At 41.2% G+C, this 109462-nt stretch overlaps 1 protein-coding gene, 1 non-coding gene and 1 pseudogene across 2 annotated transcripts; 1 reads left to right on the top strand and 2 right to left on the bottom strand.

The window, feature by feature from the left end:
- Positions 1-2342: 2342 nt before the first annotated feature.
- Positions 2343-18180, bottom strand: Spmip3 (sperm microtubule inner protein 3). Its single transcript, XM_076872902.1, has 4 exons — positions 18116-18180; positions 14760-14855; positions 9638-9810; positions 2343-2449 (listed from the first exon to the last, which is right to left on the bottom strand). The coding sequence occupies exons 1-4, from the start codon at positions 18178-18180 to the stop codon at positions 2343-2345; spliced, it is 441 nt and encodes a 146-aa protein (XP_076729017.1).
- Positions 12476-12581, top strand: LOC143379791 (U6 spliceosomal RNA). The gene has a single exon (XR_013088567.1). It is a non-coding gene; the product is annotated as a U6 spliceosomal RNA (small nuclear RNA).
- A 240-nt stretch (positions 18181-18420) lies between the features above and the next one.
- Positions 18421-108371, bottom strand: LOC143412069 (TBC1 domain family member 1 pseudogene; annotated as a pseudogene).
- Between the last annotated feature and the right edge of the window lie 1091 nt (positions 108372-109462).

Raw genomic sequence — 109462 nt, 5'->3', positions numbered from 1 at the left:
AGTAAACTTCATTCAAGGACTTTTTCTCCTCTTCCGTGTGGAAAACATTGGGAGTAGTGCTTTTGTTTTTGGTTGTACACAGGATATAGTAGTCCCACCTTATTCTCAGGAGATGTATTTCAAAACCCCTACTGGATGTCTGAAATCACTCATAGAACTAAACCCTATACATAGCATCACAATACTGTGATGGTCAAACTAATAAGCTAGCTGCTATGTGACTGTATACACACATACAGGAATACATAACTTGGATATATTGGACAAAGGAATGATACTCATCCAAGCAGGACCAAGCATGATGGCATGATTTCTCATCATGCTGCTCAGAATGACATGCAATTTGAAATTTATGAGTTATTTCTAGATTTTCCCATTAATATTTTCTGGCTGAGGTTTACCCTAGATAACTGAAACCCCAGAAAGCAAAGGTGTTTAAAGGCGGGATTACGTTAGTTGATTATGTTAAGCAGAATTATGAACTTGTTACTGGTCTTCATTTGGAGGTTATGGTTTAAGAAGATGTGTATGAGTGCCAAGTTGACAAGGGGTGGGTGGACATGTGATAGTTAATTTTAGTGTGTTGACTGGGCTAGGGAATTCTCAGTCCATTATTCTGTGTTTTATCTGTGAGGGTATTTCTGGAAGAGATTAGTATTTGAATTAGTAGACTGCGCAAGGAAGATTGCCCTCGCCAACATGGGAGGACGTCATTGGGTCTGTTGAAGCCTGAATAGAACAAAAAGGGGAATAGAAGGATGAATTTGCTCTCTGCTTGAAAGAGGTTCTTTCCTGTCCTTTGATAACAGTGCTTCTAGTTCTTAGCCTTCAAAGTTGGACCAGGACTTACATCATTGGGTTTGGATTGGAACCATTCCATCAAATCTTTTTTTTTTTTTAATTTTTGTAGTTGTAGATGGATAGCATGCCTTTATTTATTTTTATGTGGTGCTAAGGATCGAACCCAGTGCCTCACAGGTGCAAGGCAAGCGCTCTGCCACTGAGCTACAGCCCCAGCCCCTCCACCTTGCAGATGAGCTTTATGAGCCTCCAACTTGCAGATGATAGATCATGGGACTTATGTACTTCCATCATCTCGTGAGCCATAAATGAATAAATAAATAAAACATTCAGTTTCTCTGGAGAACCCTAACTTAAGCTGTTTTGTTATTTATTTTATGTTCTTTTGTGTCTCCTGAATTCTCTTTCATTGGATGTCATTTCTTCTTTTTAATTGGGTCTTTGTCTTTCTTTTTTTTTTTTAATTTTTTAGTTGTAGTTGGACACAATACTCTTATTTTATTCATTTATTTTTTATGTGGTGCTGAGGATCGAACTCAGGGTCTCGCACGTGCAAGGCGAGCCCTCTACCGCAGCGAGCACTCTACCACTGAGCCACAATCCAAGTACCCTGGGTCTTTATCTTTCATGTTGCATTATTTTTTCAGATCGCTTAGTGATGGCTTGGCTGACAGTGTCAAGGACTAAGGCAGTGGAAAGCTATATGGAACTGTTCTTGGAAGAAGTTTATTAACCCTAGGCTTTACTCCAGGATGATTGAGTAGGAAGCCAATTAGTATGCTGGAGAATTCCCTAGTGGTCAGAATGTAAGATTCTTTTCTCTGAGATCATTTCTTTTAAAGAAGACTCTCTGGCTTTTTGCCTGTGGAATTGATGCATACTTACACCAAGCTTTCTTCTTGCTGCCATAGGGATGTTAAAACTTGTATAGACAGACAGTCTTCTTTTCAAACCCTCCGTGCCTCTTACTGCAGACCTGTGCTTTTCCTGGATTTCTTCATCTAGAGCCCCTTCAGTTGTTTTCCTACTTGGCTATATACTCCAGGTTCTCCCCCCCACCCTCAACAATGATATTGAGCAGATGCAATTACTATACATTCTCACCTAGTCCCACATATTACCATTATAAAATGGTTTGTCTGCATCATCAATGACTGTATTAGTCATATGACAAGTTGTCATCTTTTTTTTTTCCTCTTTGTCTTTCTCTTCTCCCTCCCTGCTTTCTCCCTCTCTCTCCTCCTTCCCTTTTTTTCCTTTTTCTGTGTTGCTAGGGATCAAACCCAGAGCTTTACTCAAGCTAGCCAAGTGCTTTGAGCTATGTACCCTTAACCCATGACACATTTTCTTAAGGCTGGATCTTAATTCCCAGTTGTAGGCTGATCAACTTAATCTGAAAAGAATCTGTAACATGTAAATATTTTAGGATTTGAGCTGTTTTATACACTCTTAAACTAAAAATAGTTCTACCATCAGTTTATTTCAAGAGTCTTCTAAGAATGTTGGAAGTTATTTTCTTCCAAGGCCAGGGTTATTTTAGTTTAAAAGTATCTTTCGAAGCCACTGTTGTTTTCATAACAGTAGAACTCTGGCACTGAATTCAGTGGTCTAGGATTCAGTGAAATGGTGGCTAATTTCTGGTCCCAACCTGGAATTTAAAACAAATTAATGATTTATTATAAGATTACTCCTTAATTTAACACACTGTTATTTTAGCAATTGTGCATAATAACATAATAATTTATGGCATGTAAGGCAAAGGGCTATATTTAAAATATGGAAAAAGGGACTTAGTTAGCCAGAAGTTATTTCTTTGGTTCAGTCTCCAGTTAAGAAGCCTACTTTTATACCAAAATGTAAATAAAATGAATAAATCACACAAATTTGCATTTTGACAGCCTAATTCTAGACCCTCACAAGCCTTTTAGTACTACATTATCTGCGAACCACTTTGTATCAAACTGCTGCTGTTAGCACTAAATTCTAAATTCTTTATATACATATATCTCATTTCTAGTAGGTAGATATTATTTTTTATCCTTTTTGCAGGTGGGAAAATTGAGGGTCAAAGAACCTAAGGGTCATGCAGCTACTAAAAGCATTTATTTTAGTTTGGAAGAATGATTTTTAATTATTTGATACCAGGGTTAGTAATACAGGGACAACTTTCTTTTGAGGGGTGCCTCATCCTTCCAAGCTGTAAGTTCTGAGAACAGCCTGCTCTGTTATCCTCCACTGTGGCCTGCACATAGTCAGTGCTTAATAAGTGCTTCCTAAGTAAATAAATGATGTGTGTTGAGAAAGAATTTTAATGGAGGAAGATTTTTTAAAGCAATAAACATGACCTATCATGCATGGTCTATGTTTATTCTGTTCCTAAACAATTTGCCAAATTAGAAACCTCAGAGAAGGGAACATGAAATGCAAGTGATTGCTAATCTACACATAATTTCAGCCCTGAAAAATCTAATCACAGGGCTTGGGGCGTGGCTCAATGGTAGAATACTTGTCTAGCATGTGCAAGACATGCAGATTGAACCCCATGACTGCAAAAATAAGTAAATAAATATAAAAAAACTGGCCTAATGGTGAAGTTCAACAACCCGAGGATTAGATAAACAACTTAATCTTGCTTTCTCTTATTCTGTGAAAAGCCCTTCCCCTAAACTCCTGCAGGAGTCTGTGTCTTGATCTGAATATGTTTGATTCAGTCTCTGCTCTTTTCTCTACCAGTGCCCTGACTGTAAGGTTCTTCTCTTAGGCCTCTTATGTACCAACCTTTTGCCTGCCTGACTGTTGTTTATTAGTTTCCATCTAAGTATCTCTCAAATCTGTCTCAATCTTTGTACCAATACCACCCATCACCAGTTGCCTGAATCACTGGTTCCCAAACTTGGTTGCACAATGGAATTATCTGGAGACTTTTAAAAGCTATTAATGCCTAGGACACCCTAGCCACCCTCTACTGGGAGATTCTGATTTCAGTAATAGTGGGTATAGTCTGGGCATCTGGATACTTTGAAAACTCTTCAAGTGATATAGCCAAGATTAAGAACCTTCAACCAAATCACAACAATTGGCTCTCCATAAACAATCTTTGGCCCACTCCGATCCCTTCCCTGCCTCTCCTTTTCTTCTTCATGGTTAGGGTAATCTTTTCAAAATGAAAATTTAATCATTATCTCTATTCTTTTAAAACTTTTCAACTGTGTCCCATTCTGAGGCTAAAGGCCCCACACCTGAATATGGCCAGTAAAGTCTTTCTTATTCTGCTGAGGATTGAACCTATGGCCTTGGATGTGCTAAGCACACACTCATCACTGAGCTATGTCCCCAGCTCTCTTTATTTTTTTAATTCTTCAAACATGTCATGTTCCATCCCAACATAGGGCCTTTGCACAAACTACTCTCTGTGAATGTGTTTCCCTTCTTGCCTAGTTAGCTTATCCTTCAGCTCTTGGCTCATTTCCCCAGGGAAACCTCCTGTCTACTGTATGCCATTATAGCATCCCATAAACTGCTTTCCAGCATTTATGGAGAGTGGAACCTATGGATACTTCCATGCTAGTTCTACCAAATCTAGAAAACTTGTGTCTGTTTTCAGCTCATATGGTATTGTGAAAACCTAGCACACCAACTGGCATTCATATTGGCTCTCAAATTATTTACTGAAGGAATAAGTATGAAAAAATAAAATGTGTCTAACATCAAATCTGTCACCAAACTAATGTCACCTCCACATCTCTGTAGAGTCCATTTATTCCTTTTCATCTTCTCTGATGCTATGAGCCATCATCATATCTGGTCTAAACCACTAAATAGCTTCCTCAGTGGTCTACATACCCTCCCTCTTGTCTCTTTCCATTGTCTTAACAGCAGCCAGAGTGATCTCTCCAAAATAGAAGCGGTGAGGGAAGAATGCATGCCTAGCACACGCAGGGCTTCATCCCCAGGACCACCCTCCCCCAAATTTAAATAATGTATCACTCTTCAAAATCTTTTGATGACTTTCCATGGCTCTTGAAATAAAATTCAATCACCTTATTATTCTAACCCCTAACTCACTACCCATCAAACTACAGTGGCCTTCTTTCTGTTCCACAAATCTGCAAGACTTTTCCAGCTTTCAGAATTTTGCTTTTACTGCTCCCTTTGCCTGAAGTGTTCTTTATATGACTCATTCTTATTTTTCAGGGCTCAGCTAAAATTATGTCGCGTTTTCCCTGACAGCTCTATTTAAAGGAACTTCCTTCAACTGTGCTCATCACCCTGCTAATTTCCCTTATAGCTCTACCAAAAACTATAACTTTAAAAAAAAAAGTGTATCTGGCTATGTCCTGTGTCCTCGCCAGCTCTCTGGAAGCAGGTGTCTTGTCTATTGTGGTCACTGTATCCCCAGGATAGCACAGTGTCTCGTTTATAATTGGTGCACAATAGTCACACTGTGTTTGCCAGCTTCTGAGGATATCTGTGACTCTCCCACACGACCTTAGTGGTGGCTGTATATGACTAATAGGATAAATCGGAGGTGACAGGGTATGACTTTTGAGCCTAGGTTATAAAAGCCATTGCATTTTGCCACCTCACTCTTGAATCACTCATTCTAAAGGAAGCTGACTTCCACGCCATCAGCACACTCAAGCAACCCCATGGAGAGGGCCACATGGAAAAGTACTGAGGCCTCCAGCCAACAGCCAGCTTGACAATGCTGTCACTAAACCACCTTGGGTTGGATCCTCCAGCCATCAAGCCTTCAGCTGAGACTGCAGCCTCACTGACTTCTGACTGAAATCTTGAGAGCCTCAGCCACCATTGCCCACCTGAGCAGTTTTGGAATTCCCAACCCTTGGAAACCCCTAAGACATTTTTAAAAAAATCATCATTCATATTTTAACCCTCAAAGTCTTGGAATGATTTGTTCCTCAGCAATAGACAACTAATATGCATTCAATCACTGACTCAATGAACAGAGCAGTGAATATTTCAATATAAATGACACTGGAGTAAGTCAGGCTTCAAACCTCACTAAGTAGGGGGTATCCAAAGCTGTTCTTCATCTTCTGTTGCCTAGCCTGCACTTTCTAGCACCATATTTTCAATTGTCTACAGACCCCAACTTGATCATATCTGCCTCAAACCACTATTTCTATCAGAGGTACCAACAATCTTGCAGAAACAAGAGGCTGTGGAGTGATCTTTAGTTCCTCTCTTGCACATTCTTTATTGGCACCATCTTTCCTCACTTCCAGTGCTCTGCCATATAAATCCTCACTCCATTTCCACTCAAACCTTCCCAGCTCAATTTACGAGCACTGTCTTTGGAGTGTGACATATCTAGGTTTGACCTGAACTGACAACAGTTACTTGCTCTAGTAGGTTGTTTTTTTCTTTTTGGTCCTGGGGATAGAACTCAGGGGCACTCGACCACTGAGCCACATCCCCAGCCCTATTTTGTATTTTATTTGAAGACAGGGTCTCACTGAGTTGTTTTGCATCTTGCCAAGTTGCTGAGGCTGGCTTTGAACTCGCGATCCTCCTACCTCAGCCTCCTGAGTTGCTGGGATTACAGGCGTGCACCACCATGCCCAACTTTTAGTAGGTGATTAAGATCTCTAATATACCTACTTCATGGAGACATTTATAACTAGTGTTAATGTTGAGCATACATGAATGTCACTTAGCACAGTTCCAGGCATGAGATATTTTAAATCCTAACAACTATCTTAAAGGTAGACTTCGAGTCTCCATTTTACTGAGGAGCAAAAAGGTTCAGAGAAGTTGAGTATCTAGCCCAACACCACACAGCTAGAATGTGCCAGGCCTGCGGCACTATGATGCCTGAATCCTGTCCCCCACTTCACATCATCCCACGTGGCACCACTGCAACAGCTTCTTGGCTGCTCTTCTTGTCTGTAGCACCTGCCTTCTCTACCCTGTCCTGAGCAGAGCTGGGTCACTCAGCTGACTATGACTCTGATTGTCCAAATTTGATTTTCCCTGGGCTTCCAGGGAAAAGTCTTCTCCCTTGCCCTAGTCAGGCCAACATCCTCCCCCAGTCCCAACAAATCTCACCACAGCATCCACTGTCCCTGGTGGCCCATCCCAACAGACCCATCACATAGCCCAACTCGGGCTCCATTCATGCATGCTGCATTCCTAGCTGAAATTGGCTGTAGTGAGGCTCCAGTGACCTCATATTTGGACTCCTACTTCTTTAGTTGGTATTCGGTCATTCTCTAAAAGGTTGAGGTCCTCTTACCTATTGGACTGTAAGGTCCCTATGGCTGAGATCATCGCCTGGACTTTCTATTTATCTAGCAGAGGACAAGGTACCTAGTAGGTGGTAAATATTTAATTGCTCTGCTGAACATTGATTTGGTTTTGTAGATTTATAAAGAATTAGAAACTGTCTTCTGAAATAAGTGTGGGAGAATACCTTTTGTGTCTATCTAATGAGGTTTCCTCCTAGCAGAGGAATTATAACAAGGGTCCAGTTTTTGTTTTTTGGTTTTTGTTTTTGATACCAAGCATTGAACCCAGGGGCACTTGACCACTGAGCCACATCCCCAGCCCCCTTCTCTCTTTTTTTTCTTTTTCTTTTTTTTTTTTTTTTTTTTTGTATTTTTATTTAGAGACAGGTTCTCACTGAATTGCTTAGTGCCTCGCCTTTGTGAGGCTGGCTTTGAACTTGCGATCCTCCTGCCTCAGCCTCTGGAGCACCTGAGATTACAGGTGTGCCCACGGTGTCCGGCAAGGGTCCAGTTTTCTCTTGTTTTGGAAATCCACCTGGATTCCCTCATGCAACAGATTTTGCACTTACACAGTCAGTCTGCAGGGCAGGAGTCCTATTGGCACATCCTGACAACCTCTCCTCTCCACCCCTCCTCACCTTCCAGGCTTCACACTTTCTTCAGCTCTAAGCTATACCCCTAGCCCCCACTTTCCTTTACCACAATCTCCTCAAGGGGGCTCTGCCACCCCCACCCCAACCAATCTTCACTCCCTCCCTGCCCCTCCTTCTCTAAATGACCTTCATTTCAGCCTCCATCTTCCTTCTTGGTTCTCACTTCCCTCCCTTCTCAGACTCCAACCTTCTCCTGCTTCCAGAACCCAGAACCCTGCTTGTAACCTCTTGTCAATCGCTGGCCCTATCCCAGCTTCATCTATTGCCACCTAGTCCCTGCCTCAATTCTCCCAAGATTGGCCTGTCCCCCACCTGGTTCCCTGTTGAGAGCCACAGCCGAAGGGGCCCCAGCAAACTTTCAGACTGCCAGCTGATGATTGGCTCACAGCGGCCCCAGCAACATCTAGCTGATTGGCTCCTCTATGGTGATGCTCATTGGAGATGCTCATTGAGCTGTTTCCCCGCCCTTTCAGACTACCAGCTGATGATTGGCTCACAGCGGCCCCAGCAACATCTAGCTGATTGGCTCTGCGGTGATGCTCATTGGGCTGTTTCCCTGCCCTTTCAGGCCACGGAGCTGCTCATTGGGGGACTTTTTTGGCTCCGCCCACATGACCCAGCCAATCAGCCTCAAGAGCAGGAGGATTGTGGGAGGTGGAGAGGCTGGTGGTTGGGGGAGTGGCTTGTGGGAAGCTGGTGGTGGCAGTTGGGCTCTGAGGGTTTTTCCTGAGGAGCTGTTTTGTTTGGCGTGTGTGGTTCTAAAAATAAAGTTAGTTTCTTTTGACAAGTGGCTCCTGAATTGTGCCCAGCCAGACTGCGGCAGTTCCCACTCCTCCTGATGCTACTGTTGGCTGTTCCCTGGGGACCTGGGACCCAGCTGGGGCCATCTCTCTGCCCTTCCAGCTTATTCCAGCTCACTCTGGGAGGAGTGAGGGAAGAATAAATTCTTTTTCTCCCACCATTTCTCATGTGACTCACTTTATTTTTTAAAAATTTTTATTAGTAGTTGATGAACCTTTATTTTATTATTTTTATGTGGTGCTGAGAATTGAACCCAGTGCCTCACCCATGCTAGGCAAGTGCTCTACTACTGAGCCACAATCCAACCCCATCATGTGACTCACTTTAAAGAAAATTGTTAAATAGTAACTCATGCAGGTGACACTCAGCTATGACAGAAGCACTATAGCTTCACAGTTGGCCACATTTGGGAGTGAAATGCTCTGGGTCCTGAATCCTGCTGATCTCACCTCCTGGCTATGTGGTTTGGGGCTAGTTAATGAATGGTCCCTGCAACTTACTGTAAAATGGGGATGGTAACACCTCAGAGAGCTTGCCGTAGGACTAAGTATGTCCTTGTCACCATGTAAGAGCCCCCAAAATGTTGGGGTTTGTTCATTTACAAAGTCTTCCAAATGAGATAATTCATTTAACAAACAAAAACCCAAAGCACTAATGACTATGTAAATAATATTAAGCTGGCATCATTGTACACTCTCAGGATCCCTCTGCCCACCTGCTGAAGCAGAGAAATACAGTGAGGGGAGTTGGGAATTTTTGAACCATGCCTCCATATATGTCAAGTAATTGTCATAACATCATTTAAAATAGAGAAAGAAAAAGAAGTTCCCTCAACAATGTGTTTAGGCCCACTCACAATTTGTGGTGGGACAGGGACTCAGGGTTCAGACTGGAGTCGGCTTCCTAAGAAGGACACTTGCAGATTTTCATCCCTAAAGTCCCAGATGCAGGGAGCCAGGAAAGGAGGAAGGGAGGAACCCTTGGCAACCCTCTAACTTCTTTCTGCACACAGACCCTCACATATCCCTGCCCCAGCCGGGTCCTAAATGAGTCAGCAAGCCCAGAGAATGTGCTGATCTGTGGCCCTGGCAGGGTTAAAACCAGTGGTCAAGATCACCTGACCAGACTCACCAATGTCATAAAATGGCAGAGAATAGCTTCTCTGGTAAGTGGTTTCCTTATACCATGAGTCGACAGGCTTCAAACATCTTCTAAAACAAATATATCGAATGAGCGTTTGTTGGTCTAATTGAGGCTGATACGGAGTTTTTCTCTCGGGTGGAATTGCCAAGTCTATGAGTGGTCTAAATGTAAAGAGAAGTAGTTATGAGTACCCACTGGAAGAAAAGAGGTCCATTTTCTCATCAGCCACAGCCCACCCTCTGGAAGTGATATTGGGCTTGCCAAAATTGCAACAGATAGTCCAGGGCTTTCAGTTTCCCTTTAAGCATCCTTCCTCCTCCTCCTCCCCAAGGACAGGTCACAGAAAGCAACCTGCATCAAAACCTCCACTGACTCCGCCCACCCACAGCTGTGTCCTGTGGGCCAGATTGCCCCGCCCCCACTCTACCTTTGCCCATTGTAATTTTTCTATGTATGTTTGGGTCCTTCAAGAAACCAATGCATTCTTTTAGGTGGATCAGCACTTCGGTGCTACTTGGTGTTTAATAGGCCTCAAATTAATCACAACCTTCTTGTACCTCTATTATAAATACTCTCCAAAGTCAAAAGTAAACAATAATCAAAATGTAATGGCAAAATACCTTCGGGTGCCCTCATGGGAATCTTCATTATCACTACAGTATTTCAGATATGAATGTAAGTATACATTCACCTACAACTTTGGTGATATGTATTAAGACCTTGAAAATAAACGTATATTTTGTCTCAACAATTCTAGCAATTAGGAATGTTAACAAAGACTTAGTTCTAAGAATGCTTACAAAGTGTTTTTGTTTTTTTTTTTTTTATGATGATAGTGAGAGAAGAACTTTCAGGTGGAAAAAAAAAAAGGAATCAACTGAAGGGATAGAGGTGCCAATCACCCTGATCTGATCATTACACATTGTAGATTGTGTATTGAAATATCACACTGTTCCCATAAACATGTATGACTATTGTCAATTACAAATGAGGATATATTTTTAAAAAGAAAAATAGGGAATTATTTAGTCACTAAGATAGACATATATAGAGAATGCCATACCACCATGAAAACTAATGCAGTAGAATTATAATTTTGAGATGGAAAATGCCCACAATATATTATTAAATTTAAACAAAGGTTTTGATTTGAGTTATGCATTTTAAATGGATGAGTTGTATGGCATATAAATTACTCCAATAAAGCTATTATCAAAGAAAAAATGTTCCACAATACCATTACCAACCCTATCTCATCCTATTTTGGTGTGGATCTGCATGATTAGCTCTGGGTGATACCATTATTGGTAATTTTCAATTTTTTATTATCAATGTCTTCCTCTTCCTTCTCCTTCTTCTTTTTTTATTTTTGAGTATTGAATCCAGAGGTGCTTTACCACTGAGCTACATAGCCAATCTGTTTTATTTTTTATTTTGAGTCAGGATCTTGCTAAATTGCTGAGGCTGGCCTTGAACTTGGAATCCTCCTGCCTTAGCTTCCTGAGACACTGAAATTACAAGTGTGTACCACACAGACAGCTTACCATCAGTATCTTTTAAATATTCTATTAAATATTTTTTTTGTATGTGTATGTGTGTGTGTGTGTGTGTGTGTGTGTGTGTGTGTGTGTATGTGTGTGTTTGATTCTAGGGATTGAACCCTGGGGGCTCACTCATGTAGATAAGTGCCCTACCACTAAAGTACATGTCTAGCTCTTTTTAAATTTTACTTTGAGACAAGGTCTTGCTAAGTTGCCCAGGCTGGTCTTGAACTTGCAATGCTCCTGCCTCAGCCTCTTAAGTAATTGAAATTGTTAGGTGTGCATCATCAATGTGCCAGGCATACACACACACACACACACACACACACACACACACACACACACCATATATATAATTTATATGATATAGTATATATTTATATATGCTAAAAATAAGTGAGGTGTGCTGCTATAGATGTAAAAGTATTAAATGTTGATTGTTATTTTGGAACATGTAAATTCAATCAGGATTGAGTAGGATAGTCTTATATCATTTACTGTGACCACATCATACAAAGAGGTGATCAAAACTACTCAATAATAATAAAAATGTTGGGGTTCAGAAGGTGTAGGTCAGTGGTAAAACCTTGCCTAGTGTGCATGAGGCCCTGGCTTCCATCCTCAGCATAAAAACAAAAAATTCATAATCTTTTCCTGATTGTGTAAAAACTTGATTGCAAGGTGGAAATGGAGTGACGCTGTCTGAAGTTTAAAAAAGGCAAGAGTAAGAATCTCACCGTGCTGTGGGAGACATGTTGAATGGGTGAGAGTGATCTGTTGTGGATGGGCCTGGAGAAGCATCAGGAACACCCAACTACCTCTACTTATTCTTCTTTCATGTTTAATAGGTATTTAGCCTTGTAAAGTGGGTGCTTTAAGTGGTGGATGGTAGTACTCCTTTTCCTATGGAATGAGTCTCCTGCAGTCCTTGCTGTCAATGAGAACATTAGCTGTCTGGTGACTCTATTAGTTTCCTGTGAGCTTGGATTCTGTGTGACCATTGCTGTCAGTCTGGTCACTTCTGTGCCACTGGGGGTTCTGATCCTTGGGACCACCCCCTAGATCTACTCCTGATGAACTGCCAGCTTGCCTCCACCTTCGCCTGGAGTCTTTCTCAAGAACTAGAACATTCTACTTTTTCAAATAACACAACAGCACCCTTCTGACTTTCACTCAAAGGACTGTAATCTAAAACGCCACGTTGGTGGAGGAAGATATTTGGGGAAGGTAAGCCATTAGACAACTATCAGGTGACACCACAATTACAATAACTAGATTTAGATACTTGCTTCAGGCAGCACATATACAACAATTGGAAATGACACAAAGAAGTAAAGCATGGCTCCTGTGCATAGACTGACCTGCCAATTCATGAAACAGTCCATTCTATTTTCCATTCTATTTTTAGGAATTTTTCACCTTGGAACAAAATTGGACATGAATAATAACTTCTTGTTTTAAAAATCCCCCTCCCCCAAATGCTCCCTCCAAAATGCATCTAAGAATGGTCTTAAGAACCACAGTATTTCCTGTTTTGGTAGCATTTTGTTTAGATTTTTACTTTTTATTCTTATTCTTCACTAGATACTTAATAAACTTATAGACTGACATTTGCATCTTAATGCTGAACTTTGGCAGGCACAAGTCTTGTAAGAGCCAAGTAAAATCAGATTCCTTTAATAGAGCCATGCCCTGGTAGGACTGATGTTTGGGCATCAGTCAGATGGGTTTTGGTGGTGGTGGTGAGGTGGTGAGCAGAGTAAGGACATTGTCAGATTGCACAAAGAACAAACTCAGAGGGTGCCCCTGTGCCTTGCACAGCTCTGGCCCTGGGTCTTATTTCCCATCTTGTCAGTACCCTAGTAGAGGATGTTGCTGTAATGAGCGTACTAAGTCAGGCAGGATGGCATGCCTGTAACCCAAGCTACTTGGCAAGCAAAGGCAGAAGGATCCCTTGAGCCCAGCAGTTCAAGGCCATCCTCAGCAACATGGTGAGTCCCTGTCTCAAAAAACAATAACAGAAAACAAAAGTACAGTTGACTATAATTATATGAGTTAGAACTAAGAGCCTTGAACTGGGAATGGGAAAATAGGGGTAAATTTAAGTATAACTTTGTACTGTGTGACCTCAGGCAAGATGTCACTTCTCTTGCTATTTTTCATTCATCTGATTGGACCCAGATGACCTCAAAGTTACTTCCAGTTTGATCATATAAATATAGACTATGTGCTGCTCCAAAGTATGGGTGTCATGGCTCTTTTCTCTCTGCATGGAAAATAATTGGGGTTGGCTACACCAAAGTCAACTGGGAGAGGAGAAATCTGTAACATATACTAGATGATGAACTTGGGGTAATAGTAATCATATGTTGAATGATTAATGTGTTATGGAATTTTATATCCATTATTTTGTTTAGAAGATTAAGGCAGTTAATAATGAGAAGGAATGAAAATTGCCTAAGATCAAACATTTCATAAGTTACTCAAATTGCTGCTTTTTTAGTTTTTGTAGTTTCCTGCTTTCCTAAGCTAAAGAGAGAGAGAGAGAGAGAGAGAGAGAGAGAGAGAGAGAGAGATATCAAAGTACCTCTGGTTTTTAGTTTTTTCTTTTTATGAAAACCAGACCTAGAAGGGTAGAAAACATTTAGGCCAAATTTGTAACTTTACTGAGAAAGAAACTGAATCTCAGTATACTAATTTCAGTTATTTGACCAATTGGAAATCCTAAAGACATGGGATTTTAAATAATGATTTAATAAAATTCTTTGTTTATTGTTGATTGTAAAAACAACACGTGCTCATTAGAAAAAACATTGAAATTTGGATGTGATGGCATACGCCTGTTTTCCCAGAGATTTAGGAGGCTGAGGCAGGAGGATCATGAGTTCAAAACCAGTCTTCATAACTTAGTGAGGCCCTAAGCAACTTAGTGAGACTCTGTCTCAAAGTAAAAAATAAAAAAGCGCTGGGGTGCAGTGCAGTGGTAAAGTGCCACAAGTAACCTCCCCACTACACACACAAAAATCAAAAAAATAAAAATAAAAGAAATAAAAAATTGGAAAATAGAAAAAGATTAAAATACAAAATACTATTAATCTTACCACTCATTTAAAAAAAAAAAACATTGTTGGGTCTAGAGAGTGTAGCTCAGTGGTAGAGCTCATATTAACATGAGTGAGGCCTTGGGTTTGATGATCCCCAGTGTAAAAAGAAAAAAAAGAAAGAAAAGACCCCCCCCCCCGCAACTCCCAACAACAACAAAACCCAACTTTTAAAAAAATATTTATTTTAAAGTTGTAGGTGGACACAATATCTTTATTTTACATTTATGTGGTGCTGAGGATCGAACCCAGTGCCTCGTGCATGCTAGGCGAGCGCTGTACCACTGAGTCACAACCCAAGCCCCCAAACCCAATTTTTTTGATAGTTGGTGTATTTCCTTCTAAATCTTTTCTATCCGTGAAGTAATACTTGTTATTATTGTTACCATTATTAAGATTGGGTCACCCATAAAAATCATTTTAGCTTTGGCGACATTCTTGGAAATTAATACTTAGGATGTGTCTCACCTGGGTGTTTTCTTCACACTATCATCATAATGAACTCTTGCCAGTTGCCCATGGTAGTAGCCTCGGAGATCCTTTCCTCTGTGAACAATGAAGTTACTATGGAGAAGGAAAAGAGTTGACTTAAAAAAAGCAATTGTTACAATTACTTCTTTAAAGGAAGAACATTGGCAGTTATATGATAGAAATACATTTGGATTTGGGCCCCTGTTCCTGGCAACTAAAACCTGCAAAATTTCCTGACAGTGTCTGACATAACGAACTCCTTCCACCATAGCTGAGTTCACGGCACCTGCAGGCCTCCCTTCCCCTCACCACAACCTCCAGGATCAGTTAAAAAAAAAAAAAGTGCAATTTATTTTCAGGATTCATAAGGAAATACTTCAGATGTCAGGTATTAGGTTCAAAATATTAGGAAAAAAGAAAAGGATATATAAAATATGTAGAACAAGTGTAGATAATTATAGAAATAAGGAAACGAGTAAGTGGGACTCATACTATTTTTTCTACATTTGATAAATTTGTATATTTTCCTAAGTTAAAAAAAATTAATAAAGGAGCTATAAATAGAGCAGCACTGTGACATCAAAGCATGAGGTGCTCATAAGCTTGGACGAGGGACTCTACCCCACCTGGGGGCACTGGTTGTGGAGGAAGTTTTGAAGCATAAACATAAGCCAATGGGGTGAGGGCTGGTGGGGGTGGGTAGTGTGAACATGAGATGATTTTGCCAACCAGAATATAGTGATGCTGCAGTTTGGATGTTAAATGTTCCCCAAAGGTCCATGGATTAAAGGCTTGGTCTCCAGGAGGTGGGGTCCCTAGGTTATAGGAAGTGTGACCTCAAAAGGAATCGTGGAACCCCATTCTCTTTCCTTTCTCCTCTCTTTTACTTCCTAGCCATGAGGTGAGCAGTTCGCTGCACTACACACTCCTTTGCCATTACCATCTGGTATGCCTACCAGAGGCCCAAAGCAACAGGTCTGCCCCATATTAGACTGGGCCCTCCAAAACAATGAGCTAAAATAAATTTTTTCTTTATAAATTAGTTATCTCAATTGTTTTGTTATAGTAACAGAAAACTGACTAATACAAGTGGTGTCAGGGAAGACTAGGCTAGAAGGTCATGGTGCTCAGGTTTATAATCTGAAATACATCTTATTTTATAATAAATTACATTTCCTTTTATTTTATAGTTACAATACTATATTGATATTTTAAAATTATGTGTATGTGCATTATATTATTAATGGATTTTATTTCAAAAATATTCTAGAGATATTGCAAAAAAAAGACAGTGTTGTCCCAATTATTTTTCCAATTGAAATTTCTTCACCCAGTGTGAAGAAAACTTCTTCATCAACTCTTTATTATGCAGACTTGAGTTATAGAAGCAACATTCAAGACAGCATTTTCTTTTTTAATTAAATAATTAATTTATTTTACAATAGAATTCATTTTGACATATTGTACACAAGTGAAGCACAACTTCTCATTCCTCTGGTTGTACATGGTGCAAAATCACTCCAGTAGTGTAATCATACATGTATATCTGATAATAATGCCTGTCTCAATTCTATTGTCCTTCTCATCCCCATAATCCCACCCCTCCCCTTACTCCCCTCTACACAAATCAAAGTTCCTTCGTTCTTCTCTATCCCCACCCCCCACCCCTCTATGGATCAGCATCCACTTATCAGAAAAAACATTCAGCTTTTGGTTTGGGAGGATTGGCTTATTTCACTTAGCATGGTATTCTCTAGTTCCATTCATTTACCTGCACATGCCATAATTTCATTCTTCTTTGAGGCTGAGTAATATTCCATTGTGTGTATGTACCATATTTTCTTTATCCGTTAATCTCTTGAAGGGCATCTAGGTTGATTCCATAGTTTAACTATTGTAAATTAAGCTACTGTAAACATTGATGTGCCACTGTAGTATGCTGATTTTAAGTCCTGTGGATATAAACCAAGGAGTGGGATAGTTGGGTCAAATGGTGGATCCATTCCAAGTTTTCTGAGTGGTTGCACCAATTTGCAGTCCCATCAGCAATGTATGAATATGCCTTTTCCCCCACATCCTCGCCAACACTTATTGTTGCTTGTATTCCTTTTTTTTTTTAGGTTATTTATTGTTTTATTGCTTTCTTATTTCTTAATGCAGAGTCAATATTTTTGAATAAGGGTAGTAAGATGTCCAAAATTCAACATTATGAAACATTCAAATAGTAAAATATGATGTGGAAAGAAGCTCTCGTTCCTCCAAGCTATCCAGTGGAACCACTTGGGATAGCAGCTTCTAGAGTTTACTGTGTCATCTTGGTAAACCATGACTCAAAGGAACATGAGAACCACTATTCTCTGATCCAGGGGAACAGAAAGGAGTCTCAAATGCCAACCAACCATTCAGGCACAGGGGACAGCATTTTGGTCTCCCTTTGAAATGGCCAGGAGATTCAAACGACTCCAACTATAGCAATCTTTCCTTTCATCCGGAACTTAAAAGAGACTCCACCACCACGAGAGTCAAAAAGAAACTCCCAAGAAACGTAAGACAGACCAGAAATGATTCTGCTGTCAGGGAAGTGAGCTGTGCCCGCACAGTTCTTCTCTAATTCTTCCTAAGAAAACAACCCATTCTGAGAGCACGGGGGAGGGGCCGTACACAGTGACCAGCTGAAACCAGGGCAGCTAGGAGCAGCATTTTGCTTGAAGGCACGGATCCTCATCATCCTGAGGGAGGGAGTTGCTGCTGGGTTCTGAATTCTGTTCAAAACACATGTTCTACCTCTGGAAAACTGTCACCTGCCATACATCTGATTCCTAGTTCAGACCCATCGTTTTTTTGTTTGTTTGTTTGTTTTTGTTTTTTAAAGTCCCAGAATCTTGGACACCCCTAAAAATCTCAATGTGCCCTGTCTTTCTGCAAGGAACTAGATATCCAAGGGGTGGAAAGAACTCAAAAGAGTTCAAAAAGACATGACTCCAAGGAACACATGGCTGCGGTACATCATACAATAGGAAAGGATAAATACATGACTCCATAGTATGAAATGCAACCTCCACGAAAAGCAAACACCTCGGGCTGCACCACTGCGGGCCACATGCCAGCCACACAGCTGGAGTCTAAACCCTGGTGATCTCCCTGAAAATATTATCTACCATGACTTTGATCAACCACAAATTTGTATGGAAACACTCAATTTCTTTAAAAAGACAAACTTCCTTAAATACCAAGGATAGTAGCCAGGTTTACTTAAAAGTGATCAAGATGTCCAAATTAAATAAATCAATTTCAGTCCTTCCCCAGGGTCATCTTAGGTTTCCATAATAAGAATAGACAAGGGCCAACTGTACCTCACTGGTGTGGCCACGCAAACCCTCTCTTGAATGACAGACTCACACTTTGCCTGAGGAATCATCTTTGAGCCTCTCCTGCTTCTGGAACCCAGTATTACAAATGCTCTTTACAACATAGTGCTACTCAAAGAGGAAATAACCAGGAAAAGTAAAGGTGCATTTATTCATGTCCATGCCATCTAAAGCTACTGAGTACAGTAATCAAGCTGGAGAAGGGACAAATCACAACCTAAAACAATAAAAAAACAAAAAACAAAAAAACTGGGATGTGGGCCCTCTATATTGCAAGTTTGAGCTCAAAAGAATCTGCATGTTGGCAAGCCAGTTTCCTCCCTGAGAAGTTTGCTTCACGCTTTGTTTTCTCCCTCCAGCATCTTCTGTCTCTCCTAGTTAAGGCCTGGACAGTGTTGGGATAGTGTACAATTTCTTCAGAACCATTAATCCCCTGAGGCCTCGGGCTGGGTGCAGTCTGGCTCCCTAGTGCCTGGCTCTGCAGGCTTCCTCCGCAGCTCCTCCACCATCTGAAGCAGGGCGGACCTCTCCAGCTCCAGAGCCAACATGGCTGCTTCAGCTTGCTCTCACTGGTCAGGAGCTTCTCTACTGTGGTTTCAAGGCTCTGGATCCTACCATTTGCCATCTGCAATTGCTCAAGGAGGTCAAGGTTCTGTTTGTGTAAGCTGCTGTTGGTTTTCTCTAATTTATCCATTCTTTGGTTGTCACTGAGAGGAGAGGAATCAATAAGTTCTTCTTGAAGTACATGGTACTCAACTTCATAAGCCTGTAACTGTTTAGCGATGTCCATCTCAAACACCTGATTGATGGTCTTCTCCATTTGTAACAAGCCCAAGTTAGGTAGTGTGTTTTTGATAAAGTCCACTATGGTTTCTGCAGAATCAAGGGCTTATGGCTTCCCAAAAGACTTAGAGCCACTTTAAATATGACCTCTGACCCCTGAAGAAAGATCATATCAAAGACTCTGGCTACGAAGCCCAGTGGGAACTGCGAGGCGAGCACGGTGAGGAACCAGGGTGCAGCATAGAGACTGGGGCCGATCTCGTGCTCCTCCAGGTGATCATAGAGGTCTCTGTGGTAGTCGTGGAGAAGCCGCGACAGCTGGTACATCTGGATCTGTAAAATTATCATGTCTGGCTGATATTGCTTCCGCAGTCCCATGTCAAACATCAAAAACTTGAGCATTTTAAACGCCTCTTCCTCACTCATATGAAGAAGCAAAATGCCTGCCACAAAGTTGAGGCCTTGACAGTATCCTACTTCCTGGTCTAGAAGTGAGTAGGCCTTCAAAATGTTGTAAAGTGACAGCTGCCCTGTTCCAAGCTGGGCAGAGAAGTACGGATGTGTTGGAAAGGTTCGCCCGAGGTCAATAAGAATGGCGTGCTACTGGGGGGTTAGCTGCTTTAGGAGCTCTTTGTAGGGCACATCCTTTGGCTGCTGTTTACTGGGAAATGGATGTTTAAGGTGGAACTGCTCTGCTAGAAATGTCCAGATTTCACCCCGGTGATGATGAGGCACACCTTGTCCAACTGCCGAGTGCATTTTTTCCATATCAAACTTAATTTTTGATCTTCCTGGAGTGCTAAGCATCTTTTCCCATATTGTAGTTACTTCTTTAAGACAAGGAGTGATTTCTTCATAATCGAGCTTCAGGCGCTTGTTCAGCAAGTCATTCTCAGAGGCTTGTAGCTTCTGATTTTCCTTCTCCATTCTGAGAAGAAGTATCTGTTGCAGAATAGCCTTTTTCCACAGCTCACGAAGCTCCCATGATGTCCTCTTCTTTTCCTCTGGTACAGGGCCAAAGGGTCCATCTTCACATACTGGTTCTAAAGGAGACCGTGGGGGAAGCTCTCTCAGCTCTGAATAATCCTCCTATCTGCCAGGGGAGTCGCATGCCTTCTGTGGGGTGGCCACACGCAGGAATATCTGCTGTCTCCATGAGTGCCGCCGGGTCTTCACTGGGGTCCCACCAGAGTCACCAACGTGGTTTGCTTTGGATTCAAAGTCCTTTCGTTCGTGAGGCGTCTCTGTGCTCACTGAGTGATACCTCATAAGTTTTCTCTGAGAGACCCCTGGAGAGCCCTGAGTGGGCTCTGGAAGTTCTGGGCATCCCACCGGGAAATGACTCAGGGTGTTTGCTCGCTTCCTGAAGGTCTGCTGGGGGAAATCGAAGCAGGCTCTTCTGTGAAATGGCCCTCCGAGTCACTGGACAGGTCATCCGAAGAGCCAAGGAGCTTGAAGGAACTCTCAGAGATGGGCAAGGCCTCCTTGTCACCCACAGACGGCTCTTTGCTGATGTTACTTAATGTGCTAGACACAGAGCTGTCCAGATCCACGCTGGTAGAGTGTTCCTGCAGGCCTTTGGCTTTATTACCCCGGGACAAAATACTTTCTAAAGACTCTGTTAAAGATCTCTTTGCTTTATTTTTCAGCACATCTAGCCTAAATCGAGTGGCACTGGCTGGCAATTCACTTCCAATATTTTCACTTCCAATATTTTCTGTGATGCCTGCTTCATCTCCCCGACGTGGATGTGTTCTTTCTGCTTCTCTTCATACAAACATCTCCAAAAAGAAACCATCAATTCATTCTCTCGCTGCTCACTCCTTGGTCTCAATTTCTGAACCTCCTCAAAAATAGTTGCCTGTTCCTGGTTAGTTAATGTTGCCAGGTGTTTTTGGAGTTCTAGTTTGGTTTTGGAAGAATTCATTCCCTCTGTCCTCTCACAGAGCTTGTGCAGGGCCAGCTGGGCTGGCGCTTTTGCCCTCTGCTGCACTGCAGCCACCGTGAAAGCCTGTTTCAGGGTCATCATGATTTCATCAACCGGAGCTTCATTGTGCACTGGCACACAGAACAGACGAAACGGAAGCCACCACCTCCCGAAGACTCCCGGCAGATAAACCCAAAGTGGTCCACGTGTCTGACGCCCTGAGAGCAAAAGGTTATCTCCTTAAAATCTTTCTCCAGTGCTATTTTTTTGGTGTCAGGACTGATGAGGTAAACTTCAGACTGGCCAATCGTGAAGAGCACAGTTCGATTTTTCTCAATATCTGTTGGCTGCACCATCTTGTGTCCACTAATGGACACAAGGTGGTTCTCAATGTCATTTTCCTCAAAAGAACGGAAGAAACTGCCGCTTGGGAGGCCGGCATCCTGAAACTCCTTCCCGAAGGCCAGAGCGCAGGCGGGGCTGGGGGAAGGGCTTGCGCCTGGGCCGGGGGCTCTGGTGCGCGGTCGGTCCCAGTCTGCCCGCTGGTTGCAGCCGACGGGGCTGAACTTCTCGACGCACTCGTCAATCAGCACTGGGGGTGGGGGGGCTTCTTGTGAGCCCCTGTCACGCGCCGCGGAAGAGCACCTCGAACTTCTTGGCAAACGTGTCGTCACACTCCGAGCGGCCCCCTGGCGGGCGGTCTTCCCAGCCGGGCGGATGGAGCTGATGATCTCGGGCACCTCGGCCACCCCGCTGAACAATGGCGACACCGCGGGCCGGGCGGCGGCTCCTCGCCCGCCGGCTCCCGCTCACTCCCGTCGCCGGCCCGTGGGGTGGTAGCCGGGGGCGGGCTCGAGGCGCACCGGGGCTCGGGCTTCTTCCCCTCAGAGGCGGCGGCGAGGGCGACGGGCTCCTCCCCACTCGTCCCTGCCCGTGAGGTGGCGCCGCCGGGCAGCCCGGCTGAGAAAGGCGCTTGTGTTCTTGATAAATGCCTTTATGACTAGAGTTCGATGAAATCTTAGAGTAGTTTTGATCTGCGTTTCTCTAATTTCCAGAGATGATGAACATTTTTTCATGTGTGTGGATCGATTGCATTTCTTCTTCTGTGAAGTGTCTGTTCAGTTCCTTAGCCCATTTGTTGATTGGGTTATTTGTTATAAGTGAAGTGTTAAGTTTTTTGAGCTCTTCATATATCCTGGAGATTAGTGCTCAGGGCAGCATTTTCAATACTGAATGAACTTGTTTTCAAAGAAAGTAAGTATTGTGTCTGAAAGTTTGAGAATCACCTGATGTCAAGAGTCTTTGTAATATTTTTAAAAAGATGAATGACATGATACAGAAAGATTTTCTCTGATGGCAGTGAGAATGCTTGGAAGCGAAGGCAGTCTGGCTGTGACATCTGTCACCCCACTGATTGCCAGGGTTGATGCACCTGATCTGGCTAGCTAAGTGGGTGTCCCCTTCCTCCCTCACCTCTCCACGTGTGCCCCTCTTGAAGCAGTGTACTCAAAGAGGAGGACCTTCCCAGAGAGAGGATCGTTCTTCAGTCAAAGGCATTTGAGTAGCTGCATTCCCCTGCTAGAACTTCCAGACAAGCTCTCAAATTTGAGAACATTCTGAATAGAAGTAGAAAGACTATTAGGATATGATGAAATTCTGAACAAGGTGGTGGAAATGTATATGGAGATGATGGAATAATAAATGTCAAGAGAGTGACGTTACCTGCTACCACACAAAAATGGTAACCGAGGAAGCGCATTTTTAAAATTACCTAAATTTAGCTATTCCACAATGTATGTATACTTCACAACATAGTGTGGTACAAGATAAAAACACACAGTGTTTTCTGTCAATTAAAAAAACGGAATAAAAATTTTAAAAAAAGAAATGTGGAAGGAGCAGGAGAGAGAGGACAGGTTGGGGATATTTTAGGGGGTGGGATTAAAGACAAAAGAGAAGTATCGGAGACAAGGCATTGGGAAAAACATTGCCATTTCCCCTGGAGGAGGAATGTAGGAAAGTGTCCATCATTGGGAAAATGTCATTATAGAGTTTGTGATGCCTGGATATGTGGGGTCATTTTGAACCTTCCACAAATTCTGAGCACTCTGTAGATGCCATGAGAATTCATACAAAAGGAGAGTCAGTTGAAAGTAGAACATGGCTTGCATAAATTAAGCTCACTAACTATATATTGGATGATGCATGCAAGCTATGCCTTAGGTTCAATCAACATTTACTGAATGAAGATAAGGTACCCTGTGCTCTGCTAGGGTCTGCAAATACAAAGCTAGGAAGCAGTCTTGGTTCTCAAAAATCTTCTTTACATGCTGAAATAGTGACCCAAATGACAGGCCAATGGGGCATCAAGGAGGAAGAGGTGTCTAGGGTTTGGACAGACAAATAGGACTGGGAAGATACTCGAGGTGAGGGGAATTATAGAGGCCAAGAATCAGACAGAGTTGGGTATAGAGTAGAGAGTGTGTGTGTGTGGGGGTGTTACTCAGCTTTTCAATATTGTAACAAATACCTGAGATAAATTAACTTAAAAAGAAGAAAGGTTTATTTTGGCTCACAGTTTTGGAGGTTTCAGTCCATGATCGGGTGGTTCCATGGCTTTGGGATCTGAGGCAACATAGCACATCATGATGGAAATGTAGTGGGAGCAAAGCTGCTCACTTTGTGGTGGGTGGAAGGGAGGAGAAGAAAGAGGAAGGACCAGGGTCCAAATATCCCCTTCAAGGTCATTCTCTCAGTGACCTAACCTCCTCCCACTAGACCTCACCTCCTAAATGTTCCAACACCTCCCAGTATGTGCCACAGACTGAGGAACAAGTCATTAACTCTTGGGCCTTTGGGGAACACTGAAGATCCAAGCTATAGCAGGGGGCCAGAGGGGGCCTGTCAAGTTTGAAGGGCAAGTGCTGAGCAGGGCAGCTGTGTCTGTGTCTTTGTCTATGCAAACAGGACCTCAGGGAGTTCTGATTTTCAGAAAAACCACAAGCTGTCTGGGCCTGCCCCAGTGGCTGGGATAATATGACTGAACCCTGAATAGTAAATAACGGCAAGGGATTAAGTCATATGAGGAAAGAGAAGTTGGCACACAAATAGGGAACAAATGGCATTTCTGAATGCATGGGAGTGGAGATAAAGCTTTCTTAAGAGCTCATCCAAGCAACACCTTGGAGTTTGTGAAGAATCTGCTGAGGTTTCAAAGGGGCACTGTGGTCTCTCACAGTCCCTCTGCTTTTGCAGTAGGTTGTGTTTTGCCTGTGGGTTCTTTGCTGGCAAAACATTATGTGCTACCACACAAAAATGGTAACCAAATGCCAGCGAAATACAGGCTAATGAACTAAGTGCTGCTCCCTAGGAGCAGTGTATAAAGTTGTTGTGAGAATTGAGAAGCCTCCCCCAGCACCAAGTAACACTCCTGTGTTCCTTGGGGGTGTCTCTTGGTAGGTCTCAGTTGGAGTGGAGAGAGTGGGAAAATGCATTATGAGGTGGCTATTGGAGGGAGGGCAGGCTGGGTGGAGAGGTGGAGAGATTTGAGAAAGGATGGCACACTTTGCCTCCATCTCTTTGGGTCAGTTTTCCAAGCTGCTCCATGTGACTTTCATCTCAAACACAACAGCTACCAATTGATAAATGTAAATACCAGTATTTTGAAGGAAAACTTTTACCTCCTAATGGGAAATGCTTAGCCAGGGCAAAGGCTACTCAGTACCCAGCCTCTCCTCTAGAGGTTAGATCTGAGGCAAAAACCGATGGATCTAAGTGAGTGCATGAAATAACTTTCCAGACTTGGCTTGGAGCCTTGCCCAGGGCTCTGCCCAGACCAATTTCTATTGACTTGGCTTTCAAGATTTTTGAATTAGCTGTAGAAAGCACTTTCCTTTGCCTAGGGTGGGAGCAGGCAGTCCAGCCGAGTCCAATCCCATCGTGCATTATTTACAAGTCCCGACAGCTTGGCTCTTTGAGATGACGTGTTTAGTCCGCAGAAGAGCAAACCTATTCCCTGGGAGGGTGTCTGTAACAGGAGCAGGATCTGGATTTAGTCTCAGACAAAATTCAATATGCACAGGCAAGGACAGAGGTGTTCATCCCTCCAGAGGCTGGACCACAGCGTGAGGTTGCCTGAGTCACTGTGACTCTGTAAAGAGAAGTCTTTGCACCTGGGCTGTGCCTCATGCTTTATAAAGCACTTTTACAGAGATGATCTCATGTAATTCTCACAGTGACCTTGCAAGGTAAATATTATTAACTTTCTGTGTTTTAAGAGTAAAAAGAGGCTCAGGGAGGTTAAGTAAACTTTCTAAATATCACCCTAGTAAATGCCAAAGCCATGAATCAAACTCAGTTCCCTAAACCCCATGTCACACCCAGAGAGTCATCTGTGTGTGTGTGCACGATGAAAGGATGTTCATCCTTTCATCCAAAAGAGTTCGTCACTATTTCTGTATGAACTTGGTGATTCTCCTACTTACGGATAGACAGCAAGTACTATGATGTAGCAAAAAGAAAGGAAAACCAATAAAGACATAGCAATGTCAGATGGGCTGTTATTCCAATTTAATAAAAAGTCCTTATGCAAACTCTAATGTGTCTCCTGTAAGCTGGGTACTAGGGACACGTGATGGTAGACATGTTCTGTTCACCCAAAGTTCCCCATCTGGTAATGAAAACCGGATTCAGGCAGCTAACTAATCATAAACAGTGTGGTGAGTACTATAACAAGTTGGGAAACTAAGGCTTAGAGGGAATAAGTAATCCAACTAAGGCCAACCTAATACAGAAAACGGGATTAAAGGCAGGGATTGGGAGAGCAGTAGTCTATCCTATTGCCTCCCAGGCTCTACTGGTTCCATGCTATCTCTTCAAGGAATGAAGGAGCCTCAGATTTCTCATAACCCACTTGAATCAAAGTGTGAAATATGATATATCAAGAACTATGTAATGTTTTGAACAACCAACAATAAAAAAAAAAAAGAAAAAAAAAAGAAAAAAAATAAAATAGGCACAATAACTATCATTTCCATTAAAGGTTACATGAGAGTAAATGAGATATTTGTACTTGGCGAGTAAAATATTCCATGTTAGGTATTGCTATCTTCCCATGCAGGATGAGCTGATCTAACAGCTGCCTCTGGATATTTTAGAGACTGAGAGACTGCTCCAATTGAAAAAAAAAATTTTTTTTTTTGCTAGGTATTGAACCCAGGGCCTCAGCCCATGCTCTAATGACTGAGCTACCCCCACAACCCAATAAATATTTTAAAAATCCATTTAAATATAACACAATGTTGCTATCTTTTATCTTCTGCGCCACACTAAATGTAATGCATTTGAAATGATCTTTTTAGGAACATCCTGAACTCCAAAAACCAATGCCTCAAACAGCCCTGCCCCTGAATGACAGCTCTCCAGCCCATGGCTTGGATTTGGTCCCAGTTAACAGATGCATTTAATACTATTCTTTTAATGAGAATCATATGTGGTCCAAATTACTTGTGAGCCATTTAATATTTATTTTTATTAGGTGCCTCTACTGGTTTGCAATTTGGTTTCTCCTGGTATGGTATAGTCCCTGAGGTTAGGCATTTAAAGATGAGTTGGATGAATGCTATGCAGAAGAGCAGAAGGGCAGGTCCAGGTCCTGCCAGTCATAGGAGGCCAAACCACAAATAAAGGACAGAATAGTTTTCTCATTCATTCTTTTTAGTTTATTCAAGAACTGTACACAGAGGGCCTACCATATGTGGCTATCTGCTAAGTAGAGGTTATGATAGTGGATTTCAGACAAAGGTCAGCAAACCCCACACCAGCCGGGCTAATCTGGAGATGTAGTAAATTGCAGTGAAGACAAGAAACAATGGTGGAGCCAAACCAGTGGGTATTATAAGGCCCATCACTGCCAAATACTATGGGACCTTGGGACAATCACTTACTCACATGATGTTTCAATTTCCTCATCTGGAATTCACAGTTGTTGCAAAAAATTATATGAGATAATATGTACTCAGAATAATGTCTGGCACACAATAGGAGCTGTATGAGTATTGTCCTTCCAGTGGGTGAGAAAGGAAGGAAGTAAAGTAATCGGAAGTTGTGATAGCGGCAATAAAGAAAAAGGGTGTGAGGTAGGGAATAACAGAAGTGGAGAGGTAGGCAGAGGAAGAAGGTCTCTTCTAGCCAGAGGGGTCAAGCAATGGCTGTCTGACCAGTTGGCAACACCCCTGAGACATGCTGGATGAAAGGGTGGGGGAAGGGAACAGTCCAGGCAGAAGGAAGATGCTATCTGAAGCCCCCAGGTATGAAAGAAGCATGGCCTCCTGGAGAAGATTGAAGAAGAGATAGGCAGGGGTATTTTCTTGTAGGCCACAGCAATAAGTTTAGATTTTATGATAAATGCAGTGGGTTGAGCCATTTTATTCAAGGTAGGGCTGCGATCCAATTAACATTTTATGAAGCTCATTCTGGGGAACAGATTGTTGGAGGAGAAGAGTGGGAGTAGTCATAGATAAGCAGAGAGTCAGTGGTGTTCTGGCCCATTTCAAGGCAGTGAGCTGGAGTCAAACTGCTGAAATTTGGATCTGGAGTGTCTCCCAAAGGCCCATGTGTTCAAAGTTTTGGTATCCAGCTGTGTTTGTCAGCTTTGTTGCTGTGACAAATACCTGGAAAAAACCAACTTAGAGGAGAAAAGGGTTATTTTGGTTCATTGTTCCAGAGTTTCAGTCCATGGTCAACAGGCTGAAGGCAGAAACATCATGATGGAAGGGCATGGCAGAGCAAAGCTTTTCACCTCATGGCAGCCATGAAGCAGGGAAAGGGTAGGAAGAAGCCAGGGAAGAGAAGTGCCCTTCCACGGCATGTCCCAGTGACCTACTTTCTCCAACTAAAGTCCCACTCCTAAAGGTTCCACCACCTCTCACTGTCAATGAATCATGAATCCATCAATGGGTTAATCTTTGGATGAAGCCAAAGCCTCATAATCCACTCACTTCCTTAAAATCCCCACCTCTGAACATGGCTATGTTCAATACAGAAGCCTTCAGGAGACATTTCATATCCAAACCAAAAAAACCCAGCTCATAGTGCTATTGAAAGATGGTAGAACTTTTAGGAGGTGGGGCCTCAGTGGAGCAAGTTATTTCATAGGGATTGTGCCATTGAAGGGCCCTCTCTCTTCTTCCTGGCCACCATGAGGTGGGTAGCATTCTCTGCCTTATGCTCCAGCCATGGTGTATGGTGCTGCTGCAGGCCCAAAGCATACGGCCAACCAACCTGGATTGAAACCTCTAAGACTGTGAACTAAAATAAATCTTTCCTCTTTATAAGTTGTATATCTCAGGTTTTCTGTCACAGGGATACAAGGCATTCTGGTGAGAGATCTGATCCGGACATAGAATTGAGGTATCTCGCTGAGGGATTGGATCTATGGTTTTTGACAAGGCATAAGGTAGGTATAGAAGTGCCAGCTATACCGGGTGCAAGAAGAGATGGAGCTATTGGATCATGCCTCCCCTCTTATGGCTCTGATAATAAGCACAAATGAGCTGAACTCAGTCCAGGGGACCCCGGGGCTTGTTGCACTCTGTTCCCCCAAACCTCCAGGCTCCCCTGGGGGCTGGCTCAGGCCAGACCCAGTGACTGATTTGGCTCCATGAAACACCAAGCATTAGAAACCAACATAGATTTGTTTCCATTTTCTCCAGGAGACAAGACCACAGCTAAATGGGCCCCATAGGAGAGAAAACAGTCTTACATACCCACAAAAAGACCAAGGACTTGTGGGGAAGGAGGAATCAGGAAATACTAGAACCAGTCCCTGTTCCTCTCTACCCTGTTTCCTCCTCAGGTAGATTTCAGGGACCTTTGCTTTTTCTGAAAAGAGGATTCTTAAGAGAATTCCGCTCACCCCTCCTTTGGTAATTTATTATGAGTTCAAAGGACTTCTCTGTTGACCAAACATTGTTAAAATAATTAAACACTAAAGTAAACATAAAGGTTGCTCAAATCCATGAAGCCAATGAGGCTGACCCGAAAGTCTCACTGTGTTGCTCCCCCAGAGTCCTGAATTACAAATCTCTGTAGAAGGTGAAAGACAGTGGGGTTAGGATTTACAGACAGTTATCCAATACCTCTCAGCAAGATGAATTCGGCACAATAAAACATGTATAGGGCTTTTTATTCCTGGACGATCTTGGAGAAGGAGTGAAATTCCTCCTTGGTTTCCATCTGTGCAGTCAGCTCCCATTTTGCAGAAGCACAGGGGTGGTTCGATTTACCCCAAGCAGAGTAAAAGACCCCCATCCAAAATTTGGGTCGTTCCAACTTTTTAAAAGCCCTTCCCCAGAGAAAACCCAAAATCCTCCTGATCTCTTGGAAATTTGGAGCTACCTATTGGATTCTGCAGATTGTATGGGATTTCTTTTTTCTTTTTTCTTTTTTTACAACTTCCCCTAAATCCAAAGAAGATTCCTCTGGCAGCAGTTGTTTCTCAATAAGGGAGCAGCAGGATGACAGCTTCTAATAGCTTTTTATTTTTTGTGATACTGGGGATTGAACCCAGGACCTCACACATGTTAGGCAAAAGCACTAGGTACCTGCCTGCCTTGCCTCAGCTCTGGAAGGCTGTGCATCTGTAAGATCATTACCTGGGTGGAATCCCTGGGCGACGGTCAACAAATTCACGTAGTCGTATGGCAGTCATGATGGATGGGAATCTGAAAAAAAAATTACAGAATGAAATTTGATATTGTCAGTTTATACACATTTCCAGGTATAAGCTATTACTAGTGTTTGGATCTGGAATGTTCCCCAAAAACCAATATGTTGAAGGCTTGCTAGCCTTTGGTGCTTTTGGGAGGCAGTGGAACCTTTAGGACGTAGGTCCTAATGGAAGGAAGTTAGGTCATTGGATGCCTGCCCTTGTAGGGGTTATTGGAAACCTGCCCCTTCCTCTTTCTCTCCTTGTTTCCTGGCTGCAGTGAGGTAAACAGGACTTCACTATGCACTTCTGCCATGATGAACTATGCCATCACAGGCCCAAAGCAACAGAGTCAAGTGGCCATGGACTGAAGCCTCTCAAACTGTGGGCCAAAATAAACCTTATCCCTTATTAATTGATTATCTCAGGTATTTTGTTACAGTGATGGAAAGCTGACTAACACAGCTATCTAACATCATAAAGTCCATCTGGAAAGAAAAATTGTAATAACATTGACATAGTAGAAGGTCTCTCCATATCCTCTTTTAGGGAAGAAAACAAAAGAAGACTAGTAAAGAAGCAAAAAGAAGTGGAAAGTATAAGTGAATAAGTACAAGTATGCTTTTCTTTAAAAACAACAAACAAAAACACCTGTTCTCAAATGTTAGTTGGGCACGTATACTTTCTCACTTCTTAGTGGGCCTTCCTACTGCACAAGATTACAAGATAAGCACTACATTTCCCAGAGTCTCTACAACTAAAATTCTGAATGTGAAGTTTTGTCCTTCAATCAGATGTGTTTGCGTGGACTTGGAAAAAGAAAAGGAGGCAGAGAAAAATATCTTTTTGCTTTGACCCATTGGCAAGAAAGGCAATAGTAGTTGGCATTGTAGCTCAGTGGTAAAGTGCTTTCCTAAGCACATGTGAGGCACTGGTTTTGATCCTCAGCACCACATAAAAATAAATAAATAAAATAAAGGTGTTTTGTCCATCTACAACTAAAAAATAAGTTAAAAATAAAGGCTATAAAGATATGATGGTTTATATAATATATAAAAAAAATAGCAGAAATGTAGTGTAGCAGAAATCCAGTGTCTAATCTCTAGCTTTGGGGATGTCCAGATACAGTTGCTACAAAGACAGTGACTGAAATGCATTCCACTGTTCAAACACCAGCTTCATGGGTGTGCAGAGGGAGCTGTAGTGGTATGGTAGTGGCACTGGGAGTGGATTCTTGAACTTGATTGTTCTATAAGCAGCTTCCTGATTTTTGTGGAATTGTTCTAGGAGATTCTTGGAGGCCCTACCCAACCTATCCAATGATTTTGCAAACTCTTCATTCTCTATTTTAAGCTCTATTCTATTTCCCATACTGATCTCAGACTTAAACATGTATTGTTTCTTGTCTAAAATTTCATATTACATCTGATTTTTTACCAGAGAATAGCTTACCACGAGCACACAACTGTAATTAAATACACACACACACACACACACACACACCCCACAAAAATCCATAATAGAAAGGGAAACTGGGAAGGAGGACAAAGATATGAGAAAGCCATGCTCTTTATAGAGTATCTTCTGTGCCTTATTTTGTGCTCTATGTATATGTTACATTTTCTGTATATGAAGACAGCTGGGCTCTGATTTACATAAACATGGCAACCAGCACAGCAGAACAACACTGGACTGAGACTCTTGTGGCAAGTCATTTCCTGGCTATGCATATTGATTACAGAACCTCTCCAAGGATTAAAAGAGGCAATAATGTGTGTGAGTGTTCTGTAACCTTAAAAGCACCTTTAAGAAAGGAGAAATATGAGTTTCTATTTAGAGTGTACATTATGTGTTGAATAGCATGCATTAGCTCCCATTAGCCTCCCAGCAACCCTGCAAAGCAGTGAAACTATTTTACTCACGAGAAAACAGGTACTAAGAAGTAAAGTAGCCTGTACCAGTTTACAGGGAAACCAGGATTAGAATCTTTTGGCTCCAGAAACATTAATCTTAACAACTGTGTTATATTTAAACAATCCAGAGCACTGAGACCATCAGCCAAAATAAAAGTAGGACTGTTCAAAAGAAGCTAAGAGAAAAGAAACCAGGAGGAAGGACTAGGGGAAAAAAAAAAAAGTGTGTGATGTCTCCCTCTCCTGCTTTTTATAGTCAAAACTTAACTCACTGCCTACCAGCCAGCTAGCTGATTTATTTCACCTCTGAGGATCATTTTCAAGGCAACTTGGAAATTTACAATGACATTACATTCTAACAGAATAGTTGGCTATCCATAGAAGCCTATTCATTATATAATGTATTTTTAACCTTTAGCACTGCTGTGATTAGTTTTTTTAAAAAAAGGAGGAAGAGAGAACAAAAGAAAGTTTGGTTACGCACAATTGAGTTCTTGTGTAATTTGGTACAAACAGAAAGCTTTGTGAGGTTTTAAAACTTCATTAGAAATGATATGCTAGAGAAAATGTAAGATATCTAGGACATCTGTGCTCCAAAGACAGCACTGATATTGCCCTTGATGATACAGGGATTGCTCAGGGCCTAGAAATTCTGAATCAGCGTTGTAGGTTGCCATGCTTTGGCCATGCCATACAGTCAGTTTTGGAGGAACCCATTGACAATTGTTTCTGAGTCTCAGATGAAATTCTCAGAATAACCAGAGACCCTTGTCTGATTGTAGTTATAGATCTGACATTGTTGAGAGCCACAGCCGAAGAGGCCCCAGCAAACTTCCAGCTGATTGGCTCACAGCAGCCCTAGCAAACTTCCAGCTGATTGGCTCACCACGGCCCCAGCAACCAGCTGATTGGCTCCTCTGCGGTGATGCTCATCGCGCTGTTTCCTGGGCCTTTCAGATCACGGAGCTGCTCATTGGGGGACTCTTTTGGCTCCGCCTATGCGACCCAGCCAATCGGCCTCAAGAGCCAGAAGAGATTGGTGGAGGTGCTTGCAGGGAGTGCCTGAGGTGGCAGTTGGGCTCTGAGGGAATTCCTGAAGAACTCATGTGGTGGGTGTGTGTGTTTTAAAAATAAAGTTCCGGGCTGAGGATGTGGCTCAAGCGCTAGCGGGCGGCCTGGGTTCAATCCTCAGCACCACATACAAAACAAAGATGTTGTATCTGCCGATAACTAAAAAATAAATATTAAAATTCTCTCTCTCTCTCTCTCTCTCTCTCTCTCTCTCTCTCTCTCTCTCTCCTCTCTCACTCTCTCTTAAAAAAAAAAAAAAGAAAACTCATTAAAAAAAAAATAAATAAAGTTCGTTCCTGCTTGATAAGTGGCTTGTGAATTGTGCCCAGCCAGACTGTGGCATGACATTCTGCATCTCTTAAACACATAAGAAAATGTAGATGGTAATAAGAGGTGTTAATACATTTTGTTTTAGTCAATCTTAAAAAAATATAGGCACCAAATCTGAATGTGATTTCTCAAGCATGAACTTGTAGTTATTTATCAGTGCCATATCCACAGCCTGTTCCACAGCTGTACTCAGAACCAAGAAAAATGTAACTCTCCTGTCCTTTGTTACTGGCAGCAAAGCCAGAGACTCTGCCTGGATCCTGGTTGGCCAGATGCAGCTGCCAGCCCACAAATGAAATAAGTAATAATGTAAAAAGAAAATATGTTTTTAATGCAGTTTCAGCAAACTGGGGAGAAGTAGCTATTGTCTCTCTGCCAATCTTGTAGAAGCCATTGCAATTTTGAGTAACAAAAGCCAGGAGATGTGCATGTGTGGATTTACTCAGGCTGTACTTAGCCAGAGCACATGTCAGTTTTGACCTCCTTGGCGCCTTTTAGGGCCAGGATTTAGTTTTTAAACTTTCTAGCCTCATCATGAGGAAGTTTGGGAACTCTGTTTCACATGCAAATATTTACAGCTTTTACTTAGTCACCTTCAAAGATTTTGTGGGGCTGGGAATGTATTGTTGCCTAGCATGTGCCTAGTAGAGGTGTGTTTGATCGCCAGTGCTGCCAAGAAAACTGTTTTTTTTTTTTTTTTTTTTTTTTTTTTTTTGCTTAGATGTGCCTCATATAAAATTCTTCCAGAGCAGATGCAAGTTCAAGCTTAATCTTCCATCCCTTACCTTTTATTTGATTTCAAATTAACCCTAAGAAACTGCTGTGGTTTGGATCTAGAATGTTCCCTGTGTCCCATGTGTTAGAGACTTGGTCCACAGCTTGGTGGTCCTGGGAGAGGGTAGAGCCTTCAGAGGTGGGGCTTATGGGAGGACTTCCAGTTATTGGGAGCATGTCCCTGAAGGGGATATTTGGGCCCTGAACCCTTCTTCTTCTCTCTTGTTCTTTCTCAGCCAAAGAGTCAAACAATTTTGCTCTGCCACGTGTTCCCTCCACAGACCCAAAGCAGAGCCAGTCATGTACTGGAACCTCCACAAATGTGAGCCAAACTAGGTCTTCTCTGTTTATAAGTTGATTATCTCAGGTATTTTTTTTTATAGTAGTGGAAAGCTGACTAATAGAAACCTTAAAACATTTTTTCTTTTTTAAGATATAATAAATTACAAAACATAATATGTCCTGAGAACATAATGTTATAAAAGAACAGTAAAACAATCCATAATTCTACCCAATAATGGCTACTCTCATGCTTTTTATATTCTGTATGTGCATATATATACATATCTATATAGTTGAAACCACAGCAAATTTTCTACTTTATATTGTTTTTAATTTAACAATATATCATGAAAATTTTTCCCACATTGCTGCAGCATGTTCTTAATTCTAGTATTTAATGTTCTTTTGTGCTGTTTGGTGAGGTCATACATTACCTTATTACTTATTATTTATTTGGTGCTAGTTATGGAACCTAGGGCCTCATACATGCTAAGTACCTGCTCAACCACTGACCTATACCCCACCCTCATGACTTTATTTAAAATGAGACCCATCTCTACCCTTACCCCTGGGATTCCTTATTCCTGCAATATGCTTTATTTTTCTCCAAAGCACTTGGGATTTTCTGCCATACTGAATATTTACTTATGTATGTTGTTTTTATTGTCCTGCTACCTAGTTAGAAAGTGAAGTGCACGAGGGCAAGAAGATGACATTCCCAGGGCAGAAATTAAAATTTAATTTTAGAACCTTTTATTTATGCTAGTGTTCAGAAGATGAACTAGGGTCAATACATTAAAAAATGTACAATGCAACACACTTTCTCAAAGTTTAATGTTTAACATGGTCACTGTGGGAACCAACATATAAGATGTATTTTGTCAACTTTCTCAGCAACTTTTTGGTATTATATGACATATTATTGATTAAGTAAGATTTCCACAACATAAATAACAGTAAAAAATACTAAAAATCTGCTCTTTTACAGCAAAATATGTGAACAAACTATGAGGGAACTTTTTTTAACAAAGAACATGTACAGAAACCTACAGTTAACCTCATACTTAATGGTGAAAGACTGGAATAATTTCTTTTGAAAACTGGGAAAAAGTAAGAATGTTTACTCTCATCACTCCTATTTAACAAAATGCTGGAATTTCTAGCCAGTTAAATAAGGCAATAAAATAAAATAATATAGATGGAAAAGGAAGAAAACTATTTATATTTGCAAATAATGCTGTTGTCTACGCAGAAAATCTCAAGAAACCTAGAATAAACTCCTAAAACTTGTAACTATGCATAGCAAGACCACAAGATACAAGATCAACATGTAATAAAAATCATTTTTATACTGTACTATAAATAAAAAAAATTACACCCAAAATTTAAAACATAATAGTTTATAATCACTAAAGAGATTGGAATATTATGTAAAAATCTACAAGGCATGTACAGGATCTGTATGCTGAAAACTACAAAAAGTTAGTGAATTAAATCAAAGAAGACTTGGGGCTGGGGCTATGGCTCAGCGGTAGCACACTTGCCTGGTGTGCGAGAGGCATTGGGTTTGATTCTCAGCACCACATATAAATAAATAAATAAATGTCAATCAACAACTTATTTTAAAAAAAAATCAAAGAAGACCTGAGTGATATACTATGTTCATGAATTGGAAGACCAAACAGGGTAAAGAAAACAATTTTCTCAAATTATCAGGTTTATTTTATCAACATACCAGCAGGATTTATTTTTGCAGTCACAGTCAAGCTTATCCTAAAACTATTTGGAAATGCAGGAGAAATAAAATAACTAAAGCAATTTTGAAAAAGAACAACCACCTTCTAGTAGAAAGGGAGATTAGAAAGCACCACCTACCAGACATTTCCATATGTGATTTCACTCAGTCCTTGCAAAAGTCCTGCAAGTTATTCACTATTATTCTTAATTTGTGAGAAATGTTAAATTACATGCTTAAAGTCACAACCAGTTCTGTCTGACCGTAAAACCTAAGTTCCTTCCACTGCCATACAACTGACTCACTGATTCAACAAATGTTTATTAATAATCTACCTTTTCTGATAGTGCCACACATTGTGGCAGGGGGGAGGAATTTTTAGCAGGACAAACATGGTTCTGCTGTTATATTGCTTACATTCTAGTGGAGATGAAGTCACACATTCATCATAGAGTCACATTGGTGAACATAAAATTAAAGCATATCGTTCTGGCAACTACTCTCTTTGTTCTCCTTCTCCTTCTCCTATCTCATTGTCTTGCAAAGTGTTCTCCATCCAAGTAGTGCTTGACACATACTTTGGAATGAATGAATAAATGAAAGAACCAATTAATAAGTCAACTCAGTTACCTGGTCATCTGTTGGTTTTTAAAACTTTGCTCTTCTTGCCTCATAGAAAGCAAGATACTCCGTTTCTTAAAAAACAATTCAATATGTCGAGCTCAAACTATTAAAATGACTGTAAGTTGAGAGGGATAAATATTCATTTTCTAAAATAATTTCTAGGCTTTATGTAAAAGTTTGCCATAATTTTTTTTTTTTAAAGTTGTGAGTGCCTGTCTCTAGAACCTTCAAAACGCTATCAGCTATTTAGTAAGGCAACCACCATGTCAGAGGAGAGAGAGGCACAGACAGTAGCAACCATGTCATTGTTACCTGCTTGGGCTGCAGTGGGTAGGGACCTCCTTGTTTTTAATAGCAGTCTTCTGAGGGTAGCAGTTATTTCAGCTGCCTCCTCATATTGGAAAGACTGCAAAGGCATACTGCAGAGTTGTAGGACTTGATCCCTTTACATCATTCAAAGAGTATTGTGATGCACTGTAGGTTAGAAAGTTTTGCTAGGCAATGCCTTTCAGAGCTCACTCAGGCTTATAAAAAGTAGAGATTTTTGGTCTCTATGGGGAGCCTAGCTGCACATTGAAAGAAAGGGCAAACATTATGTAAAGGGGGAAGTCATAAAGGCAAATAACCCCAGACTCTTTAATCTCTAAAGCTTTCTATTCTATAAAGATTGTTCCAAGGACCTCACAAGGTCAAGGATCTGGGCAGTGCTGTACTGGTGGTTCTGCCTTCCACAAGCGAGAATTGAGGGAGTAGGGTTGGCACAAGGACAAAGGAGTCCAGCTCTGCCTGGTCTAAGACTAGATTAGGCTCCATACTGCTGCTATTGAAGGCGTAAAAGGAAGCTTTAATCGTTTAAAAATATAATTTAAACCAATCCATGAAGCATTACAATAGCATTACTATGTAGATCAGCAAATCACAACCTGAGAACAGAAGGGCAAAAATATGCATTTAGACCAACCTGTATCAAAAACAAGAGCCAAGCAAAAAAACTGGAATTCTCTACAATAGGCTGACCTGGAGATATGGGCACCCTTTCAATTGAATACAGCTGGCAAGTAAGAAGTAAAATATTTCCATCAGATCCAGATGGCACTTAGGACAGACCAGATCGAGGCTGGGCTCCCACTGGAAGCTTAACCTAGATGAACAGACCCAGAATAATTTAATACCAGAGTCCCAGTGACACGGCATTTTGTTGAGGCAGATAAGCTAGGGAACATTTAAATCTAAGAACAGACGCAACATTACTGGTCCACATAAACAGAAATGATAAATTGGTTCTCTTTTTTGAGTAAGCACCCTCAGTGTGCCAGGCACTGTTTCTGCTGTTTTGACTCCTACAGTCTCAGTCCCCATGATGACCTTGGGAGGTAAGTATCTCCATTTGGAATAAAGGTCAAGAGAAGCTAAGGAACTTGCATAACATCATACAACCAGACAGGAATGAACCTAGGCTTTTAATCCAGTTCTGTTTAACACTGAAGCCCAGGATGAATAACATCTTATTAAAATGTTAATTTTTCATTTTAAGAATAATAACACATTTTTTAAATAAAGGAAACAAACAAACAAATCCCCCTCTGTTTTGTGAGAATACACCTAGCAATACAAAAGAAAAATAGATAAAAGAAAAGTTTTAAAATGAACACAAATTTCACTGGTCAGAAATTATCATTGTCAAGAATTAGTGAACCTCAATTCAGGGTCCTGTCCTGCTAGAAATATAAAAAGACTGACATAAAAGTGTGAGATAGCAGCCGGTCGTGGTAGGGCATGTCTGCAATCCTAGTGACTTAGGAGGCCGTGGTAGGAGGATCACAAGTTCAAACCCAATCCCAGAAATTTAGTGAGGCCCTAAGCAACTCAGTGAGACCCTGTCTCTAATAAAATGTAAAAAAAGGGATAGGTATGTAGCTCAGTGGTAGAGCACGTGCCTCATGTGGGCCAGGTCCTGTTCAATTCTCAATACCTCAAAAAACAAAACAACAACAATTAAAAAAGAGATGATTTTTAAAGACAGAAATGATTTTAGAAAACTGAGATCACACTATACATGTTATATACACACATGTGTATATAATATAAGGAGAATTATTTAAAATGTTAAATAAAAATCATGACTTATCTATCTACAGAGTATAAGAGATTGTGTGAAATTCAGAAGTTCCTTGGAACAAGGGGGGTGCTGCTTTTGCATGAAGATACTAATTGACACAAATTTCTTCAAACTTGTGACAAGCTCAATGACAACGATCTCTAATACATAGTTCTCCATTCTCTTCAGCTTTAAAATATCCTCCAAACCTCTTCCCAGATGTTGTAAATGGCAAGCTAATGCTTCTTTAGAAGAATGTTAATGGAATAGTCCTGTAAAATGTGATCATGAGGCTATCAGACTATCTTTCTACCATGTCATTTGTCATTTGACACTCTCAAGAGGCAAAAGATGGCCAGGTCATCCTGACCATCATCCAGGGAAGTAGCCAGGGCTTTTTCCTATTCGGAATTTTCAAGTTTGGAAGCATGATCATTAAGTAACTCTTCCTCAGGATCCACTGACAACCTCTGTTTGGGGATCATCTTCTCTCCACTGAAATGTCATAGTTCTTCCCTGGTGACATCAGAGAGCTCAGAGACATTCCTTATCTGCACATTCCTTATCTAAATACTTTTTGAAAAATAATGCATGTTCTCATGATTCAGGTAATAAAGAAAACATAACTAGGAACATTAAAGTTAATATTAAATCTTTCAATCTGGAGACATTTATAAATATAGTCTGATAGCCTGATGATAACATTTCAAAACAGATGAGCCCTCAAGCCATAAAGTGCAGGGATCCCTGTAGTGGAGAAGGTGGTGCTCTGCCATGATCCTACTCTTTTTTTTTTAATTTTTTAATTTTTATGGTAGTGATAGTTTTATTGACTAGATGGAAAAGAGGATACAGCCAAAACAGAATACCAAAGAGTATATCATGGTTTAGCTGGATGAAAGAATATAGGGTACACAGCAAGCAGATGAAACCCATGGCCAGATGATATACTGAAATTTATGAGCCATTAAAGAGTAAAGCCCATAACTGAAATAGAGGAAATATTTTTTAAAATTATTTCTATAAATCATGTTATTTTATTTGATTTATCCCAAATGCACCTATTACCTATTAATTCTAAATAAGGACTAATGCGTCTATAGGGAATATTTTAAAAATGTGGGTTTTTGTTTTTTTAGTTGCAACCCATTTTTTTTTTTTAAATTGCAACCCTAGGGAAAGGAAAACCACCTGGTAGAAACTACTCTGAATTGTTGGAAAATTTTTCCCAAAATAATCGGTAGCTTCTAGATTCAATCTCATCTCAGTGACAGGAACAACAACAACAAGAAACTACAACCTCCTTTGAAGCGTTCTTTGATAGCAAATGAAACTTATTAACAACTGAAACTGTGCTTGGAAAGAAATATTTACTAAGCCAAAAGCATTTCAGTATTAATTTTTAAAAACCTAAATGTATATTTCTGGACCATGATCCTACTTTTCAGATCTGAGCTATTTCCACATCTGCTTAGTATATGTTGCTTTTAATAACTCACTGCTTCTCTTGGCCAAAGAACACTGGGGTCCACGGTTTATGCTCCCACCTGTAGGTAGTCCACATCCAATGACTTGTCAATATGAAGATACCCAGATCCAGTTCCTTTGCCTGGGTTCAGGTCAATTGTGAAAAGTAATCTTAGCTTCAAAGCTCCCTGTGTGATCACCTGACTGAGGAAGACCTTCACTGCATCTCAGTTCAATTTTTCCCTGTACTCAATTTTACTCATTTCCTTTCATTATGGAGATAGTTCCTAAAAACCACCTCTATTTCTCAGTGAATCTGATTTGAATGACTTTAAAATGAGTTTTAAAATTCCATTCCCCAACAGCAAGCTACCAGGAACGTCTTCAACACTAGTGAGAGGTAGAATAGGAGCAATTGTGGTTTTATTTTTGTTCATTTGTTTTGCGGTGCTAGGGATCAAACTCAGGACTACACATGCATGCTAGGCAAGTGCTCTATCAGTGGGCTACACCCCAGTCCCTGGAGCAACTGGGAAAGCCTTCTTCTATGTTACAAAAGGACAGAACAGCAGTAGAAGAAAGAGAACTGACAGGAATAGTTGTTCAGGCATTTGAGAGGTTGGAGAAGTAATGAGAGCAACGAACTTGGATGGCTCTCCATGAATCCAAACGAACCTTTGCAGTGAGATAGAGAACATAATCATTAATTCAGGTAAAGTGTGAAAGTAGAGGACCTCCTTTGCAGCATATAGAGAGACTCGTGTTGCCTGAACCTGGAGGGCAGAAAAAGATGAGGATCATACTTAAATTAATGGTAGTGGAGCCCTGGCAAAGGACTCCGCAAATCTGCCAAGTCAATGTCAAGGCCATGGTTGGAAAAAAAAAAGCAGTAACCTAAGATTTGGAATGAGGAAAGAGGAATCAATGCCTCTGAGAGTCTGAAAGCTCAGATCCCCCCCTATTCTCCAAGCCTGCAGATTTGGTCCACTTCCTCTGTGTTTAGGGTTGTTACTCCTTCCTTGTTCAATGGCTTGACAGGGATACCTAGTGCCCTTTGAAACCGAGTTTTCTGCTGTTAAATTGAAATGGTTGTGAGCAGGTTCCATTCATGTTAGAGAACTTTCAGCTCCACGGCAGGCCACACCTGCTACCGTTACTGATGAGCAGCAGCTCTGCCAGAGATTCCTTTCCAGGTCCTTGTCTCATGAACTAGAAGATGAAATCCATGGACAATGGAGAGTGAGTGGGAAAGAGAATGATTTATTCAGGCTAGAAGAAATGAAACAGGGCTCTCACCACGTGAGGGAGTCCTGATCCTGGGTTGCTGAGGAAGTGCATTGGTTTAGGGGGTCTTGTGGCTGCTGGGTAGGGGCATTGCTCAATAGTTATGCTAATCAGCTATTGGGAAAAATGCTAAGGCTGTTGGTCAGGCCTGTGACATTCTGATTGTGCCCTTTTGGTCCTTGAGTTTGCAATTTTCTGTAACCTTCACTCAGGTCCATATGGCTTTCCCTTTCCTCCCTTTCTAGGACAAAGGAGTAGATTGAGATGTTAGAATGTTTCTAAAGGGCAATCCATTTCTGTGGAGCAGACTGTGCTTTCCACATTACTTAGAGAAGCCTTTTTTGGTGGGGGACCCATTGCCTTAACTGACTGACTCACATCTACTATTTGTTCTACCGATTCGCCTTCATCTGAGCCCCGTCTCTTCTCTGGTGACCAAGCAATAATTAGATCGCAGAGCAACATAAGCTGCAGGAGAAGGGCTGTTAAGAGAGGAAAGAAATTTTGAGTCAAAGAATTACAACCTGAATTCCATACTAAGAAAAGATTAGTATGTATGAAAAAAATGTTCAACATCTCTAGCAATTAGAGAAATGCAAATTAAAACTACACTGAGATTCCATCTCACTCCAATCAGAATGGCAACAATCAAGAATACAAGTAAATATAAATGTTGGCAAGGATGTGTGGGAAAAGGTTCTCTTATACATTGCTGGTGGGACTGCAAATTGGTACAACTCTGGAAAGCAGTATGGAGATTCCTCAGAAAACGTGGAATGGAACCACTATTTGACCCAGTTATCCCACTCCTCAGTATATACCCACAGGACTTAAAACCAGCATATATAGGCTGGAGTTATGGTTCAGGAGTAGAGCACTTGCCTAGCGTGTGGGAGGCGCTGGATTTCATCTTCAGCACCACGTAAAAAAATAAATAAAAAATAAAGGTATATTAAAAAGCCAAGCATATACAGAGGCAGCCACATCGATATTTATAATACCTTAATTCACAATATCTTTCTATGGAACCAATTTAGGTGCTCTTCAACAGATGAATAGATAAAGAAAATGTGGTATATGTACACAATGGAATATTACTCATCCTTAAAGAAGAATGAAATTATGACATTTGCTGGAAAATCGATGGGTTTAGAGACTATTTTTTTTTTTTTTTTTGTAGTGGGGGTTGAACCCAGGGGTGTTTAACAAATGAGCCACACCCCAGCCCTTTTTGTTTAATTTTGAGACAGGGTCTCAATAAGTTGCTTAGGGCTTCACTTAGTTGCTAAGACTGGCTTTAAACTTGTGATCCTTCTGCCTCAGCTTCCCAAGTCGCTGGGATTACAGGAGTGTGCCACCACATCTGGCTGGAGACTATTATGCTAAGCAAAATAAGCCAATCTCAGAAAATCAAAGGTTGGATGTTCTCTCTGATATGTGGATGCTAACAAACAACAAGGATAGGAAGGAAGGGAAGAATGGAACTTCAGTAGATTAGACAAAGGGGAATGAAGGGAATGGAGGAGGGGCAGGAATAGGAAAGACAGTGGAATGATTCTGACATAATTTTCCTACATATATATGTAAATAAACCACAGTGAATCTCCACATCATGTACAATCACAAGACTGGGATCCTACTTAGAATAAGATGAACCCCATGGTTGCATAAATATGTGAAAGTATATTCTACTATTATGTATAACTAAAAAGAACATATAAACAAGAAAATATTAGAAAAATTCAAATATTTTAGAACATAACTGGCCTGAACTTTAAAAATAGTAAAATTAAGAAAGATAAGAAAAAGCAAAGAAGATAAGGGAATTCTGAGAAACTCTCCTAGATTAAAAGAGACTGAAGAATTATAAGAAAAGAGAGCAATAGGTGAACTTGGATGGGGTCTTCACCCAGACTGAAAATGCATTCTTCAGCAGCAGAATATAGGAGTGATGGATCTTCTCTCAGTTGAGTATATTACCTATTCTCAGATCATGGTTCAGTTGCTCCCCAAGAATTTGCATCATGTAAGATTATATACCATTGCTGGGCTGCCCACAACCAATAACAGATCAGTATGGGGATCCAAAAGTGCATCCTTGGGACCGGAGGGGTAGTTCAATGTTAGAGCACGTGCTTACCATGCACAAGACCCAGGGCTCCACCCCCAACACCATGAAAGAAACATTAAAAATTAAAAATAAAAAGTGCAGCCTTCTTTCCCAAATTTGGGATTTCTCTGGAGTTCCATTCTTGCTTTGGAGCTCTCATGGGATTGGCTGAACCATTCCTTGCAAACGACTCACAATTCTACTTATACCTTCACCAAATCCTGTTTCCTTCCCTTTCTCACATGTGTTGCTACATGGCCAAACCCCAGTAGACCACCTCCAATTTCCATTTCAGTGTGTTTCTCAGGGAGTATAATCCAAGAGACCAACCCTAAGGCCAAGAACTCTCTCTCCACAAGAACCACAATCCTTGCATTCGCTGTCTCCAGTCAAATGTTGTAATGTTGCTGTTGTTTAGACACACTTCCATCAAATAACCTTTACAATGGTGATTTGTAAATCCAGCTCTGAAAATGTTTATGATCTTTCCCCTTCCCTGCTTTGCTAAATATACAAGCTCAGCTCATTATAAAAATGGGGCAGAAATGTATAAATTAATCTATTCTAAGTCCTTGAAATACGACCGACTCTCCCTCATCCCATATTGAAAGTTAAAATGAAAAAGATGGCTGTTTGGAGCTGGGAGTGTAGCTCAGTGGTAAAGCACATGCTCAGCATGCAGGAAGCTGTGGGTTCCCTTCCCAGCAACACCTGCACATGCACACACGCGTATACACACACACACACACACACAACACACACAACACACACAGAAAGGCTATTTAAGTATAGAACTTATTCCTGGTTATGATCAAATTATTTCTCTAATTCCAACCCTTACATACCTTCCTGAGGAGGGCATTCCTATTCCTTCAACCTCATATTCAAATAAAGCCGCAGCCACCTCTTTCTGCATGACCCTACAATGCCTAGGACTTGGTTTACAGAATGGATCTCAGGGTGAAACTGTTACTACCTCTTCCTTCCTCATTTCCTCTTGCCACCTAAGCCAGGCAGCCCCAAATGCAGCTTGCCTCCCAAATGTTGCAATGTTTACACTTGAGCATGTCACATTGTGTGTCCAGAGTGAAGGAGGGGATGAGAGAGATGGTGACTAAGGAGAAGGCTTTTGGTGGGAGAGTGGAGAAAACAAATTTCTTCCCAGTGATTTAAACATTATTTTCAAGTTCCTGGTCTCCTGATATCTTCACTAAAAAAATCTAAATTTCTCAGGACTATCTAATGACATTTAAAATTTTTCTTTTTATCTGGCAAATAATACAGAGTGTTTAAGGAGGACCTACCAGGTTCTCATGACTATATTGGGCCAGAAGGGAGTAAGGTACCACAGAACAAGACTAGGAGGCAAACACAGGCGGAAGCTGGGGGTGTAGCTTAATAGCGGAGGGCTTTGAGCACAAGGCTGTGGGTTTATTCCCCAGAATAAAAAAACAAAAACAAAAACAAAAACAAACAAACAAAAAAACCCCATAGGCCGTTTTGTACCTTGGTTACAAAACAGGGCAATAAAACCTACCACAAAAGGCTCATCACATTAGAATTCTGGGGGATAATGCCTGTGACTGCACTTTGGTTGGTTTGCAAATGTTCATTATAATTATCGAGGTCAGAGATGAACCTCAAAACCTATTCAGACTAGAATGCCTCACTCTGACTCATGGACATGAATCTGACCTTCAGGACAGCTGTATCTTACATATTCTCCCCAAACATTTTATATAGAAGATTTCAAACTTACAGAAAGTTTGAAGGAACAGTACAGTGAACATCTGTGTACCTTTCATCTAGCTTCACCAGTCTTTTTCATGTCATGTAAGTTTGTGTGTGTGCCGGGGATCGAACCCAACGCCTCCTTCATGCACTGTAACACTGAGCTACATTCCTAGCCCCTCATATTATTTAATTTTTTTCCTGAACCTTTTGAAACTAGACATCATGGCAGTTAATCCTAAGCATTTTAGCATGTGTTTCCTAATGATTCAGTCATTTGCTATTAAGCCCAGTATGTAAACCTAGAGTACATCTCATATACAGTTCAAATTTGAATTTTCCCAATTGATCCAAATCTTTTCTTCTGTTCCCTTCCTTCCCTGCCCTTCCCTCCCTCCCTCACTTTCTTCCCCCACTTCCTTCCTCTCTTTCTCCCTTTCTGGTCTATTCAAGTCCTCTCATTCTTTTGTTTGCTTTTCATGATGATGACTTCCTTTGGGAGTCCACACGACTCATCTTGGAGAAAGTCTCACAGTGATGTTGTTTTTCTCATTTCCTGTACTAAGTAACCGTTTTTGGCATGGTTATTTGCCAAAATGGGATATTGTGGTATATGGTATACTTTTTTAAGACCTACCCAAGATCTTGGATAAAATTCTCTTGGCTTTAAGTTTTCAAAATAATTGTTATTAACTTGATGAAATATTAATTTCTCAGAGAACTACTTCTTAGAGTAAACAATAGCATTGAAGAAAGGATGGAAATCACTGAGCCTTAATCGGGCAGGTACTGGGCAGGTCTTGGGGCCCTGGAAAGCAGGGGTTCATGGTTCCCTGAATACACCATTAATGTTACTGGGCTTCTAGGACAGCCTGTGCAGCAAGGTCAGGTTCACACAGTCTGGACAAAGCCTCTGAGAAAATAATATCAGGCAGCCACCCCAGCTGCTTTTTATTTAAGTGATGAGGACAATTTACTATTTTAGGAGGCTTATACACAAAGGTGTTAGCTTGCTTTATTTGTTTGATATTGCCAACAGTCAAGAGGCAAGAAAGTCTCTGAAGAATCCCAAAACAATAGAACGCCTCCTAAGTCACAAAATCACTTTATGCATCTCATTAGTGTCTCTGCCTGCTGATTACTTAAATCACAGACATCCCAAGCCATGAATTTTGAGAATCCCCTGAGGATCTTCCTCCCTCAATCCTTGCCTCTAGTAGCTAAATAAGGAATTTTAATTTCACCTCTTAATAGTCTCACTGGGCTGTTCCCAATTCACTCTCTCCTTTATTGCCTCTTGCTTTCATGGGTGCAAAAGACTGTGGGCTGAGATTGTTGGTTACTCCACCCCCGTGTCCCCAACACATGCATTTCCCATTTCTTCTCTGCGAGCACAACCCCAATTTCGTTTAGGTTGCAATGGGCCCAGGCCTGCCGGATGACTGCAGCTGATCTCAGCCAAGCATGGCCATGCCCTTCCTCGTCCCTGTAGGCTCACTTCTCTGCCTTTCCTTGCACCTCACTCAAAGCCGCCTTGTGACTTGACGATGGGATATAAGGGAAATCTGCTAGGGAGTTGCTGAGGAATATTTTCCTTGCTGACATAGGAGACAGTTTTTCCACCCACTGCTTCTTTTCTTCCTGATTGACAACACAATGTCTGGAGCCTAGCAACCACTGGGCAAGGAAGGTCATGCCATTACTTGTGCTGTTTCCTTGGTCTGGAACTCTCCCCACCCTCATCCACCTGACTCATGTTTGTTCATTCTTTTGTCTATGGAGCCTCCCCTCCTGCTAGAGTTTGGATCTTGAAAGTCCTCCAAAGGCTCATGTGAGGGCTATGATGTTATGGGGAGGTAGTGCCCAACGGGAGGAAGTTTGGTCACTGGGGATGTGCCCTCAAAAGGGATATTGTAACCCCAGCTCCCTTCTCTCTCTCTCTCTCTCTCTCTCTCTCTCTCTCTCTCTCTCTCTCTCTCTCTCCCCTTCTTGACTGCCATTGTTACAGTCTTGGAGATCAGGATCAGGTCCCCGCCCCTCATCTTGAAGAATAAATGCCTGAGAAACACCAAGGCAAGCATAGAAAGCAAGTTTTGTTTAAGAGAGGGACAGAGATAAGAAGCAGCAGACTTCTCCAGAGAGAAGGGTGTCCAGAGCTGGGTGTCCATGGAAGTGGGTGTATCTTGCTCTTTTATAGACCCCAGAAGCCCCCTTTGAATCCCTGCTTTCTTCTCCATGTAGGGGATAATTCTTGTGTCCAAGAAGTGCAATCCCTTGGAGGTTAGCTGTTAGCAACCCATTTCCTTTCTTTGATAACCAGCCCTCTTTTCTCAACCCCTATCATTCATTACCTACACTGACTGCCAGGCCTTAGCTCCCTGCCTCAGTTTGTTGAGGAAGATGGTTTCCTGTTCCCTTAAGCCAGGCAGGGCTGCAAGCAGGTTGCTTTTTATCAAAGAAAGCATGTGGGGAGTCAGTATAATGGGCTCATTTTATAGAATTATTCTCTTAACTTCGTGTTCCCACCATCCTGTTAATGCTCCTGTTAATGCAGGAATATTCAAGGTAAAATGATTAGTTATGAGAGGTTTAACCTAATCAGGCCATCATAGTTTGAGTAACTGCAGGCAGGTGGGGGTGGCTGGAGGAGGTGGACCACAGTGGGCTTGCCCTGGAAGGGTTGTTCTTCCTGTGACTCCTTCCTTCCCCTTTCTCTCTGCTTCCTGACCCTGTCATGGGCTGAGCATCTTTTCTCTGCCATGCCCTTCCCCCATGGTGTGCTGCCTCACCTTGGGCCCAGAGCAATGGAGTTGGTGGCTGTCTGTGGACTGAGGCTTCTGAAATCAAAAGTATTTAGGTCATAGCAAAGCAAAAGCTGACTGAAACAGTCTCAAAGCCCTAACTTTGTCATTTGAAAAGTGATTGTTATCTATATCAGAGAATTATTATAGGAAATGCAGAATCAATGGCTTAGCAGAATGCCTGGTACAGGGTGACATCTCATTAGGCATGAATTACTATTATTATTTATCCCTGGCACCTGCACAAAATCAATCACTTACTGGTTACCTGAGTTCTGATTCCTAATTCAGCTCAGAACTCCTGACTCCAAGTCCAAGTGCTCTTTACTGGGCTGAAGTTTAGGAGTTAAAGAAGCATATGTTGTCCTGCCAGCCAAGGGCCACCTGTGCTGCTTTGCTAGCTGGATAGTGACATTTGCATATGGCCTAGGGCACTTGACCCATTTGTCACTTCCTTGTGTGGCCCCTTAGGATCTGAATAAAATTGTCTCAAACTCACAATGCCAATAAACAATAAATCCAAAGCCTTCCCAAAATTTAAGCAAATTTGGGGTTGGCGAGGCAGCAGGAGTGTGATTATATTTTTATGTCATTTTTTTACTTTATATTCCACTTTCAAAACCAATTATGGGTGTAATTGAGACTGCAGTTTGCCCTCAAATATTCATTCTGTCTTTATAGAGCTCCTGATTTTTAACTGAGCACAGGATTGACTCGGAATAAAGCTTTTTCATTTGTTCAAGAAAAAAGAATATAAAGAGAGTACAGATAATGCACTATGATTTACCTTCAGTCTCTTGGGAAGGTAAAATTGTGGGAAAGTTTTACTTTTGAGCAAGGAACCTGATCTAGCACAGATTCTAGGCTCTGGGGAATTAGGTTCACAGGAGGCAAAATGCAATAGGTTCATATTTGTCACATCTAAGTGTTCCTATTGAGAAACTGATGTGACTCCATTTTTGAGAAACCAGCTTCTACCTAAGGCCTGTCCTAAGGAAGGGGGCATGACCCTTGTCCTGGGAAAAACCCACAGAGAGCTCCTAGGCACATACCCATCCTTCTGAGTTGTTTGTCTGCAAATAACAGGAGAGATCTGTGGCGCCAGGTGTCCTTGACTCAGGGTAGGTGAGGACCCATAGCAACCCCCTAGCAATCAGCATGAGACAGGGAAAATACCTGGGATACCAGATGACCTTCCCCCCAGTAGTTTATGGTGGTTGATAACATGTTGGGAAACCATGTAGTTCAGCATGTACACCCCTCGTGGCTTAAACCAATAGTTCAAAGGAATCCCCCTCTTGTACTAACCAATCACCCCTACCCAACTTGTTCCCACCAGTGAATGTACTAATCAATGTTAAGAGTTGTTGTTTTACTTTCCCGTGGTATGGAATGATTTGCTGTATGATGTTGTGATGCATAGAGTATCCCCCCCAAACCTATAAAATCTCACTGGACAAAGGACTGGGACTCACTCCCTGGGACTGCTGTGTTGGGAACGGTTGTGAGTTCAGGCTCGAGCTTGCAATAAAGACTCTTGTGTGATTGCATTGGGTTTGGCTCCTGGAGGTCTATTGGGGTCCCACGAATCTGGCATTACACTATGTATTTAAGTATGACCAAGAACATGCAACTTGGTGCTTTATGCTGTCTCCAGGAGGTATGGTCTTCTTCTTTGTGTTGGGTGGACATAGTATCTCCATGTCCACCCAACACAAGGGATGGAAGCCATATGTGTAGGACGGTAAAATAGTAAGTTTGAAGAAGGTTGGATCCCTGATAATTGTGGAACCACCAAACCAAGCCTTGCCTGCTTTCCTCTGGACTTTGTTTAGATGAAAGAGCAGTGAGCCTCTCTTGTGTTTAAGCCTATTTTTGCAGAGCCAAACTCATGTATGTTTTGAGCAGGACAAGATCCATGGATCTTAAAGGCAGTCCTATTTTTAGGCAGAATTTTTCTACCTACCCACTCCCCCACCACCTCACACATTTGTTCATTGAAAGAAATGTTAATTATTTTATACAAGTAGTTCCTTCACTTTGTATTTATGAAAGAATAAGAGAAATAGTAAAGAGAGAGAGAGAGAGAGAGAGAGAGAGAGAGAGAGAGAGAGAGAGGGGCACTGAGGAAGGGGAGATGTCCTTGTCACTGACATCTTTTCTTTTAGTTCCCATGTGTCCTTTTGGAAGCGGGATGGACTGAGAGCATGATTCCACAACACATCAGTGTTTAGTCACGATTTAGTGCTGATCATAACCTTGATAGGATATGAGAATCTATACCCTCTTAGTGTGGAAATGTTTTATTTTTTTCTCCCGCACCCTACAGGATAGTGGGCACATGTTAATATTTCTCCTGACCTCCTGGAAGAATGGGAAACTAGATCCAGTTTTTCGTATGATGTTTTCTTGAATCCTGACTCCTTGATACGGTGTCATTGGAATGTATAAGGCCCTAGATATATGCCTGAAGCAGGGACCTGTAATGTGGACCGTAATCCACATAAATTTAAGCTTATAGGAATTAGAGCAATGTAAAAATATTATTTAAGTCCGTTCTAGAACAAAATTCATACTTGCTATATAACTTCCATCTATTTAGATTTGCCACAAGCCTGATGTGTTATTTAAATACATTGTAGGGTTATTTTTCTGAGTTATCACAATGTTAGGAGGAAGGTAATGCAGAATCCAGTTTGTAACAGAAGCCACTGAGGCCTGGAATTATTTGATATCTGACGGATAGTTACACAAGCAGTCAAGGTCAAGGTAAGCTCTTGGCATGATTTGGATAAGTGTCCCCCAAAGACCCATGTGGTAAAGGCTAGGTCCTCAGTTTGGCACTACTGGGAGGCAGAAGAAACTTTAAGAAGGGAGGCCTGGCGAGAGGTCTTAGGTCATTGGGGCATGCCCTTGAAGGGAACAGAGGGATTGTGTTCTCTTCCTCTGTGTTTTACATCCTGGTCAGAAGATGAGAGCTTTTTTCCTTCAATACATGCTCCTCTCATGACGCGCTGCCTCACCACAGGTCTAAAAGCAATGGTGCTAACTGACTGTGGACAGAAACCTCCAAAACAGCAAGCCAAAATAAACCTTTCGAGATGGGGATGTGGCTCAAGCGGTAACGCGCTCGCCTGGCATGCATGGGGTGCTGGGTTTGATTCTCAGCACCACATACAAATGAAATAAAGATGTTGTGTCCACCGAAAAAACTGAAAAATAAATATTAAAAAAATTCTCTCTCTCTCTTCTTTCTCTATTTAAAAAAAGTAAATAAAATAAATCTTTCCTCTTTGTTAGTTGCTTATCTCAGTTATTTTGTTACAATAAGAGGAAGGTGATTCACATAGCTCTGAATTCACTTCCGGGTGACTCCAGAGCCTCTGGAGTCTTTGAGACTAGTGGGTCAGGAGACCTGGATTGAAGTCCTGGCTTTTCAGGCAGTAGCTCCCTGACTTTGAATGTGTTCAATTTTTCGGTGCTTCTGTTTCCTCCCTTGACATTATCCTGTCCTCCTATGCCCATTAGCAGGAGGAAATCATCCCCCACAACTCAAGCATCCTGCTTCTGTGGTTTCCTGTCCCGTAGGTTCATTCGATGACGATGACTGATGACTGTGGGAGAAAACTCCTGGGAGGATTTTATCCGGCAGTGGAATAGTCAATGCTGGGGAGGTTCCTACAGAGAGAAGAGACTGCAGGTAAATCATCAACACCCCACCCCTGGCTGCCGGGGGTTCCCCTCCCATTCTGTCTCTGCTGGCCTGCAGCCCTTTGTCCCAGAAGTGGGTGACTCAGCACTAGCAGGGGAGAGTTTAACAGAGGCTGAAGTTGCCAGAGGAAACCAAACAATTCTTATTTACCAAACTGTCAAAATCCTATCATTGCAATTAAGGAGATAGGCAATTAACTGTGTCTTAATTACAGCAGCTGCCACTTCTTCTGAATGCTGTAATTTACAGAGAGAATGGGAGGAGACTTTAAATTAATGTGTGTCTTTAAACAACGGAAAACATTGATGGGGCCTGAAGAAAATCGGCAGCGGTGGTCGCAGGGGCCCCTCCTGAGAGGAGACATTGTTGTGAGATGTGCTTACAGAACAGCTATGATTTTCCATTGCTTTTGTTGCCTAATGACTGCATTTGTAATAAGTGTCAGAGTGACATTATTATATCCTATTTTGTAGACAATGCAATTTACTGATTTCAATAGCAACATCATCTGTGAAATCCTCTGCAAGTGTCATCTCAGTTTTGTTTTGTTGTTGTTCTTCTTCTTCTTTTTTTTTTTTTTTAACTCAGCTTTAAAACAAAGAGTTTTCAACAATGAGTCCAGGCTCATGGACCAAGAAACAAGCTTGTAATTTGAGGATTTTTAAAGGGGTGATTAGATTTGCTTCTGTACCACCACCCAGTGAGGTAGGTTTTATCATCTCACTTTACACTAGAGGAAACCAAGGCTCAGAAAAACTTTTTCAGAGTTGCAGAAGAAGCTACTTGGGCCAAGTTAATTTTTGGTGTGACCCAGAGTTTACTTTTTCTCTAAATGCTGGATAAAAATGTGGCTGGGGTTGTAGCTCAGTGGTGGAGCACTTCCCTTGCATGCGTGGGGCCTTGGGTTCCATCCTCAGCACCACATAAAAATAAATATATAAAAATAAAAGTATTGTGTCCATCTACAACTAAAAAAAAATATTTAAAAAATGTGGAATGTAACTGAAGGACCCTTAACAGGGGAGAGGACACAGTCATGGCAAATCCAGGATGTGCAGCATTCAGAAGTCACTGAGCAGGAGCTGGGGTGTGGAGCTTAGTGTGTACAAGGCCCTGAGTGTGATTCCCAACACTCCCTAAAACAGTCACTGAGTGGCAGAGAAGGTGATTGGCAGGTAAAGGCCCAGATTCAGTTGTGATTTGGAGCTGTGCTTCAGGCCTTGGGAGGCTCCAAGGTGATAACAAAGCTCTCAAGACTAAGACTAAGTAGGCTTCAAACCTTCCTCCTCCCCTTCTGCTTCTCAGCCAGGTGAACTTGAGAAATATCCTTGACGTTTCTGAGCTTCAGTAGCACCAATGTCCTCCATCTTCATCTGTATATTGGGAGACTGTGTCAACCTTGTACAACTACTATAAGGATATAAACGGATGACACACAGCCCATGGCCTGGAATAACAACTGGTGCATTAAAGGCACTTGGCAAACGTTAGAGCATACCCTTCTCTTCCCTGGAAGGTAACTGGGCAGAGCCTCAGATCTAGGAGGCATGGGAGGCACTGGGGCTGGGGTGGGGGGGGTTACTATAAAAAATGAAAGTCCAGGAGTTTTTGAAAAGAACTAAAGCACATGTTAAGAGAGGGCCACTTGGTCTTAAGAACAAGATGATGCCTCGTTATCATCACCAGGGACCACACTAATGCTGGACAGCCAGGACCAAAGACTTCATGGGGAGACCCTGAAAGTGGAGTTGGAGCTGTCAGGGGCCTCCTGGTCAGCAGAACTGTTCATGAGACTAAATGACTCATCTGTGGGGAGAGAAGGGAGGCTGAGCTGTAGGGCAGGGTGGCTCCAGGATCCAGGACACTGGCAGTGTGGTTCCAGGGTGGACTTTGTCTTGGCAAGCTCTTGGCAAGTCCTTGGACTCACTGTCTTGGCAGCCTGCAGAGATATTGCAATGGTTTTGATGAGAGCCCTAAATGAGAGGTGCAGCTCTGTGCTTGCAAGTCCCTACTTGGTCTACTTCATTTGAAACTTGGATTGAACTTTGATCTTTTTTTGAAAAGATATTAATCTTCAATATGATACATTAATGCAGAGATAAAATTACATGAAACTAAAGTTTATGCCTGTAAATATCTTCACATAAGAGTTTGATACAACTGAGAGTTACTTCGTGACCTGTGATATAAAGACAGACTTGGGCCCTGCTTTGAACCCTGTCTTAGTCTGTTTTATGCTAGTATATTAGAATACTTGAGACAGGGTAATTTATATTATAAAAAACAGAACCAGAAATGTTAGAGTCTATAAACAAGTCAGTATGGCGTCTGGCATTTTGCCAGAGAAATGTTAGAGTCTGTAAACAAGTCTGGATGGCGCCTGGAAAAATGCCAGAGGGAGTGGTTGGTGAAGTAACGCCAGCGAGCCATTAAGTGTGGAGATTCCTTATTGGTTGACTGCTGTATCTAGTTTATGTTAATTAGATAAGCTCTGTGGAATGTATAAATACCGCTCCTGTCCTACAATAAACGGCTCCTACTCCTGCTGTATCAATGTACACAAGTTGTTCATCACCCCCCCCCCCATTAGTTTGCTGCAGCCGGACTGCGGCAGATGGTGGCCCGTACGGGGAGCCCCGGGACACTCGGGGGTAAGTGACGAGAAAAAAAAAGCTGCCCATCCATAGATAGGACGGGAGCAATCTGCTCGTTCCTAGGCAGATAAGGCGAGAGGAAAAATGGCCATTTTGAGAAAATGGAGAAGATCGATACAGTATGTTTGTGTCTTGTTTTGTCTTGAAATGTTGTATTGTCTTTATGACGAAAATATGGAAGGGGTATTAAGTAAATTACTAAGGGAAGGAGGCACCCCAGTGGAATCAAGAATAGTTAGGGCATGTGTTGATGGAAGCCCAGGAACTCTAATCAAAAAGAAGAAAGTTAAGAGGAGGAAGGATTATCAGGAAAAAAGTTGCAACAAAAGGCTATTACTGAATACTTTTCGTTACTGGAGGGTGCGTGAATTGGTGGCTGCCACGTGTGAAAGCGGTCAAGGTGCAGCAAGGACTTTCCAAGCAGTGGCAACCAGCTCTTCCCTGCCCCCACCCCGCCCTGGGAGCAGGGATGCCACTGCAAGAGCCCAAATCCAGGCATAATCTCTCAAGCTCTTGCTCCCTGTGCCTGGAAGCAGTTTGAGACTGGGACTCTCCCCAGGGCCATCTGGGGCTGCCCGGGATGCTACAGCCAGCAGAAGAAGCTACCGGTGTCCCTGATGTTTGGTCATTTTCAATGCCAATAACTAAACTACAATGGTTCTCCCACACCTGGAGGCTAATGAGTAATGAGCACTATTAATGCTTATTTCAAATGTAAAAAACCTTGAGATAATGTACTAAATTGTTCAGAAGGTTGTTTTCTTAGTGAATGCTACAGGATTTTCTTTAGCCATCTGGAGTTCCTGCCTTCATCCCAGTGCCAATGAGGACGAGGATGGAAGAATTTCCAGTGTTGCTGAAAACCGGACGATACTTCGGCTGAGAAACAGAAGAGACTTCAGCTGTTGCTGTTTCTGCTACTACAGCTTAGGCTAGCTGCCTGCAGAACTTACCTGGACTGTGATTTACCTGGACTGTGAGTTAATCTATTGAGACACTGCTTTACCTGGATTGAGACAACAAACTGTAATCTACAACAAATTGTAACTCGGTATCTTTGCAAATGGTGTCATTGCTGGTATAATTTTTCCAAGGGCTTCTTGCATGGAGCCATCAATTGGCTTGGTATTGTGGCATTTTGTATCCTCCCCTTCTGCTTGTAGCAGACTATTTATGGTGTTTGTGTAAAAACCACTATGGTCATTATTTAAATTAAACAAAAGGGGGAAATATTAAAGTCTATAAACAAGTCAGTATGGTGTCTGGCATTTTGCCAGAGAAATGTTAGAGTCTGTAAACAAGTCTGGATGGCGCCTGGAAAAATGCCAGAGGGAGTGGTTGGTGAAGTAACGCCAGCGAGCCATTAAGTGTGGAGATTCCTTATTGGTTGACTGCTGTATCTAGTTTATGTTAATTAGATAAACTGTGTGGAATGTATAAATACCGCTCCTGTCCTACAATAAACGGCTCCTACTCTTGCTGTATCAATCTACACAAGTTGTTCATCACCCCCGGTTAGTTTGCTGCAGCCGGACTGCGGCACAGAAATTTATCTCACACAGTTCTAGAGGTTAGGAATTCCAAGATCAAGGTGATGGTGTCAAGGTGATGGGAGATTACTCTGTTCTCACATGGCAGAAGGTGGAAGAGCAAAAAAGGGACAGACTCCCTCTGTTTAGTCATTTTATATGGCCCATTCATAAAGGTGGAGCTGTCATGACTAGGCTGCCTTCCAAAGGCCACATCTCCCAACACTGTTGTATTGGGATTAAATTTACTCATGAATCTCAGCAGGAACAATAGCAGGCACTAATGTGTATGACTTCCATTGCCCTCTTGTTCACTCCATTGACTAACATCAGTGGGAAGGAAGGAAGAAACAGATAGATGTCAGGCACCTGGCTTTAATGTGATCTCAGCTTTGAGTGATCTTTGGGGGAGCAACATTTAGTGTCTTCATTTATGACCAACTTAATTGTGGGGGCTCCACTTGTCTAATGACTGGCAGCAGAGTGCCAGTCAGGAGATGTGATGCAGGGTACTCTCTCAGAGAGTTGCTAGTAGTCTCCCCAAAGAAGGAAACAGAAGACCAAACAGCACAAGGTGGTGATGGTGCAGAGGATGGAAGACAGAAACAGGAAAATAGAGTGATTATACAGGTGCTCCCCAGTATCTTAAAATAATTGTCTCTTATTCATCATTTGCAGAAGAAAACCATAATTTCAGGGAAGGCAGACTATACATCTTGTACACTCCTTATACTAAGATTAAGCACAGAAACAGCAAATGTTTACAGGCTGCAGTTACCTGAAGTTAACATTGAACAGTTTAGGGTATCTGTCCATTATTCTTCCATTGAGTTGTATTAAGAAAAGCCCCTTTGCCCATAGAATCACAGAAAGTAGAGCTGGATATAATAAGGACACCATGTGGTTAAAAGAGAAAATTGTGTTAGTTTTTCCATCACTGTAACAAAATACCTGATCCAATCATCTTGTAAAGAGAGGCTTATTTTGGCTCACAGTTTCAGACGTTTTAGTCACAGTTGATTGGTCCCATGGCTTTTGGGTCTGTGGTAAGGCAACCAATTGTAGCAGGGAATGTGTGGCAAAATCATTCACCTCATGATTGAGATGCCATGCATAGACCAAAAGACCTTTGGTCTTCTACTTTTTCATATCGTATGTAAAAGTCAGTGATAGCTGTCAAGGCTCTGTCTGAGATGTTTTATAAAATAAATTGATAAGTTTCTTGGGACAGGAAACCACTTTACCTACTATGAGCAAAAGAGCTAGAAAGAGACGGAGAGGAAAGAGAAGATTGTTGGAAAAAAAATTAAGGAATCATTTTTATTATAATAATTGACATATTACTTATACAAATCAATGGGGTTCACTGTGATATTTTTCATACATGCATATATTGTGAATTGATCGTGTCTACCCACCCTTCTACTTTTTCTTCCCTACCCCTCTACCCTGATTTAAGGAATCTTTGAAATGGGGTCAGAAAACTCACTTACTTGAGGAACCAGGCAGATGTGCATAACTGAGTGGAAGTTGTCAGTGACTAGAACAAGAATATGCTTCAGGGATTGGAGTTCATTTAACCTCACAAAAGGGGTCAGCTGCTCCACTCTAAACTATTGGTACTTTGTTAGTCAGCTTTTAATTGCTACAACCAAAATACTGACATAAACAACTTAGGGGAGTAAAGATTTCTTCTGACTTGGGGTTTCAGAGGATTCAGTCCATGGTTGGCTGGCTCCAAGGCAGAAACATCAGATGTGGCAGAGGAAATCTGCTACTCATGGCAGGTGAGAAGCAGAGAGAGGGAAAGAAAAGGAGAGGAAGGAACCAGGGATAGATAGGGTTCCCCAGGGCACACCTCCTGATACCCACTTCCTCCATCCACATCCCACCTGCCTAAAGTTACCACCCAGTAGTAAATTATTAATCCATCAAAATGATTAATCCACCAGCAAGATTCTAGACCTCACAGTCCAACCATTTCACCTCTTAAACTCTGCCACATGAGCTTTGATATGGGGTGGGAAGCTGGTGGATTATGGGGACACATTCCAGATCCAAACCCTAAAAAATGCTTTTGTGGAAAAATGAGGCCAGTGTTACCAGGACTTTCTATTTTTCAAGAAAAACCATATTTGTGAAGGAAACTTTTTTGACCTCTAGTACAATGAGTAAGCTGATCAGAACGTACAGTTAAATTTATACAATCAGCCATCAGTGTTCAACCCTGTAACTTAAAAAATTTAAAAACGACTCAAATGCATCAAAGAGAAACAAATTGCTCCCTCCTCCTCTTCTTTAATCACATTCTGTTTTTCTAATGTTTTCCTTGCTGTAAAATCAGTTTCCAGGTCAATTATTCAGTGATAAAATTAAAAATTTTGATTTAGAAGTAAAATTCTATAAGCAGAATTCCTTCTAGGTGGTATGTTAAGTAGGCCCCCAACATCTGAAGATATGAGGCCTCAAATATCAAAGAAAGCCCACCTGGCTGAGACTTGTGTACATGTAGGCAATCCTGTCCTTTCCTGCTATTTTCTTCCAGGGCTCCTACACTGTCTCTTTGGCAATGACAGAATACCTAGGAGAATCCTGCCCTTTCCACAGATGAGGACCCTCAACCGGTTCATAACCATCTCTCTACCTCTGCATGCAGTACTCCCAGCTGATTACCAGGACTTCCAGGACTGGGTTGTGGTGGAAATTGTCTTGGTACCCTGGGAGAGGTAACTGTAGAGAATAGGTGTAGTCCTCATCAGTGAAGCAGAGAAATAGCACTGTCCTGGGACTTCAAGCATTTAAATAGACACAGAGAGATAATTGACTCTTTATTTGTGAAGCTAAAAATGCCTTATTTTAAAAATACATTTTAGCTGCAGTTGTCGAAAATAGGAAAATGCAATGTGGAAATTACTTGCTCAAGGTCTCTCCCCTACTTGGAGACAGCTGATCCTGTTAACTGTCTTGCTACTTTCCTTTTAACCTCTTTTTGTGCATCTTTTGCTGTCTGTAAAAACAAACATGTATGGTCTTCAGTCAGCTGGCTACTGTATCATCTACTCCATCTTTCCATAGTCACTATATTATACACACACCAGACTATTTGTAGTTCTCTGAACACAGTGTACAGTTTAAGTGCCTTTATTTCATCAACTTAATGTGCCCTTTCTTTCACTTTTCAGTTGTTAAGTTTTCTTCATTCACTTATGCAAATAATTATTAAGTATTGGGAATAGAATTATGAATAAAACATGGACCTTGGCTTCAAGGAATTCAGAATCTAAAAAGGCAGGTAGGCAGCAATAAAAGAGAATAAAATCATGGCATTTGCAGGTAAATGGATGGCACTGGAGAAGATAATGCTAAGTGAAATTAGCCAATCTCCCAAAAAACAAGTGCCGAATGTTTTCTCTTATATAAGGAGGCTGACTCATAATGGGGTAGGGAGGGGGAGCATGGGAGGAATAGATGAATTCTAGATAGGGCAGAGGGGTGGGAGGGAAAGGGAGGGGGCAGGGGGTTAGCAAGGATGGTGGAATGTGATAGACATCATCATCCAAAGTACATGTATGAAGACAAAAATTGATGTCAACATACTTTGTATACAACCAAAGATATGAAAAATTGTGCTGTATACATGTAATAAGAATTGTAATGCATTCCACTGTCATTTTTTAAAAAAAATCAATAAAAAAATAAAAAATGAAAAGGGAGATAGGCACATGAATAAGTTCTCTGCCTGGCTCATTCATAGTATTTCTGTCCTCTAGAAAGCTTTCAATGACCAGTAAAGGTTGGACCACATGTCATAATTGTCATGGTAGTTGCCTGATTTTCTAGTCTTTCTTTCCCCGTTAGTCAGTATGTATTTTGAAAACGTAAACTTTCTTATTCACAATAGGAAAGCATAGGGAACTAGCATGGTAAATAGAAAGTTGAGTTACCTCAGGCCTGAAAGTCAGGAAGTGTGTCCCAGAGTGCCCGGTACTATAGTTAGGATCTAGAAAATCCACCATGTGTTAAAGGCTTGACCCCAGTTTATATTTTGATGTGGTAGAACATTTAAGAGATGGTAAATATTCAGGTCATTGGGGGTTAGATAACTTCCCAGCTATCATGAGGTGAACAACTTGTTCTACCATGTGCTCCCCACCATAATGTGCTGCTTTGCCACAGGCCCAAAAGCATTAGGCCAACCAGCCCTGGATTGAAACCTCTAAAACTATCAGCCAAAATGACCTTTTTCTCTTTATAAGTTGATTTTCTCAGGCAATACAGTAATGGAAAGTTAATATCCTTGGGATCCGAAAAATGACCATAAGTAAGAATAGTCAACTCTGCATTTAAATGCAATAACTAACACTCCACTAAGCAATTCTCCATGCAGAAAACAATGGCAAAACCTGGGCATAAAAACAACAAAACTAAACAAAAATTCTCCAACTACCAGAAAGTACTGGAGAGAGAGAGTAACAGAAGCAGTCAGACTGTGGTGAATAGGGTAGACAAGTTAATTGAGGGTAGGCTAGGAGCAGAGTTTAGGACCCTCATGGCTTTAGCCTGAGGCTGGGAAAATAAAACAGCAGCTGGTCTAGGAAATCAAAAGAATCGAAAGAGCAGCTACCAGAAAATATTATCTGCTAAACAGAGTGGGATAGGGGTAGAGAATCCTGGAAAGGCTCTCTGGAAAAGCCATAGAGAGGTTCTGCTAAATCAGTCTATTTATATCTCTGACTGACTGCTGAAGCAGGAATGAATGGAACAGACTCAAAATAGCTCAGTTAAAGCCAAAGATATAAACTGAGACCAGAGCTGCTACCCAAAGATTAAGTTTGCAATTGAAGGCAGCCAAGAATATTACCTGCTAAACAAAACAAAGGAAATAATACTCATTAGAGGAAAATAGGAAGTAAAATCCAAAATCTCTACAACTTAACATTCATAATGCCCAAGATACAATCCAAAATTACCTATGTACAAAGAACCAAGAAAATAGAATTGTTCTCACAAGAAAAGAAAAATCAATTAAGTCATGCCCTGATATAAAAAAATGTTGGCAGCTCAGGAGACTTAGACCCTGTCTCAAAACAACAACAATAATAACAACAAAAGGTGGTGGTGGGGGAGGAGGGTAGGCTAGGATATAGCTTAGTGGCTAAGTGCCCCTGGATTCAATCCCTAGTACAAAAAAAAAAAAAAAAAAGTCAAATGAGTAGATAATATAACTATCACATAATGAAACAAACAACATTTTTAATGAAAAAAAAATTTTAGTAGAGAAAACAGAAATCTCAGCAAAAAAATATAGAAACAATGAAGAACAAGATGGAAAATCTAAACTGAAAAATAAAATTTCTGATCTAAAAATTCACTGAATAAATTTATCATCAATATGAACAAGACAAAGGAAAGGGTAAATGAACATGAAGATAGAAAATAGAAATAATCCAAAATATAAAGCAGGAAGATTTAGAAATAAATAAGCAAAAGATTCTTGGGGATCCATTAAATGATTCAACATAGATGTAATGGGAATATCAGAAGGAAAGGAAAAAGGGGAAAAAATTAAAGAAATAACAGCTGAGATTCCCCAAATTTCATGAAAGATACAAATTTGCAATTACAAGATTCAAAACAAATATAACTTCCCCCCACCCCCACAAAACTAATAGACACAAAGAAACCCAAACCTAGCCACATCCTAAACTGTTGAAAGCCAAACATAAGAGCAAATTTTCAAAGACACAAAAGAAAAATGATATTTGATTCAGACAAATGATTTAATTAATATCAGATTTCTCATAGAAAACTCTGAGGGCTAAAATAAAGTGGACCTATATCATTAAAATGCTGAAATAAAAACTTTGGACCCAGAATATGTCCAGCAAAAATATTCTTCAAAAACCAAAGTGAAATAGAGGTTTAAAATAATAATAACAGAGATTTCATCATCAATAGACATTTTCTACAAGAAATTCTTTAACTTAATGGGAAATAATACCATAGAAAAATGTGGACCCTTAGGAATGAAAGAGGAACCTTGGAAAGGTAAGTACTTGGAAAATGCAAAAAAGCAAACAAATGAAAATCCTATTTTTCTTTTTGCCTTTTCCTCTAAATTTGCTTATAAATTATATGCCTGATAACAGCAAGAAACATATTGTCTTGTGGGATTTAAAATCTATATACAGCTCTTTCATCTCAGTTGCAACATGCTATGCAGACTGAGGAAGGCCTGGAAACTTTGTGAGCCAGGGCCAGGACTCTGTCAGCAAGCATGGGAAGCCTACCAGAGGCTGGGGTAATGCTGATGGTGTGCATCACCACAGAATCAGTTTTGACAAATACCACCTAAGTTTCTTTGGAGAAGTTGGTATGAGACATTAACATTTAAGGAGGAACCGGAGTTTGCTTTACTGTCAATCTTGGGAAATAACAGACATTGGTCAATGAATATGAAACAGAGAGCTCCTGAGTTGTTTCATGCTGAGAAGGAAAGAAAACACCCCATGACCTGAGCTGTTCTCTGGCTAGTGCATCCTAGCTAAATCTACATTCATCTATCACCTGGCTTTTGTTTCTTTAAATTATGACGACTTCTGTGGGACCCACAAAGAAACAATCTAGCTGCTTCTCCCCAGTTTGATCAAACTGCATAAAATTCATTTTTCCTTTTCACATGGTTTGCTTATTTCTTACATGGGTGGGTGGCCAATCCAGCTAGATGGGATTCAGGCTTGGCTTCCAGTAACGAGGAAGACATGGATAAAGGCTTGGGTGCTCCTATCACTGATGAGGTACAGTTGGGCTACTGCATAGTTCTGAGGGAGGGAAAGTTCCCAAGGCAGGCTGTCATGGTGAAGGTCAAATTCTTTTGCAGAAAAGCTGAGACAATTAAGGGTGTTAGGAGTGGGGAGGAGAGGTGCCTAGGCCTGGTGGCTTGAAGCCACACAATTTCATTAAATGGTAACAAATGTTTTTCCTTGTGGTTTGAATGTAGGTTCTTGGTAGCTTCTCTACCACCAATCTGTACATTGAGAACTCACCTAAAAGGTCCTAGGAATTGTAAGGTCCTATATAATTGTAAGAGATCTGTATTTTACAGAAAACAGTACATATTAACTGTAAAAGAACACACACACACACACACACACACACACACACACACACTGTGGTAACCCCTCCCCCCCAAAAAAGCAAAATACATCTAAAATTCCATTCAGAAAATTAAAATATAATCAGAATTTCATGAGATTTAGTACCCCCCCTTGTCTGAAGTTTTACTTTCCACAGTTTTAGTTACCCATGGTAAACCAGGGTTTAAAAACATTAAATGAAATGTTCAGAAATAAACAATTCACAAGTTTCAAATTGTATGCCATTCTGAGTAGTGTGAAGAACACTTACTCCATCCTCCTCAGTTACGCTTGGGATATGAATCACGCCTTTGTCCAGCATATCCATTCTGTATACTCTGCCCATCCATTAATCACTGTGTAGCCTTCTCAGCTTTCAGATCAACTGCCTTAGTTATTGCAGTATTTGTTTTTAAGTAATCCCTATTTTAACATAAAATATTAAAGTTTCTATCTGGTATTATATCCAGAATTTAAATGCAGCAAAAATATTCAATATGAAATAAAGATTAAGGAAAAAACCCCCAAACAAAGCTTTCATCAACAGCATTATATCCATCAGAATAATGGCCTCAAACCACAAAAATAACGAGGCTGGAAATTTAGTAGTCCCCTCTGGTCATCAAAATGTGTGTGTGTATTTATTCCCACTGGCAACCAATTCTCTGGTAAATCCTTCAGTGGACACTAGCTGAGTATCCTGTCATTCAAATATGAGGCTATCTACTTGTAGATCCCATGAGATCCTGAAAGTTGAGGACTCAGTCCCATCAGATTGCCCCCCACATCAGATACCATTCATGAGTAATAAGTTGTCACTGTGAAAATGACAGGAAAATTACACTGAAAACAATCTTGAAAGAGCTTTTCAAAACAGAGTGTGGAGGTTATTAAAGGGGCAGGATTTATGCATGATTCCAGTTGCTGCCTAGGAATGTGAACTTGGGTCACCTGTGCCCTTTGATTACAGGCAACTGGAATCCACAAGATTGATGTTTCCAGAGGCTCCAAATGAATATCATGATGTCGTCAGACTTTTGTTTTATGGACATATCCATTGTGTTTACACATTCTCTTCTTTATCTTCTATTTGTCATGTACCCCCTGTCTTCAACATTCAATTGTCCATATGACTTTCCATTTTTCCTGCTTTCTTAAGAATACTGATTAAGAGTTATGTGAACCTGTGTGTCTTGAATTGCAATTCCTAAGGACTCAATTTAAGTCCTTTTAAGTTTTACCGTTTGAGTTTGGATTGAGCAACATCTGATCAATCAACTATAAATTAAAATTTCTACACTCCCAACTCCTGTCTGATTAATTTTCTAGGACAGCTCACCAACTTAGCTAAACCACTTACATACATTTACTGTTTTAATATAAAGGGTATTACAAAGGATAAATATAATATCCAGATGGAAGATATGCATAAGGCCAGATAAATAGGAATGGGCACAGAGCTCCATGGCCTATCCATGTACTCCACCCTCCAGGAACTTCTATAAGTTTAGCTAAAAGACAGGTCTCCAAATCCAGTACTCATGAATTTTTATAGAAATTTTATTGGGCATGATTGATTACATCATTGACCATGGGAGTTCAGCTCATCCTTTAGCCCTTCTCTCCTCCTGAGAGACTGGAGTGGTAGATGTGGATATGGAGTGAGGGTTCTAATCACATGGTTGAGTCCCCTGGCAACTAGCCTCCATCCTGAGGTTCTATAGGATCCTCTAGCCATTGGTCAATTCACTAGCATAAAAAAGACACATCTCTTTGGAGATACCAAGAATTGTAGGAATTGTGTGCAAAGAAATAGAGACAAAGACCAAGTGTCTATTTCCCAATATCTCAGGGAGAAAATAGGATTCAACTATATGCTACTTAGAGAGAACTTCCTTTAACTATAAACAGACAAATAGAAAATCAGAAGCAAATAAAAAGATATACCATGCCAACAGTTAGTATGAGAAGACTGAAATAGCTATATTAATATTAGTTAAGATAGATAATAAAACCATAATGTATTACCAGGGACATAGAGGGACCTTTTATATTGATAAAAGAGTTAATTAATTGATGCAAGTTTGTAGGCTCTAAGTAAGTTGAGTTTTACATGTAGAAATCAAAAATCAACAGAATTAAAAAAGATAAGTAAAATTTTTTGAAGTCATTGTTAAGAGATTTTAATGCCTTTTGCTTTGCAGTTAATAGAATCAGACCAAAAAAAAAAAAAAAATCAATGAGATAGGTGAGCCAAACAATACTCTAAACTACCTTAATTGATATTGATAGAACACTAAACCGAATAATGACAGAATATAAATTCAAGTGCAAATGTTATGTTAGTAAGTGTTATGGTTTGAATCTTAAAAGTCCCCCTCACAACTCCTGTTTTGAAGGTATGATCTCCAACCCAGTAGTGTTCAGAGGTGGCGCTTTTGGTAGGTAATTACATTATGAGGGATCTGATTTCATATGTGGATCCATCCATTTGTGGATTCATAGCTTAACGGACTATTGGGAGGTGGAGTCTATTTGGAGAAAGTAGGTTATAGGTGGTATCCCCTTGAAAGGTATATTTTGTTCCTGGCTGCTTCCTCTCTCTGCGTGTGTCTGCAAAAGGTGAGAAGTTTTGTTCTATTACATTCTCCCTGCTAGGATATTTTGCTATGTACAAGTTCAGACGCAGTGGAGTCAGCCAATCGTGGACTGAAATCTTTGAAATTGTGAACCAAAACAAATCTTTCCTCATTTTATTTCTCTCAGGTATTTTGTCACAGCAATGTAAAGCTGACTGCCACAGCAAGATAGTTCATATTCTAGAGGACAAATAACCTGAATAATATTCAAAATATTGAAATTAAACTAAATATGCTATCTGCTCACCAGTAAAATTATTTATAAATCAATGAAATGGAATGCTTGAAAATTCAACAATATACTCATAAATAATCATTAGATCAAGGAAGAAATTATAGGATAAATTGTAAAATATTCTGAAATGAAAGAAAATGAATATATTACACATCAAAATATGCAAGAGGAAGCTAAGATAGTAGTTCATGGGAAATATAGTGCTTGAGATGTCTATAAGAGAAAAGGAGAAAGGCTTCAAATCAATGCTCTGAATTATGAGCCCAGAAATTAGAAAAACAAATTTAACCCAAAGTAAGCAGAAAGAAGGAAATTTTAAAAACCAAAGCTTAAATTAGTAGAGGGGAAAATAGAGAAATTTGACAAAGTCAAATTTTATCCTTTAAAAAGATCCATAAAAGTGATAACCCCCTGGCCAGACAGGTGAAGAAAAAAATAAATAAATCCCCAATGTCAGAAAAGAAACATGAGAAATCATTTCGGGTCCTACTGAGATCAAAAAGATAAATAAGAGAATATTATAAAAAATTTTATACTGAAAATTTTGATAACCTAGATGAAATGAATAAGGTCTTTAAAAAACACAAATTACCAAAACTGACCAAAGAAAAAATAGAAAACTTGAACAGCAAATTTTCAATTGAAAAATTGAATTTGTAATTTAAAATCTTTCTACAATGAAAATTCTAGGTCTTGATTGCTTCACTGGTGAATTCTCTCTTTTTTCTTTTTATTAAAATACTTAAGATAGTAATGCTATCAATCTTGCATAAACTCAGAAAGTAGATGAAGAAATACTTTCCAAGTTATTTTATGAAGCAAGGGTTATCCCAATTTCAAAACCAGACCAAGAGATAACAAGATAACATCAGAACAATCCTTCTTATGAACCCAGTCATAAAAATCCTCAAAATATATTACCAGATTGAATGCAGCAATATATAAAAATGCATAAGACATCATGACCAAGTGGTATTTATCCTGGATAATATAGAATTGATTGAATATCTAAAAATAAATGTATGTACGTCACTATCAATTGAATAAAGGAGAAAAATCATATAATCATTTGGGTCATCTTCAAAGGCAGAGAAAACATGTGACTTTTCAAAATGAAAACTCTTAGGAAACAGAAGGGAATTTCTAACCAGGCATGGTGTTGAATACCTGTAGTACACAGCTACCAGAGGAGGAGGCAGGAGGGTTGCTTGCGTCCAGGAATTTAAGGCCAGACTTAAATTTAACATAGCGAGATCCTGTCTTAAAAAAATAAATGAATAAATAAATAAATAAAGTTTAAAGTTTAAAAAAAGAAAGGAAAAAAGGGATCTTCTTCATCTTACGAGTATGTTATTTTAAAAACAATCTACAGCTACCAATGTGTGTGTGTGTGTGTGTGTGTGTGTGTGTGTGTGTAATACCTATAGGGGCAAAAGAAAAGTCTTCTCTTCACCCTCCAAAGCTTCTCTAAAATAAATTCACAAAAGGCAGATTAATCAGAGAACAAGACACCTACATTTATTAACACACATAAAGAAAAATCCCAGTAGGAGACTCATACAGGAAGTATGATCTCTCCAAGAGCCAGATGGAAGAGGCTGAAATAACTTCCAGATTGACAGAAAGGAAGAAGGGTGTGGATAGGGAGAGGACAGGGTATCTTGGGACAAGTTCTGAGAAGGTTGAGGGGAGGAACACATGGGTGAACAAAGATTGTTCCATTATGTAGATAAGGCCTCTTAGTTAATTTCCCTGCACAGTCCTTAGTAAGAAAGATGAAAAGCCCGCCTTGTGGGGGTGGGGGTGCTGGGGTTGGAGACTTTCAGTCTCTTTCTCATGTGGCAATCTTTCCTGGTTATTCAATAAAAATTTCTAGGGAGGAGGTTAGGCCAGTGGCGTTTCTTTTAGAAGAAGCTATCTTTCTAAGTCAGATAAGGGAATTTCAGAGATAGAGACAGAGAGAGGGAGGGAGGGAGGGAGGGAGAGGGGAGAGAGAGAAAGAGAGAGAGAGAGAGAGGCAGAGAGAGGCAGAGAGAGGCAGAGACAGAGAGAGACCCTCCCTGAGTTTAGTGGGGAGAAAGCAGATAAGGATAGAGTGAGCTTGACTCTGACATAGATTGTAAGGCTACTGAGTATGTCAAAATGCTGGTCTTTGGGGCATCATTTTCTGGGCCCCAACCTATCTTAAAATTTTTAAAAATATACATATTTAAGTAATTGGGCAAAAACTTAATCACACAAACCTGCTTTGACTTATCGCTTAAGTCAGTGAGAAATTTATTTTACCTTTGATGTTATAATGATGAATAAATGGGATAATTAATATACCTGCCACCAAATAATAGCTCAATGCACATAAGCTATGTTGATAAAAGGAGGCTGGCAGGAGAGGTAGAATGCACATTGCAGAGAGAGCAAGCAGCCTGTGCAGAGGCAAACGGGTATTCAGTCTGGAGGAAACATGGAAGAGGGAAAAGAAGAGCTAGATCATGGAAGGAGCTAGATCGTGGAAGACCTCTATCTGTCACATTAATGAGTTTAGATTTTATTTTGAAGTCCCTGGGAATATTAAAGGGGTAACACAATGTAGTACTTCATTAGGTTTTGGAGCCAAGATGGATTTGAATCCTGGCTTTGTAACCAAATGCAATGGGTTTGCTCCCTTGGCAAATGAAAGCCAATGAGTACAACCAAGAGATAAAAGTGCAGAGAAGTTTGTTACTTATGACAAGTAAGGTGCACAGTGGAGAGGATTCTCAAAGTAGGGCCTCCCCAAAAAAGGAAAGCAAGGGACTATAATTGGGGAAACTTATATATTCATGTAGGAAACACTCATGATCACATGCAGAAGCAGACACATTCTGAGCATGCTCTGTTCAAGGTTATACATCCTATGTTTTTAAAAAAAATGGCAGATAGGAACATTTCTGGGTGGAGAATTTACTATTATAACAAACAAATTATAATAGGTCACTTAAACAATTTTCCTTGTAAGGTTCTCTGGAGGGTCTTATTTGAAACAAACAAAAGACCCCAACTAAGAAGGACCATTAACAGACATTTAAAGGGTAGCAGCTCCCTTTCAAGCCTACCAGTATGGGAGATTGCCCCTTATAGTACCTGTGTAACTGCTAACAGTTTTATCACTTAACTGTGAAACTTGGGAAAGTTCCAGAAGTACTCAGTAGTTCATTCATTTATCAAAAGGAAATAGTTTCACTTGACTGTTATGAGGATTAAGAAAGTGATGTGTTTTCCACGTTCTCTAGCACATAATAGTGTGATTAAACTTGTCCTTTGGGATGTGATGTAACAGTGGTCTGCTTTATGCTCTGAATATAACCCTGGCTGCTCTGCCACTGCAGTTTATTCTTAAAATGGACATGTTTCTTTCTTTTCCTCTCTCCCTGCTCCTCTGTAATCTCTCCCCCTCCCTAATCTCAGGGGAAACAGGGTTGCCTTTCTCTCCCTTCCAAGGAAGAGTAATCTGTCCCTGAGTACACACCCACCATAGGAACAAACTGATCCAGATTTTGGGGATGGCACCAGGAGATCTCAGAAATGACTATCTCCCAAACTAACAAGTGAATTACAACTCCAGACAGAGAACACGTGGAATGTAGACTTGGAATCACCTCTATAAAAGTCCCTGTTCCTGTTGATGGGCAGAAAACAGCCTTTGGGACAGGAGTGTTTCTCCTTTGCTAGCAAAGAAATAAAACGTTTTCTCAAAACCATGTCTTTGTTATTGTATTGGACAAGGACCAACCTTTTGATACCATGGAGAGTGGTTTGTAGGCAACTGGCAGCAGGGAGCCCCGTAGAGAACAATAGGAAGTAGGTCCATCCTTTCTATGTTTAAGTCTATTTATTTGTTTTTGGTGCTGGGAATTGAACCTAGGGCCTTGCTGATGCTAAGCATATGCCACACCCTCAGCCCCCAATGAGTTAATTCTCATCTAAGATATCTGAGCAGGCAAATTTGCATTTTAAATTTGGATTGATTTTTCACTGGCAGCTATGGAAGAGATTTTTTCCAGTTAAAATTTCTAGCACTGGTAGAAATATAGCAGTGGGAAAATTTAAGCCAAGTACCATGTATTTGTTGGCTAGGTCTACAGTAACAAAATTCCACAGGTAGAGTAATTTAAACAATGAATATTTATTGTTTCACTGTTCTGGAAACTGGAGTTTGATATCAAGGTATCAGCAAGGTTGGACCCTCCTGAGCGCTGTGAGGGACAAGCTGTCCCATGATTCTCTCTTAGCTTCTGGTGGCTGCTGGCCATCTTCAGCATTCCTTAGTTTGTATAAGTGTCACCCTGATCTCTGCCTTCCTCTTCCTTTATCTCTTCACATGGTTTTCTCTTTGTGGGTATCGTTGGGTCCAAATTTCCCATTTTTAATAAATATACCAGTCATATTGGATTAGAGGTCCACCCTACTGATCTCATTTTAATTGATTCCTTCTGCAACAACCCCATTTCCAAATCAGTTCACATTTTAAAGTATTGGAGGTTATAATTTCAATGTATGAGTGACAGAGGGCACCATTTAGCTCTTAGCACTGTATGTAGGGCGTATAATGTGGCTGATATGTTGAGGTCAAAGTGAGACCAGAAAGAGAGACTTTGGCAAGCTTTTTAATAAAATACTAATACTACTGATAATAATAATAATTATGATTATGTCAAAGATTGTTGGAGCAATTGTGTCATTCCAGATACTATCCTCTTGCCTCATGTATATTAAAATAGTTAATTCTCATCTTTTCTTTCTTTTTTGGTGCTGGGAATTGAACCCAAAGCCCTGCACATTTAAGCTTGCCCTCTACCACTGAGCTACATTCATATGCCCCTATTTTCAATTCTTCTCATTTTTTATACTTGTGGAAACTGAGGCACAAGGAGCCTAATTTGCTCAGCTTTGAGACTTTCTTAAAATGTCTCCAAAAGAAATTTTCTTTTTCTTAGAGGAAAACGTTAAAGTCACATTTTCCATGGTGCAGGGAAGCTGGCTCAATAGGACTCCTCATTAACCAGCCTGAATTGTTTTCTTTTTTCCTGTCCTGAAAGAAGACTGGTTAGGGAGCTTTGAGTCAAGATTGAGTCATAGCTGCGGTATGTTCTGCAGCCAGAACACAAACTTTGTTTTTTAAGCCACCAAGGAAATGTCTCAATAAAATAAATGACCTCTAGTCATCTCTGATGCATGAGTTTTTTTGAAGTGTTCACTTTCAAATATTATTCTGTTTGCCAGAGTTTGAACAACTGAATATTCTCTACACTTGGAGGTAGCTTTGTACTGTTTCCTGTCTGTTCTGTGGCACCACTCTTTGAATGCATTCTCAAAAGTTAATAAAGATTTACTAAAATTCCCAAAACTGGGCAAACCAGATCAGCGGGCCTCAGTGTGAGAGGAAGAAGCGGGAGAGACTCACATGGGAGATTATTCATCTCTGATTATTGATATGAAAGCTATGGTTTTGTAAACATTGCCTCGGGTCTTTCTGAGTTGCTCCTAAAATCCAAAAGGTCCAAACAGGCCTGAGGACAGAAAAAAAATCCAGAGAAAGAAGAGGAAGTTCAAAATCCTCTCTGTTAATATTTTTTTTAGTTTTTCCAGACCCAGGAACATTAATTACATAGAGATGCTAATGATAAATGACACTATTTTTATTAATATGTTTTTGTTTTGTTTCTTTGCAATTCTGTGATCCATCTCAGGGCCTCATGGATGCTAGGGAAGTGCTTTACTACCGAGCTATAACCCTATCCTTGACACTTTTAAAATAAAGAGATTGATATTCCTTCCTGGAATGTAGACTAAGCCATCAAACAGGGCAATCTCAGTGATCATGGAATTGTAGATGGTCCATCAACCCCTCCCTGTGTGTTAAGCAAACAGCAGTGATCTATGAAGGTCACAGAGTTTCTTCCTGTGAATCAGACCTTATAATTTTCTTCGTATTGAATGTCTATGATTACATCTCACAGGAAGGTAAAGAGGTGCAAACAATAAAAGGTGAGGAGTAAGAAACTCTTTTTTAAAAAATAGTTCTATATAGTTTTTTTTTTTTCCATTAGAATATTGTCAGAGCACATCTAGAGCTGGGGCACAAAATGTAAGGGTCTGGCAAAACGTCGGAGGAAGAGACCACCAAGAGACTGACTCATGCAATTGCAGAAGGGGGTTTACTGGGGATCCATTCCAACGCGTTGGGGCTCCCGGCCCACTCAAGAAGGGCGAGCAGCCAAGAGCCCAGAGCAGAGGTCAAGCAGTGCTTAAGTACACTTTTTGAGGAGGGCGGGGGCTATGCATACATCAGAACAAATCATCATGAGGTTCGGGAAAATTGAACAACAACTCTGAGACATGATTGGTACATTCATTGGCGGGAACAGATGGGGCAGGGGTGATTGGCTACTCCTAAGCGGGGTACACATTCAAACTGATTGGTTTGGGCCCTGTATGCCCTAGGCTATGAATCAGCAAAATAGCCAGTAGGGCTTTGTCTTAACTGCCTCAGGGTGTAGCAGAGGAATTTAAAGAAACTTTACCCTTTCAAAATGAACCTTTCCAGGAATTTAGAAATCAGGTAAACCCTTGATACATTTGAATTTACTTGGCTTATATACTGGCCTAGAAAGGCAAGTATAAATTTTCTGAGGACATGTAGGCTGAACTTCACTACATCTACTTATTTATTTTAAAAATGTATTTATTTATTTAAATTAGGTATATATGACAGCAGAATGCATTTTGATTCATTGTACACAATTGCAGCATAACTTTTCATTTCTCTGGTTGTACATGATATAGTGTCACACCATATGTGCAGTCATACATGTACCAAGGGTAATGATGTCCATCTGATTTCACTATCTTTCCTGCCCTCATTCCTCCTCCTTTCCTTTGCCCAGTTGAAGTTCCTCCCATGCCCCTCCCCACAATTATGAGTTAGCATCCACTTACCAGAGAGAATATTTGATATAAAATATTGGCTTACTTTGCTTAACATGATATTCTCCAACTGCATCCATTTACCTGAAAATGCCATGATTTTTTTCTTTTTTAATGCTGAGTAATATTCCATTGTGTATATATGCCACAGTTTCTTTATCCATTCATCTATTGAAGGTCATCTAGATTGGTCCCACAGTTTAGCTCCCACAGTTCATTCCCCCCACCACCTGGGAACCTAAGCCTAACCCTCTTCCATCTTGAGTCACTCAGTCATCACCATAACCTTCCCCACACAGTAACCCCTAACTTTTTGACAACAGACAGGTCCTTAGAAGCAGCTGCATCTCAGAGCAGGCATCCCAAAGAGAGTGTGAGGCCCAACCTTTTAGCCCCATCTCTATAAGACATTACTTCCATCTTGGAGCACCTTAACTATTAGGTCGAGTTACCTGGGCTATTGCCCCCCCACCCCAACTTTAGATGCAGTAGTGTACATTGAGGGACACCAGCAGGGTTTAAAGCCCAACATTTAGAAGGTGACGTACAGATTAGTCTGCACGGGTACTACAAGAATATAGGGTAGAAACTGTAATATCTAAGATCCACACTGCAAGAAAGGAAGACACATAGACAACATGAAAAAAAAGGGGGCAGGGAGGAAAGTGCCCCAAACAAACCAGGACACTATAATAACAGAACTCATGGACAGTGAAGTTGATGAAATGTCGGAGAAGGAGTTCAGAAGGTTCATAATTAAAATAATCTGTGAATGACCTAAATGAGCAAATACAGAGAAAAATTGATCACTCCAACAATGAGATAAGAGAGGAAATACAGGTAGCAAAAGATTACTTCAAGAGAGAGAGAGAGACTCTGTAAAAAACAAAAAAACAAAAAAATCAGTCAGAAATCCTTAAAATAAAGGATATAATAAACCAATTTTTAAAAAATCAGTAGAAAGCATAACCAACAGACCAGATCACTTGGAAGAAAGAACGTCAGATAAAGAAGACAAAGTATACAATCTGGAAAACAAAGTTGATCACACAGTAAAGATAGTAAGAAACCATGAACAAAACATCCAAGAATTATGGGACAGCCTCAAAAGACCAAATCTAAGAGTTACTGGGACAGAAGAAGGCACAGAGTTTCAAACCAAAGGAATGCACAATCTCTTCAATGAGCTAATATCAGAAAATTTCCCAAGCATGAAGAACGAATTGGAAAACCAAATACAGGACACCAAATGTACAAAATTACCACAGATCTACACCAAGGCACATTAGAATGAAAATACCTAGCACACAGAATAAGGATAGAAATCTTAAGAATCACAAGAGGGAGTAATAAGATCACATATAGGGGGAGTCCAATTGGTATCTCAGCATATTTTTTAACACAGACCCTCAAAGCCAGGAAATCGTGGAACAACATATATCAAGCTCTGAAAGAAAATGGATGCCAACCAAGAATCTTATACCCAGCAAAACTAATATATTTGATGATGAAATAAAAACCTTTCATGATAAACAAAAGTTAAAAGAATTTACAACTTGAAAGCCTGCACTACAGAACATCCTCAGCAAAATATTCCATGAAGAGGAAATAAAAAACAATGATGAAAATCAGCAGAGGGAGGTATTACACTAAAGGAAAATCTAATCAGAGGATCTTCTATTATAGAATCATATCGTCAGCAAGTAGTGCTAATTTAAGTTCTTCTTTTCCTAAACATATCTCTTTAATTTCCTTCATCTGTCTAATTGCTCTGGACAGTGTTTCAAGAATTATGTTGAATAGAAGTGGTAAGAGAGGGCATCCCTGTCTTGTTCCAGTTTTTAGAGGGAATGCCTTCAATTTTTCTCCATTTAGAATGATGTTGGCCTGAGACTTAGTGTAGATAGCCTTTACGATGTTGAGATATGTTCCTGTTATCCCTAGTTTTTCTAGTGTTTTCAACATGAAGGGGTGCTGTATTTTTGTCAAATCTTTTTCTGCATCTATTGAGATGATCATATGATTCTTATCTTTGAGTCTATTGATGTGGTGAATTACATTTATTGATTTCCGTATGTTGAACCAACCTTGCATCCCTGGGATGAATCCCACTTAATCATGGTGCACAATCTTTTTGATATGTGTTTGTATTCTATTTGCCAGAATTTTATTGAGAATTTTTGCATCTATGTTCATTAGAGATATTGGTCTGAAGGTTTCTTTTTTGATGTGTCTTTGCCTGGTTTGGGGATCAGGGTGATATTGGCTTCATAGAATGAATTTGGAAGTGCTGCCTCTTTTTCTATTTCCTGAAATAAATTAAAGAGTATTGGTATTAGTTCTTCTTTAAAGGTCTTGTAGAACTTGGCTGTGTATCCATTTGATCCTGGGCTTTTCTTGGTTGGTAGACTTCTGATGGTATCTTCTCTTTCATCACTTGATATTGGTTTGTTTAAATTGTGTATATCTTCCTGATTCAATCTGAGCAGATTGTATGACTTAAGAAATTTGTTGGTGCCTTCAATGTCTTCTATTTTATTGGAATATAAGTTTTCAAAATAATTTCTAATTATCCTCTATATTTTTATATTGTCTGTTGTGATATTACTTACCTTTTTCATCATGTATGCTGGTAATTTGAGTTTTCTCTCTCCTCTTTGTTAGTATGGCTAAGGATCTGTCAATTTTATTTATTTTTTAAAAGAACCAACTTTTGTTTTTTTCAATTGTTTCTTTTTTTCGATTTCATTGATTTCAACTCTAATTTTAATTATTTCTTGCCTTCTACTGCTTAAGTAGCAGGATATAAAATCAACTGTATATCAGTGACAAATGCTTTGAAAAGAAAATGAGGAAAACTACCCCATTTACAATAACCTCAAAAAAAAAAAAAAAGATACTTGAGAATCAACTTAATGAAAGAGGTGAAAGAGCTATATAATGAAAACTACAGAACCCTAAAAAAAGAAATAAAAGAAGACCTTAGAAGATGGAAAGATCTACCTTGCTCTTGGATAGGCAGAATTAATATTATCAATATGACCACACTACCAAAAGCACTATACAGATTTAATGCAATTTTGATCAAAATCCCAATGGCATTCCTCATAGAAATAGAAAAAGCAATCATGAAATTAATCTGGAAAAATAAGAGACCCAGAATAGCTAAAGAAATCCTTAGCAGGAAGAGTGAAGCAGGTGGCATCACTTTTTGAATTCTTTCTATACCCTAGAGATTAGTGCTCTATCTGATGTGTGAGGGGTAAAAATTTGCTTCTAGGGTATAGGCTCTCTGTTCACCTCACAGACTGTTTCTTTTGGCTGAGAAGAAATGTTTTAGTTTGATTCCTTCACATTTATTGATTCTTGGTTTTAATTTTTGTACTAAGGAAGTTGGGGCCTAATCCCACATGATGGAGATTAGGGCCTACTTTTTCTTCTATTAGGCACAGGGTCTCTGGTCTAATTCCTAGGTCCTTCATCCACTTTGAGTTGATTTTGGACATAGTGAGAGATAGGGGTTTAGTTTTATTTTGCTGCATATGGATTTCCAGTTTTCCCAGCACTATTTGTTAAAGAGGCTATCTTTTCCCCAATGTATGTTTTTGGAGCCTTTGTCTAGTATGAGATAACTGTATTTATGTGGGTTTATCTCTGTGTCTTCTATTTTGTACCTTTGGTCTACAGGTCTATTTTGGTGCCAATACCATGCTGCTCTTGTTACTATAGCTTTGTAGTATAGTTTAAGGTCTGGTATTGTAATGTCTTCTACTGCAATCTTCTTGCTAAGGTTTGCTTTGGCTATTCTGGGTCTCTTATTTTTCCAGATGAATTTCATGATTACTTTTTCTATTTCTATGAGAAATAACATTGGGATATTGATTGGATTTGCATTGAATCTGTATAGTGCTTTGGATAGTATAGCCATTTTGACAATATTAATTTTGCCTATCCAAGAGCATGGGAGATCTTTCCATCTTCTAAGGTCTTCTTCAATTTCTTTTTTAGTGTTCTGTAGCTTTCATTATAGAAAATTACAGAGTCTTGCCTCTTTTGTTAAGTTGATTCCCAATAATTTTATTTTTTAGAGACTATTGTGAATGGGGTAGTTTTCCTAATTTCTCTTACAGAGGATTCATGACTGATATATAAAAATGCATTTGATTTATGGGTATTGATTTTAAATCCTGCTACTTTCCTGAATTCATTTAATAATTCTACAAGTTTTCTGGGAGTTTTTTTTTTTTTTTTTTGGACCTTCATAGAATCATGTCGTCAACAAAAAATGATAGTTATTTATATATTTAGAGATGGAGTCTCTGTGTTGCCCAGGTTGGCCTCCAACTCCTGGGCTCAATGGAGCCTCCTACCTCGGGTGCCTGGAACTACAGGCCTATACCATCCTGCCCAGCTCTTAATGTTTCTTTTGTAGTGCTTTTATCTACCCACCTCACTGAATCAGGACCCTGCTGGAGAAGCATCAGTCCTAAAGCCAGAAAGTACTGAGCCAGAAAGAAAGACTGGAGGACTACAGAGCTCCTGGGAGTTAGTATCAGGATCCACATGTCACTTTGAAGTTCACTTTTGTGAGAAGGATAGCTGCTTGGTTTAGATGACCAAGTGAAAAGACAGCTATGTTAATTCTCAAAAAGAAGGTGGGTTAACTAATTATTTTCTTCAGTGAGCCAAATGTCCCACTATTGTTTATAACAGGATATGCTTTAATTTTATTATATGATTATATCACAGAAAATGAGAGAGACTTTTAATACTATTAAATCTGTTAATCCTAAAAACTTTTTTTTTTTTAATTCGTTTTGTTTTATTTTGCAGATTAGGGATGGAGTCCAGGGCTTCACTCTTGTTAGGTAAGTGCTCTACTCCTGAGCTGTGTCCCCAGTCTCCCATCCTGAAATTGTTGTACACTGTTTTATTATTGTACTTTTGATACCGGTCTTGGAGATCAGCATCAGGTCCTGATCAGGTTGCCTTGGTGTTGAAGATTAAACTCCCAAGAAACACTGAGACCAAAGTAGAAAGCAAGTTTTATTTAAGAAAGAGACAGAGGTAGCAGACTTATCTGTAGAGAAGGGGGCCCAATCATACCCCACTTGAATCAAATGTATGATATGTCAATATCATTGTAATGTTTTGAGCAACTGATAAAAAAATTTTTTTAAAAAAGAGAAGGGGGCCCAAAGCTAGGTGCCTGTGGGTATGGGTGTGTCTTACTCTTTTAGAGTCCTCTGAATCGACCCCCCTTCTGTTTCTTGTCCTCCTACATGCCTAAGGGCAGGAAGGAGCAGCACAGGGGGTAATTCTTATGTTGAGAAGTGTGATCCCTGGAAAGGTTAGCTGTTACCAGCCTGCTGTTTTTTCTTTGATAACCAGCCCTCATCCTCTGGATCCCCTTCATTCATTACCTACACTACTGCCAGGCCTTCGCCCCCTGCCTCAGTTTGCTGAGAAATGTGATGTATCCTGTCCCCTTGGGCCAGACAGGACTGCAGGCAGATTGCTTTTTTGGCAAAGAAAGCACGTGAGGAGTCAGTACAGTGGGCTCATTTTATAGAATTATTCTCTTAACCTTGTGTTCCCACCATCCTCATCTATTTATCCCTTTACACTTTTATAGGACAAGTTCTCCTTGTTACCATGTTGAGACATTATTTGTTGCCCTGAGAGACCATGAGCACTCGTACCTTGGGATGGTCTAGTGGTACATCAGGACCTACAAAGCATCGTTGGAGTGTGTCTTATTTTTGCTTTTTTTTGACCATGGCCAATGGATCCTTCTGCCAGATATCACCAAAGAGAGTAAATTAGTCACAGTGGAGGCTTATTCAACCTTTTAAAATTCTAAAACCACAGGTTGATATTAACATTATCCATTTCTCATTAGAAATCAACATGGTGACTCTATCATGGCTCACTCCTACTCCTGTGGGATGCAAATGAGGACTTGCTCATTGTAAGCAGTCATTTGCACTTTGTCTTAGTTGACTGCCAAGGCAATTCTATTGGTCTATTTTGGCATATAAACTCCATTTGAAATTTATTTTTATTTAATCGGGCAGTCCAATTTTGTGTGGCTCACTCAGTTTTAGCTTCCTCTTTGTTACTTCTCCTTCTATAGTCTTTGGGCTCAATGATCCCCCCTCCCCCCTTTTTTTGGTACCAGGGATTGAACTCAGGGGCATTCAACCGCTGAGCCATATCCCCAGCCCTATTTTGTATTTTATTTAGAGAAATGGTCTCACTGATTTGCTTAGTGCCTCGCTTTTGCTGAGGCTGGCTTTGAACTCCTGCCTCAGCCTCCTGAGCCCAGCTGCTGGGATTACAGGCATGTACCACTGGCCCTACTCTCTGAGCCTTTCTGATATGGTTATTGACAGCCACATTGCTGGTCCTCCTCACCTTGCAAGTCACTTTGCGTAACCAGTGTTCACTTGAAAATACAATTCAGTTGCCAGATAAATACAGAATGGCATAATATTTGGGATATACCTACGCTAAAAATTATTAGTTGCTTATCTGACATTCATATTTAACCTTCAGCACCTGTATTTTTATTTACTACACCAAACCACCCAAAAATAAAATGGCAGGGGCCTGTGTACAACTCACCACCTGATCTTCCTTTCTACCTTTAAGAACATTGGTAGAGAACTAAGGTTGTAGTTCAGTGGTAGAGCACTTGCCTAACATGTGTGAAGCCCTGGGTTTAATTCGCAGCATCACAGAAAAGAAAAAAAAAAAATGGGGAAGGGAGAAATAGCAAGATAAACCTGAAGAGATTATGACACTGGGAGTATTTACAATAAAATTTAATTTTGTCTATCAATAATCAATATCAAGTCTATAAAATACATAAGAGCGTTATTCTTTTTTTGGGTGGGGGGAGTCTTAGGAATTGTAGTTTAAGAGATGGAGACTTGGGTAAAACCCAAAGAGTGTTCTGAAGAGGGAATAAGAGGCTAAGTTTTAAGACAGCAACACCCTACATTGACTGGAGCAGGCAATGTTAAAATGCATGAGTCCATATCTAATCTGTCAACCTGTAGTTACAAGTGCAAAGTGAAAAATTAGCATTCCATCTGGCCTGGCTCCAAACTAGTCTAAGTGCAACCTGTCAGATGATTTCTAGGCTCCATTTTACTGTGAACAAAGTAATTTTATCCATGATTTCACAATTGAAAAATTGATTTATTTTTCTTCTGACTTAAAAGCAATATTACAAACGTAACAAAACAAACAGAACCCTCAAACCTTTTCTTTGGGATTTTCTACCCCCAGGCTAATGTTAATTGCTACGGAATACACTTGAGTCAGCCTAACTATGTGCCTGGATTCCTGTGGGCCATAAATGAACCATACACACATCACTTAGTCTTGATGAAAATCTGACTAATGCATTTGGTATTTAAGGTCCTAAAGTTAAATAATTATGTCATGAATGAAGTGATATAATTGAAAATTAAATAATTACATATCTCATGGGTTTAGCTTGAACCTGGGACAGGTCCTTTTTATTCACAAAGAAGTGGCCGGCCCAGCTTTAGAAACCAAGCAACATCGACACTCATGTGAAACCATAGGCCAGATTCCTTTGTGGCAAAGACTTCCTGTGAAGAATATCTTCAAAGCCTAGTAAATGATCCTTCTGTATTGCATAATGCTTTCTAATAAATACCCTGTGTGGGAAGGAATGATCCCTGCACACAAAACTATGTGTGTGTGTGTGTGTGTGTGTGTGTGTGTGTGTGCGTGCGTGTGTGTGTGTGTTGCTGGGGATTGAATTCTTATGCATGTTAAGCATATACTCTACAACTGAGCTACACTCCCAGCCCCCAACAAAACTCTTAAAAGAGTTTTAAGAAATGAATCAGAATGACTGAAGTGTGAGGTTCATTCACTTTTCACCTACTTTCAGAACCATGTGTGGCAACTAACTTATCAAGAGATAAGCCTATGTGTGTACAAAGGTGAAATGCTAAAGTTAAGGTAGTGTCCTATGATTCTTCCGGAATCCTGATGGGTAGAGTTGTCTGACAATCTCTCTTAAGTATTTCTAATCAAAATTATTAATCTTCTGTATCTGGAAATTCCAGATCCTGTTCTTAAATAAGTCTGAGAAATTTATCACTTAGATTAGTGCATCTGTCTCTAGAAAAATGATCCAGAAGGAAAGGATACTCCCATTTTCTTTCTTTGTCTTCTGGACCCAAAACAAATCTCTGTTATAGTTGGGATCTAAACTGTCTTCCCAAAAGGTCATGCATGGAAGACTTGGTCCCTAGTGCAGCAATGTTTAGAGGTGGGACTTTTGGAAATGACTGGATCATGAAGGCTCTAACCTCATTAGTGGTTTAATCCATTTTGATGGATTAATAACTTGAATGGTCTACTGGAAGGTGGTGTAGGCAGGTAGGATATGGTTGGAGAAAGTAGGTCACTGGGGGTTGTGCCCTTGGGAACTATATCTTGTTCCTGGGCCCTTTCTTTCTCTTTCTGCTTCTCAGCTGCCAGGAGCTGAATAGCTTTCTCCATCATGCCCTTCTGCCATGATGTCCTGCCTTACTTAGATCCAGAGCAATGGACTCAGCCAACTATAGACCAAACCCTCTGAAATAATGAGCCAAAATAATTTTTCTTCCTCTAAGTTGTTTTTCTCAAGTATTTGTCACAATGATGAAAATCTGACTAATGCAGTTGGTATTTAATCTTCTTCTTGGGGTAGCCTGAATCCAATGAGTGCTCATTGCAGGGGCAGGAAGGCATTATGACAATTCTGTAAAACTATCTAATAAACAGAGTGTCCCATGGAATCAGCTGAAGCCTTTGGTGGAACTGTAACACCATTCAACTTCTGATCATTTCCTGCCCTTTCTTCAGGCATATTAATAATAAACTTCCTGCATGCTAATCTCCAACTCAGAATCATTCCCCAGGGAATCAACCTGTAACTTTGACATGAGGAATAGTTCAAGAAGGCAGATGCTAAGATGGGATTCTGCAATTGAGTCTCTTGCTACTGGTAAATGGGGTACAGCTTAGCCTTGGTCAAGGTAGCAGAGCAATTGTCAAAACTTGTGCCAGTAATGAATTTGTATTGTATTTAAATAGAAGAAATACATTCCCTATGTATATGACTCTGGAAAAATATTGGCATAATAGGAATTAGAAGGACAATGGAATTGGATTGGATGACTGTTGCAATGAGCAATAGATACTTTGAAAAATGAAAACTTGACAAGTGATTGCACAAACTACAAGCTAGGTATGGAAGTCAGAGGTATTTTGGAAGCATAAAAAAAAGAATGCCTATCTCTAGTAGCCAAAAGGCAGAAAAAGTTGAGGGATTAGGATCAATATTTAATAGCAAAAGTAGCAGAATTTTAGAAAGGGTTTAACTCTAAACCAAGAAATCTTGGCTGTGCCCCAGTCATGGCTCCAATTAGTAAAGGCTGTGTGTTAGTCAGCTTTGTGTTACTTTTACCAAAATACCTGACAAGAACAATTTAGAGGAAGAAAAATTTATTTTCACTCATGGTTTCAGAAGTCGAGTCCACGGTTGGTCTACTATTCTCTGAGCCTGAGGTGAGGCAGAACATCATGGCAGAAGGTATCAAGCTCAGACCCAGCACTACAGCTGTGAAGTAGGGGGAGGGAAAGGGACAAGATAAAGTTCCCAAGGACATGCCCCTGCAGTGACATACTTCCTGTAGCCATATCCCACCTGCCTACAATTACCACCAATAGTCCATTCAAATTATCAATCCATCAAATGGATTAATCCTCTGATTAGGTTACAGCTCTCATAATCTAATCAATTTACCTTTGAACATTCTGCATTGCCTCACACATGAATGTTTAGAGGATATCTCATTTGCAGACCACAACAGGATGGAATCTGGGGATATGAAATTGGAACATTTGGGTTGACACATTTCAAAATGCTGATTCCCCAGAACCCCCCGAGCCTCAAGAATTGGCTTCTTCCTCCACATTAGAAACTAGCACTCACCCACTGTTTTTTAAGATAGTGCAGTAGCCCTATCCCTGTAAGACAGCAGGACCCTCATCAGGGTCTGCCTTTGCCCACCCTCTTGACCATTAGACCAATAACTATATTCTCTAACTCATGGAGGATGTGCCCTTCCTGCCATACCCTGAAGGAGCTATGGGATCAAGCCAACACCAACTGGCAGGAGCTAGCAGAGTACATGCAGAGTTCTAAAGTGCTCAATCATAAAGTGGAGAGTAGTGTGCAAGGTTGGAATTCTACTGATTTTTCTTTCTTTTTTCCTTTCTTTCTTTCCTTCCTTCCCCCCCCCCTTTTTTTTTTCTATGCTGGGAATGGAACCCAGGGCCTTAGGTATGCTAGGCAATGGCTCTACCACTTAGCTATACCTCTAGCCCATTTTCTGTATTCTTGATGCTCTGTCATTTGGAGCTTTGATTCTGGAAAGATTCCACAATGAGCTAACTCCTAGAGACAGCAAACTCCTGGGAGAACTCTTTGATGTACACATCAAGCAATCCAGAACCCATGCCTTGAATCATCTGCTTTATCAAATTCTAACACACCAAGCAAGACAATATGCACTTTGTCCTGAATCACTAGGTCCAGGATAACTAGGAATCACAATTTTAGCCCAGAGCCTGCTGAAATTATTCAAACTATCCAATCAAAAGCTTACTTTGTGTACCTTCTCTTGCCTATTCCTTCCTGAGGAAAACCCATCTTTGGGTAATGCTTTCCTTCTCCATCTGCCTCCTGACCATCCCTGGTGCTTCCCTACTGACCCTTCATTGTGTGTCATGCCTCCTGTTTCTTGAGATCTGTGAGTCTGAACTTCTTTCTTCCTGGTAATCATTTCCATGTCTATCCTCTTATCATGCCTGATTAAAAGACATCCTGTGTACATTTTTAACACAGGGATGGAATGTAATTTGGGCAAAGGAAATTTTACAGATATGGGAACACTCTCCTAGGATATAAGATTTAACACTCTGGCAAGGATCCCAGGAGAAGGAGCAGATATATTGCTAGTATAGCTCCTGGGAAGTTGGTGAAAGCAATGACTGATGCTAAATCAAGTACATATGCCAGAACTATTGTGACAGAAAGTGGAAGAAAAGATCAAAAGGGTCAGAGGATTGGGCATAAGGCTATACAATCCACCCGATATTCTTTAAGAGAGACTGAAAGACATTTGACTTACTAAGGTGATGAGGAATGAACTGGGGAGAGGGACACCAGCTTCCTTGAACAGTTCAGTGGTGGCCATATGCGATAGACAAGCACTGATGATAGGAGATGCTGTGATGGTTAATCTTGGTTGTCAACCTTACTGGATAGAGAGATGTCTAGAAAACAAGTAAAGCATACTTCTGGGTATGTATGTGAGGGTGTTTCCAGAGAAGACTGAGGTGTGGGTAAGTGAGCTGAATGAGGAAGACCCACCCTGCACATGGGTGACATCATCCAATAGACTGGGGTCCACAAGAAACAAAAAGGCAGAGAAAGGAAGAAGCTCTCCAGCTTTAATGGAAAAAGTGTAGTTTTTTGCTGCTGCCATTGTCCATGGATATCAACTCCAGATTCTTCAGCCTTTGAACACAGACCTGCACCAGAGACTCTCCAGGGAGATTCCAGGCCTCAGTCTTGAACTGGTTCTGCATCACTGGTCTTTCTTATGCAGAGGCTTCCAGCTTCTTGGACTGAGAAGGTACTGGTTTACCCAGCACTACAGCCTGCAGATCCAGCACTGTAGCCTGTGACAACCATTGTGGTACTACCCAGCTTCTGATCCTATAAGCCAGTCTAATAAATCCACTCTTAAAATTGTATATGCTCTATTGGTTCTGTTCTAGAGAACCCTGATTAATACAGATGCCATTATAGATTGGGAATTCTTGATGACAATATGGATCATAGAATTCTAAAATAACAGAGTCCAGGTGGCTACACCTACATTCCAATAGTAGGGTGGCACAATGATTATGATGTGAGTGAGCCTATGCAGTGTTGTGCCTATGCAGAAACTATGGAGGTGTTGAAAAGAACCTGGTGTTCCTAGGATCCTGTAGATGGGCATCAAACATAGGCATAGATAATTTTTTCCATGTTTTTTAATTGGTGCATTATAATTGTACAGAATGGTGGGATTTGTTGTTACATGCACACAATATAATTTGGCTAATATCATTCCCCATGACTTCCTCTTTCCTCCCCCTCCTCTCTGCCCCTGGAGGGATAGCTTAATTTTTATAACCTGAAATTAAAGGATGCAGGAAGGAAGCTGCCATAATAAAAGGTTGCTATCCTTTCTCCAAGTTTTGGACCAAAGATTTTTTTTTTTAGACACAGAATCCATTGATTAAAGAAGAGGTTTAGCAAGGTGTGATGGTGCACACCTGTAATCCCAGTGGCTCAGGAGACTGAGATAGGAGGATTGTGAGTTCAAAGCCAGCCTTAGCAATGTTGAGGTGCTAAGCAGCTCAGTGAGACCTGTCTCTAAATAAAATACAAAATAGGGCTGGGGATGTGGCTCAGTGGTTGAGTGCCCCTGAGTTCAAGGCTCAGTACCAAAAATAAAGTAAAATAAAATAAAATAAAATAAAAGGAGGCTGGGTCCTCATGAGGAAAAATTATACACTTGTATATTGTAATGATTGTTCCAATCTTTCTCTAACTATCTTTGTGGTTATTTTCTTGAATAATAATGTTGATTATCCTCAGATTCATGAAGCATCCCTGTTAGAATGGGGGCATTTGAAATCCAGGTAGTGAATGGAGTTCTGGCCCTAGCCTGCCTCACATTGATTCCACTGAGCCTAGTGACATATCTGATGGTTGTTTCCCCTCTACTTGAATATACAATTGCAAGGGACATACTTGATATTAGCTTCATCCTTACATTGGTTCTTGGCCTTTGAGGGAAGAGCTAGGTCATTAAGAAGAAAGAAAGGAAGTCTTTGACATTTCTCCTTTAGCCTTCTCATCAGCTAAGGTAGTAAAGCAAAATCAATGTCCAGAGTAAAATGGCAGGGGTTAGTGATATTCTGTGGCTTTGGGGACAGAGGAGGGTTGGCAGAGGGAAATCAGAGAGTGGAAGAAGGGGTTTAATGTGCCTCACATTCTTCTCTAGATAAGATCATCCAAGTATTTCTGGGATGTATAGAATGAATCCTAACAATGGAGATTCACCCTACAGAGAGACAGTTGTTCTTTCAAAAATCTATGAATAATCTCTGTATTGTCAAGTTTTTCTAGGATTATCATCAGCAGGGAAGGGAGCCTGGGAGAGACACATTCCAAAATGACCTGCCCTGAAGGGAGGTGGTATTCTAAACAAAGATTAGAAGCCTCGCTTCCTGCACAGGTGATGGAAATGGGGTTCCCCTCAGTGGAATGGGCTGGCTGCAGAAAAAAACTAAGAAAAATAGAGTGATGAAAAAAATCACAGGACATAGAAAATATTTTCAGAAATCAGGGACAGGAGGGGCTAACCAGTCATAGGGATCGAGCTTATACTACAAAGGCAAAATGGAGCCTGCGATTGCTTTATTTATTTTGGGGAACATCAAAGGCCTTTCATAGACTGTTCTTCACTAAAAAACGTAGAAGGTGAGCTGTGCAGTTCCCCACAGGTTATGCCCATCTCTGGAGCTACTGTGAGGGATCTTCCTAGTAGAGTGGAGATAAAGGTCATGCGCCTTGGGCAATATATTGCATGGGGGAGCCATGGATAGTTCCCAAGGTCAACGCTAAAATTTCCCTGGCTGCCTTACTGAGAGAAGACCCTCCCGTAGTTCATGTGTGGCTTCCCACAGAAATCAAGTCTTTGGCCTGGTGAGGATTACTATGTAGGCTTCTCACCCATGGCTCAGGGCCCAACAGCCCACCAAACCCAGGCCCAGCTACTGTGACCTCCTTAACCAGGTGCTCCGGCTCGTGACTTACGTGTCACTGGCATGGTTTGCTCAACAAAATTTGGTTAGATATTGAAGACCATCTATCTCAAAACACAAAGGATTGGGTGATGTAAGAAATAAACAATATTTCAGAGAGAATTATGGACCTGGAGCACATAAAGTCTCCACAGGCAGGGTGAGGATTGTGAGGGCAGCATAAAATATCCTGGGGAGACACTGTGGGAGCCCGACTGGCAGCTTCAGAGAGAGCCAAGGAAGAAAAGCCCTTCTGTGTCATCAGCTCTGAACTCCTAACACCCTTGGGACTACTCTTTACAGTCGCTGTCAAAACCAAGCATTGTATGAGAGGAAGAAGACAAAGGAAAGAGAAGAAATGAGGGCAAGCTAATAAAGGGACCATGGGAGCTGGAGAGATGAAAGGTAAAAGTCAAACATGAACAATCAAGCACAAAGTGAACTTTATAAAATAAAATAAATAATCAACTAAGCCTGAAAGGTAATAAAAAACATGAAATAAAACTGGAGGTGTATCTCAGTGGTAGAGCACTTACACAGCATGCATGAGGACCCAGGTTCAATTCTGAATGTGCATGTGTACGCGCACACACACACACACACACACACACACACGTGTGATGCGCACACTCACACACACCAAATAAATAAATAAATAAATAAATATGACCTTCGAAAGAAAAAAAATTGAAGGAATGACACCATATGGTGATGGATGTTCCTAAGAATGATGCTGGATGCTGATTTCCCCCAGAGCCAATAGCCCTGGCCCCGTGAGTGCAGCTCTTGGGTTCTGGGTACCACACAAATCCCTGTAGTCTAACATCTGTGTCTCAAACAGAATCTCTCACGGTTATGACTGAATTCTCAATACATTTAAAGGTTCTGAAGAACATTGAACAAAGAGCAAAGACAAGGCATTAAGATAAGAGGAGTGGCAGTTCTCACCCTCCTTTTGACTCTGTAGGGGAAGGCTACCCCAAATCTGCTGTGACCCCTGGAGAAGATAAGGAACAGTGGCAAGATCCACAGAAGTCCCCAAACGTCTGAAGTCTTGTCTTATTCTCTCCTACTTCTTCCATTAAAATCTTCAAATAATTTTGAAAGCAGTTTGAAAATAATTAAATGCTTTCTTTTGAAATAATTTCAAATGTATACAGAAGTTGCAAGAACCATATACAAAGAGCTCTTGAATCCTCCATTATGATTTTCGGAACCATTTGAGAACAGGCTGCAATCATAATACCCATCACCTCTAAACATGTCAGTATATGTTTTTGGGATATACCCCTGTAGGGGTTGATTAGTGCCCCCCCTAAAATTCATGTTTACCTGGAACCTCAGTATGTGACCTTATTTCAAAGTAGTTTCTTTGTAGGTGTAATTAAGGACCTTTGGTTAAGATCAACCTGGGTTAAGATCAACTACTGTCTTTAAAAAAAGAGGAGAGGACTAAGAGTGACAGAGACAGAGATTGGAGTTCTGTGCCGCAAATCAAGCCTGCCAGGGATTTCTAACCATCAGAAGCGAGGAGAGAGACATGGGATATTCCTCCATCAGGGTTTCCGGGACTCAGCCCTACTGACTGACATCTTGATTTTGGACTTCCAGCCTCCAGAACTGTGAAGAATACATTGCTGTTGTTTTTCAGCCATGCAGTTTGTGGTAATGTGTTGTGGCTATGCTAAAACTAACACGAGTTCTCCAAGGAGGAAATCAACATCAACAAAGCACAACCCCCTGATTCACAGACCCCCATTTCAAATTTTGTTAGCTCAGTAACTATGTGTCTTTTTCCTTTCTGGTCCAGGATCCAATCCTGAGGCACATTTTCAAACTCCTGCACTGTAGGTTAATTTCTCAGTCTTGCCCTGTCTTTCACATTCTTCAATTTTAAAGACTGAAAGCCTTTTCTTCTGTAGGATGTCCCTAGACCTGGTTCCGTTTGATAACTCCTTTCAATCAGATCTTGCCATGCATTCTTGACAAGAACAAGGTGCTGGCTTTGCACGCTATGGTACACCATGTCTTCCTCCCACCTCTGGTGATGTTAACTTTGATTGCTTGGTCATGTTGGCATCTTCCAGATTTTTCCCCAATGAGTCACCATTTTTCTCTTTGTAATAAATACACATTTGGTGGGAAGATTTTCTGAAACAATGCCCAAATCTTGTTCCTTATCATCTTCTGCCCATTAGTTGTAACATTCACCGATGATCCCTATCTGAAAAAAATCATCACCACAGTGGTGTTATGTGATTGTTTTTTTTTTCCATTATTCTTTCCACATTTATAACTGCTATTTGACTGTAAGAAAGACCTTTCACTCCCTCCCCAATTTATTTACTTATTCATTCATGGATATAGCAATACAGGTTTTGATTTTACTTAGCAGGTTGAAATCTGATGCTACCATGTTTATTTTAACATTTAGACTGTTCCAGATTCAGCCAGTGGGACAACTGAAATCCTTCAAGGTGACCTCTATGTTCTTTGGACATATCGCCATTATTTAAGCATCTTCTTGTTTTCTAGTGCAAGAAGATTTTCCAGTCTCACCTTGCTCTTGTTCCACTCCTGGAGTAGCCATTTTCTGGTTTCTTTCATCAGGGAACGGCATCTAAAAACCAAGATTAGATGTTCTCTGTGCTCGTGGCTGCTGGCAGGTGACTGCTTCCAGTCTTACTCATTTGATGGAGCTGGAATTTATTTGCATGTCTTGTTAAAGAACAAAATTACCACAACTTAGTTTAAGATCTTAACTGGCTTCCTTTTGTGGTTCTACAGCCAGGTAACACCTCATTCCATAAAACAGAAAAAGTTCTCTGAAAGGCTGAACAGAAGAATTTGGTTTTATAGACAGAGAAGGGCTGAAAAAGTAAAAACAAAGAACGAAAACTGGGTTGGTCATTTCAAAGTTACTTTCCTTATAAGGCAGGGCAGGGGGACAGAAAAATAGGAAAAATTGGTTAACATTAGGTTAATCTTTTAAAAGAATCATCACGCCCTATTTAGGCAACTTGGCAGTTATCTCCCTCCCTTGGTTTCTCACAGCAGATAACAACTTACTTTCGGTTTGGTGGCACTGAACTTTAGCATGAGTAACTCTATTATGAATTTTAGTGGTTCTGTTAAAGCTCAGTGCAGCAACCTAGTCCAAAACAGTGGCCTCCTATGTATCTATAGGAGTATATATTTCATATACCTCCACATCTACGTATCTCTCTCTGTCCATGTACATATTTTAAAATAAGTTCATAGTATATTTCCAAATATGATTCAGTACCTCAAGATTCTTTCCATTTTCCCTTTTAGTCACTTCTCCAACCTGACTCCTATTGTCCTCTTCCCCCGCCCCCCGGCCCTTTTTTTGGGGTGGGTGAGTAGGTATCAGGGATTGAACTCAGGGGCACTGAACCGCTGAGTCACATCCCCAGCCCCCCCACACCCCTTTTTGGGTCCCACTGAGTTGCTTAGAGCCTCACCATTGTTGAGGCTGGCTTTGAACTCACCATCCTCCTGCCTCAGCTGGGATTACAGGCATGCGCCACCGTGCCAGGTTCCTATTATCCTCTTTATGTTTACTTACTTGCTTGATTTACCTATTAGACCCTCATAACCAATCTCCAAGCTCATCACTGTCTCCATGGGGACACCTCTACTACCAATTCCACATAGCTCTGCCCCTAGATGCGCTGACACCCCTGAGATGGCAATAGAAGAGAAAGCTCAAAAGCAGCTTAAAAGAAAAAAACATGGAAAAGAGAGTGTGAAGTGACCCAAGTCTGTAGGAAGCTGATTGCAGGATGTGACTTGGATTTTATAGCATATACTTTGCCCTTAGTGGAAAGATAAAATAAAAGGCACTATAAGGTATTCAGTCAGAAGAAAAAGGCACGAATACTCCCCTTTCCCTAGTTCCACTAGGATATCCACAATCAAATAAAAACAAATAGAAGTCGGCTGCTATGGGAAGAAAACAATTAGAAAGAAAGACGGATGTTGTGGAGGTCAAAGGTCACAGTAGCAGAGATAAGGCCTTGAGACTGGCTTTTCCACAAGTGCTGGAGGCACAGTTCTTTCCCAGTGTCTCCTCCTAATCATTTAATCTTAGGATGACCTTTTCTCCCACCTTAAATAGACTTTGGGGCTGGTGATGCGGCTCAGTGGTAGAGCATGTGCTTAACATGTGTGAGGTCCTGGGTTAACCCCCCTCCCCCAACACCACCAAAGAATCTGACTTCTTTTTTGGCTTATTTTCTCACAATTTTGGAGGTTAAAAGTCGGAGTTCTTCAGTGGCCTCTTTCCCTGGCTTGTAGAGGGCTATCTGCTTCTGGTATCTCCACATGGTCTTTTCTGTATTCAATCTGACTTTTAAGTGGCCAAGTCTCTTTCAGGGCCCAGATATTCATTTTCCTAGCTTCAATCTCCTGCCTCATCCACAGCCTCGTACTTCCCTGCAGGCCCAGGACCCAACTCAGTTTTCTTTTATCCTCTGAGGCTTTCCCTGTCTTCTCTGACCCTTGGAATTTCTTCTCCCTGGACTTTAATGGAGCAAATCTACTAGATGTTGTAGGGAGCAAGGTGAATCTGGAATCAGGCAACAGTAGGATTTTAAATTCTAGTTTTTCTGCTTTCCAGTTTGTGTTCTTAGCAAACTATTCTTCAAACATCTATTTTATTACCTTTAAATGTACCTAATAATGTAAACCTCTTGGCAAAAATCCAGTACAGATTTGCCAGACTTAGAAATGACCTTACTTGTCTACACTTAAAAACTTCCTTAAGAAAAGGTTGGTTTTTGGAAAAGAGGTAGAGTTAATGGCAAGAGAAAATTTAGCTACAATAGGGACCTAGAGAAAGGTGAAAAGGAAAACTGTTTACTTCATGTTAGGAAGAAGAGAGAAACAAATGACACCATATTATAAGAATGATGTACTTAAAGTATGTCACTAAGTGGATGCTGGCAGAAAGAATCTGGAATTCAGAGAGTTAGTTATAATCCTAAATTTCAAGTCTGCTTCATTTCAGATTCTCGTTGTGCTTTCCACTTGTTAATTCCTTGGTAGTGCTGTAAACCATGGGTCATTAGGCGGGGAAACTGCTGTCACAACCTGCACAGGTGAACAGGGCAGGCTTTGACTATCATCTTCACCTGTGACAACCTCGCTATGGTCTACAAGCAGGGCGTATTTCCTTTCTGGAGTAACTTGTTACCAGAAGCAAGAACAAGTCCTCTTCCTTCCTATGAGAAATGACAAGCATGAAATTTTGCAAAGGTGCTGATTTGCAAATCCATTGTAGGACAAATCCATTGTAGGGTTGGAGGAGAGGATGTTTTTCTAGCCCAACATGGAAGGTTTTATTACTGAAGCGATTCAAGCACTTCCTTATAAATCAGCATCTCCAGAGGAGGGTTTGGAGACACAGGCCACTCCGAGTTGAAAAGGAAAAGCATAGCCACCACCTTTCTGAGGGTTGTCCCCTTTTTTGGCTTGCTCCAAAAAAACCAGGCCACTTTTTCGGCAGCATTAAGTCATCACTCAATGCCTTTCTGTTCTGCAGAATTGGTTTCAGAGGAGTCATCAGATCTCCAGAAACTGCTTCTGTAATTGAGACTGACTGCCTGTAGGTGGCACCAATGTACCATTTTCCCAAGCAGAAACTGCTCTGGGATAGAATCAACAAATTTTCCTCCCAACCCAACCTATTTGAGAAACTATTGCCTACCTTTGAAGGTTTCGTGATGTCTGCTGGATAAAGCCAAACTATTCAAGGTCTCTGCTTGAAGTCAAACTGAGATCCAGTCTTTCTGAGTTAACAGAATGGTGGGAAGAGAAGCCTGGGGTCTTTTGATTGGCAGAGGGAGAGGAGGTTATTTGAGATCTGGGGAAAAGAACTGAACAAAAGCAATGAGGATGAGGAGAAACTGCTGGTGTCCATTGCTGGCATGTCTGTGCACTAGCGCCATGGACTTGTGTTTTTATAGAGGCACTGCACCTGAGAACAGCAGGCCTGCTTTTTATATAAAACCTGGGACTTGTAATTTGGTACTCAGTTCACAGGGAATAAAATGCAGCAAGAAGGAGGCAGGGAGAGGTACTTTCTTCTCTACCTCTACATGAAACACAGCTTGACTCCAGACTGCCACACAGCTGTGATAGTGGCACATAGCAACCTCAAATGGCTTCCTAGACAAGATAATAAAGGGGATCGGGGACAAAGACTATGAGAAGGCTCTTTATGAATATATGAAAGTCCCACTGACCCCACAAACATTTGGAGAGGATTTTGTAAAGTCAGTCTCCCATTAAAGGCTTCAAGGGAAGAGCCAAAGAAATGGGATGGGATGGTGGCTGGGATCCCACCTACGTTCTAGGTGGGAGAGACAGTAGCCTTATATGTTTTTTGTAAACTGCTTTTGTAATTGGGATCTTTTTGTTACTTAAATAACTCGAGAACCTCCATATTATAAATCAGCTTTCCCTGGCTACTTGCAATCTTATCATTAGAAAGTAACTTTAATATTATTATTTGAACCAGTTATTATTTTTTAAAGAGATAGGGTTCTACGATGCCTAGGCTAGTCTCAAACTCAAGCTGAATTCAAGCAATCCTTCAGCCTCAGCATCCTGAGTAGCTGGGACTACAGGTGTGGGTCATCCTGCTTAGTTCTATTCTTTTTTTTTTTTTTTTTAACCAATGCCTTCAAATATATTTTGTCAGATATTCTTTCTTTACTCCAGGACAATCTCTTGGGCAGGGTCTGCACCTTCTCCAATCATCAAAAGCCCAAGTCTTCAGGTTTTGGAATTGACTTACTTTGGAATCCAAAGATAGAACTTCAGTTCTTCAGCTGATTCAAAGCAGCTCTTATAGTCTTATTGGCTATCAGTTTCTGCAAGTGATGTTCCAATATTTTGGCTAAGGTGGACTGTTTGCCCCCTCCCCCAGCCCCAAAGCTTCCTTGTTTCCTATGGGAAACTGAATGGTAAAATGTGAAGACAAAGTACATTAGCAATCAGGGGCATTCACTCCTAGCTCCATGTCTTACCAGCTGTGTGACTGTGGGTAAGCCATGTGTCTTCATGATCTTGGCTTCTTTACCTATAGAGGAGTGTTATGGTTTAAGATGCTTGTCCTCCCTCAAAGCTCATATTGAGATTTGGTCTCCAGTGTAACAGTGTTGAGGTGGTGGGACCTTTATAAAGTGATTAGGTCAATAAGAGGTGCAGTTCTCATGGGACTGGGCTAGTTATTGTGAGGAGCTTTTTATAAAGCAAGCCTGCCTCTTGTGTATCCTTTCCTCTGCATGTACCCACTTGCCCCTCTGATTTTCTGCCACCATGTTATGACACAACATGAGACCAGAACCTCTTATTTTCTGGGGCTGGAAATGTTGCTCCATCATGGTATAGCACTTATCTAGCATGCACGAAGCCCTGGGTTTTATCCCTAGTACCTCAAACCAAACCAAACCAAATAAAACCAAACCAAATTATTTTCTTTATAAATTACTCAGTCTCAATTATTTCCCTATAGAATCAGAAAATGGACTCAAGGGGGAATAACGCCCTTTGTTCTTCAGGGTTGTAAGATTAAATGACACAAAATGCATGACCGTGGAACAAACTTTATGTGGCTGTTCTGATGGTGAGTTGTTTTTTTTTCCTGTCAATTTGTCTCTCTCTCATTAATAAGTAGAAGAAATGAAACCATGAAAGGAACCATGGGGGCTGTAAGAAAGATGGGACAAGTTTCTGTATGTTTTTCTCTGACTTCCCCAGGATTCACAGATTCCTCACGTCCTCACGGACAGACAGCATGGGGAGGTGTACTTTCTCTGTGTTGGAAGCATCTCAGAAAACTCTGGCCAAATGTATTCAGTGACTCACCTTAATACCTGCGACAGTGCCCAGCACAGAGGAGGAGCTCAGTACATATTTGCTGAGTGATGTCGCTTGTTATATATTACTAAATATATCGATGATGCTATTTGCAGCCTCATCTCCTACCCACTTGTCTCCATCTGAGGTCCGTGGCTGTGTGCTTCATTCAAATTGTATATTTGTTGAACCCTGATTCTGTACTGGACTCCAACAGGGAAAGCACGGAGAAGGCAGATACAAAGATTAATAAGAAAAACCCTTGACCTTTAAAAGTTTAAAAGGAGAGAAAGGATGTAAATGGAAATAAATAAAACCCATCTCTGTACTTTCTCTAGGCAAAAAATATTACAAGTGTCTTTGTGCCTAGGAAACACAAACCCTTATGCATTTACTGACCAAATTATGGACAAAAATATCCATTAAAAATATTTAAGCCCTCTTCTTGAAAGCATTCAACTTTGCCTTTTAATTTCTCCTCCTAAACTATCTGATAAAACCTGGCCTGCCATGTGTTTCTGGTTTTCTGACAGAAGTTATTCCTAACAATGACATCAGATGCAAGCTTTTTATATTCTTAGCCTGGATGTTAAGTAGTAGTCAAGATTGCTCACGGGGCTGTGGGGTCATTCAGTGGTAGAGCCCTGACCTTGTATGTGCAAGGACCTAGGTTTCATCCCCAGTGCTGGAAAAAGAAAAGAAAAAAATCCCTCCCAGTTTAAACAGCCATCTAACTCAAAAAGGGAATTATGAACAGCCAATTACACTGACTTCCCTAAGGGGTTCCGCCTCCTGTGATGAATAGCTTCTTCTCTCTGACTGTAAAGATGGAATGGATGGAACCTTTGAGCTGAAGACAGAACTGATTCTGTGTGTTAAATGGAAATGCGGGCATTTGTACATGCAAATCCGTAATGAATAAGAAATTGACTGGAAGGAAACAGGACAACTGAGAGCAACAAGCCGGCTTGTGGAATAGGTGGGGGATGTGAAGCGTGAACAGCAGCCAGAGAAACGGCTCAAAGTCAGTGGATGTGCTGAGGAGGTGACAGTGGGTTCAGAAAGGAAATATCGATGAGTGAAGCAACTGGGGTAGTTTGGAGGAAGAATGATTCCAGAGACTCATGGGGGTCAGGGAAGTTTGAGAGCACTAGTTTGGGGTGTCAGGTGAATGACTGTCTAAGGAGTTGGATTCAAGCAGGAGATTGAGCACTGGGAAAGACTGAAGTTCCCAACTCTGCTAAGTGACATTGAGAATCTTTGCAACTTGCCAGACCCTGGTGGCCTCAGCTGGCTCACGGAGGGTTAGACCAGACCAGTGGTTCTCAGCCATTGCTACTGATTAAAGTCACCCAGGTAGCTTTTAAAACCTGGAAGGGAGCCTGCTGTCACTACGGCCTCTACTGACGTCTGAGATCCATGTCCCAGACATTCTGATTTAATTGGAATGGAGTGGGGGCAGAGGCAGGGATAAATTTTAACAACTTTACTGAGCTATACTTTACATGCCATCAAAAACATCCTTTGAAAACACACAATTCAATAGGTTTTAGGCTCTTCATAGAGTGTTGCCACCATCACCTATATAATTTTAGAACATTTCATTACCAATGTACCCATTGGCAGTCACTCCCTCCACCCATCCCTAGGCAAGCACCATTCTATTTTCAATCTCTCCAGATTTGCCTACTTTCAACATTTTATATAAATGAAATCAGACAACACTCAGTTCTCTGAGACTGGCTTCTTTTAACTTAGCACAATGGTGTCAGTGTTCATCCACTGTGTAGCATGTGTTAGTACTTTGTACCTCTTTACAGCCAAATAATATTCCCTTCTGTGGATATACCATATTTAAAGCCTGGATAATTTAAAAGAATTCTAGGGCCAGGGGGCATAGTTCAGTGGAGTGGTGCAGTATTGGCTAAACATGCGTGAGGCCGTGGGTTTGATCCTTAGCACTGCCCATAATAAATAAATAAATAAGAGAATTCCAGGAAATTCTAACATGTCACCATGGCTAAGAACCATTAGATAATCATTAAGGATGGATTCACAAGGGTGGACATTATGAAGCCAACAAGAGCCTCTGTCTAGCAAAGTCATTCCTTGACAATATTATATACATGTCCTGATTTATGGCATGTCTAGTTTGCAGCTCTGGATTGTGGAGACATTGGTTGTTGCACTCAGAGGAGCTGGTGGGGTGCAAGACCGTGATGATGCATGACAGAAGGAGGTCAGAGAGAGCAGAGGCCCCAGCTGGCCACAGCCCTAGGCTGAAGAGATACCTGATTGGTCTCCTTGGTGAAAGGTCTCTTAGGTCAGTAAGTCTTGGGAACTTTTTTGGTTTTTGTTTTTGATTTTGGCCAGAGCACAGAAAAGGTGAAGAAGCTGTCTTCGAGCCCTGAATGTGATTCCATGGAGCTCAAAGCAGCCTTTGTTATACAGAAGACAGATTTGGTTGTGAGGCATTGGCAAGGGTTGGCAGGCTGAGTGCACTTGCTGCTGGGCCGAGGTCCCCTCCTACTGCCTCTGCTTGGCCCTTTGGCCTGTTGTCCATTCAGCAGAAGACCCCAACCAGGTCCTTGCCAATTAGACAGGCTGGTGCCAACTCACTGAAATTGCTATCTGCTAGGTAAGAAAAGATGGTCACACCTGTTCCCATCCTGTTCAGAATCTTTATTGCACCCCAGGGTGGTTCAGCAGCTGTTCAGACCATTACCGGGGAGCAGGCTAATACTCTGTCCCTGTTTTGTTTTGTTTTTCCAAACTTGTGAAAAAACGGAGTGATTTTAAACATTATCACAAAGCAAAATAAAGACAGAAGAAGACACAGAACTTAGAAATGCCGTCACATAGAGATCTCTCATCATAGTGGGGTGAGAAGAAGGGAGCCTGCTGTCACTACGGACGCTACCCATACCTGTCCCTTCAGCAGCCTCCTGCCAATCTCGGTAAAACATAAATAAGATATGCTTCTCTCTCCATCAGCCTAACATTCTTTAATGGCTTTCCTACACTTGGCACGGGATCCAGAAACCTGCAGGATCTGGCCTGGCCTTCCATGGCCTCCCATCTCTTTCTCCCTCTGTTCTTACCCAGGCTGCTCAGAGCACACTGATTGCCCCTCACTTAATAAAGCCCATCTGGTTTTTTCTTACTTCAGAGTCTTTGCCATTGGTTTTCTGTTTCCCCAAACGATGTGTTCATAACCTTCTGCCTCGGGTTAACATCTTTTCCCCAGAAACACGTTCTCTTTCCCCTTTGCCCACTGTCTCAAGGGGGCCCCATCTTACCTTTTCTCATGGCACCCCGTGATGGCCTCATTTGGCATACCACTATTTATAGCCCTGCTTACTATGTTGGTTTAACATCCATCCCTCCCCTAGACTGGAATTCTCTATGTTGGATTTATTGCTGCTTTACTCCTCTGTACAGAGCCTGGCTGTGATCATGGACTTGAAAACGCTCTTTGGAGGCTGGTGATGTGGCTCAGGGGGTAGAGGACTTGCCTCATACGTGTGAGGCCCTGGGTTCAATCTCCAGCATCACACAAACCCACACAAATGCTTGATGGAGAATGTGCTTGAGTGTATGGCCCTGTCAGGGGCAATGACCACCTGGATGAGTGATGGGAAGATTATAAGGAAAGGGGAAGAGCGAGGCCCAGAGATGTGTTAGTCATATAGGAACATATGGAAGTGCAGGCAAAATCAAGTGGGTGTTTAGGCCCAGGAAGACAGGGTTCAACACTAAACAAGTCATATGAGAAAAGACTCAAGATACAGGCGAGGGCCTTATATCCATGGTACCTCTGCTAGACAGGGATAGGAGAAGGTGATGGTTGGAGGAGTTGAAGGCAGCTTCTTCAGAGCTGTGGAACACAGTTTTCTAATATAGGAAGCTCAACCAGAGGTTAGAGGGAGCCTTGTGAGTGGATTGCCATTTGAGTTATGGGAGACACTGTTAGTCAGCTTTTCATCACTGTGACCAAAATACCTGGCAAGAATGACTTGGAGGAGGAAAAGTTTATTTGAGCTCATGGTTTCAGAAGTTTCAGTCCATGGTTGACCAGATGGTCAATCATTGTTCTGGGCCCACAGTGAGGCAGTGTAGTACCATGGCTGAAGAGCATGGCAGAGGGAAGCAGCTCAGGACAAAGCAGCCAGGAAGCAGAGAGACAGAGAAGGGGGGAAGAAGCACCCTTCCAGGGCACACCCCCAGGGACCCACCTTCTCTAGTCATGCCCCGCCAGCCTATAGTTACCACCTAGTCCATTTAAACTAGGATGTACTGATGAGATTATGAAAAACTGATGTGACTCCATTTTTGAAAATAAATAAATAACAGCAGCTTCTACCTCAAGGCCTGTCCTAAGGAAGGGGGCATGACCCTTGTCCTTGGAAAAACCCACAGAGCACTCCTAGGCACATACCCACCCTGCTGAGTTGTTTGTCTGTAAATAACAGGAGAGATCTGTGGCACCAGGTGTCCCTGACTCAATTAGGCTAGATGAGGACCCATAGCAACCCCCTAGCAACCTCCAATCAGCATGAGACAGGGAAAATACCTGGGATGCCAGATGACCCCCCCAGTAATTTATGGTGGTTGATAACATGTTGGGAAACCTTGTAGTTTAGCACATACACCCCTCTTGGCTTAAACCAATCAGTTCAAAGGAATCCCCCTCTTGTACTAACCAATCACCCCTACCCAACTTGTTCCCACCAGTGAATGTGCTAATCAATGTTAAGAGTTGCTGTTTGACTTTCCCGCGGTATGGAATGATTTGCTATATGATGTTGTGACGCATAGAGTATCCCCCCAAAACCTATAAAATCTCACTGAACAAACGACGGGGACTCACTCCTCAGACCGCTGCATCGGAACGGTTGTGAGTCCAGGTTTGAGCTTGTAATAAAGACTCTTGTGTGATTGCATTGGATTCGGCTCCTGGAGGTCTACTGGGGTCCCATGAATCTGGCATTACACTAATAGCTCTCATAATACAATCATTTCATCTCTGAATATCCCTAAAGTAACACAGGAGCTTTTAGAGGGCACCTCATATCCAAACTGTAACAGAGAACTCCCCGCTTATATTGAATGTTAAAATGTGAACTTGGTGTTCCAGGGAGCTCTCTTCTAGATAGATAGAGATTTTGGTGTACCCAGGATGGTCAGAGGCTGTGGGAGTCCAGGAGCCACAGACAACAGGGAGGGACTGGAGAGCTAAGGGGAGATCTGATATTGTCATTACAACTTTATTTTCATGGGAGTTGAATATTTTCATTATATTACTCTTTTGGTGGGGGAGGTGGGGTTTCTGCTCTTAAAGTCTTCTCAGAGGCCATCAGTATGAGCAGACCCATGGTCTGACTTCTCCATATCTGAACACTGGAGGTTGCATGATATGTTGGAAGACATGGTAGGACAGAAAAATGGTCTTCCCTGGCGGTGGATAGAGACTTGTTGGAAGCAGGGGCAGACGGATGCAATGCTGTAGGCTTTGAAGATGGAAAAAACGGAACCAGGAGCCAACAAATATGGGTGGCCTCTAAAAGCTGAAAAAGGCAAAGAAATGGATCCTTCCTTATCCCAAAGTATGAAGTCTATATGGGGTATGTATAATCGGTCCATAGCTCCTCCCAGTCAAAATGTCATTTACCAGTGAAGGACAATTTTGCCATAAGCAATATTGCCTGAGTTAAAATTTACCACACTTAGTCTGGTTTCCAGGATGTGGTGAGCAGAATAATGAATGGCCTCCTAAAGATGCCTGTGTCCTAATCCCCAGAACCTATGAACATGTTACCTCACATCACAAAGAAGAATTAAGGTGGCAGATGTGATTAAGGTGTTAACCTTGAAATAGGGAGTTTATCCCGGATGATCTGGGTAGATTCAATATAGTCACAAGGTCCTTGACAGAGGAAGAGGGGATGTCAATGTCAGAGTGATGCCACCGGAGAAAAAAGTGGTCCTAGCTGGCTTTGAAGAAGAAGAAGGTCCCCAAGCCAAGGAAACACAGATGGCCTATAGGTAGCTGGGATAGGCCAGAAAACAGACTCTTTCTGAGCCTTCAGAAATTAACATCTCTGCTTGAATTTAGCCCAGTGAGACCTGTGAAGAACTTCCAATCTATGGAACAGTAAGAAAACTTTATGTTGTTTCAAGTTGCAAAACTTGTGATAATTTGTTCCAGGAGTATTAGAAATGAATACAAAGGCTCACTGGATTTAACTCAGACAGGGAAATACAGATAAACAAAAACACCTGAGGAGGGATTCTTTTCCTTTCTTCTGACTTTTTTTTTTTTTTTTTTCTTTTGAGAAAAGGCAGAGTGGGTCTCTGACTGTCCCACAGAGAGGCTTGAGAGGCTGAGTGTTCAAGGCCCACAAGCAAGGGCTGTTGGTTCCTGTCCTTCTGCCTTTTGGTAGGATGAGCCAGTAAAGCAGCCCCATCAGTGGAAGATGGCTTGGATCAACTGGGACCTTCTGCATATTCATGTGTCCAACGTTTATCAAGTGCCTGCTGAATACTAGCAGTGTGCTGGGGTACTAAGATGAACAGCAGTCCTTGGGACTTGTCATTTAACTACACTTAAGGTTTCTGCAGGGTGCATGGGAGAGGAGTCTCCAAGGTACCTGGGAGAGTCAGGCAGAGACCCCTGAGGAGCTGGGCTGGGTGGATTCCTGAAGATTAAGAGAATTTAGCCTGAGGACTGAGATTGCAGAGCAGAGCTGTTGAAGGGGGCTGGAAGTTTGTGTCACAAGGACAGAGTCAGCTGGGGACTCACCCCACCCCTTCTCCCATCAGGGGATGCTGTGCCCCAGCTCAACTTTCCAGGGGAGTGAGGCTTCCTCAGTCTCCTCATTCCCCACCTCCTGCAGGGGGTCTGTAGTTTTCCCCAGACAACCTTTGTAAACAGCATGCACCCAGCTGATCTGGGCAGTCCTCCACTGATGGGCTGCTTTCTCAGACTTCCCCTAGAAAAGGCAGAAGAGTAGGGGCTGACTGCCCTCCCCTGTGGGCTCTCTAGTACCCAGGCCTCCTTTCAGGCTCCTCCTCTTTTCCTCCTCCCCCTTCTTCTTCTTCTCCCTCTTTCTTTTCAGTATTGGGAATCAAACCTAGGGCCTTGCAAATTCTAGGCAAGTGCTCTATTGCTGAGCTACACCCCTAGCCCTAGGCCTACTTCTTCCCGTATCCTGGGACAACTGGGGTATTTCCCCTGAGTCCTGAAGACCCAGAAGAGACCACCCTTGCACACCAGGACCAAGGAGAGGAAAAGTACAAATGAGAGGGTGATCCAAGCTTGGGAGATATGGGAGTTGAGCTTGGTAGATGAGCCCACTGGGAGGCAGCAGTTAATTCCAGATGATTTTTGTCCACTGTGCTATGGGCTTTCCATATTTATCCTGTAGGCCTTTACTTATCCAGTCTGCAAATATTTATTGAGGACTGTATTAGTTTCCCGGGGCTGCCTTAACAAATCATCACACACTTGTGGTTTACAACAGGAATTTATTCTCTAACTTTCTGGAGGCAAGAGTTTGAAATTGAGGTGTCGGCAGGGTGGTGTTGTTCCTTCTGAAGACTGGGAGAAGAATCCCTCCCTGTGTCTCAGCTTCTGGTGGCGTCAGACATTCCTTGGCAAGTGGCAGCATAGCTCCAACCTCTGCCTTCACATAACCTTCTCTGTTTGTCTTTGCGTGTCCTTTTTCTGTCTCTTATAAAGGCCCACACTAATCTGGTATGATTTCATCTGGATTCTTACCATAATTACATCTGCAACAATTTATATCCTATTTCCAAGTAAGGTCACAATCTAAGTTCTGGGTGAAAATGAATTTTGGAGGGTAAAAGGGAGACTGTTCAACCCACTCTGGGGATTTCAGTGTTTCTGACGCACTGCTGGTACTAGAGGGAGAAGGTTCCTTCAACAAGGAACTCAATGAGCCAGGAGGCTACCTGTGGTTGTCCTAAGTGCTAAAAAGGCCACAAGCTGGGGCATCTGTCACAATCAGTGTTCTAGAGAGGAGGCTGTAGAGAGCGTGGTGGGAAAAGACTACTCTGCAGAATGGACAGCTGAGCTGAGACCCAAAGCTTAAGGAGGACCAGCCATGGAAAGATTGGAGGGAGAGCCCGCCATGATGGGAGGAGCAGGAGCTAAAGGAGTTGGCAATTTCCATGAAGAGGAACTTGGACAGAGCCAGAGGAAGGGAGTGACGTGAAAGAGCTTGCTTAGAGTGGTCAGTAAGTACTTTCCAGTAGTGAACTGGAGGGCAGGCTGGAGAGGGTTACTGCCCAGCAAGCAGGAAGGAAAGGTCAAACAGAACATGACTGCAGCCTTCCTGGAGAAACCATGCTGAGGCGTGATGGCTGGCAGGCATCCCAGGGATGGGGCCAGGTGAGGCTGTGAGAGACTCACAGGTGGTAGAAGCAACAGGATCTGGCTGGCGATTAGACTCAGGGGTGAGGGAGGTTGCTGTGGTTTGGATATGTTTGAATGAATCCTTCAAAAGTTCATGTGTTGGAGGCTTGGTCTCCACAATGGAGTATTGAGAACCCTTTAGAGGAGGGGTCTAGTGGAACATCCTTAGGTCATTGGGGCTTCATAAGCAATGAGACCCACACGGTTCTTGGGCTTTATGTTTCAAGATGTGATCTCTTCTTCCCACAAACATCCCTGACATTAAGTCCATTTCAGAGACCAAACCAATAGGGCTGCTTGATCTTGAACTTGAACCTCTAGAAGAGTGAACTAACCAAACATTTTTTCTTGATAAAGGTAGCCTGCCTCAGTAACAGCAACAACAATAAAGACCAGAGGTGAAAGAACCTAAGGGGCCTTAGGAATCGGGTTTTGATGGGTGAGTGAAAAGCCAGTGCCATTTACTGCAAGGGAAACACAGGGAAGAAGACTCCCAGTCATTTGGGGCACCTTAGAAACTGCTGGACTTCTACATGGAACTAAATGGGCCACCTTCTTTGCAACTTCTGCAGGAGCTACCTGCCTACACCATTGGCTCCTGCTTACAGGGTGCAGACATGTTAAGCCATGCACGGTGATTGCTTCCCTGTGTGGATGGGCCATTTTCCCACCCACTGCCCTGGCCTGATGTATGGAGCTAAGGGAGAGCTGCTCAGGTGCTATGGGTAGTCCTCACTTGCCAACAGTCCCTGAGACATGTGATCATTTATTTGGGGGATGTTTAGAATTATGAACAAAGAAGTTCTCTTCAGGGAAGGAGGATGGAGGACCTGTGTGGCCATGTTTTTTGTTTTTTTTGTTTTTTTTTTTTTTTCAGGCCAAATCTCATTAATTCCTCCAAACTGCCTGTTAGTCAACTTTCCATTACTATAACAAAATACCTGAGGTAAATAACTTACCAAGAGAAGAGTTTTGTTTTGGTTCATAGTTTTAGAGGTTCTAGTCCTCTAATGATGGGGCAGAAATATGGCTTTTAGGTCTCTGGGTGTCATATGGCAATGGTAGGGAGTGTGTGGTATAGCAAACTGCTCATTTCATGGTCAAGAAACAAAAAAGAAAGAAAAAGGGATTGGAGCCCCACAATAAACACCCTTTGAGGACACATCTCCAATGACCTCAACACTTCTCACTAGGACCCACTTCTTAAAGGTTCCACAACCTCTCAAAGTGCCACCCTGGGAATCAAGCCTTTAACATGGGCCTCCGGGGTACTTTTAACATCCACACGATAGCACTGCCCTTTCAAAATGTTCACTAGTGTGAGCCACATTTTGAGAGCCAAGGAAACACATAAAGAGGTTAAGTATTTTGCTCATAGTTACACAAACAGCAAGTAGCAGATTCAGGACCCAAGCTCATGTATTCTGATCTGAGTAACTATTCTTTTTCCACAACCCTGTTACCAAAGAAGGGCATTGGGGAAAATAGGTGCAAAAAAAAATCCAGGGTGGGGGCACATGGGTGGTTCAGACAGGAGTCAGAGTAAACATCAACATGGACCTGTTTTCATTAGGTAAATTGGATGCAAAAATCTGTCTCAGAGTCCTCACTCCTCCATGGTGATTGGTCTGAAGAGGATTGAATATAAACATGCTCATTCTAGAGTGTTCATATAAACTTTTTCTGAAGATCTTCATGTACATCTCCTCCACATTAGTGGAGCAAACATTAGTTTGCTTCCAGACATAGAACCAAATTAACCATAATGATTAACTCATAGCATACTATTATCCTTATACCTACATCGTGTGTGTGCACGCATGCATGTGCATGTGTGCATGCATGCTGGGGACTGAACCCAGGGCCTTGTGCATGCTAGGCAAGCACTCTATTGCTAAGCACATTCCCACCCCTATTGAAAAATAATGATCATTTTCTCTCTTGGTCCTCCAGTTCCAACACCATTGTCCTCCTCCCCTTCCTTGCCCTCATCTTACCCAGATTTACATATTTAATACAACTTTCTCCAATCTACCTTACACCACACAGATATATATGTATATTTCTTTCATAATATGCAGTATTTTTTTATAATTGTTTAAAAATTCTTGTAAATGTTACTCTGCTATTCTGTTTCTTACCTTTTGGTCTTAACATTATGATTTTGAGATTTATGTGTGTTTTATGTAATCTAGATAATCTCTTCTGTTTATTTACAAAGCATTTTGCTGACTACATATAACTTATTTTGCTTGTCCATGTTCTTCGTAAGGGCCTCTAAATTGCTCTCAGATCAGATCTATGATGCATGCATCTCTGCATAAGCCTCTTTGAATGTCTCCTTGTGAACTTGTATGATAAGTTCTTCAGGATATATGCCTGTATTTCTATGAGTCTTAAGTCTTTCTTTCCTTAAGAGCAATTTATAAGTACATAATAAAAGTGCATGTCTCATAGAGTTGATGTGAGGGTGAGCTAAGGGTATGACTCATAGTGAGTGCTCAATAAAAATAAGTTGTGTTAATAATAGCTATTATTATCATCATCACTGTGAATATAAAGTGATTAGCACAGTGTTGGACATATGTCATTCAATTAGACTCTATGAGAAAAGGAATTTTTGTGTCTTTCTTGCTCATACTGTATCCCTAGCATCTAGAAAACTGTTTGTCCCATAGTAGGTATTCAAGAAGAATTTATTGAATTAGTACATGAGAGCTATAAGCTGTTTCAAAGGTAGTGATGATGCCTATACAGCAAGTAGCTCAGTGGAGACTATATAATAAGAGTTCAATAATGTTAGCTAATAAATGCTAACTTTTTATCATTAACTCATGTCACAGAGATCCCTCCATCTCTGTCTCTTGCTGATGCTTAACTTGCAGAAAGAAGTTAGGGTACTGGTACTCAAAGTTGTTGGTACTTTGGAACTGTTGATTGGTCAATCTTCCAGTTTACCCTACCTCTTGCCTCTCAACACAAAATACTAGTTAATTTGAAAGGGAAAAGAAGCAATTACACAATGGAGAAGCCAGGAAGACACCATCTTAAAAAGTAATCAAGATGAATATTATTAATAATGTTGTAACTCAAAATTGTGAGCCATCCAGCTAGAGGCAATGAAAATACAGTGTCACTTCTGTGATAGTCTTACCAATGACAAGTGATCTGAATCTGCTTATAAGGACAAGTTGGACAACCCCAAATTGAAGGACATTCTTCAAAATAACTTTCAAATGTGTCAAGGTCATGGAAGTCCGGGGAAGACTGAGGAACTGCTCCAGTCTGAAAGAGACCAAAAACACCTGACCAATAATTGCAACTTTTGATTCTGAACTGGACCTTTTTGCTATAAAGGATGTTATTAGGACAGTTGGTAAAAGTTGGATCGTCTGAGGGTTAGTTAGTAGAGATGTAACAACATTACTTTCCTAATTTTGATGTTTGCATTGAGGTTACATAAGACAATATACTCATTTACAGAAAATAGACACTAGAATGGGTGAGGAAGATGATGTGATAGCTTGAGAAATTACTCTCAATTGGCTTATGAAAAAAGCTTTTTGAATTGCATTTCCAAATTTTCTGCAAACTTATGACTGTTTGAAAATGTAAAATATTTTTTCCAAAACTTCTTATGTTTGGGTCTCAATTATATGTTAGTCAGATTGACCTGCTATAACAAAAATGCTTTAGACTGGGTGACTTAACCAACAGAAATTTGTTCTCAAGGTTCTAGAGACTGGAAACACAACATCAGGTGCCAATATGGCTGACTTCTGGTGAAGGCTTTCTGGTTTACAGACATTTGCCTTCTTAGGAAAGAATACATGGTAGAAAGCAAAGAGAGCAAACAAGCTCTCAGGTTTTTCTTTTTATAAGGACAGTAATGTCATCATGTGGACTCCACCCTCATGACCTAATTACCTCGCAGAGGCCCCACCTCTAGGATAATACTATCCTACTAAAGGTTATGGTTTCCAAATCTATAAATTTGGTGGTGGTGGGGTGGTAAAAAATGCTGCCCCTAAGGGCCTGGTCTTTTGATTTAAGAAATCTTCCCAGTTGTCTATTATGCAGCTAAGTTTGAAAAACACTGAGTTAGATCATTTTTGCAAGATAATCAATTAATGTTTTATAACCACTTGTTTCCCATCACCTGGAAACTCTGTACTGGGCAGTGTCTTCAGAGGGTAGCTGGCCATCACAGTCCCTCTCTTTACCTCGGAGAAAGACCAGTCTCATAAGATGAGTGCGTTTGAGCTTCCCTGTGTGGGGCATCTTTGTGCCAAGTGATGGCTAGAGGCTTCTCATACTGCCTCCTCATACTCCTTAATGCCAGCTACAGGTGAGCCCCTAAATCACAAAGAAGATATTAGACAATCGGTAGCAAACTTACCTGTCAGGTAGGACTGGGTCTCAAGTCCTACCTTTGCTGATTACTAGCTGTGGGATCTGAGCTATTTGCTTCATGCTTAAGCTTCAAATTCATCCTGTGCACTTCCTCATAGGATTATTGTGAGGATTAAATGAGGTCATTAGTGCATGAAAATCACCTAGCATAGTGCCCAGAATGGATAAGCGCTCAATTTATGCTGCCTGTAATATTATGTGATTTTCTGAAAATATTGATATTATCAATGTTTTTTGATGGTGTGTGTGTGTGTGTGTGTGTGTGTGTGTGTGTGTTCTGGGAGAAGGGGAATGTGCCGACAGCTCCATCATTCAGAGAGCTAAGACCCCAAGTGATTGGGAATAACCTTGCCATCTGTCCTTCCCTCCCTGCTGGTCAGCCTGGCAAACTCTCAAGAGGTGAGTGTAAAGGCCTGTGGCTAAAAACCCCTTCTGCTATAATCTCTTGGTGACCCTCAGCAGAAGAGAAAATTCCTGCTCTCTGTAAGTTTAAGTGTCTAGAAGAAGGGAGAGAAATTAGGAGGGGAAAGAGGGTAGCAGTAGTAGAGAGAACCCCTAAGGACAGGTCCAATCTGCCTTTTCATCTGCAGGTTTTGAAGGGTAGAGAGTCCACTTTTGACATTGTGTCTTTGGGTTGGATATTGCTAGTAGAGAGCCGCAGAGAACAGTTGTTTGAAGGGGAAAGGAGGTTAATTGTTTTAACTTGAGCAGAGTAAACTTGGAAAGTGAGAAATCCTCCCTATTCCAATAGGTCTCTGGTCCAAAACCACACCTGGCCTCGCATCCTTCTAATGATAATCCCCACAGAGTTCCAGGTGTTCAGCCCAGTGACTGATTACAAGCCCTGCCGAGTTCAGAGGGACAAGATGGAGGCTATATATAAACCCGACAAAGTTTCAAAAGGTAAAAAGACGCATGACCGATTATGAAAGCTTACATTGCTCCAGGAGAGGGCTGAAGGTTTTATTTCTGCCCTGGCGGATACCTGGCCTTTGTTCCTTCTTGGAAGGCAGGGAGGTCCTGTGGCCACAGTTCCCCATGTGTGAAATGGGGTGAGATTATCAACCCAGTGGGAATTTGTCTGTGTGAGGCACCTTTAGAAGGCCCCAGGGTCCAACAGCTCGATGCAGTCTGCAGAGCTGCTGCCAGTATTCCCAATGGCAAAGGCACCAGGGCCAGCTGACACTTCAGGTGGTGTCTGAGAGGCCGGTGGGGGGAAAGCTGGTGGTGGGCAACACCTGTGAGTGGTTGGGTCTGAGGGCCTGCCAGCAAGGCCTGCAACAGGGCGGCAGCTGTGGGGAGAGGTCAGCAGGCAGCCCCCGCGTCAGGCAAAGACAGTGCCTCTTGGAAGGTGCTGGCTGGCATCCGGCTCTGCTCCCAGGCTCTGCTGTAGTCATTGAACCACACATATCGACAGAAGGAGGCTAGCGCTGGATAATGCCAGAAGGAAGTAAAGTCAGAAAAGTCATGCAAGGTGAATGCAGACTTACTCCACAAAGTGTCCCCTCCAGAATGAGGCGACAACCGGGTAAGGCTGATGGTTTGGGGTAAACTTTGTACATGGAAGAGGGGTGAGAGATCACCTTCCCTTTTTTTTTTTTTTTTTTTTTAATGGAGGTGGGATCTCAGGCTTAGAAAGTGTTGGTGGTTTGCCCAACATCTCACAGCTAAATAGCAACAGAGTGACTAGTGGTTCCTTCCTCAAGTGCTCTTTTCAGTATAATTGAGCCTCCCTAAATGGCTAAGCATATGTCAAACTTTTGGAAATCACTTTCTCTCAAAGAAAATTGGCTTAAAGAGGCAATGTGGCATGGGGATAGAACAAAGGAATGGAACTTTGGTCCTCTGGGTCTTTGCCCATATTCTGCTCCTCTACCAGTAGCATATTCTTAGAAATGGCATTTAGTGAGACAATTAAAAGCTTGGTTTCCTCTTTCCCAGTCCCTTGCAGGTGGGAGAAGCTAGGGACAGATAACTGGCCCTGAGTTTGAAGGTGTGTGTCTGTCCTGGAACCCAGTCAGTCAGGTGTGGTGAGGGCTGTAATTCATACAGTACGGAGGGGTGACTTTCAGTGCCACTCTTGGGGCATACTTCACAAGCAAAACAGTGCTACCTTTAGGGGCTGTAATCA

Source organism: Callospermophilus lateralis, chromosome 13, assembly GCF_048772815.1.
Source record: "Callospermophilus lateralis isolate mCalLat2 chromosome 13, mCalLat2.hap1, whole genome shotgun sequence".
Lineage (NCBI taxonomy): Eukaryota > Metazoa > Chordata > Mammalia > Rodentia > Sciuridae > Callospermophilus > Callospermophilus lateralis.
The sequence above is the reverse complement of the archived record's forward strand: the minus strand, read 5'-3'. Positions and strand labels throughout refer to the sequence as shown.

Bases quoted from the DNA above. Each gene is read 5' to 3' on its own strand.
- Spmip3 (XM_076872902.1), bottom strand. From the start codon at position 18,180: ATGATTCCTCAGGCAAAGTGTGAGTCTGTCATTCAAGAGAGGGTTTGC. The intron at 14,856-18,115 runs GTACAGTTGGCC...CCTTCTCCATAG, and splicing joins TGCGTGGCCACACCAGTGAG to TAACTTCATTGTTCACAGAG. The intron at 2,450-9,637 runs GTGAGTCTGGTC...TTTAAATTCCAG, and splicing joins TCTGCCATTTTATGACATTG to GTTGGGACCAGAAATTAGCC.